Here is a 130,893-nt window from a genome sequence, read left to right as displayed (position 1 = left end):
CTATAATTTCTGAGGACACAGTTGGTAGAGCATTTTGCCTAGTGTTATGGTTTGGATGTGAGGTGTCCCCTAGAAGCTCTTGTGTGAGACAATGCAAAATGGTTCGTAGGGGAAACGAATGGGTTGTGAGAGCCTTAACACAATCAGTGAATTAACCGCTTGATGGGATTAACTGATTGGTACTTGGAGGCAGGTGGGGTATGGCTGAAGAAGGTGGAGCATTGGGAGCATGGGTTTGGGTACATATGTTGTATCTGGCTAGTGGTATCTCTCTCTCTCTCTGTTTTCTGATCATTGTGAGCGGCTTCCCTCGGCTACACTCTTCTACCATGATGTTCAGTCTCAACTGGTGCCCTGAGAATGGAGCTGGCTGTATATGGACTGAGAACTCCGAAACCCCTTCTTAAAGCACTGTCTTCATTCTCCCTCTCTCTATATACATATGATTTGCATATGATTATATGAACATGTAGAAACTTACAAAAGCATTAAAAGCAATTTGTAAATCATGGCTACCTGGAAAGGCCAGGAGATGGAGGCCTTTAGGTAGAGATGAAGGAAGACAATGGAAGCCTATTGTATGTTTCCAACATACAGAATTTAAGATACTCAAGTAAACTCAGTTTATGAGTGGCAATGTTTTACACACACACACACACACACACACACACACACACACACGGTAAAAGGAAAATACCTAGATCTACAGATACTGACTTGCGTGGTTATCTTAAAATTCTGTCAAATGAAAATATTTAAGTCAGCCTACTAAAAACAAAATTATCTTGTATATACTCATATGTATCTTATTTTTCTCAGTGACTTCATCATATTCTATGGTATGGATGCAATATAATTTATTCAACGATGACAGTCTCAGTGAAAGCTATTGGATTTTTTAAAAATCTAGCTTGAAGACAATATAAACATCTTTCTACAGTTATTCTTACATGTTGATATTTTTAATAACATAGTTTCCTATCAATAAAATTGCTGAATTGAAACCAGGTATATTTTTAACTTTAATAAATGTATCCATATAGCTCAGAATTTTCTGAGGTCATCTTCAATTTCTTCCTTCGCTGTTGTATACTTTTCATTGTAGAGGCCTTTCACTTCCTGGGATAGATTTATTCCTAGGTATTTTTTTAAAGCTATTGTGAATGATTGTTTTCCTGATTTCTTTTTTCAGCAGATTTTTTATCTGTATCTAGGAAAGCTATTGATTTTTGTATGTTGACTTTATAGCCTACTATTTTGCTGAATTTGTTTATTATCTCTGAGCAGTCTTTTGCTGGACTTTTTGGATCTTCCAAGTATAGGATCATATTATCTGCAAATGGTGATAATTTAACTTCTTTGTTTCCTATTTTATCCTTTCTATTTCCTTCTTTTGCCTAATTACTCTGGTTAGAATTCTAGTACTATATTAAATGGAAGCAGTGAGAACAGACATCATTGTCTTATTCCAGATTTTAAAGGGAATGCTTTCAGTTTTTCCCCATTCATTCTGAAGTTGGCTTTGGGATTTTTGTAGATAGCTTTTCTGATGTTAGGGTAAGTGCCCCCTATACCTAGTTTTTCAACGACTTTATCATAAATGGATGTTAAATTTTGTTGAAGGCTTTCTCTGCATCTTTTGAAATGACTAAGAGATTTTTGTCCTTAATTCTATTTATGTGATGAATTGCAAATTTTTTGACTTGTGAATGTTAAACCTTCCTTGCATCCCTGGAATAAAACCAACTTGGTAATGGTATACAATCTTCTTAATATGTTGTTGAATGTGATTTGCTAATATTTTATTAAGGATTTTTGTATCTAAGTTTATCAGGGATATTGGTCTGTAGTTTTCTTTCCTTGATGACCTTTTCCTTAATGACCTTATCTGGTTTTGGTATGAGTGTGATACTGGCTTCATAGTATGAATTTTCAAGTATTCACTCCCTTTCTATTTCATTAAATAATCTGAGGAGTATTGGCATTAGTTCTTTTTTAAAAGTCTGATAGAATTCAACTGAGAATCCATCTGATCCCAGACTTTTCTTTGTTGGATGAATTTTTATTATTGTATCTGATTACTAGTTATTGATTCATTTAGGTTTTCTATATCCTGTTGATTCAATTTTGGAAGATCCTATGTGTTTAGAAATGTATCCATTTCTTCTGGGTGGTCCAATTTATTGTATAAGTTTTCAACATATTCCTAATGACTCTTTGGATTTCTATGATGTCTGTGATGATTTCCCTTTTTCATCTCTAATTATTGTAATTTGGTTTTCTCTCTTTTTCTTTGGTCAGTTTAGATAAGGGTTTGCCAATCTTGTTTATCTTTTCAAAACAACAACTCTTTATGTTATCAATCCTTTGTAATTTTTTGTCTTAATTTCATTAATTTTGGTTCTGATTTTACCCCCTTTCTTCTACTGGTTTTAGAATAGTTTTTTTTTCTTCTTTTTCAAAGGACTTGAGATAGATCATTAGTTTGTTTTTGAGGCTCTTTCTTTTTTCTTTAAATAAGCACTCACAGCTATAAGCTTTTCTCTTAGAACTGCCTTCATCATGTCCAAAAGGTTCTGGGTTATTGTATTACTATTCTCCTTTGATTCTAAGAATTTTTAAATTTCTCCTGATTATTCTATTGCCCATTCATCATTCTAAATATTTTGTTCAATTTCCATCTGTTTATACAGTTTCTATAGGGTTTCTTGGTTTTGATTTCCAATTTCATTCCATTATGATCTGATAAGATGCAAGAAATTATATCAAAATTTTTATGTTTGCTAAGAGTTGCTTTGTGGCCTAAAATGTGGTCTCTTTTGGAGAATGTTCCATGAGCCTTTATTAGGTGAAATATTCTATAGCTCTTATTGGATGAAATATTCTATAGATGTCTGTTAAGTTCACTTGATTTATAATATTTTTAGGTACAAAGAGTCTTCACCAAGTTTATATCTGGTAACCTGTCTATTGATGAGAGATGTGTGTTGAAATCACACACTATTATTGTAGTGGGGTTCTATCTGAGGTTTTGAGTAGTGTCTGTTTTATGTAATTAGATGCACTAATGTTTGGGGCATAAATATTTATTATTGTTATATCTTCTTGTTGGATTGTTCCCTTTACCAGTAAGAAATGATTGCTTTTGTCTCTTCTGATTTTGGCTTGAATTCTTCTTTGTCAGCTATGAGAGTAGCTACTCCTGCTTTTTTTCCTTTTCTTCCTTTTTTTTTTTTCCCTTGGATCCGCTAACATGTTACATCAATTTTTATCCTTTCACTTTCAGTCTATAGCTGCCTCTGCCTGTAAGGTGAGTCACTTGCAAACAAAATACAGTTGGGTCTTGTTTTTTTTTTTAATCCATTCTGCCAGACTATATCTTTTAATTGGAGAGTTGAGACCATTTACATTCAATGTTATCATGGAGGGGATGTTTATTAATTCCTGCCATTTTGATTTATCATGTTTAATTGGTCCTGTTGCTAATTTTCTTTAGCTACTCTTCAAATGAGATTTGTTCATTTAGAACTCTGAGACTTGTTTTTTAATTCTTCTATATAGAGTATTTCTTTAAGTAGGTTCTATAGTGTTGGATTAGTAGTCATAATTAGTAGTCAAAATCCTAATTCTCAAATGACAAGGGAAAGTAACTATTTTTTAAAATGTTAAAAATGAAGGGCAGGGAGAACAAATATCTATATGTATATATGTCCACAAACCAATCGGCATAGCAAGAATAACAAAGAAATAAAGAAAGAAGAAAGAACGAATGATGCTTAATGGAAAATGAAAGGATGGTTTCCACTGAGGTTGTTAAAACAGTCGATGAGAATGGATGATCACTGCCTATGCCCAACTGTTCTTTCATATTTCATTTTGGACTATATACTGGGGCAGGGGAAGGGGGTACTGAGGGGAGGAAACATGTAAACATTCAAGGGCTGAGGATCCTTTTTTGGTGTTGCTCACTGAGCTTCCAGTTAGAGTGACCTAAAACTCCAAATAACTGAAATAACTTTCAGCATCCTTTATCACCAGTGTGAGGCAAGATGGAATGGAAAGTACTGACAGTTGGAGTTTTATCTAAATAGACCATATTGATGCACTACCAGGGTGGGGCTGGGATTTAGGTTTAATCAGACCTTAGGGGCTTTGTTGGATGGTGTCTTCTCTGAAGGAATTAGATTAAGATACCCCTGGGGCCTAGCAGATGCTGATCTCTTCTGGGAGCCGATCTCGGGCCTCCCAAGAATTCTACTCATGGGGCAGAAGAGTCAATCCTCCACAGACTCGGCTGCCTAGGAACACAGCCTTCAAAGCCTTAGTCCCTGTGTATATTTTTACCTCCCTGTTTAGATTTTCAACCCTCTTTACATGGTCACATAAGCCATCAAACTCAAAGGCAAATCAAGTTGGACTCCTATTCATTTTTCTGACCTGATTCCCCCTGAATTTTCTGTGCCTGTTTCACTCACATTCTGCTAGGTACACCCTAGGCCACATGGCAGGCAAGCATGGCAATGTTGGCTGTGATCCTCTGGGCTCTGCAGCCACAAGCTGCAGTGTGGTCTTCTCAGGATGGTTCCTGCCTCAGTTCTCCATTTGTCACTTGAGAAACACAGAGCATTTTTTAAACACTAGAGCTTGCCATGCAGTCTCTGGATCAGCTAAGATCAGTTTCTTTTCTGATCTACAGGTTTTTCTGTGCCAAATATTTCCATTTTGTTTCTCTGTGTGTGCCAACCCTCCCTTCTACAGTGAACCAGTGCCACTCTGCTGCTGCTGCCACTGCCACTGCCAGCACCAGCTTGGCTCCAACGTACTTTTTCTTATTTGTTTGATGCACCCAAATTTCTAAGTCTCTAAGACACTCTGATTGTCCAGCAGTAAATTTTAGTGAAATCCCTCTTTCACCCACCTTGCTGAGAAGCAATACTCCCACTTCTAGAGTTCCAAGACATGGAGCAACTGGAAATGTAGTCTTCCTCAAATCTGCCACTTAGAATGTGTACTTGCAATTAAGCGACCTTAGATGTATGAATCTATTTCTGGATTCTACTCTGTTTCTTTGATCTATATGTCTATCCTTAAGACACTAAAAAAATACCTTATTGTGGCTTTATAGTAAGTCTTCAAATCTGCAAATCCTTCAATTATAATCTTTTTCAAAATAATTTTGGATGGTTAGCTTCTTTATACCTTCTTATAAATACTATAATGTTTGCCTATTTCTGAAAAAAAACCCTCAAATTATGATTGAAATTGCAATGAGGGGGCTGGGGATGTGGCTCCAGCAGTAGTGCGCTCGCCTGGCATGTGTGGGGCACTGGGTTCGATTCTCAGCACCACATAAAAATAAAATAAAATGTTGTGTCCGCCAAGAAAGTCCTAGTATTTATATATCCTTTCACAGGCCTAATGATACAAGTATTTACTTACTATTATGTGAGGGAGGAAAAGAAGATATCAAGCAATCCCTTCAACTAAAACATTTCTTATCTTTTTCTTTCCCATTTCTTCTTTCTCCCCAGTACTAGGTCCTTAGAATGTTTTTACTTCCCATTAATTCCTAACCCATCTTGAGACCCTGCTAAGATTCATCTCATTTGGTTCAAATGAAATTTCTTTAATATTTTTCTCATATATGTTATTGCTGTGTTGCAAATATCTTTCTTTTACCTGAATAGAAAATGATCTCTTGGTTGGCTATAAAATACTTAGGATGTGCTATGATTTGAAAGTGTTTCCCAAAGTTCATGTGTTGGGAAACTTGATTCTCAATATAGAGAAGTTGTAAGGTAGAACCTTTAAAAGGTGTTTAGAACATGGGGCCACTATCCTCATAGATTGATACCATTAAGGCCGACAAGAGTTCACATAAATGGATAAATTCTGGCCCTTCTTGCCCTCTCTCTTTGCCTTTTCCCCATAAGATGACATAGCAAGCAGGTCTGTACAGAGGCCAGTGTCTTCAACTTAGACTTCCCAGTCTTCAGAACTGTGAGGCAATAAATTTCTATTTATTATCAATTAGCCAGTCCATGGTATTCTATTACAGCAATACAAATGGACTGAGATAGGGTGCCTTCTTTTACATTTAATAGACCTTAGAATTTATTTAATATTCTTTTTGACTTCCAGGTTGCATAAAGAAAAGTCAAATCCTGATTCTATTTTTTTTTATAATTAACTTGTTTTTGTCTGATTATGGGCTTGTAAAATGTACTCTGTTTTTTCATCAGAGTTCAAGAATTATATTCATATATGCCTGAATCTTTTTAAGTCAATGCCATCTATAATTCTAAAATCCTTTCACTCTATAATCTCATATGTCTTCAGTTCAGGGATATTGTTTTTTTAATGGTGGCTTTTTGCCTCCATGTGTGCTTTTTCCTCATTCCTATGACTCATATATTAGGTCTCCTGGATTATCCTCTACTTCTTAGTTTAGCATAGGATTCCGTAAATCTCCATTTTCTCAGCTCCTCCAGCTACTGATCCCAAAGCATCAATAATACATTTCTTACAATTACCAATGCTTTAGAATTTGGAAAAAAGTCATCTTCTAGTAGTATTACTAAACAGCAAAAACCTCATATTTCACCATAATAATCATGTGATTTAAGATACCAAAGAACATCAACAATAAATGAATGCTATTAAAAATGAGACAAAACATTACAAATATAAAATTAGACACTAATGGATTAATTTTTTCATAAAAAGTAGACTTCTCAGAATTTCTTTTAAAGAAAAAAAAATTGAAACAAAATTTGAAACCAATTTGGCAAATGCCCTGAACCACCAATACAAAATATTTTTATATGTGTGTTAAAGAATATTAAAAGTATCCGAGGATATGACCATCTTCTTACACTGATCCCCCCACCCTTCCCCACAGCCCCTACAACTAAGTATAGATAGCTCTAGGAGGAAATGTGGAAAGAAAATCCTTTCTTCTCTACATTCATTCTTTAGACTCAAAGAGACTATTGTGTTAATAATCAAGCATTGTAGTCAAAACAAACAGGAAATCAACCTTATTTTTCATTGGAAACATTTATATGTTTTTAAAAATAGAAAAGCTGTTCAAATAACTGCTAAAGAACACCATTGGGGTGAATAGTAAGTTTCAGAAGATAATCAGCACTTTACACAAATGAGAACATCTGCAGTCACCCCAGGACTGATGAAATTACAGGGTTATCAATCCTCATGCTTCAGGGAATGGACTAATCACCAGCTGGAAGAAAGAAGATATTCCCCCAATGGTATAATATTTCTGCAATATCATCAATTACATTCAGATTTTTATTCCCCTTTAAACATAATTCATTGGGAGGCTTTAAAGTACACCATGGCCAAATAGTGTAACCTGAGAGGAAACTCTTTAACGGTTATGGAAATATATTTTAGAGAAATAAACTCAAGAAAAAAAAAGAAACTCTCACAGAAGGTAATCAGAATATTATATTAGTTAACAATGATCCACCATTTGGGGTATTTATCACACAGAATATAACATCTAACACAAAGTAAAACTCAGCATTTATTAAACAAATGAATGAACAAAGGAACAAATTTTCACATGCCTGGCTGGGTTCAAATATACCAGTATTAGTCTTACTACTATTTGGACTTGAGTTACTAACTCATGGGTCTTTTTTTTTTTTTTTTTTTTTGTACTGGGGATTGAAACCAGGGCCACTTTACCACTGATTTACATCTTTAGCCCTTTGTTATTTTTGACACAGGGTCAAGCTAAATTCCTGAGGCTGGCCTTGAAATTGGGATCCTCCTGACTTAGCCTCAGAAGTTGCTTTGATTATAGGCATGGGCCACAGAGTCAGGCCTCAAGTGTCTTCTTATCTTCAGTTTATTAATCTGTAAAATAGAGATAATTGTAACTAATTCTTATTACAGAGAGTGAGCCAAGTAATGTATATAAACAAAACTGCTATAGACAATGAATTGATTTTAAATTATAAATGTAGCAGCATTATAATCAAGTTATATTTTCTGGAAGGTGGGAATTTGAAAGATTTCTTAGAAACTGAAAAGAACTTTTTCATTTCTTTCATGAGTCACTCAGCAAAAACCACCCATGTGCTATTTCAAGTTAGTTATTACCTGGGAATGTCATTTGATTCAAAGATTTTCTTTTCTCTCTGTCTCATGTTTTTGCTCTCTCTTTTGCCTTTTAAATCACCAAAACAACAGTTCTGCAGGCATGGGGCAGGAACCATTATCTCCAGAAATGTTTGGGGAGAAGAAAGAGAAGGCTGCTTAATATTTAAGAACTAACATTAGAATCACTCTCTCGTCCCCACCCCACCCACTCTATCCCACTCCATCCCACTCATGTCACTATCACCATCACCTTACAGAACAGAAAGAAACCCCCGTGCTGGAAGCGGTGGTAGATGCTCATGGCATGTGACATTGAATAATGTTGTTTGGAGTCAAACATTCAGACTCCTCTGTCACACTGTGATTCATTCACAGAGCTAGTTACTAAACCGTAGGCACTCAGAAATAGACAAACTATTCCTGCCTCAACTGAACCAACGTTCCTGCTGGTCTTGTGAAAGCTCAAGCCAGATGCTGAGCGAGATGAAGCCATGGCTTTGGGATGCAGGGAGGGTGACAAGCGATGGAGGCACGTTCACATCAAAGCACGGCGGCCTCCAGCAGAGACAGAATTTAAAACGAGAAATGAAGGCGGGCATAGATCTAAACTGATGCTGATGTTCCCCCAAGAACACTGGATACCTAGTTAAACCTCGCCTTAGGTAGACTAGGGATTGAGGGAGAAAGAAGCTAGGAGGCTCCCGGAATGAGGGGGTTCTGTGGCTTCTCGGAGCGGGCTTAAAGCCAAAAAAGCCCTGTGGAAACCCAGGCCTGGAGAGGCGCCCACTCAGGCTGCCAGCAGCGGAAAAAGGGGTGTCCTCCGCTCTGCGCAGCACTTGCCCCTGGTGGGTCGGCCCCGGGATCTGAGCTGGAAGCCAAACGCCTGTTGGCAAGAGGCACCAGCCCCCTCCGCCGGCTCACTCGCGGCGGGAGGGGTTTCTCACGCCCCCCTGCTCCTGGGCGACTGCACCGGAGGTCTGAAGGAAGCAAGGCGAGGGATGAGTCATCCCGCCTAATTTCTCCTTCCCGGTCCCTAGCCTCCGCACTCCGGCCCCCTCCTGAGATCTTGCAGCCGCGAGCGAACACTCCCCTCACCCTCACAGTTCACCACCAAACCCCCAGTGGCCTGCAGAGGAGAGGAGATAGACAGGGCTTTTGGCCAATGATAGCCCCGCTCTCTCGCCCACTGTCCAATGAGCCTTGACTCATAGGCGGGGCGGGACTAGGAGGGCAGCTGGGGGCGGTCCTGGGCTGGCGCGCGGCACAGCGGCTCCGCGGCTCGCAGAGCTAGAGCTTCGCTGGGAGTCGGCGCCAAGGCGACGCGGGAAGGCGCCACCACCACCGCGGTCGCCGCCGCTGTCGCCGCTGGCCAAGGTGCTGGACACGACAGGCCCGTCGGCCATCTCACCAGCTGAGGAACCCGTTGCTGCAGCTGCTGCTGCCTCGTTTCCAGCCAGGTCCCCATGGAAGAGATGGAAGAAGAGTTAAAATGCCCCGTGTGTGGCTCCTTCTACCGGGAGCCCATCATCCTGCCCTGCTCTCACAATCTATGTCAGGCGTGCGCCCGCAACATCCTGGTGCAGACCCCGGAGTCTGAGTCCCCCCAGAGCCGTCGGGCCTCCGGCTCTGGGGTCTCCGACTATGACTACCTGGACCTGGACAAGATGAGCCTGTATAGCGAGGCGGACAGCGGCTATGGCTCCTACGGAGGTTTCGCTAGCGCCCCGACTACCCCGTGTCAGAAGTCCCCCAACGGCGTCCGTGTGTTTCCCCCGGCTATGCCGCCACCACCCACCCACCTGTCACCGGCCCTGGCCCCGGTGCCCCGCAACTCCTGTATCACTTGCCCGCAGTGTCACCGCAGCCTCATCCTAGATGACCGGGGTCTACGCGGCTTCCCCAAGAACCGCGTCTTGGAAGGGGTAATTGACCGCTACCAACAGAGCAAAGCTGCGGCCCTCAAGTGCCAGCTCTGTGAGAAGGTGCCCAAGGAGGCCACCGTCATGTGCGAACAGTGCGACGTCTTCTACTGCGATCCGTGCCGTCTGCGCTGCCACCCGCCCCGGGGGCCGCTAGCCAAGCACCGCCTGGTACCCCCGGCCCAGGGCCGCGTGAGTCGGCGACTGAGCCCTCGAAAGGTCTCCACCTGCACAGACCATGAGCTAGAGAACCACAGCATGTACTGCGTGCAGTGCAAGATGCCCGTGTGCTACCAGTGCTTGGAAGAGGGCAAACACTCCAGCCACGAAGTCAAGGCTCTCGGGGCCATGTGGAAACTGCACAAGGTGAGCCCTAGGAGAACCCACCCCTTAGCTCCCCGCTCCTCGGATCCTCCAGTTTTGCTGCAGACCATTCCCTCTATTGCTCACAGCGCGTCCCAGCGGGGGCGCAATGCAGGTGCCTTCGATGTCTGCCTTCCCGGTCTGGTGCATTGCAGGAGACTCGGGGGACATCATACAGCACACAGGGAAGTTAAATATCCCCAGAGAGTTGTTGCGGGGATGCCTTAGAGTGGGTCTCCCGAGGCGCGCTGCTTGTGAGTTGGACGCAGGGCGCCCCCTCTCCGTCGTGGGCCTGCAGCCTGTGGCCGCGGCCAGAATGTGCAAAGTGCTGCGTAGCTAGACAGAGCCGCTCCAGTGCTGAAAGCCTCCAGGCAAGCTCCAGCGCAGGTTGAGCTGAGAGCCTTGGGGGAGGAGGCAGGTTGAGGCAGTGGGGTGGCGGGGAACCTGCGGGCTGTAGTTGCTGGATTCGCTGACGCCTTGAGGCGCAGCGCGGGCCGGGTAGAAGTCGCCCGCGGAATACTGATGAGCCGCCCAGAGCCAGACCGGGTGCACCAGCCGGGAGGGGTAGCTAGTGCCTAGTGCTGGAGACAGGAAAGGAAATACTGTGGTCGCCATGGCAACGCGGTGCTCAGGTTCAGACCTCTGATGCTCTGGGAGGGGGAGCTGAAGCTAGAGTGATAGGACCAGAGTTGCGGTTGTGTCCTGAAAGCCAGGCAGGTGCATCTCCCAGGGAAACCCCCACCTCCCAACACCACACTTCATTTCTCCAGGGTTCAAACCTTTTCCTCTTCCAGTAGTTGTATGTACAAACTTTGGGGCACCTCCTAACAGATTTCTATCTCTGGACTCTTTTGATGGTGCCTTTACCATGGCTAGACAATAAGCCTTTAACAACATACTAGGTCACACCATTCCTCTAATCACAATCCTCAGATGGCTCCCCGCTTTTCTCAGGCCTCCCTTAGAATGGTCTGTCAGGACCTGCAGACCCTGATCTTCAGTCTCAGTCTCAACTTCGTTGTCCCTCACACTCATTCCCTTTGCATCAGCCACACTGTGCCTTTTTCTGTTCCTCAGCTATTGCCAGGCGCCCTCCCAACCTAAAGCCCTTATATTCAGTGTTCCACCAGCCTTGAAAGTGTCCGATACCTAGGTCTGGATGGTTCACTCATTTGCCTTCTTTTCATCTTTGCTCACAAGTCACCATTAGAGTAAGATCTTCCTATGACAGTGCTTGCCACCTCCTCAAGAACCCCATAATTCCCTTCCTGCCTTATTTTTCTTGGTAGTACTTGTTACTCTCTGGCGTGCTAATCATGCTATTTATGTTAACGATTGTATTAGTTTTGTATTCACACACACACATATACAGGAAAATAAGCTTCATAGAAAAGAGGTGATTATAATAATATGCCCATACCACTTAGAAGGAAAGCAACCACTTTGCTAAGATGTGCTTAAATTGGCTTTTTCTTTTAAAATAACCTACTTAGTTGGAGTGTGGAGGACAGGGCAGAGACTCAGGATTATTAGAGGGGAGTTTTCTTTACATCAGTCACCAAGTTGCATGACCAAGGAAGAAGCAGGATGGTGAAGATGATGTGCAGGCCTCCACTTGTAGCCCCATGCAGAGTTCCCCACATTCTTGGAAATTAGAAAAGATAGCCTTTGAGAGATGCCAACTCTGGGCTGGAACAGTGATCACAGCAAAAAGCTGGGAGCAAATATCACCATTTCCAGCAATCATTGGAGGTTTCTTAACCCTGTATCCCAAATGAATGTAATCCATGTTTACAATCATTTGTATTCTCACATGTAACCTATTGAATCATATTAGCACTGATGAAAATTTATTTTAGCACAGATTTGATCCCCACTGGCACATGCCACTGTTTTTAAAACACTTCAATTTATATTTCTTAATGACATTTAATTTAGAAAGTTTTCAAAATTTTAATTCACAGCCAATTTGTTCTTCATATTATAATTTCACTGTTCAACTGCTAACTATATTCTATATTGAAATGCCCTACAGAGGGTCTAAGAAATTAATCACCCTGTCTTGTCAAAGAGTTAATCCATATGCTAATTAGGATGGTCAACCCACTGTATTACTTTTCTATGAAGAAGAGTCTATACTTTATGCATTAAGACCAAAAAGAACCTTGAAATCTTTATCAAGCCTAATGTCAAGCCTAAATAAACCATTTGTTTTACTGATAATGGAAGTTGTGAGTAGACACTGTGATCCTGACTGGATTAAAATTTGGATACAGGATTTTTAAAAAATGTTAAAACCCTTGAGACAAGGGCTAAAAGACCATTTGTTCTTTAATCTTTTACACATGTATTTCAACATAGTAAGTAGGTATCGTTTTTATTCAGTCACTGTCAAGATGATTAAACTACCTAGAGAAAATAGGCAGAAGGAGGGCAGGTTTTAAGTTTCAGTTGTCATCTACTAGATGAACAGCATACCTACTCTAACCTTATTTCCTTAAAAGGTAGATAATGTGTAATACTCACTTTTCTCATATAGTCTATGTTCTAGTGAATAATACCTCTGTCCCCACAAAACCTTATGGGTCAGAATTTCTATGCCCTACAAAACATACAAAAGCAAAGAATTATACTTAGTTCTCCCAAAGTTGGGAATTAGTTATCAGTAGAGGTTATTATGAGACCTGAAAGTTTTCATTAATATTCAAATATATTAGCCATCCATTTCTACTGATAAAGAAAATGTTGTGAATATGTATTTCCTCAAGTATAAGTCATCATCTTACATATTAAAGATAAAATGAATGAAGTTTATTTTTAATTAGTTTCAAAAACAACTAGTTAAAATGTATTAGTTGTCAGATAACCAAATTAAATATATTTCATACATTTATGACCTTCAAAATCTATTAAAATATATTAATACAAGAAGTAGACTGATAAGCTATATCTGGTAGCAATTTTTAGTAGTCCTTTTACTTTACTTGCTGTAGCCCTTTATTCAATTCAGGCTGACATAAAAAACTGCAATACAAAAAATGACTTTGTAAACGTTTAAAAACAGGTAAATGGAGCATCTGTTATTAATTTTTAATTTCAAGTAGTTCACCTTTCTAAATCCTAAATCCTGTTCCACAGGTGACACTGCTACTTACTCCTCCAGACTTTAAGCAAGTCTCATACCTCCCATCCACAAGGATATAAAGGAGTTAAAACTGTATTTGTGAAAGTATTTTGGAAAAAATAGTTTAAATATTTATAATTTATAATTTCAGTTTAGTACAACTGTGAACTGTAGTGCAAAATAGAAGTCAGTGTTTCACTGGTCAACAAGAACTGCATAGAAATCTCATCCCTAATTGGGGTTGGCCTGCTTCTTTCAGAGCACAAGGTATAATCCAAAACTGCTCTGAAGGTGGCCTAAAAGGGTTAGTCTTATCTTCCTGGGTCCAGAGAAAAATTCTCATTTGATTAAACTCAAGGAATATGAATATTACACAAAGATATATTACCCAAAGGTATTTTGTTTTTCCATAACAAAGCTAAAATGATAACTGATGACTCCATTGTTTTCAGATTCTCCAATAAAAATATTGTATCCAGTTTGAAGTAGCTGAATTTTTTCCTGTATATGATATGAAAAGATGCTATTAATTGGAACATCATATCAAATCACATTTTGCATAAATAAGAGAAAATTACACAGTCATCTATTTTTAAAATACTAAGAATTAAGGACAGGCAGAAATTATACTTAACCCATCAGTAAATAAATTGTACTTTCCTCCCTGAAATAAGTTAATGGTATGTATGCATATCTGTGTTTCAGTATACCTTATCTGAAATGTTTAGTACCAAAAATGCTTAAGGTTTTTTATTTTTTAATTTTGGAATATTCTCATATACGTAATAAGATATCTTAGGGATAGAACCCAAATCTAAACATGAAATTCATTTATGTTTCATATATACCTTATTCACGTAGGTGAATAAGGGAATTTTATACAATATTTTTAGTGCGCTGCTAGTGTTTTGACTGAGACTCATAATACAAGGTCAGGTGTGGAATTTTCCACTTTCAAAAAATTTTGTATTTTGAAGTATTTGAGGTTTTTAATTTTCAGATTAGAAATTTTCAACCTGAAACTTAACTTTGGAATCTGGAGGAGAGTAGAAGCTATTACATGATAAATGTTTAAGAACAAAATGGTTCTAAATAATATCATTTTTAAATCAGTTTTATCAAGTACTATTGGTTCTAAGGAACAGAAATTCACTTGGGTGATGACAGAGACTTTTGTGAGAAATGAACCAAAATATATGTATCAGGAGAGTAGAATTTGAAAGCCAGAATCTTAGTTTATACTCTGTATCAGTCAGCTTGGACAAAGTGATGCTGCAGTAACAAATAATCTTCAAATCTCAGTGAATCATAACAGTAGCATCTAATTTTGTACTCCTATCACTGAGTCCACACCCCCGTCCCCGCTTTTTTGCTTTAGCTAGTTTGTGTTAGTTTTCTATCACTCTCAACTGAGAAGTTCAGACTTATTCGAGCAATGAGTGATCTCATGTAACCATTTGTATATGAATATTCTAATTACTATTAATTCTAGATATTGTTATTCTGATGCTGTAAATATAAATGGAAAGGCAGTTTTGGTTCAATGAAATCATATAGTATTTAATGCTATCTGCCCACTTACCACTGGTAGCCTTCACTGGCCTATTGGCTGATTTCTTCAACTATTTTTATTGTGAAGTTATCTAAAAAGAGGCCTAAGGGAACATTTATTTAAACTAACTCTGAATTACACAATGAATGTAGTGATGGTACTTTTAAGGGAAATAGACTTTACAGGGAGGTTCTGGAGTCAAATTGCTGCCTATAATCAATTCTGTTTGTTTTCAAAGTCAAGAAATCTCTGAATATGTGAAGGAAACCGCTCGTATTCATTTTGTTTTAACGTATACTCTACAAATTAGATTTTTCAAACTATTCTTACAAATTTTCCATAGTTGAATAAATTTGAGACTTTCTAAATACATTCCTGTTAGTTCACCTTGTGCATTTTTACATCATAATAATAGTATATGGTAGTCCTCTTTAACTATAATTTTATTTTCTGTGTTTTTAGTTACACAATGTCAATCATGTTCCAAAAATATTAAATGGAATTTTCTAGAAATAACTGATTTTTAAGTTTTAAATTGCTTGCATATTTAAAACTTATGAAATCTTGCTATCATCCTGCTTTTCTCCACATTGTATACGCCTCCTGCTTGTTAATTACTGAGTAGCTATCCCAGTTAACAAATCTAATGTTGTGGTACCACAGCGCTTATGTTCAAGAACCCTTATGTAATTGCCCAGTACTGTGTCACAATGTCAACATCATTCACCTAAATTCGTCTCATTGGGAAGAAAAGGGTAAGTACAGTACAATGTTTTGAGAGACACATGCATTCATATAACTTTTATTACAGTGTAACTATTCTATTATTTATTTTTATTAATCTTTAATAGTGCCTAATTTATAAATTCAGCTTTATCATGTATATAGGCATATATATGACAATATGCTTTTTTCTGTGTTTTTAGTTACACAATGTCAATCATACATATTATTATATATATATAGGCATATATGTATGATAAAGCATTTTATACATCCAGATCTTGGTACTATCCAGTTTTAGGTATCCACTGTGTGGGGGGTGGGGTCTTAGAATATATCCTCTGAGGATAAGAGAGAACATATGTCAATATATTTTGCAGCAAACCAGCTACTTGATTCAACCTAGCATTTTCAAAGCTTATTTAACTTTGGAAACATCTTTTGAGTGGCACACATGTTTGAGAAATGCTAGTCTAGGCAATGATTAGTCAATAAGCTAGTAAGGAGGTAATTGTTATCATTTCTGACTAGGCAGAATAGAATACCCTAAAACTACATACACATGTCCACAGTAAGCCTGTCCTTAAATCTTATGTTAATTCCCTAAAACTACATACACATGTCCACAGTAAGCCTGTCCTTAAATCTTATGTTAATTCCTAAGGCATATATTAAAGTTAAATTTGTTATTCTTTAAATATTAAAAGTAGAAGATAAGACAGCCTCATTTTATGGCATTTATATATAAGGATCTGAATACAAATTACCTCCCTTTCTATTATAAATAATTTACTCTTTAAAAATGATTTTAGATTTCAGGAGTATAAATGTAATATAATAAAAAGTAACTGATTTTTTTTTTACTACTTTTAGGCTTTGAATACATGATTCCAAATAACTGGTTTAATTGAGTTTTTATTAAACTGTGTTAATAATGTTATTTTTAAAAATATGTTTGATAAAAAGATATTAAAAAGTTAAAACTCCTAATGTTGACTCCAGGACAACATAGCACAGCAATATATAAAAGCTAAATGAATAGCACATCGCCTATTATATTCCAGGCCTTACTAATATTTTCATTTTGACAGTTGGGGTCAATTTCTAAACTTAGAAAAAGAGTTGGCTATAAAATGGCCACCAGCAGTGTACCTAGACGCTCAGATTTAGGGTTGTCTCCATCATATGTGATTTGTCCCAAACCCAAAAACACTTCCTGAGAGAGTGCTCACAGAAGTTTCATCCTCAACCCTAAGGACTCAGGAAGACTCAAGAAGTATTCAGTTGCTGGTTGTCTTTCCGTTTTCTCTGCATCTGCCTCAGAGAAGTCATCATATCATCTCACTGTTGTTTGCCCTTGGTTTTGCCATTGTGTTAAAGCGGAATATGTTGGTCTAGTCACAATCCCATCTGCCTAAATTGCCTCCTTCCTCCAGATACCATCTGGCCTTCCAGCCTCCCCACTGGGTGCTGCTGTCCTGTCTTCCAGGCTTGCCCTCCATCTTTCTCAGACCAGATCTTGAGATACCCTGACTATCTAACTTTGCCAGGATCAGATCAGATAAGCCAGCATTGACAGACTTCTAGCAGACCAGCCTGCCAACCTGGAACCTGGTGCTACCCTGACCCTATCAGGGTTACACCTGCAGCCTCCCCATCCTCAGCTGGGTTTAATTGCAGACACTTTTTTAACTGTAGAGAGTGACTTTTTTTTTTCATTTTGATTGATTCATTTTAACCTGAAAAAAGCAAGATAACTCTTCTTGAATTTCAAGTCTTGAGTAAATGAACATCATTGACTTTCCCTCCTTTATCATGCATGACTTTAGAGACTCATCTCCATGGTTTCAACTCCTGCTGTAACTGAATTTCTAAAACAGACCTATTTATCTCAGTACCATTCCTTTTCACAATGTGGTCCCAGACTATCTTTCCAGCCCTATCTTCTATCCTTCTGCTTTCCACAACTGCTATATCTGTGTTCTAACACTGAATGTCCTCTACTGTAGGGTAAATGTTTATGATAAAATCTTCCAATGGACCACTCGGTGTGTTGGACTGTTTCTTTGTTCTCACCATTTCTGCACTTAGTAGATGTTAGGTAAAGATTGATTTAATGAAGAAAAGCATCAGAAAGAGAGTATTAAATTAGTAATATAACCCAATAGTTTAAGTTTCATATATTAGCCTGACAATAATCATTAAATAATTAGAAAACTTTAATTTTATACTTTTTGTTAAAATGTATTGGGCATTTATTACATGCCAGACAGTGTGTTCTAAACCATTAGCAACATTTTTCTCATTTCATCTCCCTAAGTTATAAGTTCTCCTATGAGAAAATTGTGGCACAAAAAGATTATAAAGTCATGTCAGTTATAAGTAGCAGAGCCAAAGTTTGAATCCAGGCTGTATGACTTCAGAGCTCAGGCATTTAACTATTCTGCCCTACTTCCTGATGATCCCTGGAAATATATGATCCAGAAGGCATTGTTTGATGGTCTTATAAATTACAGTGACATAAATAGCTGGGGTCCTTTAGTTCTCAGGTATAAAAATTGCTGAGAAATTAATTCATTTTTCTCCAAAGTTTCCTGCTAATCCTCCTCAGCAGGATTAGCTTGTGAGGGATCCAGCCTAACTCCCTGAAAGATCTAAGTCACCCAGAGGCACAAGGGTCTATCAGCACAGCAATGGAGTCACTGTGCTCCTTTAACAAACAATGCATCTTAAAACTTACAGGAAAAAAACAGCATAATAGAATCAATGGACTTTTGAAATAAACGTAGCACATAAACATTGTAAGTCTTTATTTCAGCAGACCTAGAACATTTATAAGCTCATTTTTTAAAATACAAAAATATGTTTTAACCTGTAAGCACATATTTCTTCGATGCTTACTGTCAGTTGTTTGCTTGTACTTTTGCTTATGTGGCTTGAAGAAAACATGTATAATCTAGTTAATGAATAAATACCTGACTCACTTTTCACCATAAATATAAAAAAGAAATTTGTGAACTAGGAAAGGTATTGTTTAGGAATGGATTTAAAAATGTGCCAAATATTTTTTTTTATACGCCTGGCTGCTGTGATTTGAATGTGTCCCCTAAAGTTCTTGTGTTGGAAAATTAATCCCCAGTGCAATTGTGTTGAGAGGTGGGACCTTTAAAAGCAGATTAGGTCATGATGACTCTGCCCTCATGAATGGATTAATGCCATTATAGATGGAATGGGCCAGTTATTGAAGGACTAGGTTCCTGATAAAAGGATGAGTTTGGCCCCTTTTCTCACTCCCTCTCACCCATTGATGCTTTCTATCATGTTATGATGCAACAGAAGGCCTCACCAGATGCAGCCCCAAACCTTGGACTTCCCAGGCTCCAGAACTATGAGCCAAATAAATTTCTGTTTAAGTTACTCAGTCTGTGGTATTCTTTTATAGCACAAAAAAAAAAAAAAAATGGACTAAGACACTTTCAAGAACTGCCTGTTTTTCACTAACAGCTCTGATCAAGGAAGAAACTGTTCCTTAAGGAATTAGCTTTAGAAATAGAATGTTTAACATTGTTCTTTGATTCTTTGGTTTGGCAATAGCCAACTTCTGCCAGTAGCCAGTACATATAGATCGTTAATTCTCCTCTACCATTTACTTATTCAGGTGAAGCTAACTTTGTAGCCTGATAGCAATAATCCAGCTTTATTGAGATTTTTATTCATCCCTCTAGTATTACTTTGCTTGCAGCCTACATTTTAAGAATTAACAGTTTGACACCAAATATTCATCACTCCATGCTTCAGGAAAAGCCTGAGAGAGGATAACCCAGTTCTGACCTGTCATGTGTATCAGTCTAAGAGATTATCTGTTCTCTGAACAAAACAGCTTGCAGACAGGAATAAATGTGAATATGGGGAATTAAGCAGTTTCTACTAAAAGCAGGTCTTCATAATAACCTTCATGATTTTGTAGGGAGGAATATTTTGCAAAGTCAAGCATACAGAGGCTCAACTTCAAGTATAACTGTCTCAAAAACAAATAGAAATTATAATATAATCTATATTCTTTGATTATCTGTGTTTTAGTTTCTTTTATCAGTGCAAATAACCAGCAACTGATTTTACCACAAATACACACCGTCTGTTACTTGGTACTATTGATGACATTTATGCAGTTTTCACAGAGCAATTCATGAAACCAATAAAACAATTTTGTTTATGCTTTGCCATCCTCCCTTTCACACCTTCAAGTATTATCCCAAGAGCATTAGTCACATAAAATCAAATGTATAATTGGACTTCTTTCCAGTCTAATAAATCTTACATGGCATAGATAAATCCATTGTGCTTTTTAACAAGCACTTGTTGTTGATTTTATTGACCATCAATCATCCAGCCAAGACTTAGCAAGAAAATATACTAAACAGCTTTCAGCCACTAATCAACGCAGTATGAAGAAGTGTGTTCTTTGGCTACCTTTTACCATTACAGAAGTGAATCCACCACTTGTGAAACTAAATAAAAATAAACACTTTTATTTATTTGGTATTAAATAAAAATTTCTCCACTTTCTGTTTCAAGGACCAAGAAATATGAAATGTTGAAGCTTATATGGAACATAAGACACTGAATTTTTAGGCTGACTTCAATAAGCTCAATAAACCAGGGTCCCCAGAATGTGGCTACCATTCCCTTAAAGTTCAAAGATGGCACATTTGCACCTAGTCTAAGACATGCATATTGGAATCTTCTGATCACTATATATTTTAAAGTATGGAAAAGTTCAAAATGAATAGTAAGCCCCTGCTATGATATAAAACATATTACTTAAACTGTTGGTATTAATTGTTAAGGGGTATGACGTTTCTTTTGGGGTGATGGTATTAATTAGTATTAATGGCAAATTGGCATACAAATCTTTCAGGTGAATTTTTAAAGCTTATCCATAGAGAAAATGGAACTGAGAATATCCCCAATTCTTGTTTGTGTTGCATTCATTATTTGACTTGATTCTAGCATAACATGTTGAGATTGCTATTATTATTTCAGAGTCACTGAGAGATTACCTAGAATCACACTACTGATGAAGACAGAGCTTGATCCTAGGCCTATTTAATTCTCAAGCCCATACACTTCTCTATTGTACCTCAATAACTACTAATGTGGTTTAAATGGATTTCAGATTGTCAAGATTTCACATTTTTTGTAACTGATTTCATATTTGGCTATTAAACATTTTGCATTGACCCCCAGACCTAAAGCTCAGTGGCATCCCCACTTGGATGTTCCACAAATCTCACACTTAGCACACGCAGAGCTGAATTCATCCTCTCTCTCCAATTTGCAACTCATAGATTTCTTTCTCTTACTTTTTGAACAGGAACCAAAGAATGCAGGTGTCTTAATTCTATATGGAGTCAAGTGAAGAGTATTCAATCAAAGAATTTCAAAACTAGAAATCTTAAATTAAATACTTAAGACCCACAGATATCTCAGAACATCAGCATTGGAAAACTAAACAAAAATTCACTTAATGGAGGAAAGCATTAAGTTTGAGAATATTATAGAAGGAAGTAAGTCTTATAAGGAATTTATCAAAGTTTTCTTTAATAATCTTTCACCATTTATTATACTCAAAGTATGACAATATTCTGGGCATGGATCCAATGACTTTCTATGCATTGACAGATAGAATTCCTACAACTATATAAGGCAAGTACTATTATTATCCTCATGTTACAGATGAGAAAACTGAGGTTAAGAAACCATGGCACCCAAAGTCACAGCTAATAAGTGCCAGATCCAAGTTTTTCTTTTAAAGAGTCAGATTCTAGATTCTGTATTTTCAGCAGGATAACTACCAGCTTTGTGCAGAAGAGATCCTACAAATGACTTTGTTCACTCTCATCTTGACAGCTGTATAAGGTTTCTGGCTCTTATGTGGATACAGTAGGTCACTCATTGATTTTTTGTTTTTGTTTTGAGATATAACTCATGTTCCATAAACTTCATCCTTTTAAAGTATATAATTCATTAGTGTTTCATGTATTTACTCACAGAATTGTATAATCAGCACCACAAATTCTAGAACATTTTCATCACCCAAAAAGAAACCTCAGACCCATTAACAGTCACTTACACACATCCTCTCCTCAACTCCCAGGAATTACCACATACTTTCTACCTCTGTGGATTTTCCTAATCTGGATATTTCATATAAATTGAATTATATGTATCTTGTGTGTCTTAGCATGATGTTTTCAAACCTCATCTAACCTTATAGCATGTATGAGGACTTCATTCCTCTTTATGATAAAGTAATATTCCATTGTTACACAACAGTTGAAAGACTTGGTTGCTTCCACTCTGGCTGTTATGAGTAATGTTGCTAGACTATTCATGTACAAGTTTTTGTGTAGAGATTTTTTTCAATTATTTTTAGAATTGAGGTATAACAAACATATTTGGTTTTGTCCTTAGTTCCTATCCCAGAGCTTTCAAAAACCTTTGAGATTTCTTGAATGATAGAAATGTCTGATTTTATGCTACTAAGGTGACTGGTTGGGACCCCCACATAACTTCAGAATGGGAGTTCAGAAAGACCAAATATGAAACTTTCAGCCTTCTTAGCTTCTGACCTCTGACTCCTAGGGAGAAGAAAGAGCTGGATATTGAGTTCTATAAAAATGGTGGAATGGAAAAATTTGGAGAGCTCTCAGTTTAGTGAGTGAGAACACAGAGGCAATGAGAGTGGCACACTCTGAGAGGGACTGCCAAGTTCTACTCTTTCCCTTACTTTTCCCTATGCATCTCTTCCATTTGGCTATTCCTGAATAGGGTCTCCTATAATATACCAGCAAATATAAGTGAGGTGTTTTCTAGAGTTCTGAGTCATTCTGGAGATATAGAACCTGAAATGGGGTGCCCCAAATTTGAAATCAAGTCAGACAGAAGGGCATGCAGCCTAGGGACCCAGAACTTGTGACTGTAATTTGCAGTGAGTACAGTCTCAGAACAGGATTGAATTATAGGACACGCATTGGTGTCAGAGAATTGGGAAGTCACAAAAGTGTACACCTAGGAGTGTAATTATTGGGCCATATGATAACTCTATGTTTAACATTTAAGAAATTATCAAACTGTTTTTCAAAGATGCTGCACCATTTACATTCCCACGAGCAGTATGGAGGGGCCCATTCTCTGCATCCTCAGACACTTGTTGTCAAACTTTGATTAGTTATCCTAGAAAACTATGAAGTAGTATCTCACTGTGGTTTTGATTTGCTTTTCTCTGATGACTGTTAATGTTGAAAATCTTTTCATATGCTTATGGGCTACGTCTTTTTTATTTTTAAGAGAGATGTCTATTCAAATCATTTGACCATTTTAAATTGGGTTATTTGTCTTTTATTGTTGAGTAATAAGAGGGCTTTTTTCTATATATGCTGACTGCTTAATAACTTTAAAAATGAAAGTTTAGAGATGTCAGCCTCTTATCTCTCAGAGACACAGGAGGAAAAGTGTAGACTTAGAGCTGAGTCTTGGTCAGAGAGAACTTTTAAATCTGGCCCATTAGAATCTACTGCAAATTCTTTGTCCAATAAACCCTAATAAATCAATTCTGAGACAGAGCTTGGATATGCTCTATCAGGATTAGCTCTGACAAATAGGAGATATGGAAAAACCCAGAAGCAGGAAGAGGAAACATTTTAATTATCAAGACACTGGATATTGTAGCCGTTCTGCCTCCTACTCCAAGTTGCACTCCTGACTTTGGTAATGGAGTTCATTTCTTCATAATATCATAAAGTTCCAGTGGTACTCTGGTGTCTGTTACGTAAGTTTACCATTATGATATTCACAAAGTTACTTTGTGATGTCAAAATAGTAGTTTTCCCCCCCTACATTTGAGAGTTAAAAGTGGATAGAATTGGAATACGGAATCTTAGAGATCATTTGCCTATCCCTCTTCCAAGGTGGAAAAAAAAGTTGAGCTTTTCATTAAGTCACTAAAGTCATTCAGTACAAATAAGAATTTGTAAATTTTTGTAGAATTTATACTAAGAATTCAGAACATAGAAGGGTTTATTTTTTATTGCTTCTCTGTGGGTATGCATGTACTTGTTATGTACATATCTGTCTGGTGAAGCTCACTGAAACACCTATGCTACCCTTGGGGGGCTTTCGCATGCCCCCCCAACACCCATAATCAAAGGTGTTCTTTTACTTCCCTATATACCATGACATGACTACCAAAGTTTATCTTAAATGTTTTCTCTCTTTAAGGGGAAATGATGTGTGTCTGTATATTTAAATTGATATTTCTTCATTATAAGTAATATATTCTTTTTGTTGTTGTTGTTAACATTGGCTTTCAATAATACAGTGCTTTGCCCAAAGGTTCAATCTAGTGGTAGAAGATTCCACACGAAGTTGGAACAGAAAATATTCATAGACTTTAAGTTTTGCTGTGCCTCTCACACAGAATTATGCAGTTGCTGACTAATTCTGACTAATGGCTGACCCCTTCAATTGACTAGTAAAAAAGTACAAAAGAAGTTTTTTTGGATGAAGCAAAGGGGTGTTCCCTTACTCCCCTCCCCATTTTTTGCACTACTGGTTACCTTTCTTGGCATCTTACCGGCCACCATTCTCCACTCTCCCTTGTTTCCTCTGTGGTCCCCTGTGAGTCTTTTGATTTCTGCATACCTGTCTAGAAGCCCAACTTGCTTCCAAATCATGTGCCTTCTTTCCTAGGTACTTTTATTTTCTGTGCTTAGGATCCAACCCAGGGCTTTGCACATGTGCTCTACCACTGGCCTCTACCCACAACCTCGTGTACCTTCCTCAGTTATCTCCATGACTTGCTTTCATCAGTGTGTGTGATCTCAGCCAGCTCCTGATTCTTGACCAGGAACTTTGGGAAGTCTCTGCCCAGCTGGTACAGCTTATGAACACTCTTCCTTCAGCCTTACACTGGTTTTTTAAGCCCTGGCTTCATTCCCACTAAAGGTCCTGGAGTCAAGAGCTCCTGAAATCTTTCCTTGTGTGTGACAGCTTTAGGACTGGCACTGATCCCAACAATAGATTATTGTAATGTACTTGGCCAAATACCTGTAATGTTAATATAAGATTACAACATATACATCTGGGTCATATAAAAATAAACTCATGTAACTCTCTTCTTTTTGAAAGATGACATATAAAATGATTTAACTAAATGCAGCACAGAATCCATTAACATATAACCACCTCTGCAATGAAATAAGACAGATATTTAGTAAAACCTGGATGTTCTGCTTACATTAAAAATAGGAAATAAAGAATAGTTTATTAATTTCATTTGCAAAATGGAAATGAAGAGATTGGTAGGAAGAAGATTATTACCTAAATTTTAAGGCTAGACAAAAATTGGTCAATTACGCTTTTGAATGAAGCCAAACAGTTCAATGATATTATAATCTTGTACCATTAAATGCTCTGTTTACTTTTACAAGAACAAAGTCATAAATATATTATTTAAAATTTAAATAGCATATTATGCTGGTTTGGGTTGTTGATTATTAAGTTTTCTAAAACTCTGTATGTACAAAAGATTATTGTGAAATAGCCATTGAAAAATTAACCGAGAGTATTCTGTTTTTCAAGTTTTCCTATGTATATTTGAGGTCTCCAGCATGATGCTATGGGATATATAGAGATGGTTAAATGGTTAGTATAGTGCAACAGACTAGTAGACCTATCATCTCAGATAGTTATAGTTTGGGTGACAAGAGCAACAGAAATGTACTTATTGAACAACAATAACCTAAAGCAATACAATTTTATTACCCATAGCCATCACTTTTTACTTTAGATCTCTAGACTTGTTCATCCTATATATCTGCTACTTTGGGTCATTTGACATATAGCTTCTCATTTCCCTCACCATGGTAACCACTATTTCATTCTCCTGCATGGTGTATTTGACTTTTTGTTTTGATTCCACTTATTTTTCCTTCTGTATCTAGCTTATTTCATTTCACACAATGCCCTCCATGTCCATCTGTGTCATACCAAATGGCAGAATATAGTCTTATTTTTTTTAAGGCCAAATAATCTCTCTTTCTCTCTTTCTCTCCCCCTCTTTGTGTGTGTATCACATTTTACTTATCTGTTCATCCATTGATAGATACAAATGTTTCCATATGTTGGCTATTATGAATCCCAGAGTGTTTTTAGAGAAATTCCTTTAATTGGTATAACATTTTGCAAGAATTCTGGATTTGAAAGTTAACTCCCTCTAGTATTTGTTCATATCTCGTGATATTCTTCAAAAATAAGTCATATTTATCAGTGGTACACTGTACTCACTCCATCCTTTCAAGCTATGATAAGGAATTTAGATAAACCTGCATTCAGGCTCCATCTTTATAAATATCTCAAGACCCCATGTAGTCTGAGTAAGGCTTTTATATTGGTGATTCAGTTTCAGGGTACTGATGATAAGACTACTGGTTGTTTAGTAGGTATTGAGCTCTGGATTTATTTGGTTGTTCGTTGAGAAGTTCATACAGTGAAGGAGATTTCAAGTTTGATTACAAAAGCCAAGCACTTTTTTATGTCCAGAAGGAGGAATGGATAATGCTTATACAGATGGTATGTGACCACTGCCTTCCCGAAAGTCTCTAAGAAGAACTGATTCTTACAATGTGTCAAAACCAAACAACTGTCATGGAAGAGTTGTTGCTGGAATAATATTTGCTAGGTGAACTATGCTGTGTGATGTGATTTCATCTCAGTGTCTTTTCCACCATGAGCTTTTCTTTCATTTACAGGGCAACTCATTAGAATTGGATTAAGAGGGCTTTGAGCATGTTAAAGCTAAGACTGAGGGCCAGAACTGAAGTTAAACAGGTTATAACCACCTTACCTCAAATCTTAAAACTTCTAATATTGGCCACTGTATCAATTACAGGAAACATGAGATTTCATCCTCTAACTCCTAACTGCAGTTGGTCATTTACACTATTGTATAATAGCCAAATCCATGCTCTATTGATGTAGCACAAATTACAACAAACACTTTGATACTATACATAAGCTAGGAGAATCTGAGATGCAGCAGGAATTCAGGCTAACAGATAAGAAAATAAGAGAAGTGGAAAATAGGATGAGCATGGAAGAAATGTGAAAATTAAGCCCTGGTTAATCCCTTTTATGGAAAGTGCTAAAATTAGAATTAAGGCCAAAAGTCCTTAGCCCAACTGAAAAGTGGGAACTGCCCATGAGATATCAGTCAGTTAAATAGTATACAGCCAGAAACACTAGGTTCTGTTCCTGGGTCGACTGCTATTCAGGAAGCACAATGGAGGGGTTAAGAATATGGCATTTTGGGGCTGGGTTGCAGCTCAGTGGTAGAGCCCTTGCCTAGCACACAGATTAGGCCCTGGGTTCAATCCTCAGCACCACATAAAAAATAAAAATAAATAATAAATAAAGGTTAAATTCTTAAAAAAAAAAAAAAAAAAGAAGAAGAATATGGCCTTGTAGTTTGTGGGCAGGGATGGTGTTTAACTGTGCATGAACTTGAGTAAGTTACTTGATCTCTTTTTGCTTCAGTTTTCTCATCTGTGAAATAGAGATGATAAAAAGCACCTACCTCCTGGGATTTTGGGGGGGATGAAAAGAAGACACAAAGCCCCTGGAATGAACTGAACCTAACCAGAATAAGTTCTGATTAATGGGAGCTATTGTTACCTGTTAAGTGGAACTGTTTATTTCCGCCTGGACCCGTGGAGATGAGGACCAGATGAGAGGATGAAAGATGAGAGAGCCTGTTGTAAGAAATCCAACATGTCATTATGGCTGTGTATCTACACAGATGGGGGTTACACAAAATGTGGAGGGAGTGGTCACAATGCTTCCTGCACAGATGGGTCCCTACTCTGGGACTGAAGGAAAGTCAAGCAGCCAAACTCACAGAGCAGGCACAAGATGAAGAAAAGGAGGGTGAATCAGGAGACAAAATCTCTAGCAGGGAGCTATATCAGTCCTTGAGGGTCACTGCTGACCCTCATAGAGCATATCATTCCTTGGAAAAGGGGAACTAGTACATCCTGATAAGAAAGATGGACTTTGGAGTCAGAAAGCCTCACTATCTTTATTTACTTAACTATCTGATATATCATTTAAATCATCTATGCCGAAGTTTCCTCATCTGTGAAACAGACAACACACCACCTCCTAGAGTTGTAGGACAGGCTCAATGACCTTGTCTTTGACAAGTGCAGGACATTGACATGTCTTTAAGAAATAGTATTTTATTATTATTAATTTTATTATTCAAAGATCATTCAACAACTTCATCTGTGCTAGGGTGCTCTTCTTGTATGTATTGAGATTATAGCAGTCGGAAAATAAAAGGAAACTTAAAAAATGCTTGGCCACCAAATATAGGCTCTATTTCATAGAACACATTTTGAATACCTGCCATAATCCCCTTCTAGGTTGTATGTTCTCTAACAAGACAGCTGATGATTTTTTTTGTATTCAATGACTTCCGCACCAAATAAAGGTTAAAGATGTGTTAGTCAGAGGTTGGCTGAGAACAGTGAGATCAGACCCACTTCCCAGCTCCATAATTCTTGAGAGTTACAGCAGCTCAGCCAACTCCATTGCCAATTTCCCTTCTCAGGGTCTGTTTCAAGGCTCCCTAACTCACACTAACCAATGGATATTTGCAAAGAATTTAGTCTATGACACTAAGAAGAGCAACAAAATGGAAAAAAGGATAAACAGGCCATAAGCTGCTAAAGAGTGCTTCCAAAATGCAGGTCCACATGGATATCTGTTTCTGAAAATTCTGTGTAAACTAAGTCAGATTTTAAATGAACCCAAGACATTTTCAATAAGAATGAATCTTTGGTGTATATTTTCAAATGTCAATACATGTAAAACTACATTGGCTAGATTTCAGGACACCAACCAGTTAATAACAGGCTTTTAATTTTTTCCTGGGAAAAAAACAATAAATAAGAAAAGAAAATTACAATAAGAATTATAAGGCACATCCCAATTTTAGAAACATTAATATGGAGTAGGAGTCAGGGTTAGTGGAGAGGTTTATCAAGGAATCTAGATTTGTGTGGCCCAAGTAGAGAACAAAAAACAGGAGACTCAGAATTGGAGGCTATTACTGGGATCCTGATTCTACCTCCTTGAAAAACTCACTTAACTCCTCGGACTCCAGCTTCTTGTGCATAAAATACAGATGCAGAATCAGATGAGAGTTAGGTCTCAGTTAGTGGCAAATTTAATTGGGACCTAGATTGATTGATGTTTCTATGACTCAGTTCCTGACAGGAGACTCTTGGATAAAACTGTCTGCTGTCTGCTGCATGTGCTTTTATGAAGAAGCACTTTATATTTCCTCCTGTTTTAAGTTTCTCAGTTGGGGCTTCAACATTTTGGAATCAAAGGATGATGGGCTAGGTAGCTGCAGCATGTTCCATTCCTCTCATTTTATCTGGGCCTTGGAAATGCCCAGGGAATCCACAGCCCTGTTAGATCCCTGTAGGATAGAGGCAGAATAGTACAGACAGAATGACAGCTGAGTGCAGAGAGGAGATCACATGCTGGCCAGGTTTGAACTCTGCTTCCCTATTTTGGGGAAACAACCACTGGATAATCTGTTAAGAAGCTTGGTCTATGGACCACACCCACTGTTGTTTCTTGGAGGGAAAGAGTGCCCTAGGGAGTCAAAGGGAACACAAAACAGTATTTGACTATCACCTCCTAAAATGAGAAGTAAGATTTGACTGAGAGAAGTAAAAATGAAAACAAAATGGATAAATATGCTTATGCCTCTTTACTTCTCACCAGGGAGATTTTGAGGACTGAGTTGGGATTTGAACCCATCCTGGAGTTCTTAAACTCAGAGTTAGAGCCACAGTTTGGTGCCGAATTTCTAAGGGAAGTAATGTGTTGCTCATTTTAAATGCCAGTTCCTTCTATCCCATTGCGTTCCTTTTCATGCAGGAGAAACAGATGTTTGAGTTTTGTAGTTTTCATTGCTGATATCAGCAGTATGCTGGAAAGCCTTGATTTAGAGCACCTGCTGTGGCTGCCTTCAGGCTACCTACCTGAGATCACTGACCTTGGAGTTGTAAGAGCCAGCCAGCTCTAGCATAACACAGCTGGTTAGTTTTTAGCTTTATACCAGACAGGAAGAACTGCCAGATTGCAAGTTTTCTACAATTAATTCTAAAATTGTTTCTAAAATTATTTAAGTTTATAGCTGCAAAAATAAAGGGGAACGGATATGTTAGAGAAATGTTCAGTGTAAGAAATTATGAATGTATAGCTCCAAGAATTTTCAAAAAATTGACCACCGTTGTGTAATTAGCACTAAATCAAGAAACAGAATCATCAGCCCCTGGAAGCCCTCTTCATGCTCCCTTCCAGTCAACAGTGTCCCCCCACCCTCTAACCAAGGCTAACCAGTATCTTGCTTTCTAGTGGACCATAACTTTGTTTTTTTGTATATTATATAAATGTAAATCATACAGCATGCGTTCTTATGCATGGATTCTTTTGCTTAACTTTATCTTTGTTGGATTCATTCATATTTTGCATGTAGTTTTAGATCATTCATTCTCATAGTTGTATAGTATTCCATTTTACAAATATTCCATTGACAAATGTTCCACAATTTATCCATTCTACCTTTGAATAGTTTTAAGGTCTGGGCTATTTTGAGTTGAGTAAGCTATAAACATTAAAGTACCTATCTTTTGTGCACAAATGTAAGCATTTCTAGTGGGCATATCCCTCGAACAGGAATTGCTGGGTGATGAGGTACGCACATGCTCAGCATTAGCACACATTGCAAAACTTTGTTAAAATGCAATGGTGCCCTCAGCAGTCCTGCCCACCAGCAGACTGCCCACCAGCAGTCCTCTTCATTCTCACCAACACTAGCTATTACTTGTCTTTCATTTCAGCCATTCTTATGGAATTGTATCACAATTTATAACAACCAATGGAATTAAGCATATTTTCATGTTTTCTGGTCATTTGAGTAGCCTCTTTTGGGTTGTATCTGCTAAGACATTTGTCATCTTTTTATTGGTTGTCTGCCTTTTTATTACTCTCCTTAATATCTTTTTAAAAAATATTTTTTAGTTGTAGTTGGACACGATACCTTTATTTTATTTATTTACTTTTTTTGTGTGGTGCTGAGGATTGAACCCAGTGCCTCGCATGTGCCAGGCGAGTGCTCTACTGCTGAGCCACAGCCCGAACCCCTCTCCTTAATATGTTTTTAAACCACAAATACTTTAAAAAATCAAAATGAAACAAAACCTAATTCTGAAATACACTTCTTTTTTTCTTGTAATTTTGACTTGTGAGCCAAAGAACCAATCGGAAAAACTTTACCACCTCTGCCTTCTCTTATGGCTTTTCTCATGATGCAGATCATTTCCAACACCAATTGTGGCTCTCTATCAAACTGATAGTAGATTTTGTGTATATTCTTAGCTTCACTTAGAAATATCGTAAAGCAATTTAGGGAGAGGAGTTCTTAAGAGCAAAGAGTGAAAATGCAAATACATTTAAAAGAACAATTCTTTTTTAATTGAAAGTAAAAACTGTATCAAATAGTTGCTAAAAAAAAAAGTAAGGAAGTAAAACCTAAATAATCTTGAAAAAGTCATTCTGATTTCATATTAAATATGAATTGTAGGAAGTTTCCAGGATGAGTCTACTTTTTTCTTTCTATAATCTCCATAGAAGTACTTTGTTTCTTATCTGTAAGTCTTTTTTAGAAAAAACTTTACTCCAACTGAATTCCTCCTATGCATTGTGGAATATCTTATTTTTGTTTAAATCCATGTTTAAATACCTGGGTGCAATATATTAATTCACAACTTATTGTATGGCAATAATCTAGACAATTTTTAAATAGTTCACCATTTCAGTGGGCAGGAAACTCCGTGGAGGGCTGGATGTGTCAAACATACCAAGTAGCATTCCCGCTTGATTTTTCTCCAGAGTTTTTTCTTCTAAATGAAAGGAAAAGGTTAAGTACTAGTACTATGATTTCAGGAAAAGATTAATTTTTCCTATGAAGAAGAAGAAGAAAGAAATTTCCTGAAGTGTTCTAGAGAGAACCAAGGATACTCCCAGACCTCCTGAAGGCCCAGACATATTTCCCAAAACCAGGCCTGCCCAGCCCTGTCAAGCATACTTTCCATTGCACAACATGGACAGCCCAGGGCAAATCAGGGAAGAAGGGGACGTTCCCCTCTGTGCATTCTACTTCTCTTGTCATTGTGCTACCGCTTCATGGTGCTGAGACCAGGATTGGTAAGTCTACAGCACCTTGCTGCTCCTCTCTTCTGGGCCAAGGCAGCCATCACTGTCAAGTCATGACATCTTCTCCACCAAGTCCAGGGGCAATCTGAATGCAGCTTGGAATCCCTCTCATAGCACACTGAGTGACCAATACCAATCTACTGGAGTTAAAGTCTTAATTTGCCATCATTTCTTAGGTAATGTGCTTTTTATTCAGTCTTCCATATCAGTGTACCAAAGCCCCAGAGGATAAATACATTCCCTTTGCATTCCCAAGATTATTCACATTGTCTTACATGGTAGTCTGCTTTCTGAATCTCTGACTGGTTTTCTTCAACAGTCCTGGATGCTTCCCACCTACAGTAAGAAATAGAAGAGGAGAGGAGAGGGAAGGAGACAAGAGAGGAGGGAAGGAGAAAGGAATAGAAGGAAGGAAGGAAAGAGGGAGGGAGGGAGGGAGGGAAGAAAGACAGGAGGGAGAGAGGGAGGGGAAAGAGAGAGGGAGAGCCAATCAAGAAATATAAGTCAAATTCCTGTGGGGCCCAAATAATACAAGCAAGGTTTGCATACTTAGTCCACAGGAATAGTTTTTACCTTCAGAAAGAAATACACTGTCCTATTTTTCTGGAACTGTATGGCCTTCATTCTATCTTTGATTTATCCATTTTTGAAATAGACATGCTGTCAGTTCTCAGCAGAGAAAGAGAAACTGTAAAAAAGAACTAATGTAAACACTAGAAATCAAGCACTATGTAATAAATGAAGAATGTGTTCATTAGCTTAGGAACAGATAAGATAGCAGAGGAAAGAAAAGAATCCGTAAACCCCAAATAAGAAATCCTCTAAACCAAAACACTAAGAGGAATAACATGAAAACAAAAACACAGAACAGAGGATCTGAAACTTGCAGGATGATGTTATATGACCTAACATATATATCAATGAAGTCCAGAATGGTGGAGATGGGGATGGAACAGAATAACTATTTGAAGACACGAGGCCTATGAATTTTTCCAAAGTTGAATCATAACTTTAACCCACAGATCCAAAAAGCTAATAGAGCCCCACATGGAATAAATGCTCTTAAAACAATAATACTGTATGTTTTCTAGAAGGAAACATAGGCAAATATATTTTCAGTTTGCAATAAGCAAAAACTTCATACAGAAGACAACTACAGAAGAAGAATGTATACATTGTACCAAAATCTACAGATAAAAAAGGCACGAAGACACAGACTAGACAAGATGACATGTATCAACAGACTTGAATTTATTCCTGTAATGAAAATAAACAATCCAATTAAAGAATGACAAAAGACTTGAGCAGACATTTTAACAAAAACAGTGTAGGAATGGTCATTAAGCACGTGAACAGGCACCCAACGTCATCAAGTTAATGTGAATTAGAACCACAAGAAGACCATTTTATATTACTAATTAAAATTACAAAGACTGGCAATACTAAATGTCAGGATATGGAAAAACTAGAACTTTCTACTGTTACTGATGAGAGGACAACAATTTTTGGGAAAATTGATAATTTCCTATAAAGATAAACATATACTTACACTATGAATCAACAGTACCACTGTTTGGAATTTACCCAACAGAAATGAAAACATACGCCCATGGAAGACCATGCTGGAGTGTCCATTGCAGTTATATTAATAATAGCCTAACACTGGAGAAAACCCAAGTGTCTCTGGTAGGAGCATGAATAAACAAAGTGTGGAATTATCACATGGTAGATACTACTCTGCGGTTCAAAGGATGAACTCAAGGTACATGCAATACTATGATAGAGTTGCAAAAAACATGTTGAGTGAAAGCAACAGACTCTATATACCTATCATGTAGTTCTGTAAAAATAAGAAAAGTATAATATATGCCGAGAATGTGAGGCTGCTGATGTAAGAAATGCTGAGGTATTAAAGAGGTTGGCAAGATGGCAACAGGAAGATGGGCTGATGAAAGGCTTTGAAGGCCTGGCAAAAGGGGTGGGAATTGACCAGACACAAAATGACAATAGATTCTCCACAAGCAAATAATATGGTGAAAATGGATTTTATCCTAAAATTCAAGTACAGTTTGATTTGTGAAAGGGGGAAACAGAAAGCTGGAAAACCCATTACAAATTCTCAAGTGTTCCAGGCAGAAGGTGATTTATCTGTGTATTCTGGTTTGAAGGAATTCTACTTGTTTAAATGAAAGCCATTCAAAAATCTTAAAATGAGGATAAAACACTCAAAGTATTTGCTCCATATTTTCCACTGAATGCTTCATCTGGAACTTGTGATCTGGCTAGTGAGCAGTATTCTAAAGCTTCCCTTATGGTTAGATATCCCCGTTAGAAGAATAGGGCAGTATTTTTGTTGTTTTTATGTTTCCTTCACTGCACTCCCAATCCTGTGCCTCCAATTTGAATACTGGTGAACAAATGGGGAAAAAAGTAAATGTTGAAAGAAAACGCTACCTCATTGTGTGCATTTTTAACAGATGGCCTGAATTTCTCATTATTAAAGAAGGCACCTGAGTAAATGCTATGCTTATCAGCTTCCACAATTGCTGCTTCTGTAGAAACTAATTCAGAAGTCATGTGGTAACCATAGTAACATGAGGGCAAGTTGTAAAAGTGGCGTTTAGGGGAGATAAAAAACCTCTGCCACTTCTCTACTCTCTGATCCTTTGTATTCTGCTCTCCTGTCCCTGTAAGAGCTGATTTCCCAGGACAACTGCAAGGATTGGTTGTGCTGGCAGAAAGGAGGTGATATTGGGGCTAGTCATGGCCTGAAAGACTCAGCCTCCATTTCATCAGATCTTTCTTTACAAACAGATTCTAGCCTGCCCTGGAGAAGTCAGAATACCATGGAGCCGGTTCAGAGGTTCCACGATCCTTGTTTCTGAAGAAAATGCAAAACATTGCATGAGCATTCTTACTTACATGTGGAGAGCTAAGAATACAACCTATTATGCTTAAGAATCGACCATATTTTTTCTTATTCTTCAAACATCTCATAACAAATGCCTTCCATCATCTTCAGGACATTTGTCATTTTGAATTAGTGTGATAGAGATACCCAATATGTGGCTTAAAAGAGCTTACACAAATTAGAAATTTCTTTCTTGTAAAAATTAATATATCTGCAATTGGCTGAAGTCTGTCCCTGCATGTATCTGTCCATCATTGGGGTCTAGGCACATTTGGTCTTGCAGTCATCTGCATGCCAAAGGTGGCTCACTGTAACACCTGCATTCTCACAAGCACAATGGGAAAGGGGAAGGGAGTGTATGTCCTGGAGCATGCACCTACCACTTTTTCCTCACATCTTTTTAGTCAGAAATTAATTCTAGGGCCACACCTAGCTGAAGAGAGGTCAAGAAATGCAGTCTTTATTCTGGGTGAAGAGAATTCACATGCAGCTGAACCAATAGCCTGATTAATATGTATATGAACTCTCCTTTGGTTTCCCCAACCAATAACATTGATACTGGCAGAAATAATTTCCCATTCTGTGAATATGAGGCTCACAACACCCAAGTAACTAGCTCAAGGGCATTAAGGTACTAAGTGGTGTGTCTGGGCTAGACTTCAGTTTTGGCTCTGAGTTCTGGTGCTTGACCAAGGGTGATATAGGGCAGGGATGCCTTCTGGCCACTGTAGGAAGTTGCCCTGTTCTAGCCTAGGCTCCTAGATTGTCAGGGGACTTTTTTCCCCCCATTTTTCACTTGTTTTTCAATCTCTGTTCTGATAGGCTATCAGCTATCTCTTCTTGCTGTAATCTGTTTATGAAAGCACTACTATCAATCAATTATAGACTTAGAAACTAAATAAATCAAGGTTGTTAGAATTTAATTTAAAACCAGGGTAAATTGGTTTTGATTCAGGGCAGACATCCCTCCCAGTTATCTCCTGTTTTTTATACAAATGTTTTAGTATCAAAACATTTTTAAAACATATGGATTTTGCAAGTGTGGCTCATTTTTTTAGTCAGGAGGATACATTACTAGAAGAATATGAATAAAAGATTAAATGATTATTTCACAACAAAAATAAAGGAAAATAAAACATGATTTTCTTGCCTTCTGAAATTTCTAATGTGTAGTGCTATTTCTGTCTATGTGTATTATATTTTGAATGTCTCATAAATTTACTCGTTGAATAGATTTTAAAGCTTAAAAAATTCAAGAGTGATTTTTCAAATATTACAAATCATGTACTTTAAATTTTAAACTTAAAAATAAATAAATTTTAAAGTTTATTTTAAATTTTATTTTTGCAGATAGATAGATTATTGTCATTGTTAATAGTAGTAGTAGTAGTAGTAGTAGTAGTAGTAGTAGTACCAGGGACTGAACCCAGGGGCACTTAACCACTGAGTCAAATCCCTAACCTTTTTTTAAATTTGTATTTTGAGGCAGGGTCCCACTAAGTTGCACAGGGCCTTGCTAAGTTGCTGAGGCTGTCCTTTAACTTGCAATCCTCCTATCTTGGCCTCCTGAGCCACTGGGGTTATAAGAGTGAGCCACCATGCACAGCCAGAAAGAATATTATTATAAAAGATACAAGACTTAAGTTTTAATAATACTAATTATGGTGATTTACAGAAAAACAGATCTCTTCATCTTTAAGAGGAAATCATATTACTTATACCCTTGAAGAGAATTCAGGGAATATCTATAATTACTTTAGATTATTTTAGAAGAAAAAACATCAATTTTGTAAAAAAAGAGCAGCACTGCTAATAATCAGGCTAATAGTGATAGTAGAACAATTCATTTGCTCAGTCATTTGCTGTGCGGCCACTTGAGTAAATTTGCTTTTCAGTGAAACTAGGGGCAGCAATTTCTACCAAAGTGCTGTGGGGTGGTGGAGGCTTGAAGCAAAGCATCGGTGGCCATGCAGACAATATTTCTGAGTCCCTGTGCTAGCTACCCAAAAAGTTATATTAATGAAAGCTCAAAAAAAGGCTTCAAAATGATTTTGTTAATGAATGGGAGGTAGGTTCATTTATTCATTCTTTTGTCTGATGGGCAGAAACTAAGCCAAGCCAGATGAATATTAACAGGTACAAGATGTGGCCTTAAATCCCTATTTCACCTTTATAAATATTTGCTCCTTGATACCAAAAGCTGAAAAAAATTGACCTTTGATTTGAAGGGAGAAAAGAGCAAGGCTTCAGCAAATTGCATTATGTATGAGAAGACAGCAATGATAGAGGAAACAAAGAAAGGGGAGGGAGGAAGGAGTGATAGAAAAATCAAGATCTTGGACCAGCTGCAGTTAAGATAATGAAATTGTGAAACAGCGATGAAGGATAATGGCATGAGAATACCAAAATAATGGCTGGATTGTGGTTCAGTGATAGAGCACTTTCCTAGCATGCATGAGGCCCTGGGTTTGAACCCCATCACCGTAAAAGGGGAAAAAAAAATGAATAGCAAAATAAGAATTCTCCTAGTTTGCTGAGCTGTTGATGTAAACCAACTCTCTGGGTCATTTATTTTGTATTCAGAGTGGGTGCTCTCTGATGGATAACTCACTGTGCATATGTGAAGTGACATTTCCAAACCGCTTGGAAAATGTTGGACTCATTTGTTGAATGTCAGGTTTTACATGGGAGATTATGAGATCTGGGATCGAGAGAATAGCGTATCTGGCATGGGGCATTGTTTTGTGATGAGTTTCCTTGTTTTGTTTTTGGGAATTCAGCTTTGGATATAAAATTATTACAGTTGCAAATTACACATTGGTATAAAATTAATGTTGAATGTGCCAGGGCTGTGAATTTGGTTATTTTTAATTTGAAAAAAAATTACCGTAATATTTTTTATTCTCTTGTGGGATAAAGAATTATTGGTTGACAATTAATTTATGTCTGGTTAGAGAGATTTTTAAGCTTCTGCAATACTCTGATTTCTTGTATGGATCAAAGGTTTTTAAACCACAAGTATAATTGTGGTCCCTTGTGAAGGTTTACTTCGCCATGTCTGTAATAAACAGACTCGAGGAGAGTGTTGAATACTGATCATACTTATCTGAATTTATAAATCTTAATGAAGGTTGTCCCTCATGGCAGAGGTGTGTATTATGAAACTTTCCAGGGTTATCTAAAATATTTGTTGAATAAATTTCATGAATTTAAATGTCATGTAAAACATAAATATTGTAACTTCAAATTTGTGCAAGTTAAGTTGCAGTTATGGGTTCTAAGATCTACGCTGTATTAACAAATCACAGAAACTCAGTGGCTTGAACAAACACAAATTGGTTCTTTCATAAACCTGTAGATTAGAAATTCAACATGTTCTGGGCTGAAATAGAGGTGTCATCAGGGATGCTTTTCCTTCCAGTAACTCCAGATAATAGTCCATTTCCTCACCTTTCTGGCTTCTAGAGGCCAGCTCATGCTCAGCTCCAAGACCTCCTCTTCCATCTTCAAACCCAGCCTGTTTTCCTCTGACCATTCTCCCCCTGAATGTCTTCTCCCTTTTCCACTTTCAAGGCCCATGAGAGTACACTGTGGTTAGAAGCCCGAATAACCTCCCCAATTGCTCATTAGCAACCTCAGTTTTCCACCTGAAACTTTAATTTCCTTTTGCCATGTGTCCCGATACATTCTTGGATCTGGGGATTAGGATGTGGACATGTTTGGGGAGTCATTATTCTGCCTAGTACACATACTTTTTTTCACATTTCTTAATCTCTGCAAACAAGGTTTATAGTTAATGTGAAAAGAAATCATTGTTTCATGGTTTAATTGACAGCACTCTTCTTCCTTATTGGAACATTAAACAAGGGTATATTTTTACAATTGACAGCTTTTAAATTTAATGAAATAATATCATAATTTCAAAATAATAAGCCAAGTAAGTATAAATAAGATCCAATTCTTTCTCTTCTACGTGAATCATAAAACTTGCTTTCAAAATGGTGTCAGAATTATTTCCACAGATGGATTATTTTTGTGATAGTCTCTGAACTTCAGTTACTAAATTTTAAGATAATCAGTTTTTAAAGTTTAGGTTATCACTCATCTTTTTTTCAAGATGGTAGCTGATTAAGTTGATAATGTATTTCATTAAAGAACTTTAAGACAACAGATCCCTTGTAAATTTAATCTATAACATGCTTCCTTTATATTTTATACTCAATTAGTCTTTACCTTTGGATAATAATCTGTAATGTTTCCCATCTATAAGAACACTGTTCTGATCAATTTTAAAGCTGAACCCGTGTGTCTGAGACATATTCAATGAAGTGTGAACTGCAAACTGAGGATAGAAAGAACTTTCCTGCATTTGAATTGAAGCATTCCTAATTGTCAGTGTGCACTGTGCATAGACCTCCATGAAGATCCAGATCTTTATTTTTTTATTAGTGCATGTTAATTATACAGAATAATGGGTTTCATTGTGGCATATTTATACTCTGATCATATTATATTCACCCTCCTCCTATCTCCTTCCTCTTCTCTAATAAGACTCAGTTCTTTAAAAGAAAATGCAGTCATGTACTGCATAATGATGTTTTAGTCAACAGTGGACCTAATGCATTACAGTGGTCCTATAAGATTGTATTGCCTAGTGATGCTGGAGCCATCTTAGCTTGCATAAGTACACATTCTATGATGTTCATTCAATGACAAAATCACCTAACAGCACAATTTTCAGAATGCACCTCCATCATTAAGTGATGCATGTCTGTACCTATCCCTCAGCACTCTGGGAGGACATGGACATTTGAAAAGCTAACTCCTTTCAGGACTCTTGAGGATCTGATAAGTGCTGTTAGAAGGCCTAAAATAAAGCTCATTCTGTTGTCATTAATAAAACATTTCATAAATATGAAATAAAAGTGCTCTGTGCCAAGCATTTTTTCAAGATTCTTTTTTTGATTCTGAGGTTTTGGAGAGGTTTTTTTTTTTGTTGTTGTTGTTGTTGTTTTGTTTTGTTTGTTTGTTTGTTTGATTTTTTACAGATATTAAACTGACAAGTTTGTTCCATGAGCACCAGCCACATGAGATATGGTACTCCAATTAAATTATATGACTCACTGAACTGTAACTCTTAGTGATTTATGGGCAATGATGTCTGAATATGGATTCAAAAAAGGAGCTAAGGAGGAACCTGCTTAACTAATGGAGTTTGAATACACAGTGGCAACAACTAAAACGAATGTTAGGAAGTCTTGGCAACCTTTGTGCCTCTGTCAAAACTCCTACTTTGAAATGAAGGACATGTATCACCGAAGAGATATGTCACATAGGCTGTGCAGCTTCAGGCTATCAGAATCATTTTCTGCTTTTCTTTCAAAATGAAATCCATAGGGATTAAATGTAAATTTAATGTTGCTAATAGCAACAAAGGCCAAAAATAAATAGGGGCTGGGGCTGTTAATCATCAAATTCAATTCCCGGGAAAGGAGGAGTTCCAGCAGACACACAATAGGAGGTAAAAAGGTTTTGAAGAGGTTATTAACTAAGAAGTTAATTCTTAATTATGTTCACAGACCTTGGTTCTTGTCATTTTTAAGGGGTTTCCTTATTGGGAAGTTGGTAGTTTACATTTGAATAGCTACAGGTTTGGTTTTTGTTTTGTTTTGTTTTGTTTTTAACCATATTAATGATTTTGGGAAAATGTATTTTGAGAAAAGTAATCAAATGCCAAGCCAAATAAGAATATTAATGGAAGTAAGTAGCTACAATATTGTGCCAATTATATCAAAGACCTTAAATATGGATGGTTTGGCTATTCCATCTTTTTCTTTGGGAAGCCTTTTATAGCTCATTAACAATTCCAGATTCGGAAAATTTAGCTATTTGTGTTACACTCCCCTGCTAATTACACCCACACTAGCAAGTTACATAAATGCATCTCTTCCTGGGTGTTTTGTAAAAAAAAAAAAAAAAAAAAAAAAAAACCTCCCATCCTCAATGTGCTGCAGATGCTTGCCAGGTAAGACTTGCCTGCCCTTACCTGACCTGGCCCAAATTTGCCCTTCAGTCCTTTCTCCACTGTGGTACTTTTGGCTAAGAAAGTCACAGGTCCCCTGAGGGCCCTTGTGCAGGCCAAGGAGGGAGGGAATAAAGAATAAATGCAAGAAGGGAAGGGGAAAATAAAGAAGGGTAAATAGAAACAAAGCTAGAGAGACAAAAAGAGAAATGGGGAGAGAGAGAGAGGGCCCTGCAGAAGCCTTTCAGCCCTTCATGACCTAACCTCAGATAGCACTTCACTTTTACCCACTTTCATACCTCACCCATCTCTCCACTCCAGGCACTCTACCAAGCTCATTCCGTCTGCCTGTATTATTATGTGTGACAATATAAGTATGTATGTTTACATTTTGTAGTGTTACACACACACACACACACTTGTAGTTTGAATGAATGAAAAAACAAATGGATAATAACTCCTCTAAGGCCATTCCCAAGTTGCCCTGACCCATTGTGGCAGCACTGTAATAAATGTGCCCTGGAGGGTTAGGAAGGACAGGACTCCACTGCCTGTTACTCAAAGTCATGGTGTAGAATTTGTGAATTCTGAATCTAAGTCAGCTATTTGCTTACAAATCTGCTGATTATTCAGGCCAAACTCAAAATTCTTTGAGGCTTTTGAAATGCTGGGGTGGTATCTTTAATATCAATATATCAAAAAATTAAACATTCAGTATTTTAAAGGTAAGCTTGCCTTATGGATCACTGATCACAAGACAAATTGTTCTGCTGATGAGAAGATAGTTTAGGCCTTTCCTGAAAGCTAACAGAATAAAACCAAGCACAATGTCTATGGTTGCTAATTTTAAAAATTTAGCAACAAGTTGATCAGTAATGATAATACCACAGGAAACAGGAACATGGAGACACCTCTGGATCCATGGCAGTCTGACAGTCTGTGCCTCTCTGCTTGTGGTTTTTCCTCTTCTGGGAATGCTTCTACTCTTGAGCTTCAGCTCTCTCCGAGGCCTCTTTCAAACCCCACTACTCAAAGTAGAACCTGTGTTTCCTTCTGGTGACTCCACAGTATTCTGTGCACACATATACCTTATACATACACCATAACAATTTTTTTGTGTTTATTTATGTTTTTAGTCCCATCATGAAACACCAACTTCTTAATAGCCAAGTCTGCACCATGTTGAACTTTATGTCCCTAGTAACCAATCAATGATTTTCACCTGGGACACACAAAAGGGAAGGGTCTGATGAGTGAACAGGCAAGAAGATAAATGTATGAACTTTCTTAACTGTGCTTCATCAAAAAGAAAGCATGTGAAGACATTTACTCAGCATCCTTCTACTGTGCTCACTGAAGAAAAGATTGATGCCTCTCTTCTTAGACTGTCAGAGTGAATATGGTTCCTGTCTGAAAGGTTTGTTAGATGCAAATTCTCAGGACTGGTGTTTGGGGACAGAATTGCATGATATTCTGCACAGCCTGTATGACGTGTGCAGATAAATATTCAAAAGGCCGATATTGCCCATGCAGTGCAATGATTTCCCTAAGCTGCTAAATAATCATTTAACCTGAAAATTTCTACACTGTAAAACAATTGGGAATTCAATTTGGTATAGCTCTATACGCATGGTTCTACCATTAAAAACACACTCTTATATGAGTAAAATTTAGGAAAAGGCATCTTGAAGAAGATACTAATGAGGAAAGAAAATATCACCTTGGGGCACCTAAATGAAGGCATGTCCTAGATACAGTTAGAGATATGTTACAGGGTATTTTTTTTGTTTTGTTTTGTTTTGTTTTCAGGTACTGAAGATTGAACTCAGAGGCACTTTTCCACTGAGCCACATCCCCAGACCTTTTTTAAAATTTTTTGTTTTGAGACTGGGTCTTGCCAAGTTGCTTAGGGTATCAAACTTGAGATCCTCCTCCTCACCCTCCCTAGTTACTGGGATTACAGGCATGCACTACCACACCCAGCTACAAGGATTTTTTTTAAAGAATAAATTACATAAAGATTTACATACTTAAAATAGGATGTTCTTTAATGTGAATGAAATAGAACTTTGTGTTAAAAGCTACATACGATCACACAATTGAAAGCTTTCTCCTTTTTCTTTTAAGATGTGTTGCATTTTCTCACTGGCATATTCTATGGTCATTAAGGAAGACTTAATTTCCTTATTCCAGAATTGATATTTTTTTCACATCCTTCTTTCTCTTCTGTATTAGGCAGAGTTCAACCAAAGAAGTAAAACCATTAGGGGATATAATGGGTGGATAGATGGATGGATGGATGGATGGGTGGATATATAGGTATTTTTATTACCAAAATTTGACCTTACATGATTGTGGGAGGAACTGATTAAGCAGTCTCAATAAGACTATTGACTTCACATCTGATTCTGGAGGGTGAAGTCCCAGAGCAGGCAGCCACACAGGCTGGGAAGATGGATGGAAGGGGAGAAGAGTGAGAGGAGGCTAAACCCCGCAAGCACAAACTGGAGTCCATGAGGATGAACAGAAACCCATATCAGTTCTGGCTTTTGCCCTTGGTAATATGATGAAACTGTTTTGCAGAGTCTGCGGTGTTTTGTCATGGAACTAAACACACACACATATGCCTGGCTAGGGAGACTGGAGAAGCTGAGGGAAAATCCAAGGGAATGTGGGACAGTTGCAGGTACAGTTGCTGCCTCTTGCCACCTACTTGAACCAGCAGCAGATGCGACATCATGTATCAACCACAAAGTGGCTGATAATTCATTTCCCACCTCCTGGTCTCCCACAAGAATCTTTCTTGTGTTCCACTAAAACTGGACATACAGAACAAGGAGTTCTGGGGAATACAGTTCTGCCTACCCTGACAATTTCAAAACCACCAACTCTTCTCAGTTCCATTCTACTGCCAAGAACTGAAGTGCACCCACATAATTAGTGAGCCACCTGGTTGTATGAAGTCTGTGTGCATGTCCTATAGAACTGGTTAAGTGCTCTTATCGAATCAATAAGCACTTCAGTGCCACCCCAGACGATCTAACTTTGATTCTAATTTGTTCTCCATCTCCACAATCTCTTTTCTCCATTGTTCCCACTATTCCTACCTTCCTCCTTTGGATAATTCCTCCTAGCTCAGTGTCTCAGCTGCTCTCTGCTCACAAGACCAAGTATTCTACACACTCTGGCTTATTTCTTCCCCCTCATCTCTCCTCCATCCATACTTAACTCATCAATCAGCCATTAGCATGTAAAAGTTCTTTTTTTCTTTTCTTTTCTTTCTTTTTTTTTTTTTTTTGAGATGCTGGGGATGGAATCCAAGACCTTGTGCCTGCTAGGCAAGTAACTCTACCACTGAGCTACATACCCAGCCCCTATCATTTGAGGGGCAAGGAAGGAGACCTTTAAAATTTTTCACAATATGCCCCTAGAATCAAGAGTGGCTATCAACCTTGGAAGATACATTTTAAAGTTGAGGCCAATTGCAAGCTTTATAAACAGTGCATCATTTGCTCCTAAGATTCGTTTTAATTTTTTTTTAGTTGTAGATGGACACATATCTATCTTTATTTATTTTTATGTGGTGCTGAGGATCTAACCTAGTGCCTCACACATGCGAGGCAGGCACCCTACCACTCAGCTATAACTCCAGCCCCTGAGATTCTTGATAAGTGACAGCTCAACTAAGATAAGGTTTCTTTTCTGTCTGATTTCTTTTTTTTTTTTACTGTGCTCAGACACACATACCTGGCATCAGCATAGTTTTGATCCACCTTACATCATAGGGTTTATATATTGTTCCTTTGTGTGTATTTGTTCATCTCTATCATGTAAAGTAATGAACACCCTTTAGCCCACCAGGACCAGGGCACTGTAGATAACTATATGCATTTTCCCAAACAGCAATTAATCTCTTTTCCCAGACCCAGCCCTTATCTTTTAAATCAACAATTAGAAATGGGCAGAAGACAATAATTCTAAATGTAAGACATTTGGAAAGACAAGTTCTGAGGAATACATTTCTGCCTACTTTGACAATTTCAAAGCCACCAACTCATAAAAAATGATGTGCCCAGTAGCAATGTTCTTAGAAAAATCACAGGAAGAAGATATAGTATAGACATTTTTGGACCTTATATGGGCAAGATATGCCATTAATGAACACTATTGACTACTGGATGAAGTTTTATGGAAAATAGAGAGCAGAGATAGAGATGAGCATTCTTGGAACCGAGGACAACTAAGATTAAGAGAGGAAGAGGAGGAGGCCAGCTTTGTGATCACTCAAAAAAAGGTTGGAAACAGTTCTGGATCAAGAAGAGCCTACAGCATCAGATCTGTACAGATTAGTTTCAGGGTCCTGGGAAAAGCCCATGTGGAAGGTACACCAATCCCTCCACCCCCACTACCAATAAAACTGGGCCCTTGGTCACCTCCTAGGGTGAGTTCTCACCTCTTGGAAGAAGATGCCTGATAAATGGGAGGAGAGAAACTTCGTCCTGTCCTGATAAGGTCAGGTTTGCCTTTGTAGCCAGCAGGTAAAATTAATGTGATTTCAAGGTCTTCTTTCCTTCCCCAAATTGTTCCCACTCTTCTCAACATTACCAAAAATTCTTTTAGCTACAGTCTTTCATTTGACAATGAGGAATAAAAGATTTAAAAGGGAAATCTTTGGTTTACATAAAAATTTAATGTAAGTGAATTTCAATAGAAGGTTAATGGGTTTCTGGTTCTTTCTAGCATTGAGAGAAGGATCAAGGAGGGGAGTTGTCGCCAGAGAATGAGCCCAGGAGTCAAGGAGAGTACAGAACACAGAAATGCACACTTTGCCCACATTGTCTTCTACTGGGTGGGGATGATGACAGTCTGGGTAGTGAGGGATTTCTGTCACATACTTGCATTGGCTTTAAAAAACTAGCTCACTTAGCATAATGCTCACTTAGCAAAGTGCACTCATCACAGTTTTGAATGTTTTCATCTTTAGTCAAAGCTGTACATTCATCCCCTCCTCAGACCTGTGCTGAGGACACCACCTGTCCCCAATAGAACTTGCTGCTCCAGCAAGAATACCAACATTCAGAAGAAACCCCAGGCTTAAGAGATTCAGGGATACAGGGTCACTTTGAATTCAGTTTGTTAATTATATTGCTAGATTATTAGAACTGTTTTCTTACTTGTACAAATTAATGTTATGATCTGTATAATTGTCATTAGGAAAACATTTATGTTATTTGAAATGCTAGATTTTCAAATGTTAGATTTTAAAATAAAAAACAATAGATTTTAAGGTAGTAAGAGATTTCAAAGAAGTAGAAATGTAGTAAAGTGAAGAGCATTACTCTTATACAATAGCATCTTGTAATCTTAACCAAGAAATAGATCTAAGAAAATAAATTCCTACCTTACTGGATGCCTTAAGAACTGCTCTAGGAATCTGATCTTATCAAAGAACTAGAAGTTGCTGGAAATAAGAGGAAAATTTGCTCTAAGGTGCTTTCAAATCTATTCCCCCCACCTTGGATTAAAACGTCACTGCAGTTCAAGAGAGGGCAGCGGTGAGCAGACCCACAACTGCAGCTCACAACAGTATCCTGCACATTGTCCTGAACATTGTTCCATGTGTGACTTCAGTGGCAGGTTCTGTGGTCACCTAGAGTAACTCGCCCTTGCTTGTGCAAGCTTACCACAAGATTTTCTTCAAAATGACTGAAGAGTTATTCAGTCATTTACAAAATCAACCAATTCCAACGGTGAGATTTATTTCCGTGGGAGTCAAATCTTAGACTCTAACCAGCAGAAAGAAAACTGTTGCCATGGAAACCATTCCTATTTTCACCAGGCTGGAGCTACAGTTCACTTACATGGAAATGAATTGACAAAGATGCTCAGGGAAAGGATGAAAAATATCAGATAGAGCTTAAATTCACTCTTTTGAATAACATTGATGATCATTTCTAATTGTATTGCAAATGGAAATTAGTCCATAAATACTTGATCCTAACAAACCTTTCAATACTACTAAGGAAAAACCTTCATCTAATGTAGGTACTATTTAAGATATGCCAAAGAATTTCCTTTTGCTAACAAAGATGGTCAATTATTAGAATAAAATTCTTTTTTAATAGTTCTTGGAATAACTGAAGCGTGGCAGTAAGAGGGTGAGTTATGTTAAGGGTAATTATTTTCCTTGTACTCAGACTGTGTAAATGTAATGTTAGGACTATCAGGGAAGGAATCTGTTGTTTATCATCATTATGAAAGGACTGCATGCTTCTCAAACCCATAGTCAAATAGAAGGAACAAAGCACATCTGCAATCAGATTTTGCTTGTTACAAGTAGAACCTTTCTGAGTTGGCTGCAAGGGGCACCTGCCTGCATATGACAAGCCTTGTGGTGTTTGTGCCTCTCTAAAGATGAGACCCTGAAGGGTGAAGGTAAGAATGGAGGTGGTATGTGTCATCCAATGCTGTACTCCATGGCTTCAATTACTCCTGTTTCCCTGGAGAATTGCCGCTTTTCATATTAGGCTTAAATAAAATTACGTCATGTGGAAGGGCACACAGACCCCACAGAGTCAGTAGTTGCTATGTCATTAGATTTTACATGTTTCTGGTATCTGTAGCAGAAGAAGAGCTGGCAGCATGATGTGGGGAAGCTTTCATCAAAGGCAGCAGGGGCCTCCAGGGAGAGGACTCCCAATATCCAGTATTAAAGATAATTGAGTGAAATATTTCTATTGGTTAATTTTAAGTGGCTTGAGGGGCTTGTGGATATCTATTTAAATTAAGAGATCCATTTGGGAATATTAAGGTTATCTGAGGAACCAACTAACAAGTTCAATTGTGTTTAAGAATATATTACAACTTTACATTACTTATATTCTCATTTTATGTATATTCTCTTCTATGCCCGTGGAGTGTTTACCAGACACTATCATGAACATGCATCTATCCACAAAATGATGATTGTAAATTTTAAAGAATAGAGATTCTGTGAACTAGACCCTCTGACCACCAAAACCAGTAACCATGAATTTTTACTTCTTCTCCATGAAATCACTGAATTTTTCAGTTTGACCCTAAGGTCATTCTTAGTGGTGACAAAAGCCTTGACAATATTCATTAGCAATAGGAAAAAACTAACTCATTTAACAAAAACTCAGACTAGCGGCTGGGGTTGTGGCTCAGTGTTAAGGTGCTTGCCCAGCATATGTGAGGCACTGGGTTCGATTCTCACCACTACATATAAGTAAAATAAAATAAAGCCCATCAACATCTAAAAATACATATGAAGAATACATATTTTTTAAAAAAAGTCAGACTACACTCTGTGTGCCAGGACCTTTTCCAAGGGCTTTACATATAACACCAATGTGAATTTATTCCTTTGCTAGGAAAAGATCATTAAGATGCTTTTGAAAAAATTGGGCTCCTTCCCCAACCCTGGTAAATTTTAAATGTAAGTTATTAAAAATAAGGTTCCATTCTTTGCCCATCCAGTTACAAAAAAAAATAAATATGAATCATTGATAATATTTAAAGTGAGGTACACAGGAAAGATTTATTCTTACCAGCCTCAGCGGACATGTAAACTGGGTGACTCCTCAGAAGAACATTTTGGTAATGTGATTTTTAAAACCCTCTGAATATAAAGTTTGTTGAACAAACAGTTTCATTTTCAGAAACATGTATAATCAAGTATATATTCAAATACTTTACAACATGAATTTCAATTCAACTCTTTTCAACAAAATTAAAACAAATTAATATTCTAAAATAGAACTCAATTAAATAAATCATGATGTCCTGTATAGTGTACCATTGGTTTATTTAATTAATTTTCTATTTTATCAGTTAATAGCATGAATTATGGATCTAGACTGCTTGTTTTGTATCATTGCTCTGCTCTTTAACAGCTTTGTGACTATGGGACTGTTTAAATTTTCATATCCTATCCTATCACCTGTAAAAATTATTTTGAGAAAAAAAATGAGATAATATATTTAAAGCATTGCAAGCAGTGCCTCGTACATAGTAAATGTAATCAAAACATGTTATAGCTATTAAAAGGTGGTTGTAAAAAAGGTAGGGGATAGTAGCATATTTAGATAGATGGAAAATATTTATAGCCTACAAAATGAAAAGGATAGTTTTCAAGACAACAACCAACAAACAACATAAGCCCAATTTTGTTGATGTACAGAAACTGATTATCTGTATATAAATATATACAGAGTTTCTGTTTTTCAAAAAGATGGAAAATAGGGTTTATTATCAAAGCTATTCATAGTGTGTCTCTGGTGAAATTGAATCTTTTTTTCTTCTTCTACGTCTTTTTGATTATCTGATTTTCCTGAAACAAACAGTTCTACTTTTGAAATAAAAAATAAGTTATTTCTCAAATAAAAATCTTACCCCAGTTAGCTATGTAGATCTCATTGGACATTTGCAGGGTAAATGATAAGTCTATTCTGTTTTAACATTTAATACTCGAGTCTTCAGAAGAGCACAAAGCATTGCTATATGAAATATATTTCTGTGATCTTTTTACTTTATCACATATATTTCTAATAGTGTTTTTAATTAGTTAGCAAAAAGCCTTTATTTGTGTAACTGAAATTTTCTATCTGGGGAACTGAAAAGTCATGGATCTCAAATCTGTTTTGTTTATCCCAGAACTGTTCGCTGGCAGTATGAAACAGCAGAATGCTGTACCACATGGAAGAACATGGTGGCCCAGTGTGACATGAAGGCAGCCAAAGGGGACTGCAGAGAAAACTGTTTTCTGGGAAAGGACTCAGAGCCTGTTTGTTAGGACCCTCCAAAAGAGAAGATAGCATATGTAAAGAAACAGTCTATTCTGTAGCCCATCTCCAGTGTGTAAAATCCAATATTTACCAAAGGCTTAGCCCAAGGAAGGCATTGTTTTGATCCCCAGTTGTTACATACTTAGTAACTGCCTAACAACACACCTATCAGGGTTTAGAATATCCATAAAAAGGCATGCTCTCTACAGAGCCTTGGGCAGAGAGGTGGTGACCTCACAGTCTGCACCCCTGCTGCTTTATTAAAGTTTCATGCCTTCAATCACAACAATCACTGCATGAATTCTTTAGCTGTTTTCAGCTCTCTAAGTGATAGCCACAGACACAGCCAATCAATTTTCACCCAGGACACTGGGTGAGGTGACAGTTTCTTTTTGCTGTGCCAGAGGCCAGAAATAGCTCTCTCCATCTCATTGCAGGAAAAAAACTACCACGTTGATGTGTATCTCCAGCTTGAGAGATTACTGTCTAAGGCATAGAAATATATTACGTTTGGTGGATCATGTCTGTGCAGAGTATCTGGCTGTGAAATTCAAATTCTGACCAGAATTAGCATTGTCTTACTGGAAAGGAGCTACTTTTCTTTTTTCCCTGAGAGGTAGAAAAGCTGCATTTCTGTGTTCAAATATTAGAATATCCTAGATTTGTGCTTTGTTCGAGAGAGAGAACTTTTTTTATTAGAGCTTTATAGTAATACATAATAGTTGGGTTGAGAGAGAGAACTTTTAAATAGACATTATCAAGCTCAGAATGGTGGCCATTTCATAGATATTATGGTTCCTTGGGGATTGTGTCTTTTTGCTTTACCATTGTTTTCCAAGCATGAATCACTGTGTCTCATGGTCATAATCCATAAATATTGGTTAAACTGATAAATCATGAGACAAATCATAGTTTTTGTCTGTATTAGTCAGTTTTGCTGCAGTAATAAACAATCCCCAACATCTCAGTGGTTTATCAAACTAAAGTTCATTTCTTCCTCATGAAGTATGATTAGAGGCATTCTGAGCTTTTGTTCCATGTATCTTTTGATTCTGAGGCCCACAGCTGTTCTTTGGGATGTGCTCAACGGTATGCTGAGTTGGCTTACCTCAAAAGAGCTGATATCTCTTACTAAGTGCAAGTTCAGTAATGTCATGTTGGTATGCTAAAATCAACTCATGTCATAAAAATTGACAAATACTATAAACCAAAATTAGGTGGTTTTTGTTTCGTTTTGTTTGGCTTGGTTTGGTTTTTTGTTTGTTTGTTTGTTTGATTGTTTGGAGAGTTTGTCAGTACACCACTGACTTGTATGAAAAATAGGAAGAGAAAAAGAGCCGCCAAAAAATCACAATTTCTCTTAAGGCTAACAAAAGTCATGTGGCCAAAGATGACAGTGAGGCAGGACACATGGTCCATCTTCAGGAGGCACAGCAGGAACTGACAGAAGTGGAGAAAGAGCAAGTAGTTGTGAGCAATACCACAACCTACCTCAATGTTTGAATAATTATAATGAACTAAACCCCCAAATCAGGATATATGGTATGACAAAGCATATCAATGATTTATGTGAGTATATTTTAATATTATTCTTACAGAAATAGCCCACATTTTGAGTTCTTACAACAGGCCCCACATTCTGTAGAAGTTTCTATATGATTTTATATAATCCTGATCATCCTATGATGCAGGTACTGTTATCATCCATATGTTGCAAATGAGGCAACTGAAGCTTAGAGTATTAGATAAGTTGCATAAGAATGAGTAATTGTTTAGTGCTCTTGGTAGACACACCTGTAAGGATGGGAAGAAACCAAGATTAAGTAGAGGGTAAAGCTGACATGTAGTTTCCTGAGCCAATCTACAGGGAGTTCTGCAACTAGGATGGTCCTTCAACACTGCCCCTGCAATCCAGGAGAGGGCCATGGGATACCCCTATACATGGGTATAGCCTTCAGCAAGACAATTCCCAATGGCCAAGAACAATTACTAGTGTGCTCTAGCAGCAGTTGATATTCCCAGCAGCTGGGAGAAGGATGAATAACCTTTAGGAGAGGATTCTGGGCAGAACAACCACAGTATCTAGTACAATTAGGTAATGTGCTCATGATCACACAACTAGTAAAATGCTGATATTTAAACCCAAGTCTGGCTGACTTTAGCCTGTCCTCTTAATTTTGATGCTATATTCATCCCCATTGCCCTATCTATCTGATCTAGTTGCTAGTAACTGACAGAATAATGACATTTATAATACATTTTTATGGTTTAAAAATGAGTAAAACAGCTTATTTCAGTTGAAATTGTTGTGAAAAAGTTAGCAAATGGCGCTACGCATTAGCTTTTGCTGTGAATGTTTGTGTGCTTGTGTATACAGGTCTAGCAATGAAGTGTGGGAAAGGGGATTATATATAACAGTGTGTTAGTAAAAGTCCTCCTTTCTCCTTCCAAATGGCTCAGAGCCAAGTTTACAATCAACGTGGCGAGATTCGTTTGCTAAATGAGAGATGTGCCAGCTTAAGCAGGGGACTTGGCATCCCTAGAAGTACTCCCTCACTTGTCCTTCAAGTTAACTACTGTGGAGGCTAGCTCATTGCCCAAGATTGGCCCAGTTCTCCCTGGCCAGGGTTGGCAACTGTCCAATCAAAACAAGCCAGACATTAGTGAAGGAGTAATAGTAGATCTTAATAAAAAATATACTGTTGCAATAGAGAAAAGAGTCCAGCATGAACTGAACCCAACTTTCATTTATACAGAGATAACTCAGCATTTTGTTTGTTGTGAGTTTTTATGTTTTTGTTGTTTATGTTTGTGCTTTGTCATCAGGGATTGAACCCAGGGCATTTAACCACTGAACCACACCCCCAGACCCTTTTAAAATTTTTATTTATTTATTTTTTATTTATTTATTTATTTATTTATTTTAATTAGGTATATACAACAGCAGAATGCATTTTGATTCATTGTACACAATTGCAGCACAACTTTTCATTTCTCTGGTTGTACACTATGTAGTAATGTAGCGTCACATCATATGTGTAGTCATACATGTAGCTAGGGTAATGATGTCCATCTCATTCCACCATCTTTCCTGCCCCCATGCCTCCTCTGCACCCCTCCCTCTCCTTTGCCCACTCAAAGTTCCTCCATTTTTCCCATGCCCTTCCCCTCCATTATGGATCAGCATTCACTTATCAGAGAGAACCCTCAGCCTTGGGTTTTTTGGGATTGGCTTACTTTGCTTAGCATGATATTCTCCAACTCCATCCATTTACCTTCAAAGGCCATAATTTTATTCTCTTTTAATGCTGAGTCATATTCCATTGTGTATATAGACACAGTCTTGCCAAGTTTCCTAGGGCCTAGCTAAGTTGCTGAGGTTGACTGAACTTGCAACACTCCTATCTCAGCCTCCAAAGTCACTGGGATTATAGGTATGCTCGCCAGGCTGACTGAGCATTTTAAAGGGAGAATGTGGGAGTATGAAGTGGGGTGAGCAGGGGCTCAGTAGAGTTAGGGAGGTGAAAAATTACAAGAAGTAGGAAAGTGGAGGTTGGTGCTCATCTGCATTTGCTGACTGATGCTTATTGAAAAGGTTCCCACCCTCCCTATCTTCAGGTGTTGGCTGGACCAAACAGTAAACTTTTTTGACAACCTCTAGTTTTCTCAGACAGGCACTTTAAGTGGAGCTGGGTTCAGCCTTGGAATGTAGCCTTGAGCTATTAGAAACTATGTTAGTGTTTATTCAAGTCTTTATAGGTCAAGGTTGAGGCTTAGTCAAGAAGAGGGCTCCAAGGAGCCTGGCTAGATTTGGGGCAAGAAGAGCATCTTTGTTATAACCAACTAGCAATAAGTAGCAGTTTAATGGACAAAATCCCTACTCATAAGACCCCTTTAACACCATTCTAACCCAAAGCCAAGAGCCTCCCTGTACTCCACCAATAAGATCTCACACATATGCACACATCTATACTCTTAAACTCACATTCCTGTGCACTCATACACATCCACATTTACATATATTCACACAACCACTTTCTCACATGCATATGCCCACATGCATATATACATTTACATACTCATACATACACAAACTAACACATACACCCCCACACACACACACACCATGTCCCTAGATTATGTACTTCAATTCCCAGGCCCAGCTTCTCAGTCTGCTGATCACAATCCTGCTGCTGCTGGGCTTAGAGACAGTTTAGTATCCTCCAAGCGACTGATCTCTGGGAATTCCTGTCCATCCACTACTCAGTGAGCGGGGGTTGGAGTAGATCCCTTCATGGGGCAGAAAACGTACAAGCAGAAAGAATGAAAATTTTAGCTAGAAGGAGAATCAGATCCCATGGACAATTCATCTGGAATGTTCCCAAACACTAGCCACTTGGTTCTTATTCCTTTACCTCACTCCCCACTCACCCCAGTCTCTGTTCAAGTTCTCAGGCCAGTAGGTGCTAAAGCCAGCTCTGGACCCCAATCCCAAGCTTCTTCCTTATTGCCATGATACCCTTCTCTTTTATAGGATTCTTTTTCAAATTTACCAAAACAAAAACAAAACCAAAAACTTCATGCAGGAAAGGAAGCTGAACACTTCACAGGGTAACTAGTCATGCTATGGCTTATATATTAACTGACGATTGAGCATGACCAGGTCCTTTCATAATCATTAATGAGCCCTCATTAGCTCACCTTCTCTGCTTTTACATGCTTATACCATGGGTTGCTCCGCCCCCCTGTCCATTTCTTTGGGGTAGTGGAACAAAAGGCATGATTTGGGGATCCCACTAAAGTTCGTTGTGTTCCATGTGAGTAGAAACACCTTAACTCAGGCATATCTTCTCCAAGCCTCTACAATTGACAGATTGGTGATTGGGATTAAGTAGAATGTACATTTAAAGCACCCATCAGAGTTCCCAGATCATAACAAATGACCATTATAACTATTAGAGTTTCTTGCTTTTACTTTTTACTTGTATAACATTGGTAATGTTGTGAGAGTCAAAAAAAATCAGCATTTCTTCAGAAAAAAAAAAAAAGTTATTCTCTTGGGCACCTTTTTTCAGAATCTCGTTGCACCAGTGGCCACTTTATTCCTGTGTTTGGTGTTTACCTTGGTACCTGCAAAGGAGGCAGAGTGGGCTGTGGCTCACCTGCAGTATCTGAACAGCGTGCACTGTGATGGAGAAGGTGCCCCACACCTTCTGGGCCATTGAGTAGCTGTTGTGTATTTGCTGCCTCACTTGTTTCATACCAACTCTTTCCTTGATCCTTTTTGACCTGCCCTTTACTTGTATCTTCAGATCTCAGACAACAAGGAAGTTTCACCCAATATTAGTAGTAAATTGAGGGGAAAATGACAAGTGTATGATATTTACAGTGGAGTAAGGGGAAGAGCCAGTCTTCTTTCGGGGGTGTGCTCAGCAGCATGGCTGCATGCACATAAAGTAAGAAATTGGTCAGGATGGATTGAGTTCCTTACCCCTTTGCTGAGCCTAAGAAATGGGTTCTGAAACATCCTCTGTGGTTGCTCTAGGGTTGAACTCTTGAAATTTCTCCTAGAAATATTCCTTTTGGAGGCAAGGAAAGCCTCCAAAAGGAGTATTTCTAGGTGTGGAGTTAAAGGGAGAGGCATGCATGGAGGGGAGGGAGAGTTGGAGTTCTTTGTTTCTCTTCTTCAGCAGCTTGCCATCTTTCTGTAGACCTTGGTTATTCTGATCATGCTCTGAGCCGAGAACAACTTAACCAGAAAACTGTCTGTGCTTCTGTGGGTGCATCATTTTTCCACTCTCATTCACTTTCAGACACCTTCATTAGAAAATGAATCTCCAAGAACTCTGAAAGCCACTGCACAGGCATTATAAACAGCCTGTAGAACCTTCCTCCCTCTAATGACTATATGTACAGCCAAAGATATTGCAATAAAAACACACACTGCATATTTGCATTTTCGGTGCTCTGGTGGTAAATCTACAATGCTGCTCTGTGGTCCTGAATACAGAACGTCTCTGCTAGCACAGATCAGGAACTTAAAGGTTTCTAGGAAACCAGATCAATCAATAATAAGGTTCTTCTGTATCAGATATAGCTTACAAATGTTCTCAAAGGACTACACTATAAAAACAATGCACATATAAGCCCTTACCATAAAGGGCATTTTCTAGTGATAAATAGCTTTCCAGGATTTCTCATTGTCTCCTGCTCAATTTCTACAAGTAGACAAAGCTTAAAAGAAAGGTTTCTAGACCTTTATCTTATAATGCAATTGTTTATCAAATACCAGAACAATCATTAGCCAGGTGAGGGCACTAGGACTGAGCATAGACACAAAGAAAAGAAACCTGGGAAAAATTGTCTTTTGCAGTTCACTTATTGCTTTGCCATATAAAATCCTTGATGAAACCAGCACTCTTTGTCTACTACTAAATGTTTTTTTCTAAGAATATGCAATTCTTGGTTAACAAAACTTTGTGGGTGTCAGCTCTGACTTAGATACACAGACAAAATTAATCCCAAGTTTGGAATATAAGAAATCAGATAGCTCCACTTCTGTGTAGCCAAATGAGTTTACCTTCTGTACTCACACTTCCAAGGGTGGTTACTAATTCATAGATTATAATAAAAAGGGAATAAAGCTGTGATTGCTCAACAAACCTTTAGCCATTCAGAAAAAAAATAAAGAAACATGAGTTCTAAAAGAAACATTTCCTCATAAATGAGACACTTTTTTTCCTCCTTTATCTATTGGTTTCCTGGAAATAGTTCTTGAGGACACATTTAACCTCTTATGATGGTGTAACTAAGACCCAGTGTTGTGGTTTATATGTAAGGTGTCCCCAAAAAGCTCATATGTGAGGCAATGCAAGAAGGTTCCAAGGAGAAATTATCAGGTTATAGCCTTAAACTAATCAGTGGATTAATCCCTAATGGGATTAACTGAGTGGTAAGTGGAGGCAGGTAGGGTATGGCTAAAGGAAATAGTTAATTAGGGGCATGGCTATGGGGTATTTATTTTGTATCTTGAGAACACTGTCTCTCTCTCTCTCTGCTTTCTGATTATCATGTGAGCTGTCTTCCTCTGCCACACTCTTCTGCCATGATGTTCTGCCTCACCCTGAACCCCAAGGAATGGAGCCTGCTGTCTGTGGATTGAGACCTCTGAAACTATGAGCCCTTAAATAAACCTTTCCTCCTCTCCAGTTGTTTTTGTCAGGTCTTTCAGTGCAGCAGAAAAAAGCTGACTACAACGCCCAGTAAAGAATTGAGTAGGCTTTTTGCAACTCTAGGCTCAATGTGTGATTTTTCTTACTCAGTTGTGTTGGTCTACCCTTCTGGCAGTGTAAGTGATGGAGAATATTCTCCAACAGATCCTGTTCCAGGAATCTGTGCTTTGGATCCCTCCAGTCAGCAGGTGTTTGTGTAAGCAGTAATCAAGAATGCAAATAAGAATTAATTGCAGCCAACATTTATTAAGCATGTACCCTGTGGCTGTGCATCAGCAGGGTTCTGGGCTTTAGACATAGTATCTCATACAATGTCCACAACACCCAAGAATAGTAATAGTATTCTTCTCATTTTATGGAGGAGGTAAAACTATGTATAAAAGGTTGAATAGCCAGTAACTGGCAGCATTTATGAGATCTGAATAGTTGCCTTAATCACTATCCTGTATTAGCAGAAGGTTTCAAACACATGAATGCATTCAACCCTCCCAAACCCACTGACAAAGTATTATTACTATTCCCATTTTTTCCATTGGAGTAATTCAGGCACAGCTAACTTTATCAAGGCACATTTAGTAAAGGACAAAGCCAGAATTTTAACTCTTTCAAAATCTGTTCTTTTTACCATCCACATTGCTTCCTCCCAGCATTTGGCATACATATTTTTAATAGTCAGTACCCATTCTGTTTTACAGTTATTAAAAAAAGAGTCAGTAGCCTGTTTGTATTTAATAAGGCAAATATAAGAGAACATTCACAGGACCAAGAGATTTAATCTTAAGATTCTGTCCTTTTATTAAAGAAAAAAATGGGTAGATAATACATTACATTGGCAAGGAGGAGAACAGAGTTTAGTTTATCCAAGGAGGCATTTTGGGAAATGGAGTCTGTCACAATGTGAGAGACAGGCTACTTGGAGATGGAATTTTGTATCAAATACAGTGCTCATGGCTGGAAGTGAAGAAAACTCCTGTAGAGGAGACTGGAGTTTTATAAGAAATCCAGTTAGTGGTGGGAGGCTCCACTGCTCCAAGATACCATCGGATCCAGGCTCCTTTTTCCCCCATCCTTCCACCAGATATTTATAAATATGATTGAAAGACTATCCTATAAAAGCAATATGCACAAATCCTTACCAACAAGGACATTTTCTAGTAATGAAGAGCCTTCCAGGATTTTTTCATTGTCTTCCCAACTGATCTTACTTCATTCATCACTGCTCCACATGCCAGTCAGAAGACATCACAGCCATCGTAAAGTCAGGAGCCCAGGGAAGAGGCTGCATCAACCACACCAGTCCCATGTCAGCCAAAAAGCTCTCTCAGACCATTCCAGCCCCCAGCAGACTTCCACTTCCATTGATCAGCAATGTGTGTCATGGCCACCCCAGCAGACAGCGAGGCTGGGAGAGCAAGTGTTTACCTGGACACATTGCCTTTTCAAGGGAACAGCACCCCTGTAGGGATAGGGTGGTGAAGAAAGTCAGAAAGGGAGCAAGACTTGGTTAGGAGGCTGGCGAGGAGAGGTGTTAGGGAACAGGGCCATCATGGGAAGAGGAGAGGGACATTGATTAGGTGAAAGGGGGCATGAAATCCTGCTGTTTATCTTTGTCACCACATGTAAGTGGCCCCCAGGGTATTGCACCAGAACCTAAACCTTTCTTCTTTATTCTGTTCTTGTCTCTCTTCATTCTTTCTGACCCAATCCCAAATAATAGCTCTTTGAACTAAATAATGTCAATAACAATCAGATCATCCGATTCACTGTTTTTTTTTTTTTTGTTTTTTATTTATTTTTATTTTAGTTATCGGCGGACACGACATCTTTCTTTGTATGTGGTGCTGAGGATCGAACCCGGGCCGCACGCATGACAGGCGAGCGCGCTACCGCTTGAGCCACATCCCCAGCCCAACGATTCACTGTTTTGTTTGTTTATCCTTAGCAAATAATAGGTATTACATAAATAATCACTTAATTGGAGATGAGGAAAGTCTAGATATATATCAGCTCTGTGAGGCAAAGGCCAGAAGTTTTCACTGCTTTTGAGAAGAAACTCCTCAGGAGCCCCTGGAAGGGAGTGTGGACACCATTGTTGATGGAATCTGTATGAACCAATGTCAGCTCAATGACCTAACCTCAGACAAGCAGGTTGACAACTCCCAGTCCCTGGGTCTTCCTCTCTGAAACAACTCTGTGTGGCCTTGTGTGATTAGAACTCCACGCTTTACCCCCTTTCTCTCCTCAGAGCCAGCTCTCCCAGGCACTGAATGGATTGTCAGACCGGGCCAAGGAAGCCAAGGAGTTTCTCGTGCAGCTCCGCAACATGGTCCAGCAGATCCAGGTATCAGCGTCCCCTGGGATGGAAAGCAAACCCCATGGGCTAATGTGAAATTGTGGGGGTGTTTGTGTCTTCTCCTTTATTTTTGTGTTCTGGGAAAATTCCTATTTTTTGTTTCCTGCCCGTCTCTTTTATACATACAAACACACAGAGATCAGCTTCCAGCCTGCCCCTTTTTGAGGTGCCTGCCTTTTGCCCACAAGCAAGAGACAGCCTGGGTTTCCAAGTGGTTCCTGTCTTTCACACTGAAGTCCTAATTCCCTACTAGCATGTGTGTAAAAAGAGGACTATTTCTTTGTAAATTCTAGTTGTTCATTACTGAGTTTTAAAGCCCTATACATTCCCAAAACACCTATAGTAAATATATCTTATTTAACATTAACAAGCCACATTTTCTCTAGTTTTTTCTTCCTTTCCTTCCTTTTTTTTTTACTTATTTACCTTCCTTCTTTCTGTTCTTTTTCTTCTTTCTTTCATTTCTTCCGTTCCCATAGAAATGCTTCTCCTCTAGTTAGATACTTGGATATTTTCCAGCCATGATCTCTTGGTGACTATAATTTCAGATATCTTTATCTGGACACAATGACCAGCAAGCAGGTTCATTCATCATTTGAGAACTCATAAATTATCTACAGTAGTAAAAGGGATAACCTATAAAAGGCATGAGACACTAAAATAATGAACCTTTTCACTGTTTGCCATTCTGATGTTTTGAGGTTTGCCTCATAGAAATAACCTAAACTCTGGCTTTCAATATATTGGCTTTCTGAGTTAACATTGAACCCATATCAAGGCAGAAATGGCTTTTTTAAAAAACATAAGCCACCCTTTCAAAGCACTACACACTGATTTTGCCCTTTTTTGGCATGCATGCCTATGTTAAAATGTTTGATTCCCTAACAACCCAACGGTTTTGTACACTTCCTTCTGTTTTTCAAAGCCATGGAGCTTATCAATCAGTCCTTTCTTTGCTTTTGCTGGCATAAAATGTGCAGACCCAGGCTTGCCTCTTTCTTGCCTCTTCATCAGAGCAAAGCTTTCTTTCTGCAAGAAAAAAGTAACAGAGACTTCCAGGGGAAAGCTCCCTCCCTCCCAACCTCCTTCCACCATTTCCCTGCATGGGGCATAGAGAGCTCTTAAATTATGTTTTCAATGGGTGTTCCCTGAAAACTCAAAAAAAAAAAATGATTACCATGAAAGCCAGAATTAGCATCTATAGATACATTACTCAAGCAATTACTAAAGCATACCTTATATGAAGATCTTGTGTTTGAAAAAAAGTTACCAAATACCTATCAGTGGATTATTATATAGACATAGTTCTTCATGACTTTGGGAATAAAGTGTGTTATGCTAAACTGTTCCTTCCTTGCTATTCCCCAAACATTTACAATTTACTTAACACTGTGCTATTTTTTAAAAAAAAAATGTTTATTTTTTTAAAACCTTTATTTTATTTATTTGTTTTTATATGGTGCTGAGGCTCAAATCCAGCATGCTAGGCAAGTGCTCTACCACTGAGCCACACTCCCAGCCCTCAACTGGGTGCTATTTTTAAGAGCTATTAATACATATGTGAGTATTTAGTTTCATTTGCTATAAATTCTAATTTTGTTCAGATTATGGTTTAAGAATCAAAATTGCATATGTAACTTATTGAAAGATTATTTTGCCTAAATGCCTATTATTCAGTGAATTGCTTAAATGAAACACATGTATGGATTTAAGTCAAGTAAAAATTTGATATCCTCCATTGAACTTAAACATCATAAGGAAGCTCTAATTCATTTAGCACATAGTTACCTTTCCGCATATATTGCTTTATACCTGATGTTTACAGCAAAGTGACCTTGTTACAAACATTGATTATTCTTCACTATTACTTTCCCTAATGAAAGGGAGAAGATCTTTTGCTGATCATTCTCATTTCTTATAAACTTCTGTTGTTGTTAGAGTATTGTTTAATGTTGAAGACCACTGTAACCCTGTCTTCTTCCTTCTGTTGAATTTAATGATTCTGTCTCCTACATTGACCATCTACCACTCCACTTGGTTGCCACCCTCCACCACACAGAGCTGAACACATGTGACTCACTGTGGGACTCATGTGCCACTCTACAAGTTAAAGATTTTTTTTTTTTTATTTTTTTTTTTTTGGTCCTGGGGATTGAACCCAGGGGCACTTGACCACTGGGCCACATCCCCAGCCCTATTTTTCATTTTATTTAGAGACAGGGTCTCACTGAGTTGCTTAGTGCCTCACTTTTCACTGAGGCTGGCTTTGAATTTGCAATTCTCCTGCCTCAGCCTCCCAAGCTGCTGGGCTTACATGTGTGTGCCACTGACTTAAAGATTTATTTTACTGACTATAATCCAACTTGTGGAAATGGTTTCCTTTTGATAAAAATGTAAGCAATAAAAACTTTTTTTGATCTAAATTTAACACTATAGAATGAAGTTTATCCAGTTATTTTAAAAATACCAAATGTGCTCTGTGAACAGAGTCCATTTCCACTCCCTTTGTCAGAGATGCCCTGTCCACATGTGAATGAGGGAGCGGTGTTTTCTCTGGCAGCTCAAGTCCTGAGAAATGTGCTTTCTCACACAGGAGAACAGTGTGGAGTTTGAGGCCTGTCTGGTGGCCCAGTGTGATGCCCTCATTGATGCCCTCAACAGAAGGAAAGCTCAGCTGCTGGCCCGTGTCAACAAGGAGCATGAGCACAAACTGAAGGTGAGCACTGAGCTGTGGCGAGAGCAGAAAGCCCAGGAGCCAGGCTTCCAGGGGCCATGATGGACAAGCTAGGAAAACTCCCTGCCATGGTGAAGAGGGCATGATACCCAAAGCCCTGTGGCCTGGCCAGATAGCAAGCAATCCTGCCATTCACTACTAACTCCTTCATTTTCCTAATCAGTGTTTGTTGAATGACAGCTTTGGGTACAGAAATAATAAAATTAGTTAAAATCCCTACCTTCATGGAGCTTGTATTCTACCAAGAAGGGTAAACAGTAAGCAAGATAAGTAAGATATGCATTAATTAAGCAAAAAGTGCTAAGAGGGGATAAAAGGAAGGAAAAGGAGGTGGTGAGTATTAGGGATTGGGGTTGAAACTTTAGATAAGGTGGCCAGGGTGGTCATACCAAGGCAAAAATGTATTTTTGAATAGGGAAATTGTATCTGTACTTTCTAGAAAACAAACAAACTTGTCTGGATTTCTAAAGTGAACTTTGCAATTGGGCAGGAGTGCAGCTTATATCACCACACAGTGAACTTGACTGATTACAAGTCTGGAACCCTAATGGCAGGTTTGGTCCTCCTGGAGACAACTTATAGTCTATCGATTGCCCCACTGAGGCAAAAAAACAAGAAGTGAGAGCAAGGGTTAGATGGCAAGAGTGAAGCAGAAGGGAATCCAGCAATGGGCAGTCAGTTGAGGACTTCACATGTGGTCAGCAAACTCAGGGTATTTCTCAGAGAATGAGTAGTAGGCAGGTGGTGTAAGATATTGTCCTGGGATTGGATTGGAAAGAAAAATAAAGTTTGACCAAAGTTTCTCTATTGAAGCCAGGCATCAGGAGGTTCAATCATGGACCACAGTGAGTGGATACAGCCTCAGGAGGGCTAGTGATGGGTCAATGACCCAGTAAGGGGCAGGTATCACCTAGCAGGTCTGGAACAGGTGTTAGTCCCTGGGGAACAAGAGAAGACCCATTTCTACAGAACGAGGTTCCAAGAGGTAAATGTTTGTCTGCGTCCAGCACAAACGGTTAATTGTTTGGTCATGCAAGGAAATTCTCAGGTAGTTAAAATTTTACCTTTAAACCAAGCTCCGGGATGGTTCCTCGTGCTCGCTACCTTAAGCTCCCCAGAGGGGAAGCGAAGTTCTATGGGAGAGTCTAGCGAGAGAGAGCTAGCACGCTTGGGAGTGGGCTTTTATTGGGGAACTCTAAAATTCTGGGGAAAATTCCATCCAATGAAGGTCAAGGGGAGCAGTGTTGCAAGGTCAGGTGAAGTGATTGGGTCCCTGGGGTAGTGGAGAGACACGGCTCTGCACGGACACCATTCTGGAACCCAAGAAAGGTGGGGAAGTCCTGCCACATCTGCTAGTGGACACCTCAAAACACCCAGCCGGGGAGTAACTCAGTCACATGCGTGATTGGTCTCCCACAGTAAATCAAGGAAGAGTTTCAAGAGTGAAGAAATAAGTGACCACAGTTTACAAGATCTGGGGTTGAGGCTTGGTGGCAGGGAAGCTTTGAGCAGGACAGTACTCCATTGGTAATCACTAGAAACAAGGCAAGAAACCAGTTACTATCTGGAGCATGAGACCTGGGCAAAGCCTGCAACAAGACTGGCAGTGCCAAGCCCTGAGCAGGAGAACTGCCAATCATTAATGTGTGCCCCACCCTTGTATCAGGACCCTGAGCCCCAGAGAGCTCTGTTTTGAAGTCAGGGAGCCACATAGCATAATAAAGAAAAATATTTCCCTGAGGAAGTTTCACAATTCATTACAAAGGTGAACAAACCCCAAACTCTAGCTTCCTCCTCCAAGTCTCCCTCTTCTACTTCCCATCCACATTTTCTCAAGATGCATTTAGAGCCACACACCTGTTTCTTCCTTCCCCAATGTCAGGGAGTAATGTAGTGGGAACACAAATCTTTCTTCCCTGCCTTTGAGAGTTGTCTGGCTCACACTCTGGGGGTGAGGGGCCTGTGGAATCAAGGCAGGCAGGAGGATAAGCTTTCTGATAAAGTTTGACAGCCGGACCTGTAGTTAGTGCCTCCTTGAGTGCTGATTACAACTGCACACTTTTATCAAGGAGATGCAACAGTGGATTGCTGAAAAAAGGAAATTGCATACCATGGAATTAGAATCTGAACCTTAAGTTTAGAAAGAAAATGACCAGGGTTCTAATGTTCAAAGAGCCCTGGCCTGTTGGTTTGGGCAGCAAACAAAACCTGGTGATCCTAACACTGCTTCCAGAGTGACCATTAATGTTTTTCTGATTGTGGGTCTAACTAGAAGACCTTCTTAAGTTCATTTTAAAATGAACTCAAGTTTCTGAGCAGAACCACACTCACCCCAGTTGCATGGAGACTTCAACAGGACTGAAAGTCACAAGAAGGGGTTGGATTTCCTAGGGAGGAACCCTCCTCATGGCCTGTACATGCCTAATCCATAAGGTGTCTAGCAATGAGGAGTTTTACTTAGATGGCTCTTGGTGCCTCTGTTTCCAGTCTCATCTCCCAATGTCTATGATGAAGTTATTTGCTTTTGAATTCCTTAAAGGCCCACCAAACTGTGATTCATGACAATATGTGTACTGATTCCTAAAATGTGGGGGGAAACTAAAGGCAATATTAAAGATACAAATGCTTTTTTACCCAAAGAGTTCCTGAAAGTTTTGTCATGTAGATCTCAATCTTATAGATTTATCTGGAACAATCTTGAAAATAGTTCTATTCCATAAATTTTTCATTCAAGATAGTCAGATTAGGTCTGAACAAAATTATTTTTTCCATAATCACCATTTTAAAAGTCTGAATTAAAATCTGGAAATGTTATGACATGTGATTCTGCAGTTGCCCAAACAGTAACACAGAATAGACATTCTCCATAACCAAGTCTCAGCTTTAATAATAGCAATAGCTAAACACTTTCTTTGAGGCAACACTATATAAATTGTGCAGTAGGGATCAATTCAGTCATTCCCACAACAGCTCTATAAGGTCATTATTATCATTGTCTCCATTCTAGAGATGAGGAAACAACAACACCATGATATTAAAAACAGGTCCAGAGTTTGATTGCTGGTAACCTGACCTCAGAGCCAGAACCAGAACCACAGCATTATATGGTATCTGGCCAAAGTCTCTGGTAGAAGTACAAAGCAGAGAGGCAGACTTTCCATCAGTCATCCAGGACCTAATTCACATCTGCAAGGAGACAGATGCTGTGTAGGAACACAGGTAGGGGAAGGGACCCAGGTGACTGACTATGGATGAATTCTGCCCTTACAGAGGTTACAGTTCAGTGGAAGAGATAAGTCACAAAGGACTCCAGCATAGGTAATGAACAAGCTTCCAGGAGAGATGGCCAGTGCCATAGAAGTTGTGAGCAAAAAAGTTGGAACTAAAAGTGTCACAGAGCAACTCATGGAAATGTTGGCAGTCTGACTTGTAGGAGGAGTATGTTTATTAATCAACCACTGCCATTCTTGCCTGCAGAGCCACAAAGCTTCCAGAGAAAGAGAGAGTGAGTAGCACAGTGTGTCCTGTGGTCTTGCTCCATCCAGTTAGACTTGAGGACCAATGGACATTTTCCGTTTCCATTACCTGTTTCAACATGATTAAAAATTGTCAAGATAGTCCTTCATTTTGGTCTCCTTCTGAAAAGTAGAATTTTATTGTAATAACAATTCTCAAAATATTATTGGAATAAAACTATAAAGCACTGTGTAAAATAAAACTATAAATGTATTCGGGAATTGAACTGGACAGCTAGAGATTTCACTACTAAGTAGCAAAGCAACCATTATCCAGCCATACAATTTTAACTTCTCCTCAATGGAAATATCTTTTTATAAAACATAGCAAATGCTTTCTAGCTCTATTACACAGAAAATGGTGAATGGGTTGTGATAAGTCATGTGGCAACTCTAGTGGCAGCTCCAGGTTTTCTATATAGGAGAGACAGAAGGGCAGCAATGTGAATGAAAGAGGAAGTCAAAGATTGAAAAAGCAAAGTTTATCCATGTCAAAGAATGGCAGAGGGATACAAAAGCTCCCAGTAACCCCTGTTTGGTGCCACCTGTGCAGGACAACACCGTGAGAATATCAGTTATGAACTGTGCTGTGTGTACAGATGTAGATGGCACCAGAATGCCTTTAACACATCACTGGGACTCTATGTGTCCTGTAACTGTCCTCTTTCCCTCCCTTGATAGTCCACCTGTGCTGGGTGGGCTGCCCTGGCAGGGCACATCAATGTGCATGGGCAGAGGCAGCTGCCTGCCCTCATTCCACCCTACCCCTTCTGGAGTTCCCTGCCCCAGACCTAAAACGACTGCAGAAATGAGAGACAGGTGGCTGGTTTTCCCCAGGGCAGCAAAGCTGTTCTGTCTTCTGTCGGGAGCGATTTGTTTCAGGGCTGTTTTCAGCTGATCGTATCTGTCACTGTGTCTAGAAACAGCCATCAGTGCTGCTGCCGTCATGAAGACTGATACGGGCCTCTACATCTCCCTTCCTCTTCTTTGTCCTCCTGCCTTTTCCCTCTCTTGTCCCTTTTGTTGCTACTGAGATTCATGAGAAAAGACTGGCCTTTTATAGACACCACTTGCTGAGCACAGTACTTCTTTCTGTCTTTGTGGGCCGACCCATCCTTCACTTTACTGGGGGATAATCTTATGTTCTTCCGCTTCCTGTTGGCTGTGTTCTCTGAGGGCTGCTTTTTTTTGCTAACAAAGAGAGAACTGAGTTTTGGGTGTCTTTTTCTGGCAAGTTTCTCTCCTTGAGCAATTCAAAAGGCCAGGGATGCTGGAAAGAGAGTGTGTATTTACACAGTCTTTGTAATCTGCTCATGTCCTTCTCTGAAAGCACTGACTTTAACAGGTTTATAATGATCTTGGTCCTGATTCCCAGCAAGATGGAGCTGAGTGGGGAGGAGCCTGGTGTCTGTGCATAGAGACTCCCGTGACAGGTCACACTCTTACTAGATCTCTAACTCTGGGCAATTCTATCACTTGTTTCTTTTATCTGTTTGTAAAATACTGTTAAAAATAGTACTGTTCTCACCTCATAGGTCATTGTAAAGCATTTAGCACAATATTCAATAGGTAAGAACTGTTACTGTTGCTACCACTAAGAAAGAATAATTGGAAACAAAGTTTCATCCAACAAACTGAAAAAGTGTTTCCAGGGCTTATTGTTCATAATACCATAGTTCACAGAGTACAATTTTCCTGTACAATGGTGGTATTATCTCTGAAAGTGGGGAATTCTTTAATGACCTTGAGTTATAGTTGATCTTTCTATGAAACACTTCACAAATTTTGGTGAGCTATTATAAACTAAAAAAGGCAAAAAGGCTTTGAGACATATGCACATGTGGCCATATTTTAGGAATCTTTTTTGATATGTAAATTATAGTTAATATTATCCAGCAGTTTGAAAAAAATTGCTGGGAGCAAATTGTCTATTTCTAGGATGCGATAAACTGAAGCAAATGGAAGGAAAGAATATTTTTGAACTTCCAAGAAATAGTACTAGCTTATATTCAGAATTAGTTGGCCAATATCTCAATGATTGGTAGAGTAAGCTGGATCCCCAGATTCTCATCCCATCTATAACACCATGTTAACATCTTCCCAGGTCTTCCTTAGCTGTGTAAGGTTCAAAATTTCCTCACAGAGAATGTGTGAGAATCTAAAAATAGGTCATAAGTGACATCTATTTTTTTTTCAGAAACTTTTCATATGTAATTTTCTTTTTGTAAGCTTCAAGTAATATGTGGGAATTATTTTTGCTTGTTGCATTCAGAATGTAAAATAATTCTAAAGTCATCATAAATGTGTTCTCTCCAACATTTTAGAATAAACTGATGATGGATTGAGGAGCACAAGGTAATATATGTCTTCTTGATTGCCTTTCAACTCTGAGATCCTCTGAAAGAAAAAGATGTTATAGATATTCATAGTTATCCTGGGGAAGAGCTAATCTTTAATTTCTATGTGTGGCTGGTAAATTTAACATACCAATAAAATTACTCAATCAGGATGCTAAGAGATAATGCTCAAGTTCACTGATTTACAGAGCTTCCGTGTTTACAGAGGGCCTCTGCGTGCCAACTGAAGGTATGAATGCTTCATTCTGAGGCCCTAGTTGGGTTTTGTTAGAATCATTTTAATTATTTTCATCATTATCTTTATCATCACTCTCCATGTATCGCCTGTCACGTACCCACTATGTTTGCAAATAATTAATTATATATCCATATCACTAAGAGTACAACTTTCCATTATGAATACTATTATCTTGCAAAACTGTTTGCCTCAGCTATTTTGCCATTGCTTCCTATGAGACAGATAACTCTTTGATTCAGGAATGAGAGGGAAAGAAATTCTGACCAAACTCACAAAAAATCTTAAAATGATTAGATATGATTTGACTGGCTACAGCCATTGCTAGCAAGAAAAAGTAGCTTATTCAAGCCAAACACCAGCCTGAACCCAATAAAACTAATGGCAAAGAGTCCAGATAGTCCATTAAAAAGAAGAAAATTGGAAAAAATTAGGCACCTGGAACAACTCAAAACCTCCAGCTACACTTAGCAAAAGTTGGTAGGGGCTAACTCTAATAATTCAACTACAGTAATGACTGATTCGAGTCCCTTAGTAATGAGGAACTCCTTTCCATGTTTCACAGGGCATATTCTGTTGTCCTCTGCTTCCCATTCTGTGGGAGCAAAGGTCACAGGGTCTGTGTGGATAGAGCAACCAGAGTTCCTGTGGAATCACCAGGAAGCCACCACACACAGCTGGGGCTCCCCCCAGGTTACAGGGCACACGCTTCAATATCCTCAAACCACACTGGCAGCATCAATGAGGGATAATCTCAGAATGTTTTTTGTACTCTTAGCCTGCACCCAGATATGAGTGATACTCCTAACTTCCAGCAGGCACCTGACCATACTTTGAAGATGATGGAATAATCCACCATGGCTTACTGCATCTCACATCCTGCAAAACAACATACTGCATAGCTTTAATGGCAGCCCATCGCTGATGGTGACTGTTGTGTGGGGGTGGCACTTCACCAGTGTGCTCACCTCTTCCACTGACTTTTATTTCTTCCTTCATTAACTTCTCTGAACAATGATACAGCATTCTGTACATTAACATCACTCTTTGCAAGTTCCAGGAGACTGGCCTGTGAGTGGGGATGTAGCTGTGGACAGGCAGAACCAATTCTACCTTTGTATTGTACAAGCTCCTCTGGATTGCTTCACTACTAAAGTGGTGTGAAAATTCAAGGGACACAGCAGTCCATTCTCAAACTCTCCTTTTCTGAATGGGTGTCAGTATCGTATCCTGATACAAGAACTGAACTTTGTAAGTGCGCCATTTAACAAAGTAAATCTATTCTAATGGTCACTAGACACCTGCCATCCGGAACAGATGGTGACCCTGCTGAGAAAATTTTGAAAACTTTCTCTGAAATTATGGACTACAGATTAATTCATTGTCCTGTGAGAGCTAGCTTAGGCTGTATGTAGTGCAGATAAAAGCAGAAAGAGTGTTTTCCTAGTGCCTATTTATTATGCCTTTCTGGTTACTTGCACAGTACATAAGAAAAGAAACTCTTGAGTCCAGCCAACTGCAACCATGGTGCCAAAGCATAGAAATGAAAAAGAAAAAAGGAGATGGCCTGACTTCCTGTGAATTATTTGACAAAAAAACACACAAGTGTAAAAATACATAGTAATAAAAAGTGATATGAATAAAAGGTTGGAGAAGGTCACAAGTAAAAGAACTGATAAAAGACTTGGCTAGAGGAAAAAACATTTATACTTTTAAAAGATTTAATTATTCATCTGATTTCCATAAGGTGGGAACTCTTGTTCATTTTTTTTCAGAAACTATAAGTCAATTACAGTGCACCCAAAATTCTGCTCCGAGAAACCCAGTTTAAGCTTTAGCAGTGATTTTATCACAGGCTGCTGTGATCATTGTGGAATGGTTGATTAAAACATAAAAAGAGCCAAACAACTGTAGCAGCAATGGCTCTTGGAAAGAAACTCAGAATAGTGAATCCTCCCAAGAAGCTTGAGCCATAGAATAGAGGGACCACTGGCAACTGCCTGTTGAAACTCAGAGACTCTCCAGCTGTGCAACAATTAAGCTTCTCAATGGGAGGCAGAGAGCCCCTTACTCAGAAACTCAAAATAAACCTTGATCCAGAAGGAAATTTATAGAAGCAGGCATGGAATTTCATAAAGACTGAGTAATGTTCTCATTTCAGTACTTGTGTGTCATAAAATTATCCTTGGAGCTGAATCTTCTGGAAGGTAAACACAACAATTCAGTCTATCTTATCTCAAAAGCAGATTCCTGTTGGGTTCCTGTGTTCTGATCCACTCTGTACTTGTTTGGACATTCAGGACCAGAAGGCACAGGGCAGATGCCACTCGGATAATGAAATGGCTACTGTTGAGGTCTCTGCTACCTACCAGCAGTGATGGCCTGGCTACCAAAATATAAAAATCAACTGAATTAAGCCTCATATAGCTGAGGAGAGTAGAATATTAGTTTTAGGCCAACAGTATTTAATTTTTTAATGTTTAACCCATGAAACATTTTTTTGGAGACCCCCTCCCCACAAGAAACAGAAGTCTAAACTTCTTGCTTGTTTTATGAATTAAAAAATAGAATAATTTGTATTCCTTGAGCCCCAACCAACACAGAAATAGTGTCATAGTAGTTGTCAGAAACATACTGAATGTTGGAAGAAAATAAGCCCCCCAAAAAATCACACCAAAAAAACTCACATCAAAGTTGTTGTATTTCACCAATTGTGATAGATTTTTAAAACCTATATTTTGTTTTTTATTTCAATTATTATTAAGTTGAAAAGCAAAATGACCAGCCTCAGCAACTTAGTGAGATCTTAAGAAACTTAGTGAGAACTTGTCTCAAAATAAAAATAGATAGATAGATAGAGAGATAGATAAATGGGCCGGGGATGTGGCTTAGTTGCAAAGCACCCCTGAGTTTAATCCCTAGTACAAAAAAAAAGCAAAATTAAATCATCATTCAGAAAGTAGGAGATCCAAACAGTCAAAACAATCTTGAAAAAGACAAATGGAATTGAAGTGCAGGTACTTCTGAATTTCAAAACTAACCTCAAAGTTACAATTTCAAAGCACCGGGGACTGGCTTAACAGAGACAGACCACTGGGATAGAACAGTCCAGAAATAAATTCTTGCATATATAATCAAGTGATTTTCCAGAGAGGTGCCCAGATCATTCAATGGAGAAAAGACAGTCTATTCAACAAATAGTGTGGAGAAAACCTAATGTCCATGTACCAAAAAATAAAGTTAGACACTTACCTAATACCACGTGCAAAAAAAAAAAAAAAAAAACAACTCTCAAAATGAATCGAAGACCTAAATGTAAGTCCTAAAATTATAAGACTTAGAAGGAAACAAAAGCGAAATTTGGCAATGACTTCTTAGATATGATGCCAAAAAAAAAAAATGAAAGAAAAAAATAGGTCAATTAGACCTCATCAAAATTATAAATATAAAAGGAATAAAAGGAACAGGAGGAGATATTTTTAAATTATATATCTGATAAGGGATTGATATCCAGAATATATAAAATATTTTTACAAATTTGTAACAGGAACAACAAAACACCCTAACTAAAATAATGGTGAAAGGCTTGAGTAGACTTCTTTCCAATGAAGATCAGTTAATAAGCACATGGAAAGAAGCTCAATGTCCCTAGTCATTACAGAAATGTAAACCAAAATTATGATGATAATACTTCTCACCCATTAGGATATTTTTTTAAAACAGGAAATAATAAGTGTTGATGAGGCTGTGGAGAAATTTAAACCCTTTTCCATTGCTGGTGGGAATGTAAAATGGTATGGCTATTGTGGAAAATACTATGATAATTCTTCAAAGAATTAAACACAGAATTACCATATGATTCAGTAATTCCACTTTAGGGAAGACTAACACATATTTGAACACCTCTTGGATAGCACTTTTATTCACAAGGTTAGAAGGTAGAAACAAGACCAGTCTCCATGGATGTGTGAATGGATAAACACAATGTGGTATATACATGGATTAGAATACCATTCAGTCTTCAAAAGACAGTAATTTTGACACATTCTACAACACTGATGAACCTTGAAGACATTATTCTAAGTGATATAAACCTGTCATGAAAGAGCAAGCTGTTGTATGATTCCACTTCTATGGGGTTCCTAGCATAGTCAGATTCATAGAGACAAAGGTAAAATGGTGGTTACCTGGGGCTGATAGGAGGGGGCAATGTGGAGTTATTATTTAATGGGTATAGAAATTCAATTTGGGAAGGAAAAAAAAGATCTCGTGATGGATGGTGGTGATAGTTATACAACAGTGTGAATATAGTTAGTGCTACAGAACTGTATATTTAAAATGGTTAAACTAGAAACATTTGTGTGTTATACACATTTTATCATAATTTCAAAAAAGTGAGAACAAGAAATAGAAATAATAAGTGAATGAGTTGTTGAAAATTGGGAAGAAGTTAAATATACAGTAATAGGGGAACTGGAATGATTAAATAAATTAGTATTACCCACTAAGTGGATATTTATGTAACCAACAATATTTATTAATGGTGGCAACATGGAAAGATGCCTGTGATAGGGTATTAAGTGTATGAGGGGGGTAAAATTGTCATATAATTTGATTGTAAGTATAAATAACTCTGGTTCCAGGAAAAAAAAAAACTAAAAAGAAATATGAAAGTGCTTTAAAAAAATTTTTTAAGAGAGAGAGAGAGAATTTTTTTAATATTTATTTTTCAGTTTTCGGTGGACACGACATCTTTATTTTATTTTTTATGTGGTGCTGAGGATTGAACCCAGCGCCCCGTGCATGCCAGGCAAGCACATTACCGCTTGAGCCACATTCCCAGCCCAAAGTGCTTTAAAATTTTTAATTTGGATGGTGAAATTATTTGCTTTGTTTTCATTTATTTTCCAATTGTTTTGGAAAACAGATGTAATAATCTTTAAAGGAAAATGAATTTATAATTAAAAAATGAAAAGAAGTAACAAAGCAACATCTTAAAACAATCATTACAATCCTTTTTAGTTATCTATAATATCAAAAATACTGGCTATCTTTGAAGCTTTTGCCAATAATGTAACTATCAAGGAAGCAAGTGATTAAGGTTCCTGGAAATTCTTGTTCAATTTTCTGCTTCAAATACCACTCAGGATTCAGGTCACTGAGCAGAGGATACAAAGTTGAACATCTCCGAAGGAAGAAAGAAACTCGTCATGCGTTTGTCACTGGGTAGAGAGAACTTGCCAGAGGCGAAAATGGCATGCATGGAGAGATGCCTATCTAGGTTAAAGCAGACTCACAGCTTGGCAAATAGGGCAGTCTTTAAAACTGCTTTCCAAATTGATGCAATGATTCTAAGTAGGTTATTCTTAAAACTTAATTCTACATCCATCTTTCTCCAACTGACTTGTTGACTCCATCTCATTGTCTCTCACAAGTTCCACCTTGGCCCTCCAGCCTCCTACCACCCACTCAAGGGACCATAATGCACAGGAGACTGTGGGGAAGGGCATCAAGGGAAAGGCACAGGCTTTAGATGGTGATGTCTGCTCTTTGGAACAGGCAGGTAGTAGGCAAGGAAAGTGGGCAACAGTGTCACAAAGCAGAGCTGCAGCCACCCATCAGGAAGGGGTAGCTGTCTTCAGACTCCTAGGGCCTCATACTCACAGTAGCTCACAGGTATATTTGATGGTCAAGGTCGCCAGATTCACAGGGTTCCAACCTCTGTGTTCCTTTCTGATGTATCCTGTTACCAATTTCCTACAAGAGCCTTATGTAACCTGTCTTCCAGAGCCATTGTTCATGTGGATGTTGCCATAAAGTATTCTCATAAATTTAGTTTCATTCCATTGATGCTCTTGGATTCTGGTCTGAAGAAACCTTCCAAGGTCCCAGTTGTTGTCTCTTCTATCCTCTGCCATTTTGGACCATTCTGTCTCTCATCAATTCTAGGTGGTTCGAGATCAGATCTCTCACTGTACGGTGAAATTACGCCAGACCACAGGTCTCATGGAGTATTGCTTGGAGGTGATTAAGGAAAATGATCCTAGTGGCTTTTTGCAGGTAAGTGTTAACTAGTTCTGCTTCAGATTCCACATCAGATTCCATGGGGCTGAGTCTAGGATGCCTAGGTGGGGCATCCAGAAGCCCTAGCTGAGCATCAGTCCCTCAATAACAGAATCCACCTTCACACTGCAGTGAGTGTGTGGGTGCCTGCTAAACTCGCTGACATATACTGGAAGTTCTGTTTTCACCATGTATTAGAAGACTGAAAAGTGTTTGGGATTTTTTGTTTATTTTTGTTTATAGATTTAGTCATAAAAACTTAACTCCCTATAAGTTCTCCCAAAGTGGAGTCACTGCCTTGCCTAAGAATTGGGCCTTCTTTATTACTGTCTCTTGGACAGTTTTGTTATCTGGAAATGTCTGAGTGTGTAAGGTTTCTACCTCCCGGTCACTGGCCATAAGTCAGTGATTTCTCAAATATAGCAAAGCCTTTTCTATTTTTTTCAGTGTTATTTTGGTGAATTGCCATAAGATAATCTGACTTTTACTTAAGTTTTGATTCCAAAGATAAGGAACCCTTTGTTAAGGGATGTGTAGATGGTTTCCAACTCATATTCTACTGAACTGGCCAAGAGTAAAAGAAGGAGACTGAATGAAAGAATTCTCTGTCAGAGAATACTGTATTAATTACACAAAGTTGGTGAGCCTAAAATATAAGAAATGCCATATGCAGCCTCTTTAAACCAGTTCCCAAGTCTTTATAGACTACTCACACCTCAAAGTAGAAACTTAGATCTGTTGGTTCTAATAGGACTAACTAATCACCAACATCATCCCATCCTTTATAGTCGTTGGCTTTGAGGCTCATGGAGTATTGCTTGTCTCTCACAAGTTCCACCTTGGCCCTCCATACCCATAGCACCCACCCAAGCGACAATAATCAGAACAAATGCCCATGGGTCTGTGGGGGAGAGGCAGCAACAGAAAGGAACAGGCTTCTCCCTCTCTCACTCTTGGCCAATATAGAATGATCATATATCCAGGCATGTCTATTAGATCAATTAACACCTGATAATTACTTCCAGTGCCCTCCTTCCAACTCATCAAAATGTTCAGATTTGCTTGATAAATCATAGGTTATCGTAGTCATAACAGGGTCCTTCTCACCAGATGCACTGAGACAGAACAGGTGTGAGTCCCAAGGCGGTTTGGTGGTAATGCTCTTGGAGTTGAGGGGCAGTGTGACATTGTATTTCTTAGGCTGTGGTCTTTGATGTGATTAGATTTCTGACGCCCTCATAAGGAGAGTGCACCTGACTGAGGATCAGTGGGGGAAAGGCACGCTCACTCCCAGGATGACCACCGACTTTGACTTGAGCCTGGACAACAGCCCTCTGCTGCAGTCCATTCATCAGCTCGACTTCGTGCAGGTGAAAGGTACGTGATTGCGTCTCCCGAGTCAGAGAGCAACCTCTGGAACAGATGCTGGTGCTTTGGGCAGGATCAATATCCCTCTGATGAATGTTATAAAAATCTGTAGTGTCTTCTATCTTACTGGGTAATGAAAACATCTCCTGTAGCTGTGTAACTCACCTCTGAGCAAACCAGATAAATTCTGATAAACTGTTTGAGAGTCAGAGATTTCACATGCTCAGCATCAGAGAATAGCTGACATAAAATGAGAAAGGGAGAAAGAGAAAACATCCCTGCACATAACTAAAACCTGTTACAGAAATACTGATATAAATCAAGGGAGCCCAGAATTAAATGACTGCTTCCACCTGGATAGTGATAACGAGTAAACAGTTCAGCCTGGACCAGTGGGAACTTGGGAAGATCATAGTTAGCCTGACAGTACTGGCAAGAAAATAACAAATGTAGAAGGAAAATTAAAATTCAACCTAAACTTTAAAATTAATTTATGTAACTAAAGCAAGTTCTCTTTGAGATTTGGGGTAGGGTGTGAAGGGAAGTACAAATATATAGAATTATTTTAAGGAAAAGAACTTTCAAAGAAAAATAAACAATTCAAGCCAACTATGCAAAAACACTTTATGGCACATTAAATAATATCCATTTAAAGAATATTTCTGTTTTATTTTTCACTCTTTTGCTTTGAAACATACATACATTCTCAGGAAGGTGCAAACACAGTATGAAGAGGTCCTTCAAATTCTTCATCTAGTTGCCCTCAATGGTTACATTTTTGCATAGCTATAATATAATACCAAAAGCAGGACCCAGCATAGTGTGTGGTTCTATGCCATTTCATGATGTGTATAATCACCACAGAGATCCAGGAACAGAACTATTCCATCCCCACGATGTTGCCACTTTATAGTCACCTCCTCTCCTTCATCATCATCGCTGACAACCACCCATCTGTTGAACATTCTCCATCTCTATCATTTTATCATTCTCTGGACCTTTTTTTTTTTAACTGAAGAAATTGTTTTTCTCTTTGCAACTTCTGATTTAAGTTTCCACATAATAAATGACTCTTGCAATTTGGCAATTTAAAATAATTTTTTTTCTTAAGAAAAAATCTACCTGCTTGCTTTTATCAGTCACATAACCAAGCAAGCATCAGGGCATATAGTTAAGTCCATCCTTGTACTTGGGATTTCTCTCATCTTTTTAATAGGTTTGCTTTATTTTCAGTTTTCTCCTTTTTTTTTTCTTAATATGCATTGCTTTCAAAAGATACCTTAATCAATTTTTAAAGTAATATATACCTGATAAATTAAAATGCTTTGTTACAGTAACAAAAATATTTAGTATATATTGAATGCTACCTGAACCAGACACTCTCCTAAGTGTTTTATATGTATTACCTCATTTCATTCCCATGGCATAGAAGCCTGGGTCACACAGCTAGTGAGTGACAGGGCCAGGGTTCATACCCAGGGAACAAGGCTCCAGAAAATGCTCTTACAACTTCCCATCTATGCTAAAAAGCTAGTACGTTCCTCTGTGCTTTTTCATGGAATATCTGTATTCCTTTCTTACAGTTAATAAATCAATCTTTTTGTGTTGCAGCAATTCTTTCTTGCTGTTTAACATTTTTCTTTTAACACCCACATGGTAGCCTGTGAAATAAACCCATCCCTAGGTGAATATAGAACCCCAGGTAAATCTTCCATCAGCCTCTCTCTGTCCCCAAAGGAAAGGTTATGTCACAAGTAGCTTGGAAGAGAAAATATGTCACAAAAGACCAAAATAAAGACTTGATGGAAGAGGAAAAAAAGGAGCCAACCCAGTTAAGCCTTGGTGAGAGGGCAAAAGGTGGGAGGCTCGAGGGTAGAAGCCTCGGGGCTTTGAAATGTTTTAATCAGTTGTCAAAGCCCTCCCCTTCCCCATTCACTGCCCTTCTGAGTCCTGTCCATCTGCCCACGGTGGAGTCCAGGCCAGTTGGCAGGATGGCAACAATTGTGTGAACTGAGCAGGCCTTTCAGCTGCTATGAGAACTGCAGGTCCACGTGCCTGGCATCACAGAACACATTTCCAAAGCATTGTCACTTGGCCACTTAGCACTGCACACAGAAATAAGGGTGAACACAGCTGTGTGTACAGTCTGTTCAAGTCTGTACCCACAGCAGAGAATGGCCAAAATGTAGAACACCCTCACAGCAAGAGTTCATCTGGACCACAAAATATCCAGAACAGTCATTTAGGAAGTTAATATGATACAACATTTAGTATGAGAGGTAGGTATTCCATTTACCTTTTAACTTTTCATCTTCATTTACCTCTGGTTAATATCACTCTGCCTTGTTACTTTATATGCTTTGTTTTGTGTTCATTAATTTAATTAATTCAGTGAAAACCCAGTCCTTTTTAGAATCTGAATAATTTTTACCTGTCAGACGCTTGCGATGGAAAGAAAACCCAAAAAAGGTCATGATGTGATAGAACTTGATTAACTAGTTAAAACTTCTCCTACTGGACTGCGTAATTTCTCTTAACACATGTACAACTGTTCCTGGCATAATACTAGTCTTTGTTTTTAAAAGAAATACTTAGTTTAATGAACAACTCGTTTGCAACTTGTTGATAAAAATATCGCAAGAAACTATATTCTAAAATGCATATACAAATGGCCCAAAAATTAAGTAACATTTGGAATGGTGTTAATGTAATCTGATAATTGTGAAAGTAACAATATATGTGATTTAATATGTGTTTTCTAATCATACTAAGTAGATTACAAGTAGAAAGTTAAATTTTTTTCAAAATTACTGAAAGTATGCATTTAAAATTATGATAATGAAAATATCTGTTTCCTTCTTGACTGAAAACTTGAGCAGCCATCTCTCTGGTTTTACAATCTCATCACAAATGCCTTTGCTGTTGTTGTTGGTACTAAAGAAGATAGTTTTGCTGTTAGTTTCTACACATTTTTACTCAGCCAGCTACTGCTCAGCAATAATGCATTGCCTGAAGTTATTCTCTTAATAACTAAAGACTTAACTGGTCTTTTTTTCTCTGATTACACATCACCCCTAAGCAATTGAAATCCATCTGAAGAAAACTGATATATTCTTTGTTCAAACATTCCTAAATTGAAATATTTTCTGGTTGCATCTTGATTAGAAAATCATATTACACTCTTTACAGATGATTAGGAGTGGTATTGGATATTTCAGACTTTTTAAAAATTGAAAGCAATATATTAAGCTCTCTTATGTTTTTATTAGAGAATATAAAAAACAACATTTTTCCCCTTAATTCTAAGTTGCTATCATCTACTATTCTCTAGGTTATGACAAAGAAATTTTAAGAGTCTTTTCCTAGTCTGCCAAGGGTTCCACTGCAGAAAAATATTAATCTGGAATTGAGCAAGTACACAGAATATGCCAAGATTCATGAGTCATGGTGCTGAAATGAAATGTGAATGTATTCAATATGAACCAGGATGAAACCATGACCTAAAACTCCACTGATGATTTTTAGCACATAGACCAAATGGCTGTTAATTTCTTTAAGTGCCTCTGCTCCACTAAAAATATATTTATCTTCATTAATTCATCTTGAATGTGAAAGCCCTGAGTACGCACCAAGGTCATGGGCAAGGACAGTGTGATCTGAACAGACTCTCTTATAAATCATAGAGAAGAAGCAGCCAGGTTGGCAGCAAGGGGGTGAGCATACCCACGTGTGCATGTAATCTATACCTATATAGTGGTATGGGCCTGAAATGCATGTCCTCAGAATATGCATTCACATTTATCCTTAACAGTGTACCAGCAACAGTTTTCTAGAAATGGCCTATAGTTCCTCTAAAGTCTAAATGCCAATTTTTTTTGTCAACCACCATAAAGAGAAATGACAGTCTACATACCAACCTTCAGAGAAGATGTAGTAAATTGGCATTCACAACCATCATAGCTCTGCAGGTGAAATAGCTCATTTTTTAATATCTAGGAATGTTTGTCATTCGCATCAGAGAAAACAGAAAGAAGTCTTCAGAATCAGGCATGGAGACTCTGCTCCAGTGCACTTCCCTGGAGAAGCAGCTGAGCCAAACGCACAGCCCCAGAGCCAGCCTCCTGGGCTTCAGATCCTAGCCTGCCCTTTCCCCGCTGGAAATCCTCTCCGGGCTTTAGTTCTTAGTTTTAGATTTTAGTTTGCAAAGCAGAGATGATAACAGGCCCTACCTTGTGGGGTTGTTGTGAAAATTCAGAGTGTTAATACACATAAGCCTCCCAGTACACTGGCTGTCAGTGAGAGATCAGGAGGCATCATTTATGATTCATGTTCCCTGTGGAGGGTGGGAGGTCAGCTTCCTTTCTCCCTCAGTCTTACCACTCCTGTTGGTTTCACAGAGGAATTCTGAAGAGTTGTCATTGTTCACATCTGAAGGATTTAAGAAGAAAACAAAGAAGGAAAATGTGAGATGTAACGCCAAGACATTTTAAAACATGGGTAGAAGAAGCCACTGTTGCAGAACAGAACTTTAAACTAAAACTCCTCCAGACTCTTAAGGAAGTCAGGAAGAGTAGCTCCCCTGGTATCTAAGAGGAAAATTTGTAGCCTGAAGCTTGATTTTACAGGCTAAAAGAAAATTTACATGCTAGAAGTCTGATCAGGTCAGGAAAAACTAGTTGTTAAAGAAAAGCATGAAAGGAGCTTAGAAGTGTAAAGATCAAGATAGCTACAGTAGCCCAGTGCAAAGAGTTTAAATAAAACAAAACACTCTTTCTTAGACATCAATCCAGGAACTATAGTGTTCTGCATTTCCAAACCATAAAAAATAGATTAACTTGAAAATACTTTGGATTTTTATAGACCATTTATTCTATATCTAATAAAATGAAATAGGGTAACATAAAAATCTTCTATAAAGTCTACTTTTCTAAATGTCAGCCTGAGTATTTGCTAATGAGGCTGTGATTTTTGTCACATTTGCCTTTTATGTACACCATCATTTTGGGGTAAATCAGGAATAGATAAATAAGGAAAAAGAAAAAATAATTTTTAGCACATGGGGAAATAAATTTAGATGCATGCAGATGTCTCTGGGTAAGTTCTTTCCCCTCCCTTTGTGTTTTTGTCCATTTGCTTATTTGTTTAAATCTGGAGTGATATCAAGATTTGAAGATTAGTAAAAGGTTAGTTTTATTTCTATCCTTTCATTCTTTTTAAGTGTAACCACTGAAGACTTAAAATCAAGTTCTAACATCTTAATTACACATGGCATCATGTATTTCAGTTAATCTTCTGATTATAGCTATGTCTGACAGGGAAATTTGAGTACCTTATCAGAGACATTGCAAGCTTTTGCAGGATTCAAGTTGAAACCACCTTGTAATTTTATTCTTTGATTTTTAAATTGATGAAAGGTAGACTTGTCCAAAACATGAACAAAGGGAAAACAAAAGAAGAACATAGAGCTAATGAAATAAGAGAGTCCAGGGAATTATTTTATGATGGGGTCTAACTAATAAGAACATTTCAGAACAAACATCACAAGGACAATCAGTCATGTTTCTAGAAACCCTTTAGAGAAAGATCTGCTTAAACTTCTCATATTTACTTCCACAGTAAATATGATAAAATGTATTCCTCTTATAAAGGAAACAAATTTTAAATAATAAAAATAAGTCACCAATACTTACAATGACCTACAGTCAGTCCTCAGTTAAAACTCTTGGGTGTTGCCTATATCTATGTGGAGGCTCATTAGAATCCTTAGAAGGAGTTGTGTTTTCTGTCTCCTCCTCCTACCATCTAGTCCTGGAGTTTATTTATTGAACAAGACAATGAATTTATCTCCCTTCCTCCAAATCCACATGTTCTGGGGACTTCTGAGGTTGTAGTAGCTACAATTATCTGATAAGATTCCATCCTATACCATTGAAACACAAAACATGATTTCCTTTTCCTAAACTGATTACCTCCAATTAGTGAGTCATGAAATTTAATTTACTTTTGTTGATTTAGTAGCTCAGACATGATTTTATTATAATGTATCACAGTCTAAAGTGATCTGGTTGACCTTCACATCTCATGTGTTATAGTTACTGCTTTTGTTTTCTAGGTTATTCAACATGGAACCTGTTTCCTAAACTGCTGTTAAGTCAAACATCTCCTTGGTTGGGGTGACTGATAGGGAGCACATTTAATTCAGTGTTAGATAAATCCAGTTTTGGTTCAGCATATCAGGTGTTCCACAATTAACATTTGTTCATCTAAATGTCACTCAATGTGATTCAAACTGTTCTTTCTAATTTTTAGCACATTTTAAAGTGTGAAAAATAATAATAATAATAAATCAATACTTTGATGCTTAAAAAAATTAAGCTTTTGGCATAAACACTGCTCCATCCTGCCTACATACATTGAGTTCATCTGTTAGGAACTTGGACCACTTCTTAACTAACGTTTCTAAGTCTGTGCATCTGCAGTCCCAACCACTCTATAGTTCTAATGTAAGATTCTCAGTATAAAATGTGGAGGAGGAGGAGGTATTATTGCTAATCACATTGAGACAGTTTTTACAAGGCCATGAGGATACCTGGTGCCTTCTATCATATCCCCATCTGTTCCCAAATACTCCTAATGGACTTGACCTCATGCTATTTCCAAGATACAGCTGTCTTGAGGATATAATGTCAGGTTCCCCTGAATTTTTGAAACTGAGAAATCTGTATTTGTATCACTTGCTACCAAATTTCAAAAGCCCACTGCTTTAGCTATTTATGAGCACAAGATCTGGAATAGAATCATTAACTTTTAAAAAAAAAGGATCACATATATATACATAGAAACATAGAGGTTTTAGTGACATTTAATGAAATAGGCAGTTTGAAGCTGATGAACTGAGGTTTAAATCTCAATAAGTGCTGTGATAAATGATTGGCTTCAGCCCTGATATGAATTAAATAAGTCTTAATGGGCTGGACTGGAAGTCTGCACCCCTTTAAGTCATTTCTCTTGAGGATGATAATCTTCCCTGCCCAAGAGATGAGAACAAATCAGTTCTGTGGACATACCTGCCACCCCTCCATCCACCACAGTGCAGGTGGGAAGTGAGGCCGTATGCTTAGAATAAGATCTCAAGATAGCTAAGGAACTAGCCCCACCTGGGGACCAGGGAAGATCCAGGTCAGGTTCCCATGCACCCCAGGCTGGCTCCTTCTAACCACATGTTTATCAGGGGGTTGCTTATCATTCCAAGATACTCAACAGAAGCCAGAGGTACACTGATTTTTGTTTAGCTTCCTCTCCAGTCCCAGCAACACCCATCCTACAGCTGGAAGAGTGTTGCACCCACAACAACAGCGCTACCCTGTCCTGGAAACAGCCACCTCTGTCCACGGTGCCCGCCGAGGGATACATTCTGGAGCTGGATGATGGCAGTGGTGGTCAGTTCCGAGTAAGTAGACAACCTACTATTTTTATCTCAAACCAGTGACTCCTTCAGAGAACCTGCCATGGAGTCTCTGGCCTGGCTTCCCCATCTCTTCTGGAGGTGGACCACCCTGACAGGGCCTACTGGCCCTTCAGCTGTGGCCTCCCTTCTCCTAATACCATTAAAGACAGAGGAATCTCTGGAATTTTCCTACTCTTCCTGAAAGACAGTACTAGCAGAGCTGCAAGCTCTGAATCAGATGACCTGTTATCTGCTCACCTCCACTGACCTGTGTGACTGGATCTGTTTCTCACCTCTCAGCACTTTCAGGTCCTTGTCTGTAAACCAGGGGGATAAAAATAACATGTATCTCATGACTTGTTCCTAGGACTTCACTGGATAATTGTGTAAGATTCTTAGCATGCTGCCCAGTACATGACAAGGCTGCAGTAGTAGCTATTATTATTACCATTAGTATTTATTGCTAGTAACATCATTAACCACTGTCTAAGATATGTTCTGCAGTCATAGCTTGTAATTATCATTGATTGGCATTCCTCTTACTTGACATACTGTCCAGGTATGGCCTCCCTATATTCAAAAACTTTCCTAACAAAAGTTCCCCTGGTTCCATGTTTTTTCTGAGCCTTACACCAGATAGAACTGATATCAACAGATTATTATCACCACAACACAAGGGAGTTCTAATCCCTGTGGAAGCTCATGGTCTCCTCTAAAGGTAACACAGGCTGGCCTTTTGGCAAGACATATTCACGTTGCCTACAAGTTGGTAGTCCACGTGTGACTGCCAGTCTGCAAATGTCTGCTTCTCTGTCATATACAGACAAGCTCGTTCTCATTCATTCTCTTTTACTACCTTGTTTTCCACCTACTCCAACTCAGTCTTGCCTGAGTTTTCTTTCTTGGGAGCTCTGATGCCTAGGACCTCCTAATGGAGCAGCCCTTCTGGATACTGAGTTTAATCCCTGCCCTGACCAAAAGGGACCTTATCCCTGAAGAGGAAACTTTCCTACTCTTCTGGCCATCGATGGCCAAACCTGAGTCACCAGTATTGTAGAGCAAAGTCTACCAGTGACTCCTTTCCTGAATGTCTTTGATCCTCCCTAGGTTTGAATGCTTTCAAACAGGAACCATGTCTTCTACCATTCTCCTCAAGGCAAAGGCTCTTTCTCTTCTAATAAGAAAACCTTTGTTTACATATGTGTTGGTTTACTGGTATGGCAGAATCAAGTTTCTACCTTTCCAAAATAAGGGTCTTGGGTTGCATCACAATCCATATCTGTGTGTGTGTGTGTGTGTGTGTGTGTGTGTGTGTCTGTATGTCTATAAAATCCAGATATTGGTCAGTTTCTTACCTCTGACCTTGCCTTTCAGGTCTCATTTCATTTCTAGGGCCTTTCTTTTCCCTTTTATTTTTTTCCTGAGAAACTAATCCTCATGGTTTTCCCTGTTCTGTACATAAATATTTATTTTATCCTGACTCTTTCCACCTAATTGCTACCTACCGGCAGTGTTTCAGGCATCCTGCCATGTCTCGCCTTCTCTTACAGTCCCAGCGTCTCATGTTCATCCTGCTTCCTCAGCTCGTCCCTCCTGAACCCATCTCTCACCCACACTTCTCTTCCAAGAGTCAGGCCCAGATTTTTCCTTTTGCAGAAATGTCCATGTCTGTATCATAAAACCCCCTTAAACTCAGCATGCTTTAAAACAAACCCATAATTTTCTTTCAAAACAGCTGTGTTCCTTTCTCATTCCCATTGTTTCTTCTTATATATCAGATTTGGAATCTCAACACCAACTGCTCCTCCTTCCTCATTGAGACCCAGTAACATTAAGGAAGTCATTGAATCCCCAGATCCTTCCTAGTCAGCCCGTTGCTCTCCCCCCAGGGTCCCTCCCTTTCACTCCACAGACTACCTTGAAAAGTTGCGGCCAAGTCACGCTCCACAAAGGTTCCAGCCGAGTCTGCAGGCTGTTCCTTTCTTACTCTTCAAACACAGTTCTTGCCTGGCAGCACTGGCTTCACCCGGGCATTTGTTAAAAATGAAAAATCTTAGACCGCACCCCAGAGACCTGCTGGATCAGAAACTGCATTTTAAACAGATTCACAGGTTATTCCTATGCACATAAAATTTGAGGAGCCTGAAAGAGAAGGAACAATATTCAAATTTGTGTTACTGCTGCAGTAGAATGAATTGTAGGGCTATCCAAAACCCCAGTCTTCTTAGGAGCCCACCAGAGAGCTGTCATTTTAAGGCTGTGCCTCGAATGCAAATTATTTTTACTCATTACACCGCATAATTTTGCAAAGTATATAGCTGAAGAGGGAAGCAAATGCCTAACCTATGCTAAAGATGCATTATGCTAGGATTTATTTTAAGCCTTTGAAATGTCATTCTTCCTCCCCCTTCCCTCTGTACTGTGGTACAAACCTTTACTTCTGAAGCTTTGAGTGTAGCCTTTGTGACAGTTCCTAAAGTTATCAGTGGAGTTTTAAACACAGCACAGAGACCACCCTCATGTTTTCATACATGCTTTAAAAAAATGCTTCTAAAAAATAAATAAAGAAGACTCATTCTTATAAACAAAGAGCTCTGCAGGTGTAATATACTATATAAATGTCAAGTTAATATTAATAAGTATAGTTCTAAGTGTAAGCATTCAATTTTAATTTCTTAAGCCCTACTAGTTGCTAAAAACTACGACTCATTGAGCCTCTGGGCCTATGATAAATACAAGGATCCATGTTCTCCATCTGCACATAAAACCTTCTATGGTCCTCAAGTCAACTTTGGAAGGGGTGCATTATTTTGCACCCCATTTCACAGATCAAGTACTGAGGCTTAAAGGGGTATATTAAACTGCCCAATATCATACAGGGGATTCAAGTCCACATCAGGCTTTCAGAAGAGCTCTTACCATTCAGCAGTTTCATCTTCCTTGCTCCTGGCAGGGTTCACATTAAGTGGTGTCCTCTTATTTGTTGACCCTCAGGAAGTGTATGTCGGAAAAGAGACGATGTGCACTGTGGATGGTCTTCACTTCAACAGCACATACAACGCCCGAGTCAAGGCCTTCAACAAAACAGGAGTCAGCCCATACAGCAAGACCCTGGTCCTCCAGACGTCCGAGGGTAAGGCCCTTCAGCAGTACCCCTCAGAGCGAGAACTGCGTGGCATCTAAAATGGCTGGCACGCCCGGAGGTAACCCCACCACTGCCCACATTCCTGAAGTGTTTCCATGACTTGCTCTGCATTCTGGCACAGAGCCGCTGTTCCTCTCCTGCCTTTAGAGAGCCCATGGTATGTGGATGTGATCAAACCAAAGATTCCACATCGGCAGTTCCAACGGCTTGGGCCGTCGGCTTCCTTTGATAACACTCTAAATAAGCTGCAGTTGAAGAAACTGAAAATGAAGGCCTGAATGTGCCCCTGGTGTCTAAGACGAATGTATCTAGGCTGTAGAGCAGGTCTCCATTCTCCACCAATACATATCAGTTGCCAGTTTTGCCCAGATGGTTCTCAGTTCCTGTGTAGTGCTTGCTTGTTCCTGAGGGTGGGACCTAGGTTCTTTCCAGCTGTGGATTTGTATGACTGCACATGTTTCCAATGGGCATGGGGTGCTAAAGCCGTCCAGAGAGGGCCTGTTGGCCACTCCTGGCTCAACCAGTTCTGATCACTTCCATTTCCTACTCAAAGCTCAGGCTGTGGGCACCAGGACAGAGACTTCCTGTGGGCACCAAACAGGAAGAGACCAGCCTCTCTGCATTACCTCACCATTCTCACCTTTGCCAGTCCCTCTAGTCTTGGTCCAGCTGCCTAGGGCCTCTATACAATGTTAATCTCTAGAGAACTTGTGCTTCTTGGCTATACTGTAAATATTTTGGTCATCAAAGACAAAATAATCTGTCTCAGAAGAGAGGCTTAAATGTGATGACCGGGTATAATCTCTGAGGCTTTTCACATTTTCCTTTTAAGAGCAATCGCAACACATGAAATTGAACCTATGAGAGGTGTTTGTAGCCAGTGCCAAAGTATTTTGAGACCTTGGGGTGTCATTTTAATCATAGAAGTCGCCTCCCACCCCATTGGCATTCTGGATAACTTCCCTTCACAGAACCAATTATGTTGATTTTGTTCACGTTCAAGATGTTAACTAAAAGAACTGTGGGGGTGTTTGTTTTTTTTTTTTTCCCCCACTTCCCACAAATCACAGCATGTTCCAGTCACCCTCTAAAATGGTTCACATGGTTAAAAACAAGCACAACTTTGAATCCTATAGCAAGGGTGGATGACCCCTAGCCATGGAAACAGTGCTTTGGGGAGCAGTTTTAAGTCTGAGTGATGCTATTCAAACAGAGGATTTGTTGACAGGACAATGTCCACATGACCTTTTTTCTTTGGATTACAGTGACATGGTAACTAGAACTTTCCCCAAGATTATCATTTTAGAAACTCCTCTCTGGGATGAACCTATCAACCCAAGAGCAGTTGCCTTTTTTCCCAAAATACCATGATAAATGCTAACACCCTCCAAAAGTTTTTCCTACGTACAGTGCAAAGGGCCCTCGATATGCTGGCCTGGTTTCCCATGTATGCACACAGCAGATTCAGTGAAGTGCATGCCGGCAGAGCAGAGAGAAAATTGTAGTAGTTTTGCTAGTATTTGTCCTCAGACCTATAAGAAAACTATTTCTACTCATAATACATCGTGGGAATTCTACTATTCTGCTAAAATCAGTTATTAGCATAACAGCCTGAGTGCTTCTTTCATCCTGCAGAAGGATGTAATTTCATAGTTTCTTTTAATGTTCATGAGATTATGGTGTCTAATTTAATAAATTACAGGATTTGGAACTGCGATCCTTGGTACCACAGTCACAGAATCGGGGGTCAATTTCTAAATGAAACTAATGGAACCAGTTCTCTTCCAACAAAGAAACTGTACTGTAGAAATTAATTTCCTCCATGAATTTTATATATTGTATACAAATATAAGGTATGTATCTGAATACAAAGCAGACGCTATCATCATGTAGATATCAGTGTTCTCTGTTACTGCACAGAAGTGACTTTCTCATGATGAAATAAAGTTCACACACATACTTTCTCCATAACTTTGGTTTGTTCTATTTGTTTCTCCCTCTCTCTAATTCATTCAAATAGTAAGACAAAACTTAGAAAGCAAGAAAAATATAGTGGAGAGTTCCAGTTCAATTTAAAAAAAAAAATTGTTCAATCTGTTACAATAGATAAAGCCTATAGAGTTAATTATGTCATTTTTGTTTTCTAGAAACAATGAGAAAAAAATGCTATCAACAAATTTTGATACATTCATTGCACTTGTACTTTATTTATGTTATTTCCTACTTTTCCTGGAAAGTTTGCTTTAGAGATTCATTATGTTTGCTTATATTGAGGGGGGGATGGTTCATTTTGGCTTTCTACTATAACAAAATCTTTCACATTCTTCTTAGCAAGAATCAACCCTTTTCCAAAGTTCAAAACACAAAGTTTGAATGTGAAAAGAGTACAATTACATTTGTGATAGCAAGCATAATTTGAGATTACATGTATTTAGTCTGAGGTTTAAATCACTTGTCTCTAAAACCCTGAACTATCACAAAACCTTCTGCTGTCCTAAAGGTAACATTACACAGAGGAGATCAAATGTCTACATTACTATGTATTCTTACCATTTTTTTCCTCAAAAGCAAATTTACCTCTCTATCTGTCTGTTTCTCTATCTCTCTGTGTTGGGCATGATTGTTAAGTGCCCACTGTGTGCTACACTGTGGTATAGAGTCTTTAGCAGATGGTATTCCTGCTCTGTGGAGCTTACAGACTAGTAAGAGAGACAGGCCTTAAGGAAATAAACACATAAATAGGTCACAAGCTTACAAATTTTGATGAGCATTGTAAAAAAGAAAAGGAAGGCATGGTTTTTTATTTTGTATTTTTATACTGGCCAAAAACCAATGTAATTCAGTAGAAATGAAATGTGTTATTATAAGATAAAAGGAAAGGAAAATATGTTATTGTGTGAGTTCAAGTTTGGCTGGTTCCTGAAAGCAAATTCCTGGGGAAGTATCTAAGACAGCCATTAAAATATGGCCAGTCCCAGATCTAAACCAAATCATCCTGACTTAAGAAGAAATATAACTGTAAGCAATTTAATTTTAAAGCAATTTTAAAATAAGGCCCACAAACTTGGTTCTGTAGAATTTTACAGTAATTCATTTGATACCGTCATGGCTGTGTTACAGTCCTTGAAACCATCTGCAAAAGAGTGCCTGCTAAAAACCTTGTGTACCGAGACCTTCTTGATACACAGTGTTCTGAGGCTCATTCGGTGTGACAGACTACACTCCCACCAAAAACAACGAGGCAAGGCTGAGTGCAGGATAGGACACTTTCTGTTTATTGTTCTCTAATTGCCTTCTGCCTATCTAAATAGACTGACTGAACCTTTTTCTTATTTTAATCTGGAGACAAGAAATAAAGGGATGGTAATATTCATGGGACTCAAATAACTCACTGAGCCTTTAATTGGCTGAAAAAAAAATTAAGTCCCTGAGATTTCACTCCACTCAGCCCCTCAAAACTGGGGAATTGCTTCTGGAAGCCTCCTCCCCAGAATTAAAGAATTTACTCTCCCCAGTCCTTTAAGGAAAGTAAAACATGGAGGATTACAATATGTGTACTTCAACCCTGACCTCTCTGTAGAGATTTTCCTTGGACAGATTCTTGAAAGTGGAATCACTAGATCAGAGAGTCTGAACATTTTTGAAGCCCTTGATCTGTATTTCCAAATTGCTTTCCAAATAGTTTTACTCTAGGAATGTGTGAAACATTCCATTTTAGTATATCACCTTAATTCTACTAATTGGGGTTTAATTTCAACTAACAAACTCCTCTAAAAATAAAATATATATATATTTCTAAAAGTGCTTTTACTATATATTTTCATAGAAGTACTATTCGGTTTGTTTTACATCTAACAGCTACATGAAATAAGTCACAACATACTGCAGGGCAAATTAACATGATCTAAAGGGAAAGAGAGTTCCCAGAGAATGAGTTGGGAAGAAAGCGCGTGGGGTGGAGAGAGAAGGAGAGAGAAAGAGATATCCAGGTAGAGGGGATACCAGTATGCAAAGCAAAGCTTCAAAAATCTGCCTTGCACTGACACAAGATGATATTTGGTCATTCAGAACTTTAATGGAGCACCTCTGTTATGTCAGGTAAATAAGCTGAGCCCCCAGGATCACAGGAAAACATGAAGCAGGGCATGTGCCTTTGAATTCAGGAGCCTTACTGCTCCTCCAAATTCTGTGACACCTTACCTTACTCAGATCAGGGGAGGGGTTCAGATATTAGCCATGGACACAGAGGTGTAGGCATATCTACTGAACTGCCTTAGGGTAAATAGAAAAAAGAAATTACTCTTGTTGTTGTGGTGGTGGTTGTTGTTGTTGCTGTTTTCTGTTGGACCTGATAGTGAAACATGTAATTAATAGTTTTTATATAATTCCACTACTGTATCTCAGTCTCCCAAAAATATCTGGGGCTTTCACATCCCTGTAATTTTTCATAGAATCTTTCCACGGACAATGAAGTTCTCAGAACTACCATACCATTCACCTTGCTTAGAACTAAGATCTTCATCCTACAATTTAGTTGCTATCCTGCAATCAAACAGTAAAAACAATGTCTCCAAAATTGGGGAAGAAAAGAAAAAGGACACAAAGTTCAGGTTTATTTATACTTAGTTTATGCACAATTCCACTGAGATCATTGGCCGATTTGTTAAGACCACAGCAAACTAAAAGCCTCACATTGGAACAGAGATAGGGAGTTATTATAGAAGTTAATTTAGTATTTTGGCAGCATTGATTAAGGAAGGTGACTGGAAAAAAACTTAGAAAAGACCCCCCAAAAAATCAAAAGAAATCATTCTGTGCCAAATGTTCTGATTAAGAAAGTCAGAAATATTTCTATCTAAAACATTTAAAAGCTAGTATGTTCTCTGGAACCCTCAGTAGTGGATATAGGGCATATCACAGAAGGTCTTATGGAATTACAACATGAAATAAGCTGAAAAAAACTATTACCTTAAACCCTTCTTCATTTTGCACAAGCTGCTGAGAATTTCTTCATTGTTCATCTGAAGATTCCATGAAGAATGACAGCTATATAAGAGTCAGAAAATATTTCAGTATGCTGAAACTCAGTGGAATGACTATATAAAAACTATTCATTCCATGTTTCACTGAAAGATCCAACAGAAAAAAGTGGAGGGCGGGGGTTTCATCCACCATAATGCAGTTAAATAGACTACAGACTACACTTCCACAAGCATTGCTAATGTCTGAACCTCTCTCCTGCTCTGTTACTACAACATTTCAGATCTACCCTATGTATTGTCTTCTGCTATAACAAATTACCCTCAAACTTAATGGCTTTAAAACAACACAAATTTATTAGCCGGAAGTCAGATTCCTATGGGGCCAAAAGTGAGGTGTGAGCCAGATTGTGTTCCTCGGGAAGTTCAGGGGGAGCCTTTGTTTTCTTGCCTTTTGCAGCTTCTAGAAGCCATTGCCTTTCTTGGCTCTTGTCCCTTTCCCTGTCTTAAGAACCAGCATCATAACATCTTCCAATCGCTCCCTTACTCTGACCCTCCTGCTTTCTTTATAGAAGGAAACTTGTGATTCCTTGGGCCCACCTGGCTAACCCAGCATACTCCCCTTATCTCAAGATCCTTAATTCAGGCACACCTGAAAAATTTTTTTTTGCTATGAAAGATAATACTTTCAGAGGTTTCTGGGGACTAGGATGTAGACATTTTGGGGTGGGCCATTATTCTGTGTGTTTTACCCTAGGAAGGAGGTATCATGATTATTATTATCCTACTCTCCATATGTGCAAACTGAGCTTTGGTAAGGTTAGGTAACATTTCAAACCCACTTCTTTTAGCCTCCAATGCCTGGCTCAGAGTGCTGTGGCGCTGACATTAGAAACGTGCTATTTTCATTTAACCAAAAGGAAAAAAAAAAAAAAAGAGGGGGGTGGAAACTACCCTAACTCTGTCTGTTAGGTATCTAAAAACATCCTATCAAAGCAAAGCCACCCTGAGTAGCTGCCTTGTGTACTTATCCAGGAAGCCAGAAATAGGACTTGAATATTTTCAAAAAGTTATGTTAGGCTTTTGTCAAAAGAATAACATTTCCTGATTTAAGACAGAGACATGGAATGGGCCATTATTCTCAGCATAACATCTGGACTCCTCTTGAGCCCCTGTGCCTGTTTCCATGTCTCTGTTCTTTCTCCAGCCCCCTTCTACTCCAGGTGAACAGTTCACCTTAGAGAGGCTCTTCTCCCCAAGTGGTACCATGGATGCTCCTGGCTAGCAGTGATGAGCCACTGTTTCAGAAGGAAAGGTAATGTCAGAGGCACATCTTTGAGGCCTTTGAAAGCTACAACCAGATGAGATCTGGAACTTGGAGCCCTGCTCAGGCTGAAAACACAGAGCTATTTATTCACAGAAGGCTTCTGACCCTCAGATCTCAACTGGGAAGAAAAGCAGATAGAAGGAAATCAGTGAGAATCGTGCTTTAGATAAGGCTATAAACTCTAGCATTAACCAGCAAATACATGCCTAGGACACCGAAGAGGGCCCTCAAGCATCCTTAGTCAAATGTCCACAGTAGCCATCACCCAACATTTTCCAGGATTGTTTTATTCAACAACAATAAGTGGGTTGGGATTCTTGAAGTTACATCTTAGAAATTGCTTCCTAAAAAATGGGCATAGAAGGTGTTATTCATGAAGATTAAAATGTCTTTTTCCTTGATTAGACACTCCCATCAAAGGAACCCAGTCAGAAAATACTTAATGATATAGGCAGAATATAGATTGCTGCTTCCATTTTTTTTGGAATGCCTAATGGCTTCTTCTGACCAGTATCTCTTTGCAGGTATAATTTTATAGTGATTTTAATCCAACGTAAGTACCACACTTTTAAACCCTAATGTACTGAGGCCTCCTCTCCCCCAAGAAGTTGCAATCTTGTGAGGGAAGAAGAGCCTCTCAGAAGACCAACAACAAGGAACACCTCAGCCCACTTACTCCTGTGGCCAGAATTCTAAAGGGAGGGGGTGATGCATTTGTTTAAAGGGGGGTGGTGCTGCATGTGTCCTTTGTCCCTAACCATACTGGTCCACTGAACACTTTTTAGAGAAAAAAATATTCATCCTTAATATATTCAGGTGCGTAGCTGCTGTCAGATAATCTACACAAACCTTGGTTACCTTGAGACCATTGAAATGTACTCTATGGTCTGTGGCATAAACTTCACCTTTTGTGAACTCCCAAGACACAGAAGAGCAACAACAGGGCTTTTTCAACCCAAATTTTATCTACCATAAATCGATCCTGCTATAGTCTAAATTCCATCCCACCACAACTACCAGTGTGACCTGGATATTCCCTTGGCCTCTCTGGACATCAATTTTCTCATCTGTAAAACTAGGAACTTGGAACAGATGACCTCTAAGTTCTTTGCAATTCGTACCTTTGTGGCTTGTCTCCTTAAATTTGCTGTGGAAAGCTGTTAACTATTCCAGAGAATACTATGAAGAGATATTAGATACCTCCAAGGATCTGTGAGTCTTACAGTTCTGCCTATGACACCAGAAGTTCAACACTATAGCAGATAGTGAATAAAGGATCATATAAGGAAAAGTAAATGGCTCACTGAGCATCTGGGCCTCTCCAAAAATAATTAAGTTAAGGGACTGGGTTGTGGCTCAGCAGTACAGAGCTTGCCTAGCACGTGGAGGGTGCTGGGTTTGATCCTCAGCATCACATAAAAACAAAATAAAGGTATGGCGTCCAACTACAACTAAAACAAAATATTAAAAATATTAAAAGAACATTAATTTCTAGAACAAAAGCCTAAAGGTAGATCAATCATACCTGACCAAATTTGGGTAAATTTTGCAAAATGAAAGTCATAATGATAGGTTTCACACCCAGAGAGAGACTTTGTTCCTTTTAGTTTTGACAACATACATTATATCCCAAGAAATTTCCTGAAATTTTTCCACAGGACTATATTGGATCCAGACTCTATATTTGGTTCTAGAGCATATGCTTGACAGTCAACATTCTGAGGAACAGTTGAGTCCTTTGGAATCTTGGATATCTAATTGAAATATAGGAATTTTCAGTTCTCCTAATGATAGTTCCTGATAAATAATGCCATGGCATTCTAAATTAGAGTGATGAGGAACACAACCATCCTAGGCATAGCAAAGGCTGTTTTATTCTTTTAAAAGGAGGCTTTCAAAACAGATTTGTTTTTCACTTCTCAACTGCAATTAATGCCACACTTAAGAAAGCTTAAAATACCACCTTTTGTTATAAATTATGTACCACTTGGACATAAATTATGACTTTGGTTGCTTATTAGGTCATTGAAGAAAACTCAACCTCCTTCTTCATTCATTTCTTTTGTCTCTTAGAATCTTCCCAACAAAAGGAAATTATTTTAGAGCTGGCTTATAATTGAACTGAAACTCATCTTTAACACCATTTGTACAATTCTTAGTGACACATCTTGCTTTACTGTGCTCTAAAATACAACCACCATGTTGAACCAGGGCCCAAGGACTGCTTGGTTATGAAGCTGTTCACTATCAGACAGGACACCTTGGGGATTCCACTAGAACACAAAGAAACCTGAATTAGCATACACTGTCTTAAGAAACCTCTGTCAGTGTGCTTTTCCTCTTTGAGTCCCAAAAATAATACCTTAAAGACTGTACTTTACATTTTTATATTATTCTACACCTGTAGAAATCTTTCATACTCTGTATATGTTGGTCTAGAAATGCCACCCCTAGAAGTATAAAAACCAATCAATAATAAATAACACAGATTCTCTATATTATTATTCTTATAATCAGCTCTTCTGTCAGCTTCATGTACACCAATTGCTCAATTCTAATACAATGTCTAGCACATGATATGTGTTCAATAAGTGTCAGCTAATGAACAATTCAAAGAACTATACAAGCCAGGCACAGTGGCACATGACTGTAATCCCAATGATTTGGGAGGCTAAAATAAGAGAAGCACAAATTCAAGGCCAACTTCAACAATTTAGTGAGGCCTTATGTAACATAGTAAGATCCTGTCTCAAAATAAAAAATAAAAAGTGCTAGGGGTGCAGCTCAGTGGTAAAACATCACTGGGTTCAACCCCCAGTACAATCAATCAACCAATAGTAAACAGGAGAACTAACTACACAGTGAGCCAAGCAGAGTACACCACCTAGATATTTTTTTTTCTCCTTGAACCAAAGCCAGTAAAGAGTACACGTGATCCCCCAGCTGATCTTTATTTTCATAATTCTCGAATGCTTCTTTTAAGCAGAAGCCTCTGCCATTAGCTAGGTCTCTGCTCCAGAATCCAGCCAACCCCAGGTGAGAAGGGAAAGAAGTCCAGAGAACAGCAAGAGAAAAATGATGGTCATTGTCAGAGTAGAGGAAAGCACGTCTTGAAACATTTTCAGTCCCCATCTGAGAGTTATAGACATGCATGGAGGCTCTACATTCAGTCACTGGCATACTGTTTTCCACTCTACTTTCCCACTAAACTGCTTTCACTCAGCATAGCTCTTCAGCCCGGCAGGATCACTGCATGTAATGATAAGATATTAGCAATCTATTAAGGAGTTACTTGTCTTTCTCTGGAGATCCTATAAGCCAAAAAATCATCATCATCATCATCATCATCATCATCATCATCATCCTGGATAATTCAGCTGTGACCTGAAACATAGCTTCATATTCTACAAAAAATAACCTCATTCTTCTTTGTCTTGACTAATAAAATATTAATGACTAAGAAACATTTTCCATATCTCACTAGTTGTATTTTGAAGGGGAAGTGAGAACGTGAGATATACTTTCTTCTTGCATCCCATGGGATAACAGAATACACACTAGAGTAGTTCTGCATATGTTAAATATGACTTATCTGTGATTTGGCTAAGCCAGGTTGTGGCAATACCATTGTCAATATTATCATATTGTCTTTGGTTCATTCCTTTCCACATGTTCAGAGAGGTATGATCAGGAGCGTGAAGGATCTGAAATCCATACATAGAAGAACAGTTGGAAATAGACCACGCTTTAGCTCAGAAAAGGGAAAATTTAAAGAGGAGTGGTGGCTTGCCTCAAATACTTGAAGAACTATTTAATCTGTTCCATAAGGCCCCAGATGGTAGTGCTACAACTGGAGGACAGAGTTTCCCAAGGAATACATCCACGCAATACAAGCACTAACTACAGATTAGAGAAAGCTGGCTGGAGGTGACATTTCTTATCCCAGGGCACTTCAAGGGAAGAATGATGGTTCCTCCTCAAATGTTGAGATAAGGATCTTCCTTCTGAGACTTGCAATCTAAGATAACATGAAGTGGCATAGGTGACCTGAAGGCAACTGATCAAACACTTGCACATGTACCCATGCCCATGAGGAGCAGTGTGAAGGGAGAAGTGCCTGTCTAGTCTGGCTGGAATCAGGTGGACAGTGTTCTCCCAATTCATTTGGAAAATTCTCATGGCAAGGCAGAATGATGATGATGATGGTGGTGGTGGTAGTGGTGGTGGTGGTGATATAGAAGCAACTTAGAAGAAATGGGTAAGAATGAAGATGTCAGGAATGGGAGGCCCTAGTTGGGGAGAATTTAAAAACCTCAAAAAATAAAAATGGAATGTTTAGATAACATGGATATTAAATGTTTTCCTGAGCAGAGGGCAGAGTCCAAAAGTAAGAGGAGTCAAGGAAAATTGGGTCATTGATAAACAATGGATCCACAAAAAAGGATAAGACAATAATCATTTGAGTGTCAAGTTGTTAATCCCAGGAGTAGCCATAGCTACCGTCAGCCCCCATCCCACAAAGTGGTGCCCTTGCCAATCCTTAAGTTCTCCTTCCTGTGCTGAAAGTAGAAAAGGTGAGTATGACTCAGGATGGTCATATGCTTCCCCAGTTCTGGATTCTGTACCCATCTCATCATGGGTTTACAGATAATTGCTTGAGGATTCAAAATGCTCCAAAATTCATCTTACCACGTATGCATTTTCCCTTAATTTTGAAGCAAGAAGTATTTTCAATATAATGAATTGAGAGTCATTTCAAGGAAATTCTTTTTAATACAAAATCTTTTACAGGCTGGGGTTGTGGCTCAGTGTAGAGAGCTTACCTAGCATGGGTAAAGCACTGGGTTGGATTATCACCAATGCATACAAGTAAATAAAATAAAAATAAAGTTCATCCACAACTAATATATATATCTTTTACTGATAAAATTATAGCTGTAAAGGCCTATCTCATTAAAAGCCCATGTCTGTTGGTGGTGCTATATTATAGTTCAAATCTTTCCCATTAAACTTAGAGGATAATTTCCCCCTTAAGTTGATTATAACATAATTGATTTTTATAGATAATAATTTTTGATGTATCATATCTGAACAAAGAAAGGATTTTATATGCCAATTCATCCGAATCATATGAAGTCTAGGTAGAAGTTTTGGAAGCATAAAGCCTTAACTCCATAAATAGCAATTCCTTTTCTCTGAGATCTGGTTTATACTTAGGAAAAAAAAAATCTTGCCCTAAGGATAATTCTAAAGTATGGAAAGCTAATTTTAATATTGTGAGTTCAGAAATGAAAATGAAACTGCTTCTTGGCAGTATTAGAACTTGCCAACACCCTTGTTCTGAGCTCCTCAAATAGGATCACGTTGGTCCCACTCACACTGCAGTTATTTTTTGCCTAAACATGCACAGAGTAGCATTTTGACAGGAAAAGGGCATGCCCAAAGAGGAGCTGCTAACAGACTCAAGCCAGAAAAGCACTCCCAGTAATACCTGCTGGCCACCAAAACAAAATTATTTTTTCAAAAGATGAAAGTTCCCTTGGGGTTTTGGACACAAAACTTTCATGTCCTGAATTTTTTCTATTAAACTGAGTGTTAAGAAGACTCCAATTGGTGAATGATTCATTTCTGACAAAACCATATCACTGCATAGATAGCTATTGTTTGACAAGTGAAAGAAGTCGTTTTTACTTAGTAGAGAAGCTAACTCACAACCATCTAAAGTTAGACCAAGTAATTGATTAAGTTCTTACTCTGGTATAATGATCTTCAATACCAGACAGGACTATTTGAAAAGAAACAGAGACACTTTACACCAATGCACCTCCCCACTGCCCATAGGCTATTTATAATTAGAGAACCAGAGAAGGTCAATGATGTTCCTAGGGTCTGAATAGAATTCAGAAGCAAAGGTAAGACTCCTCCCAGGTTACTTGTTGGGCCCTCTCTTAGGTCACCCCACATTTCCTCTCCTATTCAAAGATCAAGCCTTCAGTGTGCTATAATAGAAATCATCTCATCCATCCAGAAATGGAAAAAGACACATTAGCAGAGAAAGGAGGAAATACGAAACAGTTTGTAAAACTTATTGTCTCCTAAGTTAGAAACACTTTAAGAGATTTTTATTGAACACCCAGTAATTTGTTGGGGTAGCTGAAGCTGGTAAAGTAATAATCTCCTCTTGGTCAACAGTGGGTAAAATTGACCTCTGAAGTTTCTGAATTCAACTCTAAAAATATTTAATTTAAAGGAAAACTTCCAAAAGACTTTTTCTACCACCAAAAATTGGGGGAAATGAAAATAATTGTTAGTGATGTGAGAGGGCCTTGAGTCTAGGTCTTGGGTCCTGACCCGCTGAGAATTTCCTGCCAGCCCGCAGATACCTCAGCTTTGTTAATGTCTGCATGTGGCACCCTGCAAGACAGATGAGGCTTGTATGAATGCATTGTTAAGGCAGGTCTTGGGGAACCACAGGAAGCAGATTTCTGATCTCTAGTTTGCATTGATCTTACATTTAGACACAGACTCAGAAGAACAGACCCTCCCTTTTCCAGTGCCTTCGGAAAGATTGCCGCTTCGTAGAATGAGTCCTTTCTCCTCCACCCTTAATCTACAACCCAGCTTCCCCGGGAGATCCTACTTTGATTTTCGATCCTCACCCCACCAGCTGAGTTTGCATTCTTCTTTACAGTCTCTCAATACATCGGGTGAGCTGAGCTGTCAGACCTTTCCTCTTGATTTCTGTGCCTTGAAGGCATCTCTGAAATACCTGTTTTGTTCTTGCCATTCATGTGCGTGGTGAGGGGGATGAGCTAGTCTCTGTGTCTGTGGCCTGCTTCCAGTGTGAGGATCATTTGGATGATGGAGCTTTGTGGCGTTCTTGTTTGTGTGGCGAAAGGACCAACCATGGAGCTGTGATCCATGTGTGATGGCATTGGAAAGTGATGAGTGAAGTTGTTCTTTTTGCACAAGCTGGTAGCACCATGGATAACTTGCTGTCATCACATGCAGTGGCATAGCACGGCACAGGCGCTGGCTGAGTGGAGGCCGCAGTAGTAGCTGAGAGGTTTGCAACCCTTCTGTATCCAGGAAACCAGCTGTGTCTGGGAGACTGGATCAGTGCATCCAGCCTGGAGTGGTCTGATTAAACATAGACTCAAGAGATCTTTATTGACAAAATCAAATAAAAAGTGAAAACATGCCCACAGCAGAATGCATTGTACAAAGCAGGCAAACCAGAGAGCAGAGAGTGAAAGTATTTTCTGCAAAAGCCTGTATTCACTGGCAAGACAGCGGGCTCACGGCTGTTTTCCTAGCAAAGGGCAGGGACCACCACTGGCTGAATTAGAAATCCTTAACTCCTAATTCCAGATGCCCAAAGACCCAAAGCAATTCAAAAGTTCAGCCTCTGGGGAGTTTCCCTGGTTGTGACACAGGGCTTATGGTTGATTTCAGGGAAGCTAGACTTGTGTTACTTTGCAGTGAGCTACGTCTAGCAAATAGAATCTTAAAATATCTACAAATGCAGACCTATTTGATCTCTTCAGGACTATATTGTAATCATGGATACATATGATGCACATTTCACATTTCCAAAGGTTTCTTTTGGCTTTTATTTTTATTCTTTTGGCTCATCCCACATCCTGGAATGAAGAAGGCCACAGCATGACAGTGCAAAAAGGATGCAGGGACTCCAAGCTCTCTTGAAAATGATGTTTTTCTTTGTGCATTTGCGTTTCTTATTGTTTCTCTGTGCACTACTGGCTTCCCGACATGCTTTGTTATGGAACTCTCTTCACTTGTGTCTAATGTAATGAAATATTGTTATAGTCTTTGTAATGTATATTGTCTCAAGAATAAAATGAAATGTGGGTTTGGGGATATTTGACAGGTGTATTTAACAGCATTGTTCTAGTTGTATTGTGGAATCTTGAATGTATGTGTTTAAAGTAGTGTAAAAAGATTTCAGAATGTTCGTTTCAAAAAATGACTTGCAAAAGGCATGATTCATTTAAAAATTGGTAAAGCCCTGGTCAGATTCTACAAATTTATTTCCAAAGCTGGAAATAGAATTCAATTTTAAAACTCTGAATGTTCCATACTCACTGTGCTCTAACCCAGGAGTAGGAATCGAAGTGACAGTCAGTAGAAACCAAACATAAAAACCAGGCTGAGTGAAGTTAGCTAACCCAAAGTTAGGCCATAATCTTTACATTTTGTTTTTTAATTCAATTCTTTTCTTCAGTAAGTTGCTTTTCTAATTGTTGTAAATTCTTGTAAGTCAGTGAATTATCCTTTAGTTGTTTTAGAAAGTGGCATGTAAAGACCTTACTAAATTGGAAAAATAAAACTACATGATCCTTTATCCTGTAGTGCTCATCAAGAGTACGTTTTCTAAATTAGTCCCTAACACCACTGGAAATTACAAGTCACACACCTTTGAACACTTTAAGACTAAACAGCCGTCCTTCATCTCCATACAACTCCTCATGTAGTGGGGGTTTGCAAACCTTTGGGAAGGGGACAGTTGAAAAAATTCCCCAGGTGACTCCGCTGTCTGAGATCACTCCCACTCCTATCCTCCCTGCTCCTCTCCCTCAGGGACAACTACCGATGTAACAAAACAATCTACAAAAAGAACATTAAATGTGAGTATTGCTACCAGTCAGACCAGCTGTTTGTAGTATATGTAACATTTTCAGATTTTTATTTTTAAAACATTCAGTTCACACCATTATTACTTATCAGATGCATTAACATATGGATTACATTACACATTTAATTATAGACGTATCATTGAACTTGGGCCTAAGTCAAAAGAAAGACTTTGGGGCATATCCAGAGTTAGAAATGCACACAATAATGCTAAGAGAGCACAGCTTCGATAAGATCCAATAATTTCTCCATTTTGATCGGGCATATTTTTCTCATATTTTTCTCAGTCAACCTTCTTAGTATGAAAATTCAGTGGATAAGATTGAACTTGAAAGATGATGAAAATTTAAGCTCCAGGATTTAGAATCAATTGGAGAAGACTTTATTAAAGAGTAAAAAGATGTAATTTTCATTTGAAAGAGCAGAGAAGCAATTTTTACCCAGCAAAGACAATGAACACAAAAAGGGCTTTGTTTTTTCATGAATCAGGCCTCTGGTGACTCCGTGCAGTCGGTGCTTTTTAAATGTGTACAAATATTTTTTATCAACCTGGCTGTTGTTTCATAGCTTTGATGTGTAGTATCTCTTTATAGGATGCAATTTTGAGACACAGTCTGCACCTTACTCTCAATTAGGCAAGTATACCTATTGTAATTGTTATCTTTGACTTATGTGACTGGTATGCTCAATTTCCTTCACAAAATAAATGGCAGCAGCTTATTTTATGTCAATAAAATTGTCTAATTGTCATTCTCACCCCTTTATGAGTTTTTCAAATTCTTAGAAAATGAAAAAAAATCTGTATTTTTAATGTTATATCTCAAAGCTTACTTTCCCCCCAGTTCTCTTATGCATCAGTGCAAAGCACTCTTTATGAGCATTAAATGTGGGTACTGCTACAAGTCAGACCAGCTGTTTGTAGTATTTGTAACATTTTCAGTGGATCCCTTTGTGGTATTAGTCTATCAAAAGAGACATGTTTTCTTATCAATGTCAATTTTGCTTCCTATTTCTCTCCCCCATGCCTTTCATTGGAATGACAACAGTTGACATTAAAAAGCTGTTGGCAGGTATGGAATAACCTTGTTCTATTACCAGTAGCAAAGACTGAAATGCATGTGAGGTGGCTTACAGGTTCAATAAGTCAGCAATTTCATCTCGCTGTAGTGTGTTATTTGTAGGCAGCATTTAGAATTGGGGGTACAGCAATGTATACAAAGACGTCCTTCTATCTATGCTTAATGTCCAAACTGCCTACTGCTCCAGCAGAACAGAGTACATATTAGTTTTAGGAGTAGCACATTTTCTAGTTAGGAAGGAAGAAACCTGTCCTATATTCAAATTACAATCATCCGTGGAAATTAGTTGATGTTGCTTATAGCCTCACAGCTTCTGAGCGGGCAGGAAAACCAAGAAAATTTTCAAAACAACTAGACATTAGCACTTCTGCCTAAGGGCTATTTCCTGATTTCATTCAGTGTGTTTTATCCCTCCTCCATCCAGGACTCTAGATCTAGCCTCCCTGCCTCAGGGGTTACACAGGCACTTTAGTGCATCCCCTCTCCCTTTATGTCTCTGGTGCACTGTTCTGCCAGTCACCAGAGGAAGGGACTTGCACCTTCCAAACTCGATGCTACTTCACTCCCGGATCACCCAGTTGGGAGTGCAGTCTGCGCCAGGTAACCCCTGCTGAATCGGTCGTGTGTCCTCCATCTGCTTCTGGTGCAGAGTACCAACTCCCAGGATGTGCCCCTGTCTGCTCACTTATGGCCCCTCTGGCCCCGGACACCTCCTTCCTGCATGGCAGCATGAAAACTTGACATGATGCTCCTCACCCACCCAGGGGTGTGTTTCAGCCTGTTGGATCTGCCTTAATAACCCAATTTCTTTCTATTGTTCTCAGTGGCATGGTTTGCTTTCGACCCTGGCTCTGCGCACTCGGACATCATCTTCTCCAACGACAACCTGACAGTGACCTGTAGTAGCTATGATGACCGGGTGGTCCTGGGGAAGACTGGCTTCTCCAAGGGAGTTCACTATTGGGAGCTAACGATAGATCGCTATGACAACCACCCGGATCCTGCCTTTGGCGTAGCTCGCATGGATGTGATGAAGGATGTGATGTTAGGAAAGGACGACAAAGCTTGGGCAATGTATGTGGACAATAACCGGAGCTGGTTCATGCACAACAACTCGCACACCAACAGGTACCCTGCAGCCCCAAACCAAGCCTTCTTCACGTTGGCTTCTGGTCACTGATGAGAACCCTGGTCCAAAGACCTGTTACATAGGTGACATTAAGAAAGGGACGGTAGTTTTCATTAAGTCACAAAAGAGATCCATTAAGCTGTGTCCATCTTGCAGGTGGACCTTTTTTGCATAATAATAATAATAGACATGTGCACTTTTCTTAGCCCTTTATTGCTATGTTACACCCAGGACTAGGAACTAGAGTCCCTAGGGAGATCCATTGTACAAAAACAATGCAAGATTCTAAAACCCAGGCCTATGACTTACCAGAAAAGTGCTTCCAGACAAAGTAATATTTGTTTTTCCCTATGTGGGTTTGCATATGCTCCAAGTTAGTTAAAAAAAAAAATCCATACAGGAGTATTTAATCTGAAGATTAAAATGAGACATAAAAAATTGCCTAACAGTGGAGGCACCAGAAAATAAAAGCCATTGTTCTTATTATTATCAATACTACTCCAAATAGAAGCAATGCATTGTACAAAATCTTCTTGATGCCAATTTGGGGAGCTTTGTTCTAAGACTTTCTTATTATTGTATGAATTCAGAGCACCCAGTTGCTAAAGAAGGAGAAAGTAGTGAGCTCCTTAAGGTTTTCCTCTATTACCAAAATATAGATAACTAGAAACCCAGAAACCCCTGGGTTTCTTTTTTCATTTGTTTGTGTTCTCTTCAAATGTAGTTTATCAAAAATTTCTGAGGCGAGAAGTGTCTTTTATGAACACTGGTTCACCTTAGTCTTAAAGATTCCTCAAGATACATTTGCATTGGTGTCTCTGAAAAAAAAAAAAAAAATCCAGTTGCATTTGGTCAGACCAAAGGAAAAGCAGGTCAGGCAGTGGTGGGATGACCAGTCTCTACCATTTTAACTTTTTCCTATATGTGCATCCCTGGCCCTTGTACTATAGACAGTAGATTCCTAGGGCCTCCTGTTCCCTGGGATATTTTCAATATATCTCCATTTGGGTGTGTATCTTTCACTATCACTTGAAGTGAGCACATACACCATTTCAACTTGATATCAAATCCTACGGATGTACGCAGTTGTCTTTAGTGATTTACCTTTAAGGGAACTCTAACACTAGATTCCTGATGCTGTTACCTCTGTACCATGATTAGCATCTTTTTTTTTTTTTTTTTTGAAGTGAAGGACTGAATAAGAACACAACCAACACACTATGCCGAGAAACACATTCTGAACACATGTGCCTGCATGCAAACTGCATGTCACTTGTGCTGTCTGTGTTAAACCTGTGAATAACGAGATGCGGCTTGTAAACCTGTCTTTTAATGGCTGTGTACAGTCTGTATTCTGCATGCAAGAGGAAATGAATTGTGTTTTTAAATTTTTGTGCTCTGCTGAGATGAGGATGAAGTTCAGTATTGCTAAGTCTCAAAAAGGAAGGGAAGACAAATCTGATCACCCCTGTTTAATGGCGTTTGGTGAAACCATCAATTGAAGCGAAGACACAATTCTTTGTAAAAATGGCATTTATATGCAGGTTCCATAAAATCACTGCATTTCCTGTAGTATAATTACCTCTCTTTGCATGGAAGAATATTCTTAGATGTTGTCATTTTTCAGAGACCCTATAACTTCGTAATTCAAATTCAACATGCCAAAAAATTATTATCTTTCTGGAAAGAGTTCTACTATTTAATGGGAAGCAGAAGGCCCCAAATTCAACTTCCCATGCATATGTTTTAGGTTCAACCTAACTGCATCTTTATTTAGACTCTCAAATTAAGTCATTTTGTATTTAATGATGTTTAATTTCCACCATTTATGCAAAGTGTGCAATATAGCCAGAGTCTGAGCTCCGGCAGCCGAAAGACTATTGTTTTCCAGACCTTAGTGTTTTGTTTTCTACTGCTGCAGCTCATGGTAGGGACCCTGATGAACAAGTTCACTCTCAGCAATGCAGAGCAACCCACATACTCCCATCAGGAGCTGATTCCTCCCCCAAGGGAGTGGACGTTGGTAGAAGGCAAAAAGATCTTACCCCTTATACAGCACGGATATACGTACTGTACAATGATAGGTATACAGTATATCTGTGATATTTAAATTTTATGTGAAAGGAGGTGCTTACAGGAAAACTGGAGGCAAAACATTTAAACAGGTGGCAACAGATTGGCTTAACCATACAAAAAGGGGAGCTTTTAGAATGATAACAAGCAAATAAAACCCCATTTCTTTCTTTTCCCACAGAACGGAGGGAGGAATCACAAAAGGGGCCACCATTGGTGTCCTCCTCGACTTAAATAGAAAGACCTTGACATTTTTTATCAACGATGAACAGCAGGGTCCCATAGCATTTGAGAATGTGGAGGGCCTTTTCTTCCCTGCTGTCAGCCTAAACAGGAATGTGCAGGTAAGCCCCAAGCCCCTCTGGTGTAAGAACAGCTTCTTCTGGTTTCAAAGGCTGTCCCTGGGCTCAAGTCAAACCCCCAGAGCACAGAGCACAGGCATGGAGGAAAGGGGGAGAGAAGGGATCAGCACCACTAGTGGTGGAATTTCATAGCAGCATAGTCCTTCCTTATATTTTCAGTTTAGTTAACAATGTGTGGGAAACTGAAATCTGTTTTGTTCTATACATGGTTTGCTCTAGTTTCGTCTCTAAGTAGAGTGAAAGCCTTTAACAACTAACACAAAACCAATGAGATGACTTACACAGAGCTCTGTGAATGCCTGAGAAGAAGTGAAGATGTATGATTGAAGTATTCCTATGCTGAGCAGAAAATGCGAGCACTTTCTCTGCACTCCAGCTCTGCTAGGTGCTGTAGGAATAGAAACATGGAGTCTGCCTGGAACTCAGTTACTTAGGATTTATTGTAGACATAAAACAACAGGTTCTCCTCATTCAGTCATTCAGTAAAAATATATGGAGTACTTTTAACATACCAGGCACTATTATACATATCTGGTATACATCAGTGGGAGAAAAGAGCAGATAATTACCTTAACCTCCTAAAGCTCTGTTCCAGTTATAGAAAACAAACAGTAAAAAATAAGCACAATGATATTAATTATATGGTGGTTAGAAAGTAAAAAGTGTGATGGAGAAAAGGCTGGGTCAGGGAATACAGAGTACTGGGACTTGTGGGGAGGGGAGCAGAGGGGTTTACAGTCTTAATGAGGATGTCCAGTGTAGGCTGGCCCTAATGCAATAACGGGTGAAGTGACCCTTACAGGGGTGGAGTGAGCTATGTGGAGAGTTCCATGGAGAAGAAACAGCCTTTGCAAAATCTCTGTGGCATGAAGAGCCCAAATGGACAGGGAAGGGCAAAGAGCCTGGTGGGTTGGGGCAGCAGGCAGCAGGAGAGGAGGATCAGAGCCATGCAGGGGTGGAGGCTGTGCACTGCCAGCCACTGTTGGGACTTGTGATCTCACCGTCCTCCTGAGCTGGGCCTCTCATTAACAACCGTGAACCTCTGTCAGCAAATAGCTCCTTAAGATAAGACTTGAGAATCCTATCTTAAGATATTTTTAAAAATCAGTGTTGTCTATCAATATGAACAGTAAAACTGATTGGAGCCCAGTGACTCCTGCCCTTCTTTTCTTTATGCAAGTAGATGGAGTTTTCTGGGAGGCTAGAATCTAATCTTTCAGAGTTTATCTTCTACATAGGAAGAAAGAAAACTACAAATTTCCCTATAAGTAAATCTCAGAAGAAAAAAAACACCACTCAACGTTTTCAAATTTTCAGCCATTTTCCTTCCAAAGAAGATCATACTACATGCTCTATAGGGGTTTCCAGGATGTTCTGAGTATCTTTAGACTAAAGACTCTTGGGTGGGGAAGCCAAGGACAAAAAGGAGGAAAATGATAGTACTGCATGAAATAGTTCTAGTCTTGCCCATGGAGGTTTGAGTCTGAACAGAAACTACGGCCAAGTTTCTTCATAACTGGCAAACAATTGTCCATGCAATCCCAGTGAGGTTTTATCCCCCCAGCCCTGGAATAACTAGTAGGCTAGCAGTAAGGGAGGAGTCTTCTCTGCTGATCTGTCCTCTATCCATGGATTCAACGGTGCTCACTGAGGTGAAGCCAGTGGGTTTACTACCTGCAAATCAGTGTCTTTGATCATAAGGTACACAGTCTCTCAGAATAAAAGAAGCAGGTGGCTGAGAACCAGATTATTAAATATCGTCAGAATTTGAGAGCCCCCCATGATAGCCAGGCTGTTGCCACAGCTAGAATTCTGCTAGAATCCTCCTTACTGTCTACTGGAATCAACTGAAGAGAAACAGATAGACCCCTTTTTAAATTAATAGCACACCCACTATGCACTGTGTTGGGGGGGAAGGGGTTAACCGCGGTGTATTGCAGAACTCACAGTCTCCTCCCCACCAGGTCACACTTCACACTGGGCTCCCAGTCCCTGACTTCTACTCCAGCAGAGCATCCATAGCCTAAGGACGTGCTGTGGAGGCACCAGCTGCCTGTTTCCTCTGCCTGAGAGAGAGAGAGAGAGAGAGAGAGAGAGCAAGTCAGCAAGGAGCTCCGCCAGCCTCGGCCAAGAGCAGAGTTGGCAGAAGAGGGAGAAGGAGGAAAGAACAGCTGGTCCTCTAGAGCTCTGCCCCTTTCCCTCCAGCCTCTCCACCCTCGCCATGCCTGTGTGCGCTTCCACGTCTAGCAATCTAACCAACAAAGGACCTAGACAGCCCACCACCTCACTTCCTTTCCGCTCCCAGGTTTTGCTTTTATTTAACTTAGTTTTTTTATATAGGTGAGTTCACTCCATTTCTTTTCTGAACATGATATTGGTGACTTACAGAACTGGTACTGCCGAGAAAAAAATTCTCCTAATAACTTTTTTCTTAAGCTTTCAGTCAAACAATGAAGTTGCAGAAGGAGGTAGAGAAGAATGAGCTGAATTTAGAACTTTGCAGTTTACCTCCTAGAATGTTCTTGCCCTCATACCTCTCATGCCGTGCTAGGTCTGCATAGCTAACCTTAGAGAGGTGGGCAGAGTGAGTCTATCATGGAGAAGTTTTACTACCCATTGAAGCACAAAAATATCAACTACACAGGTTCACACCAGGGTAGGATCATTAGGATAGCCCAATCAGTAGGACAGGCCAGCAACCCTGGCCACTATACGAACCTGGAAGGTCTCTAGACAGAGGCAGACCAGGGGATTTCATGATTTGATTCATTTATTTAATACAAGTTTTTAATTGAGAAACTACTATGGACCAGGCACTGTTCCAGACACTAGAACCCTATGTTCTAGACACTGTGGAAACATGGGATGAACAGACAGGCATAGCCTCTGCCCCATTGGAGCTTATATTCTAGTTGGAGAACAAAGCAAAAATTAAGTAATTACAAATTGTTTTAAGTACAGAAAGGAAGTAGACAAAGGTCAAAGAGCCTTGTCAGAAAGGTCTTTCAGGCTCCCTAGTTGATGCTAAAAACCCACACATTCTGGCCATCACACCAGAAATGTACCAACTCAATGCCTTTTCAACTGCCCTCTTTTAATTATGTCCTGCTGCTACTCATCACAGAGCCCTTCTTTGGTAGAAATGACGTCGTCATTCTTAGATACCAAGCCTTAAAAACGGTTAAGAAATAAATGGTGAGCAGAGGGCAGAAGGCCCATGCTCAGTAATAGGGGATCTTAAGTTGCGGTCCACAGCATTCACACTCTCAGGATAAACATCTACCTGTGTGCTACCTGTGCCTATTACAAAAAAAACTCCATCCACTCTGCTGCCATCCACAGCCCGACTTTCTGGGGTAGTTCAAATAATGTTTGGATAAGATTTTTGTTACTAGTTGTTACTAGGACTGACGGCAGAATAATAAGGCTTATTACTTCTATAGAGGGAGACACTTACCCTTCAGATTCTTTAGTTTGACATGAAGTTGTAGAAAGTGTAGGACCTGGAGGAAAAAGGTCTAGTTGGTTGTCTAAATATTTTCCAGCGAGCCAAAAATTCACCATGAAAAAATAAAAAAAACAAGAATAACAAAAAGAAGGGGAAAAGGTAAGAAGGGAAAACTAATAAAGTCTTGGCAAAAGGTAATATATGTAAATAGCTACTTTACTATTATTTACTTTTATGCTTCTTTTACTTAGATTATTTCTATCAGTTATAATGTTTTTCTAATTGGAAGCTAATTTATTGAACGGGTGCTATCCTATCTATCGGTCTTGGTTTTCCATGGCTACAAAACACTGTTGCAGGACAACACTGGTTTGATATTTGATTTGTGCTCCAATGAGACTCGATGGCTGGGCCGCTGTAGACTCATAGTTGTTCTCATTCTTTATTAAATTCATCCTGCTAATTAGATTTCTAGTGGCTCATAACATGTAGTTTACACTGAATTGCAATGATAGATGCATATGGCTACTGTACTAGAAAAAAATCATTTCCTGTGCCAATAAATGATTTTTATGAAAGCACAAAATGTCTCTGTAGAATTTCTTAGTTTTTATTTATTTGGGTTATAATTCACCTTTGTTGGGACAATATTTCTTCAGTAAACTGTAACTGGAAAATCCAAAGCTCTTGAAAGCACATGCTTTCCACTGTCTTCCCTCATGAGCCTGCACCACCCCCAGGCTCACTCATTCCTGAACCTTAGTTGGATGTGACAGGTCCACAGTTCAGCTGTGTTGGGGGTCTGCCTCCCAACACTGGGGACCTATTTTAACAAACCTGCTTCTAAAAGAGCCACAAGCTTGTGCTGCAAAACATCAAGTCACTAACTTGGTCAAATCTGGTTCCTGGAGCATTTTCTAGAAGAGCTAATTGTTTTTAAATGATGGTGCAATTGTTTTTAAATAATAACTTTTCAATCTCCCTTACATTGTTAGGGATAAACTGTTTCTTATTAAAAGAAAACATGACTTTGATAAACTGTTTCTTATTAAAAGAAAACATGACTTAAAAGTACATCATCTGGGGATGGTGATGTGGCTCAAGCGGTAGCGTGCTCGCCTGGCATGCGTGCGGCCCAGGTTCGATCCTCAGCACCACATACAAAGAAAGATGTTGTGTCCGCTGAAAACTAAAAAATAAATATTAAAAAATTCTCTCTCTCTCTCTCTCTCTCTCTCTCTCTCTCCCTCCCTTCCTCCCTCCCTCCCTCCCTCTCCTCTCTCTCTTAAAAAAAAAAAAAAAAGTACATCATCTGGACTATAATCTCAGCAGACAGGACACATTGGTAACAGTACTCTCTGTCCATCCCAGTTTCTGCATATTCCTCTCTCCTTACACCCAACTGGGAGAGATTTTTCTTCTTCCTCTATTTGTCCTCTCTCCTCCCAGTTTTCTTCTCCCCCATTCACTACCTAATGGAACTCATCCGCTATTTTTTGTTTTATCATGGTCCTAAAATTAATGAACATTCTGACCCTCAGTATTTCCTTATAGGAATGATTAAAGAGTGATTTGCAAAAAAAAAAGAAAGAAAAATCCAATTTTATGGAACTGACTTCCTATTTTTTCTGCCTCTAAAGTGTGCATTCATCTTTTGCCTATCAATTTGACTCACAGATAAGAAAGAAGGGCTTGCTATTGAATCAAGACTTCCAGTTAGAATCAAGGGAACTATAATAATTAAAGATGTTCTCAGATCGCACTACCTCACAATTTATAGGAACATGCTAAAGACACATTCATGCACATATTCTCAAATATATGTGCTAGTTACTTCCACCAACCCTGGTGTTTAGGGAGCCATGAATCTGATATAATACATCACACACAACTAAGGCTACCTAAATCCTATATTTATTTAAAGAACCAGATTTTTAGATAAACATGGAATTGGGAGTACTAAAAATGTGAATGAACAACAAAAGCACACAATTAAATAGAAACATCAGTGAGGACCTTTCAACTTCTTACTGCCCCACTCACCCTGCCATAGCTGTGCTAACAAACACTGCAAAACCATATATGTGGGAGAAAAGGGGCCAAAACTTAATACAATTAGCTATTGGCAATGGTTTGTATAAGCATTGAAACAGATACTTTCAGAGGTGAATATATGACATGTGAATTATATCTCAGTCAACATGAAAACAAACAAACAAACAAACAAACAAACAAAACCCATCACAACACTCAAAGGTTCTCCTGAGCAAGAAAAAAAGTACATGAGGGCACTGAGGCCCTTCTTAGGCCCATCAGACCCTACAGCCTCCTTTCACCAAGGGTGTGCTATGACCTGGTCACTACTACATTATCATCCACATCCTCCATGGGCAATGGAATCAGGATCACTCTGTGTGGTTTAGGCTGACAATGAAAAGACCACACTGACACGGAAGTACTTTATTCACTGAGTGGAGCTCGGGATGGCTCTGAAACCTCAGGGGTCTTCTTCCACACTGGAATGCAAGAGCGCAAGACAGCAAGTACACCCAGAACCCCTCTATTTATTAGGGAAAAGACATTCAATAGAATATTCCACCCAAATAAGGCAGAGGATAAAATTTCAGAAGGGGGTAACGCTCAAGTCCATAGCTGAAGTACTTCCTTGCCAAGCGAAGGTAAGGCCCGCTTGCTTCACATCGTGTGTGTCATGTGATGCCAGTTCAATGCCCCCATTACTCAAGGCTGAGGAGGCATGCTTAGCTCATGCGCAGGGTGGCCCCTGGCACTACATGGCCAAGTTGGGCAAGCCCCTTTGTCTTACAAGTGCTCTCTTTATAGTTTGTTTCTGTTTCCCCGATCTGTCTAGATGTTCCTGTAGCCTCTCTCCTCTGAGACAAAACCCAAAACAGAGAAAAGCTATCAAGGACCTAGACCTAGACCTGACCTCCCAACCTTATCCTTCCTTTCTGTTTCCCCTATTCCCTTAGGTTATTAGTCAGTTTTTCATTGCTATAATGAAATACTGAGGCAGACTACTTTATAGAGAGAAGAGTTTATTTATCTCACTATTCTAGAGGCAGGAAGTCCAAAGAGCATGATGCAGATTTGGGGGAGGGCACCCCATGGCTATATCACGTCATGGCAGGAGTGCATGCATATCTCTGTGTCTATGTGGTCCCTTTCCCTCTCCTTATAAAGTCACCAGGATTTAACATGGAGATTCCACCCCAATAGATCTAACCTAATCACTTCCCAAAGGCCCCAACTCCAAACACCACAGTCAAATTAAATTTCCACCCTCCTAATACCATGAACATAAGACTTTGGGGCTTAAATTCTTGAATGATTCAGGGGTTACAAATCCACTAAAACCCAGAAATGCTCTCATTTACTTCCTCTTCCTATCTAGTGGAGATTACGTCCATATTTAGTTTTCAGTCTTCTTAAAAGGATATTTAATCTGTTCCTTTCCTTTAACACCACAGTAGTGGAGAGAATAGGGAATTGGCCATATTAAGAAAACAAGGTACATAGGTCTTACACATCCTTAGTAGTCATAAAACTTGCTCATATCTTTTTCTTACTCCCAGCAAGTAAAAATAAGCACGTTCTATGAAATTTAAGAGTTAATAGTTTGGTTAGTGTTTACTTATGATTTGGGTTTGATGTGTCCCCCATAAGTTCATGTATAAGATAATACAAGAATGTTCAAAGGTGAAATGATTAGATTGTGAGAGCTAAAACCTAATTGGTGGATTAATCCACTTGAATGGATTAACCAAGTGGTAAATGGTGGCTGGCAGATGTGGCTGGAGGAAAAAGGTCACTGAGGGTGTGCATATGGGGTTTATATTTTGTCCCTGGTGAGTGGAACTCTCTCTGCTTCATGGTTGCCATGTCCTGAACTGCTTTACCCTGACACATCCTTCCACCATGATGTTCTGATTCACCTTCGGCCCAGCGCAATGGAGTTGCCCACCGTAGACTGAACCTCTAATACCATGAGCCAAAATAAACTTTTCCTCCTCTAAGTTGTTCTCATCAGGTCTTTTGATCACAGTAACACAAAACTGACTAAAACAGTTTTATTGCCTTTTTTACCTAATATCTTTTTTTAAAAAAAAATTCTCTAATAACTGATGAAGATAGTAGATTATAATTTCCTGAAGATGCATGGAAAATGGTATATTTTAACTAATTGTTAACAACTCACAAATTAATATCTTTTAATATATTGCTATGATTTTAAATTTGTATGAAAAAGAAAACCCTAAAGCTAAAGAAACCAATTTGATAAGAGAAAGAGTCATGGAGCCATGAGTTATAAACTAATGTCTTTCAATCCTGCCTGAAACTCTCTCATAAGAACAATATATTCAATATGTATTTATATGTAGCCAATGACACATTTCAAGGCCCCTAGTGTATGCCTGAAGCCTGAAACCACAGATAATACCAAACCCCATAATTTAATTCCTTTTCTATCTTAACTAAGAATTTATAGTCATAGATTTTTTTTTATTTTTTTTTAATTTTATTTTATTTTTTTTGGTGGTGGTGGTGGGAATACCAGGGATTGAACTCAGGGATACTCAGCCACTGAGCCCTAATTTGTATTTTATTTAGAGACAGGGTCTCATTGAGTTGCTTAGAATCTTGCTTTTGCTGAGGCTTGCTTTGAACTCAAGATCTTCCTGCTTCAGCCTCCCAAGCAGCCAGGATTACAAGCATGCACTACTGCACTTGGCATAGTCATAGATTTTGCAGTTTAAAGTGCAGCAGAAAAACTAGCACAGATTTCTTTCTTCTTCACAATTTCATGGATTGAAGACTTGTTCTTTCTGTATGTAGATCTTTGCAACCTCTGCATCAGATTTTTTTTCCTTATTAATTGCAGAATTTTCACTTTTTCTGAGGGTAAAGCACATTATGGCTTCTCTTTAGTATATTTAAATCTCCAGTATCATTACTCCTGCACTTTGGGGGCTATTGTTTTAAAAAAGGTTATTTCCATGCAAGAACTGCAGTACCTCAAGGCAGTGGGCCTGATAACCAGGATGGCTACTAAGTAACTGATGTGGAAGTAGCATATACAGCGTGGATACACTGGAAAAGGAAAGATTCAGATCCAGGGTTGGACAGAGCTGGATGGCACAAAATTTTTACACTTTGCACACTTAAACAACCCTAAGGGTAGTGAAGTACAGTGATAGAGCACAGCATCCAACAGTGACTGTCTAGTTAAGGGTGTGCCAGCTTTGTGGCCTGCAGCAAGTAATGAAAACTCATCCATAGTTTCCATACTTCTAAAGAATTGAATGAAGTGATATAATATTAAACACTCAAAACAGTACCTTGCACATAACAAGTTTCTATGAATTATTAGGTATTACTAATCTATGTGTGATCTGTTAATGATTACCAAGATCCCAACTCAATTTCAGTACTGATTCCTCCCATCATATTCTTTGGTGACCATGTCTTTCTATGGAATTGGGTATTCCAAAGAATATCAAATTTATTAAATTGTTTCGCAAAAATTAATGGAAAAATGTAGGCCAAAAAAGTCTGAAAAAAGTAGTAACTTGTCTGAAAAGAACAATTTCAAAACAATAGTAATTGAAATGGTATAGTAATACTAAGATAAACTGCAGGATAACTCAAAAATTAAGATATTCGATGTTATATATTTGAAAATGTGTTCCTTTTCCAATTTTTCCTATCTTGGTACATGATACTTTTGTCCACACAGTTCCTTAAGTCAGCATTTTGGAACAATTCCAACAGCTTTCTCTTTTCCCCAATCTAATCCTATCAGTAAATAATGTCAGTGTCTTAACCCAAGACATTATATTAAAAAAAAAATTAAGATTTTTGCTGAGAATCACAAAGGAGGAAATGAAAATTTCCACCAGCTGACGGGGCTGACGAGATGAGCTGGGTTCAAAGGAGCTGGCTGCAACAACAATCTAAGAAAACAGCAAAGAAGCCACACAATACACAAACATGAATTTTGAGGGTGGGACTGCTCTGTGACCCCAAGGGTCAGCTCCACACTGGATAGCAAAGAGCAAGAGAAAGAGTGCACCTAAAACCTCTCTATTTATTAGGGAAAAATAATTAAATAGAATATTCCACCCAAATAAGGCAAAGGGTAGTGTTACAAGAAACAGGGGGTAGCCCAGTCCCATTGAGTGATGCCCAAACCTAGAACAGAGGCACTTCCTTGCCGAACGAAGGTAAGCCCCACTTGCTTCACACAGCATGCGATGCCAGTTCAATACCCTCATTACTCAAGGCCTGGGGGTGGGGGGGTGCTTAGCTCCAGTGCACAGCTGTACCTAACAGAAAATTATTTCAAAATGGTGAAAATATTACCCAAAATTTGGTTAACTGGGAAACAAATCTATGTTCCTAACCATATCATATTCCAGATATTAAGGTATTGTTGTAGGGTCAGACGAGGCAAGGCACCGAAGATAGCAGGAAACAGTTTTATTTGGCTGCAGCCAGGTTCAGAGGTCACAGTTTCTGCTATAATCAATACCCAGCATGTAAGGGGAGAGGCTCAGAAGTTCACAATCTGCAGAAGTTTACAATAAAGCAGCTTTTCTTTCACTATTTTGGGCAAGTTAACCCTTCAAGGACAACACCTGAGAAAGGAAGAGCTTCTTCTCCCCCTTTCTTTCCTCCCCCTGCCAGCTGTTACCATGGAGCCCAATTGGTATCTTCTCTTCTCTTAGGAAGGTAGACATCTCTGTCTACCTGTGAAGCCCAGCTCAAAGCCAGAGACCTTGTTTGCACATTTCTACAAACTACTATACTGGATACAAGTTTGTGAAAAACTAGTAAGGGGGTGTCCAGCACCTAGAATGCTGATTTCTTCCTGGCCAGTGGCCAAGTAAAACGGGGCAACACGAAAATAGGAAGTTTATCTACATTGAACTCTTTTGCAGAGACTCTTTTGCGGACAATCCCAAAATCAGCCATGGTGAAGATTTCGGGAGAAGCCCCGTTAAGACTTTTCTGTGGAGGAAGGGGGTGACACTACAGTATCAAACATAAAATATTTAAAACCTTAATAACGACAAGAGAGTGCAAATATTTATCTGATCTTTCTCAAGTAGGCTGAGTCACTGTGAAATAGTTTATGCAATAGTCTCCTCAATTTTCTCAAACTCCTCTCCAACCTCTCTACTCCTCTCCATATAGCATAGTCATCTGTTTTCTTTTTAATTAACTCTACCCATCTTCAGGCAGTCTAAACCCATTTCTGGAACTGATGATTTATTGTATTTATTGATTCATCATTATGCCACTATTTAACAAACTCCTTCAAAAGAAAGACAAAGGCATTAAATATGAATTATTTTCCATTCTGTTTCTAGACTGTTTTCAACCTAGTAGCTAATGAGTTCATAATGAGCAAGTCATCTGCAGCAAATGAGGACCCTGATGGTTCCTACTGCAGTGCTGATCTTCATATTGATCTCAATACATCTTCTTAATTGCCTGGTGGGCAGCAGGGCTGTCATATGTAAAATAAATCTCCAGCTTTACTTATTAGGCAGGGTTAAAATGAAAAGTAGTTGAAAGTTAATTGCAACTTCTCAAGAGGTTGGTTTCATTGTTAGCATTTTGGCAGAAATGGTGGGCTTTGCAGAATATACACTTTAACTAGGTTATAGCTATGCACCTGATATACCAGCAGAAAGACCACAGATGTCTTCATCAGAAAGAAACCAGTCTTAAACACTCCTGAGGTCCAACTGAAATTCCATGCCACAATCAAATTCCACATCTTCTAGATTTCAACTCTGACCACAAATTGAAACCCCATGTAGTTTCCACTTGTAACACATTCACTGCAGGGAAATAAGCTGAGGGGACACTCTTCCCTGAACTCAAGCATCTGCTTTCCATGTCTTGGGATGGGAAAAAGGAAGAGTCCTAATGGATTGTATGAATGAGAATGAGAGCCGGTTCAGGGGGAATTGAGATGCCAAATCAGGGGCCCACAGGGACCCCAAGGTACAGGATATAGGAGTGCACTCAATAAAGAGCATATCCCTGTGCATTTCTTTCTTCTTTTTTTTTTTAGAATTTTTTTTAATATTTATTTATTTTTTTTAGTTTTCAGCGGACACAACATCTTTGTTTGTATGTGGTGCTGAGGATCGAACCCGGGCCGCACGCATGCCAGGCGAGTGCGCTACCGCTTGAGCCACATCCCTGTGCATTTCACCCCAAGCTTTTTAATTTTCTTTTTCTTCCCCAATTTGGAAGTCTTTAGGTCTCTGACAGTAACTAAAGGAATGAAATAATTCCTGGGGCACTTTCCTAGAATAAACTCTCAAAAACACTACAAAGGAGAACAATTAAGGAACATCAGTTCTTCCACAAACCTTGTCTAACTCAATATGACATTTTTCATGGTCGGAATTCCTCTGGGATTAGAGTAATAACAACTTCTTATTTTTTTTTTAATCTTTTTTTTTTCACATTTAACTTCTCTCCAAGCAATACACATCTTACAACATATGTCAGAAGGAACTCTCCAGGCACGGGTAACATGGTAGTTCTCAATTTCTGCAGCATACTAGGGGACTTGAAAAATACTGACGTAGCAGAGCATGGTGGCACACACCTGTAATCCCAGCTGCTCCAGAGGCTGAGGCAGAAGGACTGCAAGTTCAAAGTCAGCCTCAGAAATTTAGCAAGACCCTAAACAACTCAGTGAGACCCTGTCTCTGAATAAAATACAAAAATGGATGGGAATGTGGCTCAGTGTTTGAGCACCCTGGTTCAATTCCCAATACCGAGAGAGAGAGAGAGAGAGAGAGAGAGAGAGAGAGAGAGAGAAGAAAAAAGAAAAATACTGATGCAGACCAATAGTTTAATTGGTCTGGGATGCAACCGAGAATCCGCATTTTTGTAAGTTCTCTAGATAATTCTAAAGTGCATCTGGGGTTGAAAGCCCAGATATAAGGAATGAGTGGTGCATACACTCAGAAACAGTTTTTATTGCCTATATATTTGCAAAAATAATAAAATGGGGGTACCATTTCATCAGTCTTTCACTTCTGTTGAGTCATTTGCACTGATAGCTGGTAAGCTTAAATTCACCTCAAAATTATCATGTAAAAGGTCTTTTTAAGATTCTATTAAAATGCAGCATAGAAAAGGTATCATATATGTAAGAAATTAATAAACATACACTGGAAAATATAATTGAAGGCAGTAAAAATTGCCACCATATTGAGAACAGATCACAAATTTTTCAAATCCAGAAAAATTTGTTGACACCAACTGATTCTCCGAAGACTATCATTCAGATGTCCAAATCTGTCAAAAGCTTCCAGCTACTTTCCAGAAAAGTGCATTACTTCCAGTTTTTTATAGTTCAATTAATAGCAATAATACAAACAAAATAGCCAAAAGGAAGAGAAATACACAAAAAAATCCAACAGGATACTTTATTGAGCAGCATTATAGAAGCACTATTTGTCCTGATCATGTGCACTGGACATGCACATTATGTCATTACATAGAACTGCCAGAGGCCACACTCAATGGACATTTCAGACCCCTGACATGTTTGTTAGCCTAAAGAAAAATGTACCTCATATTTTTGAGGGGGTGGAGGGATACATCCAAGCTCTTAGTTAGGATTCTTAAAGTTTCATACATTTCATATTGTACTTGATTTTGGTTTTCTAAAAAAAAAAAAAAAGAAAAAAAGAAAGCTAATATTAAGTCAGTAGTGAATCTTATAATCTCTAACAAAATCCTCTTACAATTTAGGAATACCCTAACAAGTTGACACATATTGATTTCTGTTTTCCAGGCAATGTACTAAGGGCTTTACTGAATCATCTTACTTAGGCTTTCTGCAGCCCCAACACCACCCCTCCCCACCCCTCCCCACCCCCTTGGCATTGCTGGTGATTGAACCCAGGGCCTCACACATGCTGGGCTAGTGCACAACCACTGAGACACATACCCAGCCTCCATATTTTTATTATCATTAACTGAATTTTATTATTATTAACTGAAGCACAAAGAGGTTAAGTATCTTGCCTAAGGTAACACAGCAGGCAAATATAAGAGCCAGGATTTGAATCCAGTCTAACTCTAGGGCCCATGCTTTAATCACTAGGTTATATGAAGGTTTTTTGTTGTTGTTGTTCGTTGTTTTTGTTTTTGTTTGTGTGTATGTGTGTGTTGTTTTATTGTTGTTTCTTTCTTTCTTCTTTTTGCACCCAGTGTATACTACATACAAGACAGTCAATAAATGTTTTATAATCATGTACTAGGTACTAAACGCTGTTGTAACTATTGGAGATGGCAGTAATAAAATAGATGAAGTTTCTATCTTTTTAGAGCTGATATTCCAATAAAATACAGAGCAAATGGCAAATGGCTAAACAAAGATGGAGATAAATTAAAATTAAAACAAATTTTAAATAGTAATAAATACTACACTGCAAATCACACAAGCTCATTAGCTTTGTGCCTCATTAGGCAGAAAGTTATGAAGTGGTCAGCAATTGCCTCTCTGAGGAAGTGATACTGGAGCAGAAGGGAAAGGGGCAAGGCGTGGTTAGAGCCCTTGAGGATGGAAGAAGCTCCGGAAGTCCCTGGAGCTACAGAAGAATCCTGAGGCTGACCAGAAGTGACAGGGAAGGCGGTGCCAGGTGAGGTTAAAGGGCATGGGCAGGACTGAGGGGCTCCGCAGGCCAGGCAGACCAGTGTAGGGCGACCTAAAGACACAGCGGAGAGGTTTGAGGAGGTGAGGGGTGGCTCAGAAAGGAAGCAGCTCTATTCTGCTGCCCTTCCTATCCCCCCACAACTGACACTAGGATTGCTATGTATACACATGGCTGTATAACCAATGTGATCCTGCAATGTGTACACGTGGAAAAATGAGAATTCATACCCTATTGGAATCAAATGTATGATATGTCAAGATCATTGTATTGTCTTGAGCAACTAATAAAAAAAAAGAAAGAAAGAAAGAAAAAGAAAAGAAAAGAAAGGAAGCAGATCTCCCAGGACAGCTCTGGGGATGGAAGAAGCAGAGACTGAAGAACCTCTGGTCTTATCAGAGCTCCCAAAGGAGCACAAAGCTCCTGCTCTTTCTCATCTTTCAGTCTCTTTGCTCAAGATTTAATGTCAGAAGAACTTGACTGATTTTGCCTGGGTCTGGTGTCTACCTCTTGGCTGGGGGAGGAGGAAAGGGGGCACATCAGAACTTCCGAATCTCAGCCACTGATCCAGTTTTGAGTGCTGTTTCCAGAAAAGGGTCGATGCTGGGCAGCAAAACGGGCAAGGTTTTCCCAAACCATGATGAAGAATTTGGATTAATCCCAAGTGTAGCAGGAAGCCCGGGGTGGGTCTTATATAAAGCAAAGACAGGTTACATCTTTGTAGAGTTTGAATGAATGAATGCTGCTTAAGTCTGTGCCTTTAATTTCTGGGATATGTTCTCATTTATTTTTCTTTTTTTTTCTCAAAATAAAGTGTTTTAGAAATAAGAGAAAGCAAAGAATCATTTACAATCTCAGCAGAGAATAAACAGTGAGAAGAAAAATTCTCTTCTGTATTGACTTTATGTCTCCGAATGCCAAATGCTCAGGAATGATCTAGCTCAAAAACGGCGCTTCCACAACTCAGCAGAAACTGGGGCTGCAGCCAACTTACTGGATACATCTTTTCCAAGCAATGAATACAAGATATCGCAGCCTCTAAACTACTTGACTCTGAGCTGGAAATATTTTCTCATGGCATAAATAACACACAACTGGTAAAACAAAAAACAAAACAAAATAAATTTTATTCTTGAGTATTACTGATCTGAAAATCTGTGTCAACATAGACTCTGGGGTCACAGAAACCTGGTCCAAGTCAACCACTTAGAAGATATGAGCTTAAATAAGTTAATTAACCTTCCCAGAATTAGTTTCTAAAACTAAATTGGAGATAACAATACCTACACCATACGATGTTTGTGAGGATTATGTTAGAAAATATGTTAACCATCTAATCCAGTACCTCACTGGGATTCTGCTTGGTTAAGCCCTTGTTTATTTTTGCATTGGAGAATGGTCAGTATTGACTAAATGTACATTGCCATTGTGTTTGCAGTGAGGATGTAGATGAAAATACATGGTTTCCAAAGGGTATGGCTTTTAAAACTCTAAAAGATCTATATTCCTTGATTCTCATTCTTACCAATGCTTCCTAGGTCAGGTAATAATAATTGCTACCATTAACTTAGGGCTCATAGTATGCCAGGAACTATTTTAAGTGCTTCATATTTATTAATTCATTTAGTCTATGCAACATCATCATGAGGTTATGTTAGGGTCCGTAAACAAGTCAAGATGGTGCCTGGCACTTTGCCAAAGGGAGTGGTTTGTGAAGTAACGCCAGCGAGCCATTAAGATAATGGAGATTCCTTAATGACTGACTACTGTATCTAGTTTATGTTGATTGAGTTAAGCTGTGTGTAATTAAGATGATGAGGATTCCTTGATGACTGATTGATGTATCTAGATGTTAATTGAAACAAGCTGTGAATTCAGTTATGTATATATACCCTTGATGTCCTACAATAAAGCGGCTCTCACTGTGTCAATCTTCGCAAGTTCCTTGTCACTCACCCGGTTATTTCGTCCAGCCAGACTGAGGCAAGGTTGAGGTTGGCATTGTTATATTCCATTTTTAAATGAAGGAAATATATTTGCCCAAGTTCTTAAAGTGGGTAAATGACAGAGCTGGGATTTGAACCTCCACTTGTCAGTTCTGGAGTCCTTCACTCTTAAGCATTCTTTTCTACTTTCCAAATAGCAGAGAAATGTTAATCCATTCATGATCTCAGTAAGCCACACAACTCTTTTCCTCTCTGAAAAGCTGTTGCACTTGGGATTTGGAATAACAAATGAAAACTCCCAATTTTAAAATTCTGTGTGTTTTGTGAATCCTCAAAAATAGATTTAAAGAAGTTTCAGTTTTAACAGTGCTTTATGTGAATATAGCAGAGACCAAGTCTTCTTCAGTATTGTTCCATGCACGCCTGGTGCCTATAAGCTGTTCCGTGGACATATGAACAAACCAGCTACAACTACCCATGCACATGTCTATAATCTAGGCATGGACCAAGCCCTGTAGGCTCAATCTACTCACAGAGGTAGCAGGTGTAACATGAAGGAAACATTAGCAACTGGGATCACACAGTGGTCTAGGAGTAGAAGGAACTAGCTCCTCTTCCCATGTGCCCATTAAAATAGGTTTAAATGATCTCCATCCAGAATCTGGAGAAATACTGATAGAGACCCAGTCTCCTTGCAAGCTGGCGTTGGCCCTGTGGAGGATCACAGAGACACTGTAAGGAAGCTCTCCTCTCTAGGGTTTTATTTCTACCTAATGATCTGGGTGATGGAGAACAAGGGCAGCCTTAGGCAATCCCAAAACAAGCAAGGTGTCTCCTTGGCACCCTCTCTTTTTCCTTTCTGTGCCAACCACTTCCCACCAGGAATAAAGAATCCATATCTGAAAGCTTCCAACAGCTGCAATTTACCCCATGACTCTGAAGCCACACTCAGCTCCATCTCATTTCCATTTCCCCTATTAATCAAACATCCCACTCTTCAATGTCCAGGTTATTGCCAATCGAGGTAATAATCTCCAATATGATTTATTACAACTTCACATTAAGAAATCCTGTTCAAACTTCCTAAAATGCTCTGACTGAATTTCTAACACTACCGAAACTTTTAACCATTGGACAGTGTCTAAAAACTTTGACATACAGGAGGCTGGACTGTGAAACTCAACTGTGGTCAAGACATGAAGAAAACTTGTTGAAATAAATAGGCTCCACCCTCTGGGATGGAAGAGCCACCTGGGAAGGAGACAGAAGGAAGCTTATGTCATCCCAGTTTCAGCAGCCAGCTCAGAAATGTGCAAAATGTTACCCAGGCAGCCATGTAAGAGCCTCTGCCATGGCCAAGAGGGTGCCCACCTTTCACCCACATCCTGCACAGGCTATGGAAATGGGGTTCCCCTCAATGGAATGGGCTGGCTGAGAAATAAAAGCTAAAAAAAAATAGAACAATGAAAAAAACCATAGAAAGTAGTTTCAAAAGCGAGGGGAAGACAGGCAAGCTGAGCAGATAGATAGAGCTTCTATACTCTGGCAAAACGGAGCCCTCCAGCTTGCTTTATTATATCAGGAAACATCAAAGGCAGGGATAAGGTTTCAAGGGCAGAGTCTTGCTTCCTGGTGTTTTTTAGTCAGCAGGTTGATTGACATCTTGGCAGGTCACACCCATCTCTGGTGCTCTGTGGGATCTCTGGCAGAGCTTGAGAGGGAAGTTTACCTGCTGCAGGTGGTCAATCCCTGTGGGGGTGCCACGGAAGGTTCCCAATGCCAGACTTATCCCCTCATTAGGCAGCTATGCGCAACATAATCCACACATAGCCCAGGGAGGACTCTTGACACCCACCTCCTCCTTTTGCATTCATTCAGGATGATCCCTCAGTCCCTTGCAGTAAGGACATAGCAGGAGACAGCAGGTATGTTGTGCTGAGGAGTGATGCTGGCCTAGGAGGGCTGAGATGGAAAGAGCTTCAGAGGTCAGCCATGCTCAGGATATTTCGCTCAGATCCTTAAGGACAAAGAATCACCTTTTTCAGACTAAAAGAGAGGGAGCAAGGAGCAAAATGGCCAGAAAGATAATTTCTAAAACTCCAGCCATTCCTACATGAAGGACACTAGAAAACTGCTTTCAGAGAAAACTAATTTTTTCTTCTTTTCCCTCCTTTTTTGTTAAAATGCTTTAATGGAACCCCCTGATTATGCAAAAGGAAAACCCAGCCCAGTTCCAGAAGGGCAATTGAGAGACTGTGAAGCTAAATTATTCTGTACAGTAATGTGTTTCATCTTTGTGCAGATGGAATTGGGCATGGGGGTTGTTTGTTTTTATTTTAAAGGACTTTTACCTCCTGATTAGTTTGGAGCCTCAAGGGAAGAGGAGATGGAAAAAGCCAGTCTAATCCAACAGGGTAGAATCCAGGAACTTGGAAAGCAGAATAAAACCTAAGGAAAGATAGCCATTAAGGAATACTCTCTGACAGCTTTTGTCTAGTGGTCTTTGGACAAAGTGATGTCTGTTATCCAGTTTTGAAACATTTCCTATTCTGTGCAACATTTCTCTTCCATGACCTGCCAAGCCTTTAAAGAAGCTTCCTTAATTTATATAGATCAGTGTCAGCCTTAAGTAAGAAATGTCTGTATGATGGAGACTGAGTGACTTGAGGTTGGGAGAGTAAACCAAATGGGCAAGACTGATGGGGAAGAAGCCAGCACGTAAGCAACACATTTCATTATTTCTTCTAACACACAGTGTTCTCAGGAAGGAAAACTGACTATGTAAATAAAAATCTTTCAACTTCATTACATACTTATACCTATATCTAAGTTTTATTTTATTTCTTGTATTGACTCTCCCCCACCCTTTGTGGGTCAGTTCTGTCCAAAGAATACACACCTGTCATGCCATTAGTTTTCCTCAAACGTCTGGCTCTGTGTTTAGGGGATATTGAACTAGATTGGTACTAGGAATGTTTTTCCATCTATTGGTGGCAATAGGATGTTTCAGGCAGAGGAGGATATGGACTGAACAGGTAGACAGTCATTCTTCAGGTAATGTCCCCGATTCTCTGGTGGCTATAATTTACCTTTTTCTCCTGACCAAGCCTCTGGTCTTAGAGCCTCACATTTGAGTAGACCCACTCAAAGAGTCATATTCCCAGCTTTATCCTAATGGCCACTGTGAAAGCAAAGGCAGTGATTCATCTGGTAACTTAATTTCCCAGTGGGTCATGATGTCAGGACACCCAGAATCACCCTCATCTTCAGTGATTTTCTAGAAGGAATTACAGGACTCCGAAATAGTTATATTCACAGTTACAATTTATTGCAATAAAAGGATACAAAACAAAATCAGCAAAGAAAAATGTCCCAGGGGGAAAAACCTGGAGGGAACCAGGCACAAGCTTCTAGATTTCTCTTAGAGAACGTACTTCATTCCTCCAGCAATGACATGGCAACATTCATTCCCTTTCTACTTGGGAAGTTCACTAGGTTTCATTCCTAAGATTTTTACTGGGGGCTAGTTGCACTGGAACCCTCTGCCTAGCACATTCTATAATTCCAGATTCCCCGAAGGAAAATGGGAGCTCAGCATAAAACATAGTTTGGGGGTGGGGTTGTGACTCAGTGGCAGAGTGCTCACCTAGCATGTGTGAGGCACTGGATTTGATTCTCTGTGCAGCAGGGCGCTGTGACACAGGCCTGTAATCCCAGCGGCTTGGGAGGTTAAGGCAGGAGGATGGAGAGTTCAAAGCCAGCCTCAGCAACAGAGAGGCACTAAGCAACTCAGTGAGACCCTGTCTCTAAAAAAAAACAAAAAAGGGCTGAGGATGTGGCTCAGTGGTTGAGTGCCCCTGAATTCAATCCCTAGTACAAAAAAAAAAAAAATGTGTAGTCTAGGCATAGTAAACCAGTAGTGAAGACACTACTGAAATCCAACTTCCCAGGTGCTGGCCGTGAGCCAAACTTGCAAGTAGGTCTTCTAAGGACAACTGTCTCAGGGCTTTGATACTAGCTCTGCACAGTCATTCAGACATCTCTCTCCCAAGCACTCCCCTTGGAGTTGTTCTGGATTCCATTGTGTAAACTCAAGTCTTGGAGACCCTGTAAGGGACTGCAGGATTCCTGGTTCTATTCAGTTTTGTCATCAGAATATAAGAAGTTCTTAAAAGTATATGTGTTGAATAAATGATCTCTTTTTAAAATGGGCAATCAAAAGTTGAAAGAAAATAACTCTAAAATATTAATAAAGGATAATGCTATTCCATATGATTTTTATTCTTTATATTTTTCTATGCTTTCCAATTTTCTAGAATAAACACAAGCTATTTTATATTTAGAAAACAGTAAAAAAAAGTTTGTTTCCAACAAATTTTCTAAGCAATGTTTCTATAGATCAGATGCCAACTCTGCAGGGTGAGACCCACTGGGTATCTTTCACTCCAGGAACACTTGAAGTCACAGACATTCCAGGTGAAGTCCACATCACAAAGAATTTGTCTCTTGGGCCTTAATCTCAATACCATTCCCTTCCACTTACTCTTCATAGTTTAAACTTATGAAACACAACAGTCAATGCTCCAAACAGATTTTTTAACTTGTTATTAAAAATTTGATAATACCCTGATGTTTTCCAGTGTTCAGTGGTAAGTGGTGTAAATAGTGAGTGCTGTAATCAACTTTTAACCATCTGCACAAATAGAAATCATCTTTTAATTAAAAATTACTTTCCTAAGCATATCTTCCTGGAGCTAATATTAAAAATTAATTTGAGGTCTCCTAAAAATGTTTTTGGTGGCAATGAAAGAGTACCCTAAAACTTTTTTTTAAATTTGGAACAAGCAATGCAGTAGTTTATATTACTACCACTTATTCTAACTTATGCCAACTAATAAGATTTAACATTGATAAATACCAAAATTATAAGTACCCAGATTCTCTAAATAATGCCTACATTTATTCTAGCCTCCTTGTCAAATGTACTTTCTTCATTGTTGTAATACCTTCAAAAGAACTGTACATCTGTACCCAAATGTCTTAGTTATTTTTCCATTGCTGTAACAAAATACCTGAAGCCATGTATTTTTTCAAAGGTTTGCTGGGTACAGTGGTGCATACCTGTAATCTCAGTTACTTGGAAAGTTGAGGCAGGAATATCACAAGTTTAAGGCCAGTCTCAGCAACTCAGCAAGACCCTGGTCAAAATAAAAAAAATTAAAAAGGCAGAGGAAGTAGCTCAGTGGAAGCTCACTTGGCTAGCATGCATGAGGCCCTGGATTCAATTCTCAGTAGCACCATTAAAAATAAATAAATAAATAAATAAATAAATAGGTTTATTTAGCTCAGTCTTAGGGGCTGAAAATCTAAGATTGGACAGTCTCGTTGGTCCAGACTCTGGAGAGGGCCTTCTTAGTGAGAGCATGGGCCAGAAGAGAGGGGCCAATCACATGGCAGGACAGAAGACAGGAGGGATTCAGGGGCCAAGCTTGCTCTTTTTATAACAACTCCTGAGAAAACTACAGTAATCCCTTCTGAGGGCAGTGTCCCCAGTGATATAACCACCTTCAGCTAGGCCCCATCCCTTAAAGTCTCCACCACCTCAACAGTGCCATTCTGGGGAACACACTCCCAGCACATGAGTCTCTGGGGGACACATGCAAAAGAGATCCCAACCACAGCACCAAACTACATTCTCCACATAAGAAAGGAAAAAAAAAGATCTCATTAAACATATATCAGATCTAGTAATCATATTCTCAACAGAAACGAGAGAATGTGTGCAGAAAAAAAAAATGTGCAAAAGTGGCTTTGGCCATTTTGCTCACAAAAAGCAAAAACTGGATACAAATCAAATGTTCATCAGCAATAAAATGGATACATAAAATGGTGCTACATTCATATAATAGACTACAAGACCACGATGAAAGCATGTCTGTCAGGAAGATAAAAGAAACTTCAAACAAAATACTGAGTAAATGAAGTCAGACGAATAGAGATGTGCTGTATGATTCCATTTATACAAAGATTAAAACAGGCAAAATAATTTGAAGCATTGGAAATCAGGGTACCAATTACCCATAGAAGAAAGAATGACTAGAAGTGGGGGGACAGGAGGAGCTTCTGAGATTCTCAAAACATTCTACAGTTCAGTGTAGGTGGGGTTTACATGAGTCATTCATTTGTACTACAAACTTTTTATATATCTGTCTGTAGATGTTTTACTCTTATAAAAAATTTATCACCCCTTAGAAAAAGAGGTTTACAGAGAGCTTATACATCCTAAGAAGCACCATTTATTTAAGTTCAACTAGTAAATATCTCTAAGAACATGAATGACTACATATATAATGTATAATATATATATGACATATCATATACGATCTATGTGTATCATGCATATTTCTCCAGTCCTCTTGAGTCTGAATCAGAGGACATTCCATTAAAATCCAACATGAATGTCACTCACTCGTTCTTGCTTGCACTTGCCTTACCAAAACCCCTGTGCCTGGTATCTCATGTTCTGCACTTCTGGGAGTGTCCAAAAGGTGTCCCCATGTGCTCACACTCTGCAGGCACATCCTCTTCCAAGGCACCCAGACCTTCCTCCAAGCTATGCAGAAGAGGATAGAAGACAATGAATGACTCACCTGTTCCTGTTGGATGGCAATACAGTGTTTCTGGGATCTGCGTATTTTATATAAAACTTAGTGAGAAGATTAAGGGTACTGACAGCCCTACATACCCCTGTGGTATACTTACTTCTAGATGGTTGGACCAAAGATCAGAGTCAAGAAACTGCCATAATGTTATCATCAGACTCAGGGATTCCCTCTGACAACTAATTTGTGTTCCCAGTAAAGCTAAGCACCAACTCTATCTGCCTTTGGGTTGAGTTCTTACCTAGGAAGCTTCTCATCCCTTGAGAGCCACCCACAGATGGCTAAACTGCCCATGTGTATCTGTATTCCAGCAATGGGCACGACCAAACATCTTTACCAGGTGACTCCATCTCCCTGGAGCACGCTGACTTCACTCAGGCCTGTCTCATGAGTTCACAGATGTGCCCAGACAGGCTTGAAGCCCTGTGCTAGACCCCAGCAGAGGCCCCTATAGTTATTCTAATCCTGTAAATTGAAATGGTTGACTGGCAGGCCCATGCCACTCATATATCAAACATTGAATATTTTCTAAATCTAGCATAAAAATATTAAAATACCATGCATTTTTCCATTTTTAAATTTTCTCCAGTGTTCTCTATCAAAATAAATGATTTCTTTAGACTTCAATATATTTATATCTAAGATTTTGGGAGAGATAAAGTGCCATCTACCTTATACTCTGGATAAAATGATAAGAAAACAATTTTCATTTATCTTCTTCATATTATGGGTCATTCTTTCAAAGGGTTTTGGTGCATGAATATCTGTAACAAAGAGAGAACTAAAGCATGATTAAAATTGCAGTCACATCCGCAACCACTTGCTTCCCTGAAATGTGTCCCAACAGCGAATTCCTCCACCTGCTGGTGCCAGCCTGTCCCTGCAGTTCATATACCATTCATCAAAAATATCTCATGAAATGGAGTAGTGTGCAATTCCAGATTTTCATCTTAAAATGTATTATAATTAAATGACGAAGATATTCTAATTCAAGAGAGTGGTGTAATAAAATGGAACTTCCAAGAAGAGAAAAAATACTCTGCTTTCTCTTCAGATCCTATAAATCTTTTGCCTTTTACTAACGATTTCCATAAAGAAACAGTTATTTTCATTTGGTTTCCTGTGACCTTAGATAGCACTTCAGATCTGGGCCACTTGTTTTTTTCTTATGATAGTCCGATGGTCTACTTTGTATTTTCTTGTGAATGTGGTACCTTGAACTAATTTTAATGTTTTGGGGAAGGCAGAGACCAAACATCTTTCAAACACAGAGCCTTGTATATCTAATGATTGCTGTTCATTCAGTGATTGTTTTGTTGATGTTCCAAATTGACAAATGCTTCCAGATCATTTTCTCACCCAGGATATGACCATAGTGGAGTCCTATAGTACAGCTATAAAACCTAGGTCAGGTTGCAAAGTGACAATTCCCAAAATAAACATATGGACTTATATTTAAGTATAAGGCAGAAAGGGTAAGAAAACAAGAAAGACAGTTCCCAGAAAATGGAGCCCTGGAGTGACAACATCTCTGGTTTCTATATAGTCAATCTGATTTACTGATATATTCCAAATGGCCAGCACAATGCTGTACACACATAGTAGGTGCTGAACAAATATTGTCATAAATAAATCAAAAAGTTGAAATGTTGAATTTGAAAATTGGGCTATACATAGCTTCACTCAACGAACTACAATCCATCTAAGACAACAAGAAATGAAAACAAAAAAGAGTCCTGAATCTGTGTATGACATTAGTTTTTAATATAACACCCAGATGCCCAGCCTTGAAAATATTAATTGAGAGAAAGCCATTCTCTCTTTGAATTTCTGGAGGTTTAAAGCTAACAAATGTAACCCATCTGTATCTAAGCATCTTACTAGTTAGAGCTTTAAAGGCAGATAATTAAACAGTTCTGATTAAGTTAAAGTATTTGGCATTTTATTCTTTAGGTTTTGCTCCCTCCATGGAACAAAATTCTGAAAACTAATACTGCTTGTTTTGTATGGTTAATTCTGGCAATTAATCGATTGTGTGCAAAGGGCAGGTCAAAACATGGACAGGAGAAGTTTACTTTCACAGCGGCCCTGGGTCAAGGTGACAGGGGGCCATCCCTTGAGCATGTCTGCTGAAACCCTGTGCTTAGCACATTTTTCACTTCCTTTCC

General features: G+C 38.9%; 1 protein-coding gene across 25 annotated transcripts; it reads left to right on the top strand.

The window, feature by feature from the left end:
* The first annotated feature begins 9,593 nt into the window (after positions 1-9,593).
* Trim9 (tripartite motif containing 9) lies at positions 9,594-107,984 on the top strand. 25 transcript variants are annotated; one of them, XM_076848277.2, is made up of 14 exons: positions 9,594-10,415; positions 59,382-59,477; positions 62,083-62,205; positions 74,280-74,390; positions 75,617-75,770; positions 83,054-83,211; positions 86,203-86,341; positions 87,188-87,220; positions 99,178-99,366; positions 101,908-101,949; positions 102,361-102,384; positions 103,218-103,467; positions 105,777-105,939; positions 107,922-107,984. In XM_076848277.2, exons 1-14 carry the CDS (start codon positions 9,594-9,596, stop codon positions 107,982-107,984), a joined length of 2,367 nt encoding a protein of 788 aa, XP_076704392.1. The 25 variants fall into 25 exon arrangements, with proteins under 25 accessions (XP_076704392.1, XP_076704389.1, XP_076704391.1 ...); XM_076848274.2 differs by having other exon boundaries at positions 103,218-103,521; XM_076848276.2 differs by lacking the exon at positions 87,188-87,220 and having other exon boundaries at positions 83,066-83,211; positions 103,218-103,521.
* The last annotated feature ends 22,909 nt before the right edge of the window (positions 107,985-130,893 follow it).

This window comes from Callospermophilus lateralis, chromosome 3, assembly GCF_048772815.1.
Source record: "Callospermophilus lateralis isolate mCalLat2 chromosome 3, mCalLat2.hap1, whole genome shotgun sequence".
NCBI lineage: Eukaryota > Metazoa > Chordata > Mammalia > Rodentia > Sciuridae > Callospermophilus > Callospermophilus lateralis.
Note: the sequence above shows the minus strand (reverse complement) of the source record. Positions and strands in the feature narration are given on the sequence as shown.

Coding starts and splice junctions, on each gene's coding strand:
- Trim9 (XM_076848274.2), top strand. CDS start 9,594: ATGGAAGAGATGGAAGAAGAGTTAAAATGCCCCGTGTGTGGCTCCTTC. Junction 83,212..86,202: donor GCAGTGGTGGTCAGTTCCGA/GTAAGTAGACAA, acceptor GTTGACCCTCAG/GAAGTGTATGTCGGAAAAGA. Junction 86,342..87,187: donor GGTCCTCCAGACGTCCGAGG/GTAAGGCCCTTC, acceptor TCCTTTTAAGAG/CAATCGCAACACATGAAATT.